A 144179-nucleotide genomic window follows, 5' to 3' on the forward strand; every position below is an offset into this window, starting at 1 on the left:
GATTATATGTATCCAATCACATATGATTTATATATACCATATTCTTTTTTGTTCGTATAAATCATATGTGATTAGATACATATAATCACATATGATTATAAAAACAAGAACATGTGATTGTGGTGGTGGTTTGTGGGTGGTTAGGGGTGGGTGGTGGGTTGTGGTAGGTCTTGTTGGTTGTGTGAGATAGGTAGGTGGTGGTTGGTGGTAGGTGTGGTGATGGGTGGTGGTAGAGGTGGTTGAATCAAGAATGTGAACAACTATTGAATCAAGAAAAACACGAAATCATATGTGATTTATATGTATCCATAACCCTTATTTTTTGTGTCACCTCAGCTCCAACTCATCAATCTCAAAACCTGAACATGTATTGTTTATAACAAAAACATTTCCTCAACTTATTATTGGGTCCCACAAAATTTAATTTTTATTCTTTTTTATGAAAATCAACATTTGAAATTAAATTAAAGTAACCAAATAGTATATATAATTTTCTTATTATAAAAAAGAGTTGACAATCAATATAACTAAATAGCATATATAATTTTCTTATACAAGAGAATATTGCAATAATAATAAATATTAATGAATCAATATATTTATAATTATTACAAACTTTCAGGTCTTAGTAATATCTATACATCTCAAAATGTTACCAAAATTTTAACTGTCACAACTAGGAATTTTGATGCTTTGTAACAACAACAATGATAACAATTGTAAACCAACAATGTGAAAGCATGCATGATGCTTATTCAATAACAACAAAACTTCCATCAAACACTTTATACAAGCACTGCAAATAGTCAACAAAGAATTGGAAGCCCTAGAAATCCCGATTTAAGTCCATTTTGGACTAGGATTTCCTTATTGGGCCTAATGGACCAATAAGCTTCCAATTTAACTATCATGAACATAGAACTCTCAAATGGACCCTAATTGGACCCATATACATGAAACATAATATTTTGGGCCTTATAAGCCTAAAATGAACTAGGTTATCTTTAATAGGCCTTATTGGACCACAACAAATTTATGTAGCCCTAATAGATCATAAAAATCATTCCTTGATTTATTTTGGGTCAAAAATCACCTAATTGGGCCATAAGATGGACTTAAGCACAAGAAGCCCAAATTTTCCTTTCTCTTTCTCCTCTTCTCGGCCCAACTACACAAAGGAGGGAAGAGTTGACTTCCACATGCCACCTCATTATTATATGTTGGTCTTCCATGCATTCATCTCATGTACCCATGCAACATCCTTTCAATTCTCTCTCTTTCTCCTTTCTCTTTTTCTCTTGGCCGAAACCAACTCAAACACACACACACACTCTCAAAAATCTCTCTCAAACACATAAGAACTCTCTTCATTCTTCATCAAATTTTCGAGATTTAGGAGCTTTTCAAGGAGATTATTCCACAAAAATCATCATCTAAGGTAAGTTCATGCTTGGATCCATGATCTAGATTGTTTGTTATATCAAAAATCTCTTCCTAATCTATTCAAACTCATGATCACCATCTTAGAAACCTCTAAGTTCGAGATCTTCCAAGAAGGCTTGCTAGGATCGAAACTTCTTCACTTCTTCCTTCTAAATCGAAAACAACAAGCAAAGGTGAGCTTCATACCCCTCTCTTTTCGGTTTTCATAAGTTTTATGGGGGAGAATACAAGTAAAATGTGTAGATCTATGTGTATGTGTATGCTATGTATGATTTTATGCATGTATGTGTGATTTTATGTGTTTTTGTGTTGAATATGTAAACAAAAAGGGAAGAAATCTCGATATCTATGTCCTAAGAAGGAAAACAAACATGATCTAAGTCATATTACACTAAACAAGTCAAGAATATTAACCTACAAGATTGTGATAAACATATTTCAACATAAAACCCATTTTTGGGCTTAAATTGTCAAAAATACAAAAGTTGGGTTAAAAATTGCCAAATCACGGTTTCTTAAAGTTCAAAAGAGTCAAAACAGTTACAATAATTGTTTTTATGAACATTATAACCTTTAAAGGACTTAAAATGTAAATATTAGCTTAATGGGCTAAATTTTGGGCTTTTCGGCCCAACAAGCCCAAAGTTGCAAAAATATGACATTTAAAGGGGCTGAAATGGTAAATTCTTCAAAGCAGGGGATAAAAAGTGTAACAAAACTATTTCAAGGGTTAAAAATGCTTTTCTTTTCCAAAAAGGATAAAAAATGCAAAGTTTTTAGATTTTGGGCTAAAATTCTAAAAATTGCAAAAATTTGGGTTTTAATCGAAAAATACTATTCTGGAAGGGCTGAAACTGCCAAAGAATAAGTCTTGAGTTAAAAATATCATTTAAACAAGTCTATGATGCAAAAGTGTCAAGAAAATGTTTTAAGGGCCTAAAATGACTTTTCTTTTATATAAATGACTAAAATTGTTATTTATAAAAAGAAAGGGGCTGAAAGGTCAAACCACTATTTTAAACCACTTATTTTAATTATAGAATATTGAGACAAAAATACTAATCTACGGCTTACAAAATCAAAAGACAAATACACGTATAACTCCAAATACCGTTATAAACAAATCGCTCGGTCTCGAGTCGATACAAAAACAACAAATCGTTCAATCGAACCCTCCAGTAGTTATGCGATACCTAAGACAAGTAAACATTCGACACTTGGGCTTGAAAGTTTCAAATCATGCTTGTTGGATCTTGCAAATCCATTAACATGATCTTTGGGGCCCAAGGGAAAACGATTATATGTTATTGGGCCTCCTATGACCCAATTCCGTATAAAGGGACCTTCAATGGCTTTTATGTGCTATTGGGCCCTAGTGGTCCATTAGTATTGCTAGTAAGGTCAAAGTAATCAAATGCGAGATGGGCCAACGTGTTCTTCGCATTCCCGACAGCCTAAAGTAACTCACGAAAGTGGTAGGACTTCATACTCCTCTTCTCTCGGTTGCTAAGGCTTGTGAGTAATCAAAGTAAACAGACTCAGGTCGTTAATCAATAGTAATCAAGGTGGTTTGGATTAAGTGAGTAATAACGGACGGCACCTCTAAGGGTCGTTTGTAGTTGGTAGTTATAACCAGTCATTATTAGGCATAGTTATAACGACTCACTAGAATTGATAATCTCCGACACCACCCGAGTAATCAAGGAAGAGTAATCAAAAATCATTCGTTGTGGCGGTATAGAAATTAGTAATCAAGTATATCTTTCGTCATCGGAAAACATCGGGTTTTTCGGGGAATTCAACAACACTCGCTCGTAATCTAAATAATTGTAATACAAAACTCCCTTTTTATACACGTTATGAAATCATTCATGCATCAACTTATGGATCTTCACACTTTGATAAACTATTGTCTTTTCAGAAAATATTGGATTTTCTGGGTTTTACAAACTACACAAATCGTTTTTATCACAACATTGCTTATGAACTCACCAACATTTCATATGTTGACGTTTTCCAAAATAACTTGTATTCTCAGGTAACAGGTAAGCGGAAGGTAATATCAAGTAATGTTAGGACGTTATGTTTTTGAAAACTCTCAAACAATTTATGTTATGAGTGTGTAATATTTAAAACAATGTACTGGATGTAAACAATATCAGTTGTAATGTATTGATGCATGGTGATGTTTATGTTATGATTCATGTATATTCATTGTGATGATATTCAATTTAAGTCACGCGAGCCCCCGGACGTTTCCGCCGTCTGGTTTCGAGGGTGTGACATTAACTTTCCTTTATATTTACGTTTTTATAAAATCAGAAGATTACATTTTACATTACAAACTTTATAAAATAGTTTTCTTACGTTTAACCTTACGAATTTTCCTAATTTTTGTATATGTTTCATGAAAATAAAAGTATATAGAAAACCAAAAAAGTAGAAAAAAAAGTAAAATAATTAGTTATTCTTGCAGACACCAACTTTCTCTTGTTCCAATGCCTGAGAACAAGAACAGCTTGGAGTGGTTTGTGCGAAGAGTGCAAGACAGAATTATTTCAAGCACATTAAGGAAATCTTTGGTCAACTATTGACAGTTGTGAAATATATATATATATATATATATATATATATATATATATATATATATATATATATATGTTTTCAGCATATTCTAATACTTAGACAACGTTCCATTTTTCAATTCTTATACTTTTAGTATTACCCGTGGATATCACTTCAGCAGAGACATTGAGGAGATTGCCCATTAGAACACACCACCACCAATTAGGAATCACATTAAATTAGGGCCGTAACCAAACTAGAAGGCTATGTAGGGTATATTTTCATTAGCCTTGGATAAAACCATCTCAGGAACCACCTTGGACTTGACAGCTTAAGACTGATTCCTACAATAATTAAGTTTATTCCAGCACACCGACTTCTGGAACAAAGATCAAGTATATCAAGTATCTTAAGTCTATAAACTTAAGAAAATTTGATCTTCTACGTAAGCAATGTAAGCATATCTATAACAAAACTGAATCATTCAACAAACTCATACATATTTAGTAAGTAAACTTGTAGAAACTCCCCACTAAGTATAGATCCAGTAATAACTCAACTCAGCCAACTTGATTCCTCAAAGCATTAAACTCAACATTGCATTCGTTGACAGTGGTAGTCCTTTTCAATTTTCTGAGCTCAATCAACAATTTAGAAAAATTATTTCAACGAATTGCTCCCTAAATAATTTTGCCAACTCATGTTCTAGCCTCCTGATTCCTTCATCAACCCTTAATGCCATTATGCAACCCTTCCTTTCAAGTGAATAACAACAACTAATTTGATCTTCATGTTTTCAGGGGTTTCATCTAATTCAAAGAACTCATTTATAAGAGATCGATAGGGTAATGTGGTCCTTTGCAACGATTGGTAAAAATTAAATAATTAATGAACTCAAAGATTACAGGACAAGCTGCAAGCAAGTAAAAGTAAAAGCCAATAGATTCAATTAAATCTAAATTCAATATTAAGAGCGTGGATTTGGATATAAATTTAAGCTAAATCAATTTCAAAGTTTCATCCTGCAAAAAACCCTAACTTATAGATTAATCTGAATCATTCATTCTCATTCTTCAAACTTTGAGAATCGAATTAGATGGATTGATGATTAAAACAATAAAAACGATATATATCAACTAGAAGTACGAACAAACAATTTTTGGAGAGGTTTAGGGCACTATCATCAGTAATCAGGCTTAAATGAGTTGTATATTGTGCATAAGATGTATAAACTTGAACAAAAATGTACTAGGAAGCTCACATGGATCGTGTTTGTAGAGATTGATCAACATCGATGACAATTGATGATGGAGGAGCGACATCAACGAACTTTGTTGTTGATTGAGACATACGACAGAGATAGTGTACGATGACCTCCTCGTCAGTGGGGTGAAATCGGAAACCGACTGATTGAGGCGAAGGCCCGGTGGTCTGAACGACAGTCCGGAGAGAAAACTATACATCTGATATTGGGAGGGTGGGTGGGGATGATATTTTTATTTATCAAATTAGTAATTACAAAATAAATAAAACCTAAATTATAAAAAGATTAAATGAGTGGCTAGGAATTGTCCTCAAATGTTCTCAAAATAAAGAATGTTCTCATATATATATATATATATATATATATATATATATATATATATATATATATATATATATATATATATATATATATATATATATATAGGGTTGAGATCGGTTGAGAACTCATAGTTTCCCGAGAACCCGATAACTAAAAGTGGAGCGTTAGATCAAATCTAATTCATTAAGGGCATGATCGTAATCCTATCAATCTCATTTAATGTTTAATATTTGTGTTATTGTAAATATTAATAGAAATGTCTAAAGAATTACATAATAAATCAAATTTTCGGATTTTTTTAAAAATAGTATTTTTTTCAGTTTTTTTTAAAGTGCGGATTTTTTAATTTTTTAAAGAAAACATGAATTTTTGAAAAAAAATTGAAAAAAATATATATATATTTAAAAAAACTGCAATTTTTTTAAAAGCATTTAAAATTCAATAAAATTAAAAAAAAAGTGGAATATTTAAAAAAATACTATAATTTTTTAACCAAAAAAATCAACATTTTTGGTACATTTATGCATATTTTTACAAATGCATATATGCATATTTCATATATTATAATATTTGTAAGGAAATCATAAGAAAACTCATTTTATTAGTAATCTATAAACACAATACAATAAGTATTTTATTCGATACAATATAAAATATAAAAAACAAAAAAATGCTACAAAATTTCAAAGCATTTTCATGTCTCCGTGTCAATATTTCCATATTTTCTTCAATTTATTATTTTTCACCTCTTCAATATTCACCACAATTTCTTCAAATATACAAGAAAATTAAAAAGACATTGATTGATGCAAAAACACTCACAAAAATACATATTAGATTTACATGTGAATCACATGTAATTCATATGTGATTTACATGTGAATCACATGTAATTCATATGTGAATTACATGTGAATCACATGTAATTCATATATATATATATATATATATATATATATATATATATATGTGAATAACATGTGATTTAAATGTGAATCACATGTGATTCATATGTGAATTACATGTGATTTATATGTAATTCATATGTGGATTACATGTGTATCACATGTGATTCATATGTGATTTACATGTGAATCACATGTAATTCATATGTGAATAACATGTGATTTACATGTAATTCATATGTGATTTACATGTGAATCACATGTAAGTTATATGTGAATTACATTTGAATCACTACACACTTATTGTCTTACATCTGAGTCCATAGGTGTTGCATACATGTCCTTAGGAGTTGACGTTGTGCCATAAGTCAAGATGTCTTGGCTTCCAATGCTCAATATTCCCTTGCTAATTTCATATAATCCTGTAATATGGGAATCCATGACAATAACCATCAAAAAATAATATAAAGAAAAACAAAAAAAATAGTGGTGAAGAAAGAACAATAAATACCATATGCAATAGGTCATCAGTAAGATTCATTCACAATGTGATCAGGTGCTATATCCAATAATTGATGTGAGAGTTAGACAATGATAATAGAATCACTGATCAATCTCAATCACAAATGAAGTATGAGAGACTCATGGAATCATCAGAAACAGATAATAAGATGGAATTGAACTCAAACATTCAAAATAAGTTAAATACATCATCAGTTCAGAATGTTACTCAAAAAGACGAATACAGAAAACAATCAAACGAATTTTATATTACTTGAGAACAACTGCTGTATTTCGAAGAGCAAGATATCTTTGCACATACTCGTTAGGAAGCGATCTGATCAAAAATACTTTCAATATATGTAACATAGCAAACTTATAGAGATTTGAAGAATGTAACAAGTTTCAAACCCTAAATTAAGGAGATATGATTATGGAATCTAACCTGTGGCAACTCTCCAAGCCAATACATTGGATAGATGTAAGGAGATCCTGACTCAAAGCATGCTAATGATTCTGCATAGAGCTTTAAGGAAGCAAAAACAAGAGAAAATTCCAAAAACAAATCAATCAAACACTTTCAGAGAGGACAAAATGTCATTAAGCAAAACAAAGTTAAACTGTTGTAAGAAAAATTGCACCCTGATTTTCTTCACAAAATCAATTGATGGTTGTTCCAGATAACTATCACTGGTATAGAGTGCCAATGCATCAGATTAATAAACTAGCTAGTAAAAATTTCAGTTACATAATTGAAATAGTGTTAGATTGAGAGTAGAGAGTTGAGAATTGAGAGTTGGATCTTACGAAGCAGTCGTCGTCAATGGTGAAGATGTATTTCTTCTTGGAGACGAGAAATCCGAAGCAGCGAAAAGCGGAATCCTTGAAGGAACTGCAACTGGCTTTCGGACCTAAGATCCGATTGATGTCGTTTCGGTTGTAGAGCTCGTAATCGAAGCCTTCAGGAACGTGGATTTTTTGGTCGGATCTCCGTCTTGAACGATAATCAAATGGTAAGGCTGGAAGAAGGATCTCCACTGTTACAGAAAGTCGAGGTTCCTGATCGTCGGAATGACGATGTCGAGTTCATCAGTCAACGGTGGTACCACGGTGGTCGCCGGCACAGACATAGCGATGTGGGAGCAGGAATCGTCGGCACCAGAATCGAAGAAGGCGAGGATCGCTTGGGGAAGATCGCAACGACATTGGGATATTTTTTTCATTTTGTTTTAGTAAATCTGATTTAACATATAATGTAATATGCCAATAATGCCCATTATCTCATTTAATTAACATGCCACTGCCTCTTTAGTTTTCCAATTATTTACAAGAACGTCACTTTGCATCTTGACCATCATTTTTTTTTATCCAACGCTCCACCTTTAGTTCTCGGGTTCTCGGGAAACTTTGAGTTCTCAAATGATCATTCCTCTCTCTCTCTCTCTCTATATATATATATATATATATATATATATATATATATATATATATATATATATATATGTCAACGTCCAACGATATTTGTTAATTTTTGAGGCTTTTTTTTCCGACTCGTTCTGAGAATTTGAATCTATGCAACTACCCACCCCTATCCCCCCTCAAATATGACATTGTAACCAGTGAATTCCCGATAATTATATAGTTAAAATATTAAGCAATATATGTTGTCCAAAATAACTATATAGTCTTAGTAATTATGAAATAATAATTTTTATATTAAGTTGATATAAATAATTATTGTGAATCGTATCATCTTAATATCTATATGTTGGTTACATGCAATGTTCTAAATAGACGTAACTTGACGACAATGTAAAACCTCAAACTTTGATGAGTCGTGACAAACAACGTCGTTTGTAAGACGTGACTTAAGGCTACAATTTTATATACAATATATATATATATATATATATATATATATATATATATATATATATTCTACTATTATTCATTTTTATATAGATATATGATTTAAGACGACATTTGTTAAAGTGTGACTTCAACTACAAGTCTTGGAGCCATGACTCGTCATGGCGAAGCTATGATGGATTTTCTAGAACCTTGCACATGTGATAATGTTAAACATAATTTTTGATTTATGTTTTACGTTCAATATCCTATTTAAATTAACCAATAAGTATAATATAATGACAATTTAAAAATTGTAGCATTAAAATGATAATAGTTTATAACAATAATATATTTAAATTAATAAATTATGTTTATGCGGTTGATAGTTGAACAGTTAAAATTAAATTTAAAATATGAAATAGTTTTAATATACAATAAATTCAGTTTAATATGATTTAAGAATATATATATATATATATATATATATATATATATATATATATATATATATATATATATTCAGTTTATATGTAAATCACTATGTTATTAAATTCTTAAAATTTTAATATCTTAAAAATGATTATATTATTTTGAAGGAAAAAAAATACCAAGAGTGATGACATTTAATTAATTAACTAAGTTCATTATCTAACTTGAAATAAAAAAATCTTTTATATCTATTGAAACTTATGTATATAATTTATATTAATTATTCAAAAAGTTTATTGAGTTGTAATAATTAAAAGATACACATTATATATGTTGGATTAGGTGTCTAGGCCAATAACTAAATTGGTATATACTTGAATTATTTACAAAGTTTTTTTGGGTTGCCCTTAAACTTGGTAATTGAATAGGATAACCTTTAGAGAAAGAGAGAGACTGATTTATTGATTTATTATATGATTAATAAATAGCAATAAGTGATTTATTAATCTATTATGAGAATAATATATTAATTAGAAATAACATTATTTAATTAAGAATTAATCATAAATTAATTAAAATTAATTTTGGGATTAATTGGATTAATTAATAGTGCAAGGACCTAAGCTGTAATTGTTCAATAGTTGAACAAAAGGGGTTCCAGAACCTTCCACATGAGGGTGGACGGTTTTGGGGTGTTTCTAGGGTTCTAGAATATCCCTTGGAGATAATTAGGAAACCAAATAATTACATGATTCAAGATATTATTATTTTAATCAGGTAAGGTTATCTAGGGTTTCTTGGTCAGCTATAAATAGGGTCCTCCACCCTATAAATTTCGGCCAACCTATAAGCTAAGAAGCCAACTGAATTTTGTCTCTTCCCTCTCTTCTCTTCAAGTTTCCTAGTTGCTAGGGTTTGGGTGTAAACCGTCAGAGGCACGAGATTTTTGGTGCTAGCTTCCAAGAGTTTTTCAAGAAGGATTATTTGATTGTTTACTATAACAATCAAAATGTATGAGGTTTTACCTAGGGTTATAGGTTTCTTGTTGTTCAATAAAATGTTACTTCAATAGTGTTATGGATAGATCTAATAGGCTGAATGTACCCTTAAGTGTATAAGGATTTATCAGCGTTATTGCATGTAAAACCCATCAATATACACTTTAATAACATCAGTTTAATAGTTCAAAGTATGGGTACTTTGTAACGTCCCAAAATTTAAGACCAAAACATTTCATAAAACCATAATGAAATCAGAGTATATCAATAATCATCCAGATACATCAGAGTCAAATAAAAAGCGGCACAATGTGGTGTGTGTGATGCAATCATCCTGAGCTCTTCCCCTTCGATCTGGAAGTACCTGAAACATAAACTGAAAACCATAAGCACGAAGCTTAGTGAGTTCACCAAAATACCTCATACCATACATATCAAAACATATAAAGGGTCATGCCTAACAACCATCAGGCCCCACCCGACATCGAGCCCCACTCGGAACAAATCTGGCAATAATATGAGATGGGCCCCGCCTCATCGCACCGCCTGGCATCGGGCCCCGCCCAGTATACATATCACATACAATGCATGCAAGAGTCACACAGAAAACTAGCATCCTAACCATAATAAATCATGGGCCGGCATTGGTGCCTTCGACCCACCAAGAACAGTGAATAAACTCACATCAAGATGTTGAATGTCTCAGATAAATGCTCAGACCGCTGATCAAGAAAATCCCCGCACTAACCAATCAAATAAACCCAATTAATAAGTTGGGTCATAAACCAAAACCATGAATCTCATTCAATTGTCCAATTACTAGGGTAAAAGACCATTTTACCCTTTCCTCACTTGGCCCAATAACCAAAACCCAACATACTAGCTCCAAAAGCCCAATATAGCCCAAAATCCTAAATAGTACCTAAATCCCATTATAGGCCCAATCCAAGAAGTCCCAATGCCAAACAATAGCCCAAAGGTCAAAAGACTATTGGCCCAACAAGACCCAAACCCTAAAAGTTTAAATATGGCCCTAAACACGAAAGTCAACAAAAGTCAAACTGTTGAGTACGCCCGATGTACTCAAACTTACGCCCAGCGTACTCCCTCCGGGGCTAGTACGTGCAACGTACGAGCTGGGTACGCCCAACGTACTCCACATGCAACCAACCCCTTCCATTAAGCACTTAATTGATTAAGCCACTAAGCCAAACTCTCAGATCTGATCCTAAATGATGTCTTAACACGTAAAGTTGGCAGCTCTACACTCTTTTATGACTTATTGGGGCGCAAAACTCAAAAAGAATCATAAGAGTAATTCTAAATCATGCATGAGTCAAGATGATTCATCAAGATTACATTTTTATGAACAAGGGACCTCAAAAATGCCAAGATCTACCATTCCTTTTGGAGTAGCTCATACTCTCAAGCATGGATTAAAGGACCATTAAAATCATAAAACGAGCCCTAAACTAGATCTTATCATAATGAATCATCAATTTAGGATCTTTATACCTCAAATAGCTTTAAAAGTTGATGAAGGTTCTGGATATTCAAGCTCCAAGTCCACCAAAGCTTCACCACCAAGCTTCCCTTCCTTTAAAGGATCCAAAAACACATCAAAATCAAACCAAGGCTCACAAACACTCAAATAGGGACTAGGGTTTTGCTGTTATAGTTTTAAGAGATGGAGGCTGGTCATAAGAAACCCCAAAGGCAACTTAAGGTGTTTAAATAGGGGACAAACCCTAAAAATTAGGGTTTGTCCCTGCCAAGCATACGCCCCCCGCGTACTACCACGTACGCCCAGTGTACGTGGGTGCCTCGGCGACCAACTTGAGAGCTAGTACGCCCAGCATACTCATATAGTACTCCCAACGTACTCGGTTAGGGACCGATTTTGCAAATATTTTTATATAACAAGGGCTTAAAGGGAAAACCTGGAAATGCAGCGTTACAGACCTCATATGTAAAATTGAAGCAGTCAACGTCAATTCTAAATCCTTAGTTTTACCTTGTAGTTAGAAGTCATTTTCTCATATTCTATCTTTCTTTATGTTGCATATAAACTGGTTGTAAATCACATTGCAAACATATAGAAATACAATTGAGAATTACGCTTTGATTATATGGTACTAGAGCTCATCATCTTATATTTTTTTCTCTTCTTCTTCTCTGATTTCGTTTACCTGTCATGGCTGGTGAAAGCCCTACTATTCTCAATGTCGCAAATATCATCGCCTCCGCTCTCAACTTTCAGATTCCATCCATCAATATCAAGCTAGAACGCGAGAACTACTACTTATTGCGCATTACAATCATTCAGATCTTGAGACGTATAATTTAGAGGATTTTGTCCTGGATCCTCATCCACCACCAGTGACTCTTCTTGTTCCCACTACCATTAGTAATCCGGCTACCGCTGATACTCCGGCCACCACCGAACCTATCCGTCATTTTATGGCTTGGAAGAAGAGAGATTTGTTTGTCCTTCTAAGGCGCAAGTTACCTTATCTGAATGATCCCTAGCCCTTTTGCAGCATATCCACCTCTTCTCAGATGTATGGAAAGCTATTTAGAAAACTTTCCATACCCAAATTAGGGCACGTCAGAGATCCTTGAAAGTTCAACTTCAATCCCTTTCAAAAGGGTCTATGTCTATGATGGAATATATTGAACGAAAACGTTTAATTGCATATTCTCTTGCTGAGAATCCTCATCCCATATCTGAAGAAGATTTAATCGGTCATCTTCTCAATGGACCCACTTTCACTACCGATTTCATGATGAAAACTGATGTTTTTTCGGTCGATGATCTTGTTGGTTTTTTACTTCGGGAAGAGGCTTGTATAGAGCAGGAGCATGAGCGATAAGCTTCTCTTTAGCCTCCATTTTCTGCACTCACTGTTCACCACTCTAACAACCTCCATGCACCTTCATTTAATGGCCATGACTCTGCATGTCACGCTCTCGTAATTCTTTTTATAGGTGTAGAAGACTGGTTTGTCAGCTCTAAAATAAACCTGGTTATGAGGCAATTGATTGTTAGCAACGGTCCAAACCAAACGATTTTACATTCTGATGCCTAAATCTGAGGGATCCACCATCATAAGCTCTGCTCGTCTACTGTAATAGACCTATCCTGGTATTTCGACACATAAGCTAGGGATCATCTGTCTCCTAATTTTAGCAAACTCAATATTGAAGAGAACTATAAGGGTGATGACAAGCTACAAGTGGGAAACGACAACCTTATGTCCATTTCTCATGTTGGTACATTTTGTTTTGCCTAATCTAAAATTGGCAAGTGTGCTTATTGTACCTAAACTCACAAAACATTTTCTCAGTGGCTCTAAATTGACCCAAGATAATAATTTATTCATGGAATTTTGGCCAAGTCGCCTTGATATTAAGACTTTTCAAGGCCAAACTATCCTCCGAGGGGACATTAATCAAGGGATGTATTGACTACCTATCACCATGACCAGACCACCTTCAATGGCCTTCACCAATATTCATACATCACTATACGAATGACATAGGAGACTTAATCATCCACATGAACCCCTATTACGACATTTAGTTTCTACTTTTCGTCTTCCTATCTCTTCAAATAAAATTTTAATTGTCAGTGATTCATGTCAGCTTGGCAAAAGTCACGTTTTTCTTTTCCTACTTCTCATATTATTTCCTTTAAACCATTTAAATTAGTGTACTATGATGTTTGGGCACCTTCCCTGTTGTTTTATTTAAATGGAAATTGTTATTTTCTATTATTTGTTGATGATTGCAGTAAGTTTGTATGGAATTATTTTTTATCACAAAAATCACAAGTATTCTCAACATTCTTAGAATTTCGTATAATGATCAAAACTCAAATTTCTTGTGACATAAAAAGCCTACAAGTTGATTGGGGTGGTGTGTTTCGAAATGTATCGAGATTTCTTCAAAATAATGGCATTATTCATCATGTTTCTTGCGCTTAAACTCCATAAAAAATGTGCGATTGAACGTCATAATTGTATCATAATTGAAAAAGACCTTACAATCTTAGCTCAACATCTCTACCACAACTGTTTTGGGAACACACTTTCAAAACAACTACATATTTGCACAATAGAACCATCACTCCTTTACTTAATTATGTAGCTCCCTACAAAAAACTCTACCACAAAATTTTGGATTACGATTTCTCAAAACGTTCAGTTGCCTTGTTGTCATTTTTTGCGTCCTTATAACACTCACAAAATAGATTTTCATTCTCTCCTGCATGTGTTTATAGGATATAACGCGTCTCATAAAGATTACTTATGTCTTCATCGACCTTGATGAGTTGAGAACTCTTTAGATCGATTAGATCTTCAACAGGTATAACAATAAGATTAACAAATACTGGAACACTCAATGAATCACTCCGTACATCGAATGATTAAAATATAGTCACACCTCAGAAGAGCTCGACTAAGAACTTCCTCTGTAGAGGTGTGCTAGGGTTTACAGTACAATCAATGAGATAATTAATAATAGCGTATGTGACAAGGATGCATGAATGCATCTTATATACTAAACCCTAGAAAGATAAGCACGGTTGGACAGGCCCAAACCGAGAGTACATAATGGACCGAACTACTAAGGCCCAATGGCGCAACCCTTTAAACCCAACAATCTCCCCCTTTGCGCCAATTGAGGCGAGAGACTACTTCGGTTGAGTAACTGTAGTTTTCCTCACAGTCTTGAACAGCTTGGGGATGATAGCAAGAAGAGTTTGACGGAAAAGAATATACCACCGAAGCATATCAGTATACATCTTCTTGTCGGCTTCGCTGTTCTGATTACACCCGTGTATAATATCAAGAATATGTTCCAAGCAAGCAGTGGAGAACATGTGTTTTTCAGTAAGAGCGAACATGCACTTTTGACCTTCGCCCCTAATGAACATGACCGTATGAAACTTGGGGTCAATTTTACCCTTAACCATCACGTTGATGTCGCTTGCCTTCCCAATTGGCTTCATAGTGGGCTTCTTATTTATGGCAGAGGCGATTTCCTGATCCATCTTTGCGACTTCAAGAATGTAACACACCAGCATTCGCTTGATGTGATCTATAATAGGCTCATACTCCTTTTGATTAGTCAGCATAATGTTGTTCAGGAGAATCCAATCATGAGGATTTAAATTTGGCAGATCAGCCAGGGAAATCATATGAACCGAACTATCAGAGCCTCGGGTCACTTTGAACTTAATGTTGATGAACTTCCCTGCTGATGTGGGTTTCAACACCTTGACTGTTGTGATTTTTTGATTACTCCAAGTCAAGTACTGAGGCTGAGCGAACTCAAGATAGTACTCAAGCAGATCTCGATCAACCTTCGGGTCCGGGGAAGGAATGCCAGCCGTTGACTCAAAACAATGAAAAATGAATGCCTTTCGGGTGATTGGCATATCAAATTGTGAGTCCTTAGAATTTTCAAGCGCAAAAGAAAGGACCGGTTCGAGCCAATGAGTGCTTGGAGCTTCAATTACCTCCCTCTGAAGCGTTTCCATAGACCACAGAGGAAAAATAGACTTCCTCTGCTCTAGCATTTCGTTCGCTTTCCTCTCTTTATCAAGCATTTCCTTCGCTTTTCGAACCTTTGCCTCAATCTCTCGATTATCAGGCTTAACTTTGAGACTTTCGGTATTCGAGCCTTTTTCTCCTGTGTCAGTTTCATCATCGTTTTCATCCTCATCATCATCACCAATCTTCTTTTTTCGTTTGTCCTTCATACTGCCCGAAGCTTCATTACCCTTCGGCTCAGCAGTAACTTTCGGTTGGGTGAAAGGTTTACTTTTTGGAGGAGGTTGAGATTGACCTTGGCCCTGACTAACATTTTCTCCCCCTTGTTTCGGAGGAGCAACAGACTCCGGAAAACCCTCAATCTTGCTTAAAATATCCAGATCAGGTCTCAGTTTCTCAGCCAAGTGGCGTCGAATTGAGATGGTAAGGATCGAGTCATGGGCTTCCAGAAGGTGTAGAAGAATGGAATGCACATCACCAACTGAAATTTCAACCACTGCACACTCATATTTTAATTCGTCAATCTCCTTGGTTGCAGCCTTGAGCTTTAGATTCTGAATTTTAAGCTGAGAAGTTCGCTTATCCAGCTCATCCATAATCCTGTTTTCGACAGCAAGTTCAGCTTCAAGTTGAGTGATACGAGCATCAAATGAAGTGTGAAGCTCAGTGTTGGCGGCCTAAATTGCTTGGCATGCTTCCTCAAAATGATTCTTTTCAGCCTCCAGTGAACGCATAAGATTATCAACGGAAGCATTCACTGTTTGAGCATTCTTCTGAGCGGCAGCTTGAAGAGAATCAAGAAAGACTTGAGCATCAGAGACTAGTTTTTCGACTTTTGCGGTCGCTTGCTTGCAATCCTTGGTGGAGGCTTCGACTGCAATGGAAGCTTTCTGACAAGTGGAAGTGGAGGCTTTAACAGCTTTAACAGCATTAGAGATGGAAGTGTCATGCTCTTTGACAAAGGTGGCCAATAGAGCTTTGATTGCTGCTTCGGAGTATGCACTGCCAGAAGAGGAAGAAAGCAGTTGGTCAAGCTTGTCATTCATAGATTTTAGATGCTTCTTCGTGACAGGAGCGTCATCATCTTCATCACTCTATACGCGATAAGGACTAAAGTAAACAGAGTCGAATTCCATGTTTTCTCCGCCAAGAATAGGTCCAGATTCGTGTGAAGGAGGTGGGGATACAGGGTTTGAGGTAATAAGGGGTTCAGAACTGAAAGTAAATGCCCCCGTATTAGATACGTTGAAATGAACATTAGGTTCGGTTAGAGAAGTAGTAGTGGACTAGTGGTAGTAACTTCGGTGAATAAAGGGGTTGGAATTGGAATTGAGGTAGTAGTGGTAGACGAGATGGGTGGAGGAAAGGGAGCAATGGTAATAGGAACCGATTGTGTAGGAGAATAAGGAGGTGAGGTTCGGTTACCTACATTAGTTGGTGATGGTGGAGGCGAATTACCACGAGGCGGACTTCCGGTTGGAGAAATGTCGTCTTCAGTTGACTCGGGTTGTTGGTCAGATGGAACATACTCAGAATCACTTGAAGATGGGGAAGGAGACTTCGACCTGTGAACAGGAGAAGATGATTTATCTTGCTTTCGCTTGGGAGGCCTTGATACTTGGGATGATTGACATTCACTTTCCTTCTTCTTCTTTTCTTGTTTCTTTCTCCGCTTTGTTGGTTTGTCAACAGCCTCCATGGCTTGTTGCATTTCTGGAGTGAGGTCTCTCGGCCCAGAAGAAGGTAGTTTCCGGTAATCAGCCATAACGTTGCTTACGCTCGAGACACACCTGTACATTGATTCGGGAATTGAACCAATGAATATAAAATTCGTGGGATCGGTGACAATGATTTTTGTTGTGTGGAAAGTGGCAATTGAAGATATCAACGCATCTGCCATAATTGGAACCTGAAAGTGGTCAATGGCTCTTCGAGTCACCAGCGTCCAAAAACGTCCACAAGAAATTTCAGAGTATCTGGTCGATGTGTTGAGGCTGTGCACCAGCTGGGACCAACTAAGTGATCTGTAATCCAGGTTAATTCCATGATAGAGACCATAAAGAATGGTCATGAGACCTTTGCTGGCACCATCAGACCCAACAACCGGTTTAGCTAATCCCTTGAAGATTAGTGTGAAAAGACCATTCCATTGAGGTGGTAAGCACGACTTCATGAATTTCGTCACCGTGGTTAGGGCATCGGTATACCCCATGTCATAGAACATCGTGAATAACTGAGTATTGATGATGAAATCAGGAGAGATGACAGAGGCGCCTGTAGGAAGATGCAGCAGAGAACAAAAACGAGCCTTTGAAACAGAGGTCTTGTGATTGAAGATGTCAAAGAAGATCCTTTCCTTGCGTTTGTCGTATATAGCAGATGTATAGACCTGTGAGAGTAGTGACATAGGAACTTGTTCAACCTGTGTGAGAGCAACCACCAGCGGGGAGTACTTGAGACATTCGACCACATGAAGCATGTATGAATCATAGAGGAATGGATTCAGTTCGATGATAAGATTCTGATTTGGTTTGATGACCAGAAGAGATGAGGAAGCAGTGTGCTCTTGAACAGATGATGATTTTGCCATTATTGTAGTGAGGAAGAAGATGAACAGTTGAAAATCGCCTGTTGTATTCGTGAGAGAGTGGAGAATTGGTAAAGTAACCTAAGAGGTGTGAGAAAACCTTATATACCATCGCCAGGAGAGAGAAAAATCCCCAGTAATGATTTGACGATCTTCTGAATCGACGCCTGAAAAAGCGTGATTTGACAGCTGGGTTTCCCTAGGAATACGTCATCAGGCGTGATATTAGGAACCATTTCAAATTCACGCGCCTTTTCATCCTTATCTCTTTTTCAAATTCCAAACCGTTTCAAATTCATGCTGACTCACCCTTATCTTTTTAAATAAATAAATCAACGCCACCATAAAGAACCGAAGCTATATGTCTGAAAATAGCTTATTAGCAACCGAACAAGAGCTTGGAAAAATCATAAAGATTTTCGTGCAAGATAGTGTGAAAGATAAAGAAATAAAGCAAATTTTATGTGGGATATAAGTGATGTCAATGAAGACATGAAGCAGTAGATCCCGGGCACGAATCTCTTCCTTCAAAGTCAAGAGAGACTTCAAAGTGCTTGTGTGGTTCCCCGTGAAAATACGATCAAATAATAGTTAAGAAGCATTGAAAGGCTTCTTTTCAAAATAAGGCTTTATAGGGTGGGTTGACTTCAACCGAACTTCAGTGCTTGAAATAAGACCGGAAGTTGGATAAAGTACTTGTGAGACCGATGTGGCTTGTTGAACAAGTAGGTTGGATAAAATTGTCAGTGACTTGATGTATTTTAGAAATCTCACAAAAAAGTAAAACTGGATCCTATGGGAAGAAAGCGTCTTGGTGTTAGACAATTTCATAAAGATCACGCAAAAATAAAAAGAGATTTCTGGAGGTAACAAGTAATAGCTTGAACATTAGAGCGTTCACCATCAATTCATTATAGGTGTTGATTTTTGGGTTTCACTTAGTTCGTGGTAGAACGAAACTAAGATCATTAACACAGATGTTGTGTAACCATAAACCTCAGTGTTAATGACCAAGAGTCTCAAGGGTTACAATTATGAATCGAAAGTAAATGGAGAAAAGTGGTAAGGAGGTTAAAGAACCGAAAGCACCTCTGCTATAGAGTAAGGATCGAGCAGACAACTCTTAACTCAATATGAGACGAGTAAGGTGGCTCATGACATAAGTGATTTTATCAGTCTGATTGGGAAGATTTGATTTGTGTATATCAAATCAGTAAGGCTACACTCGAAATCTTTGAGGCTTTGGTCGACATACAGCAGCATGCTTCTAGGGACACTTAGCTAGTACTTAGAGAAAGAAATGTATACATGTCCCATCGCCATCATTTGAATGAACAATGATACCTTTCAGTGATGTTTTGGAATTTGTAACATTAATGAGATGCAACATAAACAAAACTAAAGAAAGAAAATTATTTTTGGATTTTATGAATTTTCTGAAAAGAATTAAAAACAGAAAGAAAAAAAAATATTTTTGATTTTTATGAATAGAAACGAAGTAAGGAAAGACATAGACAATGTACAAAATAAACAACCCAAATTTCACCTAAAAGTAGTGAAGCGAAATAGACCGAGCGTTCGGTTCATTTCGGTTCCCTAAAATTCAGGAGCCGAAATAGACCGAGCGTTTGCTCTATTTCGCGTTCGGTTCATTTCGGTTCCCAAAAATTCAGGAGCCGAAATACACCGAACGTTTGCTCTATTTCGCGTTCGGTTCATTTCGGTTCCCAAAAATTCAGGAGCCGAAATAGACCGAGCGTTCGCTCTATTTCGCTTGAATAAATTTTAATGAGGTGAAAGCGATTTCGGTATTGACTCAGCTTCCATCATTCCTAAACCTTGTAAAATTTTGTCAAAGCTTGCTTCTGGTAAGGCTTTTATAAAGATGTCAGCTATTTGATCAGCGGTTCTAACAAAATGGATTTCGACATTACCATCCTCCATGTGATCCTTGATGAAATGATACCTCAGTGCAATATGTTTCGTTTTTGAGTGTTGCACTGGATTGTGACATATCCTTATTGCGCTTTCAGAGTCACAATACAGATGGATTTTCTTCATGTTCAGGCCATAGTCTCTAAGTTGACTTTGTATCCATATGACCCGTGAGGTACAAGACGCCGCGACTATGTATTCAGCTTCGGCTGTGGAAAGAGACACACATGTTTGCTTCTTCGATTGCCAGCTAACGAGTTTGCCATCAAGAAACTGACACCCCCCAGTTGTGCTCTTTCGATCCAGTCCACATCCACCTAGATCGGCATCAGAAAATGCTTGTACGAAGAATCCTGATTTCGCCGGGTACCATAAACCGAGAGATGAGGTTCGCTTCAGATATCGAAAAATATTCTTCACAGCCAGCTTGTGAGGTTTGCGTGGATTAGCTTGAAACCTAGCACAATAACAGATAGAAAACATTATGTCTGGTCGACTAGCTGTCAGATACATTAAGGACCCTATCATTTGGGCGATAGAGGGTCATGTCAACAGCTGGTTTTTCCAGAGAAGGTGTTAACTTCGTGCCAAACGCCATAGGAACCTTCACTTTTGATTCTCCCATCATCCCAAACTTGGCTAGTAAGGTATTGGTGTAAGCCTCTTTATTAATAAAAATGCCTTCGGGTCCCTGTCTAATATTCAAGCCAAGGAAAAAGTTAATTGGACCCATTGAGCTCATCTCAAACTTAGTCTCCATCAACTTCCTGAATTCAGCTGTGAGGCTGGGATTCGTGGAACCGAAGATGATATCATCGACATAAATTTGGACGATCATAAGGTGGTCACCATCTTTCTTACGAAAGAAGTTTAGGTCAACCGAACCTTGTTTAAACTTAGACATTTTTAGAAATCGAGTAAGTGTTTCATACCATGCCCTAGGAGCTTGCTTCAGACCGTAAACCGCCTTGTCCAGAATGTAGCAGTGATCTGGAAACTTTTCGTTCACGAAACCCGGTGGTTTCTCTACATACACCGTCTCTTCTAATTCTCCATTTAAGAATGCACACTTTACATCCATTTGGAAAACTTTAAAGTTTTTGTGAGCAGCGTATGCCAGAAAGATCCTAACTGATTCTAGCCTTGCCATAAGAGCGAAGGTTTGTTCGTAATCAATCCCTTCTTCCTGACAATACCCCTTGACCACCAGCCTTGCCTTGTTGCTAATCACATTTCCTTCTTTGTCCATCTTGTTTCTGAAAACCCACTATGCATCCTTTGGCGTAGGAATCAGTCTCCATACTTTGTTTCGCTCAAATTCATTGAGTTCGTCTTGCATTGCCTGTACCTAATCAGAGTGATCGAGTGCAGTGTTAATTGTCTTTGGTTCAACTGTGGAGACAAATGAATTAAACATGCAAAATTCAACTTGAGAGAACAATGCAGTTTGTTTCGCTTTTAGTTGAGAACGAGTGAGAAATCTTTCCGATGATTCACCAATGATTTGAGTTTCTGGATGATCTTTTGTCTATTTGGTGAGAGGAGGTTAATTTGGATCATAGGAGGGATTCAGTTCAGCATTTACTTCTTCTTCGAATTCTGAATGTGTATCATCATCTTCATTATTTGTATTAACATTCTCCCCTCGAATGATGAAACAGTTTCGACTTCAGGCTCATAATTCTCCCCCTCGATTGGTCGTTCAGTGGGAATGGTGGTTGATGGATTCTCCCCCTGGAAAGTAGAATTGGAAGATTCACTTGACTTTTGAGATTTTTCATATTCTTGAGATCCACTGGAACTGGAAGGTTCGCTTTCCATGACTTTAGCAGCTTCATCAATCACCTTCTTCAGATTATCTACTACGTTGACAACTGCTTTCGCTTCAGAGAGAATAGCGGTCTCTGGTTCATCAAAGAGCTTCATATATTCTTCAAATAAGTTGGAAATGGGAATCGAGACGTGACCAGTTTGAGGAAAGATTTCATTCGTTGGTTGTTTACTTGATGCGAGTTTCTTCACGTAGTTATTATCAAACGACACGTAATATGTTTCATCGATTTTCTTTGATCGTTTATTCAGAACCCTGTATGCTTTTGAAGTAAGCGAATACCCAAGAAAAATTCCTTCGTCTGCCTTTACATCAAACTTGTTTCGGTTCTCTTTAGAATTGAATATAAAGCATCTCGAACCGAACACATGGAAAAACTTGACGTTAGGCTTACGGTTGTTCAGGATTTCATAAGGAGTTATTGTGAATCGCTTGTTGAGTAGAGATCGGTTCTGGGTGTAGCAAGCAGCGGCAATAACATCAGCCCAGAAATACAGGGGTAACGAAGCGAAGCTGAGCATTGTTCAGGCTGCTTCACACAACGAGCGGTTTCGCCTTTCAACGACCCCATTTTGTTGTGGAGTATAGGGAGCAGAGAAATTGTGAGACACTCCCTTTTCAGCAAGGAATTCTTTAAACACTTGGTTTTTGAATTCCAACCCATTGTCGCTGCAAATTTTTCTAACCACCTTTCGCAGTTGAAGCTCTACTTGCTTTATGAAGATTTTGAGCTTAGGCGTTGCTTCTGATTTCTGTTTAAGAAAGAAAACCCAGGTGAAATGAGAAAAATCATCAACAAGACAAGTATATATTTGTTACCACCGATGCTTTCAACAACCGAAGGTCCACACAAATCAATATGTAGGAGCTCAAGTGGTTCGATGATCTTTGTGTTAACACGAGTTGGATGACTTTTCCTGCTTTGCTTTCCCATTTCACATGCAGCACACAAATGTTCCATGTCAAACTTGAGAAGTGGAAGTTCTCGCACATGATCACCAAGAACAAGCTTGTTGATGTCTTTGAAGTTGAGGTGCGAGAGCCTTCGATGCCATAGCCAACTTTCGTTAGAATGTGTTTTCGTTAGTAGGCATACAAATGGCTTCCCTCGTATTAGATTAAGGTTCAATGGATACATTTCGCCTTTTCTTTGAGATTTCAGCAGAACATTCTTGGTTTTCTTTTCTATTATTTCTGACCCTTCATCATCAAACGAAACCTTCAGTCCGGTTCCCACCACCAGTTGTGAGACACTGATGAGATTGTGTTGTAGGCCTTCTACATATGCCACCTTTCTGATCGAGAAGTCTCCATTTGTGATCATTCCATAACATTTTATTGTGCCAAAAGAATTGTTCCCGTACTTGACACATCCACCATCCTTCAGAGCCCGAAACTCTCGTAGCTCTTCCCTTCTACCTGTCATGTGACGTGAGCAGCCACTTTCAATATACCTATCATCGTCGAACTGCTCGTCACGAATAACCTGCAAAAATTATGCAGATTTAGGAACCCAAAGTTTCTTGGGTCCTTGTGACCCTTTTACTGAACAGGGAATAGTAAGAGATGAATCAACCAAAAAAGTTCATTTTATTATGGTGGTTTCATCTTTTCTTTTAATTGTGAAAACTTTGATTTTGTTAGTTTTTGTTTCTTTAACTTTAGACTTTGGAATGATGTTCTTTTTGTTCACAAACTTTTGGTTCTCTTTCCTAAAGTTAGCAGACGTCTTCTTTGTCTTATTTTCATCTTCCGAGACAAGCTTCCCTTTTCCCTTTATATCCACTTTTGGATTTTGCTTTGAGTGAGAGGGATGAGTTTTAGAAGCGAAACCTGGCTTTAGGTTCTTTCCGTCTGTAGATGGAGAACCGAAACCATTCTTTTGGTTTTGTGCGCTTCCATTTTGGGAGCTAAAACTATTCTTTCGGTTCGCTTGACTGTAGGAATGGCATTTTGTGCAAGAAGTAGATTTTTGCTTTGATTTTGCTTCATCTGTAAGGAGAGAAGATTTATCTGAGTGAGCATAATCAGGGTTTTGGGACTTCCAAAACTGCTTCCTTTCAGAGAGATTCTTCTTATATCTCTTATTACGTTGATGTTTCTTCTCTGCCCACTTCTTTGGAGTTTTATGGATATTAGCTTTGGGTTTCGGTCTTTCATCACGAGTTTTGCTCTCTAGCGAGGAGGTTTCGCTTGTCACCTTGACAGGCTCTCTTGGAATCTTTTTGGTACCACTTGTGCTTGGCACATCAAAATGTGTAGGCTTGTTAAGTGGTTCTGCCCCATATCTGCCTTTTACTCTCCATGATGTTTTCTCAGACAGACCAACCATTTCATCAGCATTGTCGAGTGGAGCTGACCAAAATTGCTCCTCACAACCATCAGCATTGTCCTCGTTTACTATTGCTGTTAGTTCGGCTGTTTGCTGCTGTGTGACTCCTGTAACTGCATAAACCTGATTTGGTGTGGTTTGAACTTTTTGATATACCACAACTTTTTCTTTCAGAATTCTGGACTTAGTTTGGGACAAACGAGCGAACTCAACTGAATTTTCAGAAATGAGATTTTTGACAGGTTCGGGTTCGCTTTTGACAAATTCAGAATAGTCCAACTCATCCTCTAGAAATATTTCACTCATATCATCATCCTCATTAAATTCAGAAGTATTTTCAACATCAATTTTTTTTTCCGAACTTAACTTGGCATTCAATGAGTCAAACTTCTGCATGGTTTCAGTTTTAATTTTTAATTTGTCATTTTCGTCCAAAAGGTTCTTAAGCATGTCCTTATGGTCTTTGGACTTGATGAAGGACTCGATTTTATCAAGACCAATTTTGTATGCTGGAGAAATTTCATCAGAAGATACAACAGCCTCACAGTTATATACATCAGCATCTATTTCATCTTCTTTAAATTCAAGGAAGGGCAGAATCATACGATGAATTTTCTTTCCTATTTCACAATTCAAATGCAGTTGGGTAATATTTGAATATAAACGCTTAGCAATTAAACAAAAAACATTTCTCTGTTTTAAAAGCTTTAAATTATCCCTTTGCAAATAAATTGTCTCATCCTTAATCCTAACTAACTCGATCTCCTTTTGCTCTATCCACATCCGTCTCTCCTCACTCTTCGAAGACACCTTGATGAGTTGATCATATAGGTTAGAGTTTGTTAAGCGATTTTGTATTAAACTACCACTTAAACTTGAAAATTTAGATTTTAGTTCATTCAGTTCCTTTTCATAGTTTGTGACAGGGATTTTTAACGATTCGAGAATCGATTGTACGTTCTCGATCAACTGGTCGCATTCGTTGATCTGCTGGCCAACAGGTTTGGCAGCGAAGCATCTGTCTTCTTGCTCCCTTGCTCCATCACAACCTCTGTCAGTAGTATAGCCTCTCATCTGAGACACTCCAGTAGTCACCATCAAGCACTTCCCTGCACTTTCGGTTTCAACTTCTTTTGCAATGAAAGCCCTGCCGTGTGTGGGTTTACGGACTTCTTCATCCTCAGAATCTGTAGACCAGACTTCCACACCACCAAACTCATCGTCCTCGAGATTTTCCTGCACAATTAAAGCATCCATAGTGTTGTTAGCATCAACTTTCTTCTTCTTTATTTCTTCAAGCTTTCGTAGGTAGTAGGCTTCATCATCTTCATTCTCGTTCTTTTCTGACATCTTTCTCAAAACACAATCTTTGGCAAAGTGATTTTTGCCTTTGCAGAAGTGACAATCAAACCCAGAGTCACCAACAAGCTTACTATCCTTCTTCGGTTCTTCATGCTGAGGAGAGTTCTTCGGTTCCTCCTTTGCTTTATCCGAACTGTAGCTTCCTTGCCAGTTTCGGTTCTTTGAGATAGGGAACTTTCTACGCACGGACTTCCGTGGATTAGAGACCATCAAAGCATATTCTTCATTGGTTAGATCAAATTCAGACAGATCTAAGTCTTCTTCTTCTTCAGCCGCATTCTTTCCTTTTGATATGAGAGCTAAAGATCCCATGCTTGAAACCACATTCGTTTCTTTGGTCACTACACTTTCGTGTGATTTTAGAATCCCCACTAACTTCGCCAAGGAGTAATTTTTGAATTGTTCATGAGCTTTTACTGTTGACACCACTTCCATCCATTCGGTTCTTAGGCCATTCATGAATGTGACCTTTTGCTGAATTACCTTCCTTTCTATGCCATGCTTTATCATTTTGCTTAGAAGATGATTGAAACGATCAAAGGCTTGAATGAGCTTCTCTTCTGGTTTTTGTTTGAAGTCTCCAAACTCTGAAAGCAGTAAAGTTTGGATAGAATGCTCAAGATCCTCGTCGGTGGAATATAACTCCTTCAGTTTAACCCATATTTCGTGTGCCGTCGAGCATGAACCGACCAACCGGAATGTGTCAGATTGTAGGGCGAATCTGATCATTCTCAGTGCTTTAATATTTCTCACAAGCTTTTCCTTCTCGTCATTAGGAACTTCCTTTACATCAACCACGAGTTGGTTGTACTCCTTTTGCGTCTTGATTGTTCTGTTTGTGCCAGAGTGAACGAACGGACCTACATATATCGCTTCCCAGATTAAGTATCCATTATCTTCTGAACCAATCAGATAGTCTTCTGAACCAATCCTGGTGGTTGATCCGATACTGTTGGAGATATTGATTGGGTTCGTCTGTGAATCGTCAAGAGACATGATGATTTTGTTTTCAAACCTGTTCAAGATCAGACTAGTAAACAAAGTTAGGGTATAATCGAAGTCCAGGAACTGCGTCAATGAAGAATGACGGTCTTGCAGAAAACGATGATAGCGGAAAACCCTAAAAACTTCTTCAACAGAAGAGATGCGTATGGATTACACAGTCTCCTGCTCTGATACCAATTGATGAGTTGAGAACTCTTTAGATCGATTAGATCTTCAACAGGTAAAACAATAAGATTAAAAAATATTGGAACAATCAATGAATCAATCCGTACGTCGAATGATTAAAATATAGTCACACCTCAGAAGAGCTCGACTAAGAACTTCCTCTGTAGAGGTGTGCTAGGGTTTACAGTACAATCAATGAGATAATTAATAATAGTGTATGTGACAAGTATGCATGCATGCATCTTATATACTAAACCCTAGAAAGATAAGCACGGTTGGACAGGCCCAAATCGAGAGTACATAATGGACCGAACTACTAAGGCCCAATGACGCAACCCTTTAAACCCAACAGACCTAGATCACGTATATATGGCTCCTGTTATTGTTTTTTTTAATAAAGAAGTGTTTCCATATGCTACACCACAACCTATTGATCTTCCAAATGTTACCACTCCGCCTCTTATTCACCCACCAGCCTTGCACAAGTTGATACTCTTAAGTCATTTAGTTCACCAGCACCATCTACCGCTAGTCAAACACCACCTGATACACCTTCCAAACCGCCTGTCACTCCTTTTACACCAATAGACCCCCAATCCGCCCATCTATCTAGTGCACCAGCCCAACGTCCACATACATCACCTATACTACAATCTCCTAGCCCTCACTACTAACAATATACTATTAGTTCTCATGCCAAACACACTAGTGTAGTACCTTCTCATTATCGAGCGACTGGAAATAATCAGCATTTCATGCTTATTCATGCCCACACATATTCCCTTAAACCTAAAACTTTCACCGCTACTCTTTCCACATATCATAATATCGAACCACATACCTTTTCCCAAGCCCTTAAGCATATGTATTAGCCAAATGGGATGAAAGCAGAACATGATTCCCTCATGGAAAATAACACTTGGGTTCTCATGTCTTGTCTCACTAATATTAATCTTGTAGGTTGTAAGTGGATTTTCAGGATGTAACGATGCTCCGATGGCTCGATCAAACATCATAAAGCTCGGTTGGTAGCCTAAGGATTTAGCAAAGAAGAAGGTGTTGATTTATTTGAAACCTTCATCCTCTTTATTAAACCAACCACCATTCTGTTGGTTCTTTTCATTGCCCTCTCCAAAGGTTGGTGTATTCGGAAACTCGACATCAATAATGCATTCCGCAATGGTGATTTATCGGAGGAAGTTTATATGAAACAACCAAGAGGATTTGAGGATTCAAAAAAACCTCATCATGTGTGCCGACTAAACAAAGCGATTTACGGTCTTAGAAAAGGTCCAAGGGCTTGGTTTACCAAGCTCATACATTATTTGGCTACACATGGATTTTGTGCTTGCCAATCCGACACATATTTATTTGTTCATATTTCTTCTTCAACAATCATATAAGTACTTGTGTATGCTGATGATTTAATCATTAAAGGAATAAATGAGGTTCTTCTTCACATATTTATCACATAACTAAATTGGGTATTCTCACTCAAAGATCTTAGAGCCCTCCATTTTTTTCTAGGTCTGCAAATTCATAGACATTCCACAAGTCTTACTTTGTCTCAACAAGGTTACATTCAATATGTTCTTGACCGCAACAACATGTCCATGGCTACCTTAATTTCCACTCATGCTGATCCCCAAACTTGGCTTCATCGTGATGGTGATCCTTTTCCCGATCCAAAAATTTATCGACATGTTGTGGGTTCACTTCAATACGTTACCATGACTCGACCGGATATTGCATATTCGGTGAACATAGTTTGTCAATTTATGCATTCACCAACCAATCATCATTGTCAAGCTATCAAAAGAATCATCTTTTATTTAAAAGGGACAATTAATCACTGTTTCACTTCAAACCAACTACAACTGAATCCCTTCACGCTTTTTCATATGTTGGATGGAACTCACATAGTGATGATCTTCAGGCTCTCATCACCAATCCTTCACTTCCTTCACGAATATGGTTTTTCTATTTTCCATGGAGCTAATCTCATTATTTATACCTCTCGTAAACAGAAGGTTGTTGCTCACTCAAGTACCGAGGTCAAGTATTGTTCGTTGGTATACCACCATAATTATTGTGGACCAAGCAATTAGTGCCCGATCTTCAGGCTCCCATCTCCAATCCTTCACTTTTGTTGTGTGATAATGTTGGGGAAATTTTTGATGAGCAAAAATCCTATAATTAGCACACCATATAAGCATATTGCACTGGACTTTAATTTCATTTGCGAACAAGTGGAGTTTGATCAAATGAAGATTTGTCATGTTTCTTCTATTGGTTAGTTGGTGAATGTATGTACTAAACCACTGGGAAAAGATAGGGTTACACTTCTTCATTCCATGCTGTAAGTTCTTCCTATCCTTGAGCTTGCTGGGGGTAATAACAACAGTTTAGTACTTCATAGTATAGAGACTGTATATGTAAATTGAAGTAGTCAAAGTCACTTCCAGTTCATTAGTTTTACCTTGTAGTTAGGAGTCATCTCTCATCTTTTGTTTTTTCCGTTTGCTATATATAAACTGGTTGTAACTCACATTGTAAACATATAGAAATACACTTGAGAATTACGCTTTGATTGTACACTTTAAAAAATTCAAATTATATGGTAATAAACGTATTTACTTAAAAGTTATCAAATTTCTAATATATAAGTACTACGTTATTATTTTTAATGCCATTTTTTTTAACTTTCACCCTAATTTGTTGTAACGATTTAAATATGTTAGTCGATGTAAAACATTATAATTTTAATTATATAACTTTTTAAATTACTTAAATAATATATTTAATTTGTTAATTTAAACTAAATACAAAACTTAAAATAAAAAATTCAACTAAACTTTAAAATTGTTAAAATACTATTTTTAATAGCTAATAAGATTACATGCATTGTAAACATTTGTAACTTGATTTGAAATGTCAAATAAACTAAAATTTTATCTAAAGTTATTTTATTATAATGAAAACTAGGAAAGGGGCCCATGCTTCACATGGGTAAGGAGTTTTGTTTTTCTATGAACTCTTGATAGGTAAGCAGCTGGGGTTTTTTGGGCTCTTCTTTGTGTTAAAAAGTCTACAATTTAAATAATATGTGCTCTTTATAACACATAAACGAAAACATTTAGTGATCTTTCTATAGCAGACCCGAGTTTGTAACTGAAGCCACAATAATACAGTTTAAAGTTAAACGGAACAATTAGACTTTTAAGAATTATTATTTTTTAAAAGAGTTGAAAGTAGGTTTGTAAAATTGGAAAAAAGATGAGACTCATATATCAGTTTGGGTATCTATTGCTTTAATGTCAGACCAATTTGACCTTGCTATAATTTAGCTTCATCAAAAGGAAAAGGAGATGCAAATTTTAGTTTAAGACTGATAGAGGATAATCAAACACAGATCATATCTAAATCAGATTGAATATATTGAATAACAAATCTCAAATATTTAATTTTTACTTATAAAGGTGCCCTGGAAAATCATCCACATCCATATATTGTTATTAATTAAATAACAATTAATCTGCAGCAGGGAAGCACATAGGCAAAGTGCAATGAATTACTTTAAAGGTAAAGCTACCTAACGAAATCATTGGTTAAAGCAGATCCGAAGTATAATAGATTTAATTGCAACAACAAGCATATCAAATTCAAATTCACAACATAAATGCTAAGATGAATTTGTTGTTAACCGGAGGTTGTTGGCCAAACGAAAGTAGAAAGCTATAACAAACAATTTTAGTCTAATTTCATATGTTATTCTCTCTTATTATAAATCCTCAAAAAAAATAAATATGTAATTTGGACGAATATGCTATTTTATAGAAAAAACAATAACTTAAAGCAATGAAAGTATGTCACTATAATACAAAAAAATGAAAGTATATTGCTATTTGGTGGATCCTCTCCTCTCGAGTTCCATTATCTATTTCTTTTAACATTTTTTAATAAATTTATAATCAATTAATGTAGTTTAATATCATTATAGTTACATTCATATTGTATAACAAATCCATGTGTATTTTCTAAAAATCATTTGTGAATGCGTTATTTGGGATATCGGGTATTCTCAGTCTACTATTGATTCGTACCCATGAGGTAAAATTTTAGAACCCTTACAACATGCCTCTTAAACATCAACTTGTCTTTGAACTTTAACAAAGTCTAAAATTTATAGGCTACAAGCATACATGAGGTCTAAAACTCTTGTTGTTGACATTTTCTTTAATGCACACTCAAAAAGATGTTTCTAGGAGATAGGAGAGGATATAGGAAAGAAAACATGGCTACCTGATAACATTCTTTTTCTTACCAGATGTTAGTGAAAAATACAAAAAAACATAATGATTTATCCATTATGTAAAATATTTTAAGTGGTGAAATCAGTAAAATAATGAAGAGTATGTTGTGATTTTTTATATTATATGAGTTCCAAAAGAGATTGATGTCATTAAATGATTATAATAATAACCAAGTAACCAATAAATTCTTATAAGAAGTATTCTCTGCAGTTGTGAAATAGTGCCAACAAATTGAGTATTTTGTAGGCCATTCTAATTCTTACAGATTTCGTAATGGGGGAAATTTAGGTAGAATGATAAGTTTTTATTTACCAAAGGTCCTTTATTCTAGCGGTAAGGAGCGACTCTCTCAAATGAGCGGTCATGGGTTCAAGTCTCACTAGGAGACATAGGTGGTGTTTAGGATTAGAATAGGAGTAGGATAATTTGTCGTTTTAAAAAAAAGATAAGTTTTTATTTAGTACAGGGAAAAACACCATTTCAATCATCATCAAGAATCATAGAGTGAGGACTTACTTCAATATATTTGTGACCATTTTTCCCTTCATCACCATTAGTTTTGATTTGTTTTGGATTTACTAGATTTCTGATGTTATTAACAACAAGACTCACCATTCTATTTGAATATCTATGGAATATGGCGGGAGAGATCTAAGTACCTTTATCAGAGAATTCACCATGTCTGATATTGGATGTCAGATAGTTTAGCCATCTCAACCTAGAACTCTTCCAACATCTTTTGAGACCTGCTCATACTTAAGTTGTGACATCCTCTAAACTTTCAGAACCAATTAAAACTTTTTCTTTACACTTTTAATTTCATTTTTCATTGTTGAGGAAAATCCCAATATATTTGAAACACTTTGAGTACAAGTGATTGTCTCAATTTGATAAAACCCTAAGGATGTCATAATCAATACAGATACATAAGTTACATCATAAATACCTATTAGTCCTTTAACCTATTGCAAGTTGTCTCTTAATCACTCAACCTCCTAATCTAGTTCTAGTAGCTTAATCTTGATATCTGTGATGCATACAAACTGAGTGGGTCAGGTTTGGGGAAACCTGGTGAGATACATAGGGATTTCAATCCCATAATATTTTTATGATAATACTCCTTAATTATCAGACCTGCAAAACCAATTGTTATCAAAAAATATAGTTATAGCTCAAACTTAAATATCTATAAGACCTTTTTATCGAAACATATCCATCCCTACTCGATCCTCACATATCTTAGTCCATGATTTTTAGGGAGAGTTATCTCCCCGACGAACCGTTTAAGGTAAGGGTTTGAATACACATCTAGGGGATTCCTTGGCCGATGTAAGTCATAAGGCAGCCGAGTCTTTAGAGAAGCTTGATGAATAGGGTATTACCTTTCATTTACGTATGTAGGTTATGAGCCTGCACTAGCAATGTAATTCACAAGACCTCCTAGAATGGTCAAGAATTGTCATCCTACTCTGGGATATGACCAAACATACCGTTGAGTTACCTGATCTGGACCCACCATTTCTGGACATCCAAAATTAATACTAAGATGTACTTAGGTACGAAGCTACCATACATCAACACCTAATAGTGTCATAGGATAGAAGGCTACTCTCTGTTCCTAACGCACATGCCCATAACATGCTACTACCCATTATTCAAACTTAATTGAACTAAGCATCCTTTATAATTCATATTTCCATAATAAGAAAGATTATTGGGCTTATGAACTTTCCTTGAAGTACCAACTTTATTTTAGGCAACCCTATCCTAATATTAACATAGAGTATTTATATTTTTCTTTATCTTTTTCACAAATAATACCTCTATTATTTATTTTCATGTAATATTATTATTTATATACTATAACACATATAGAACCATGTCTGGTTCACACCTTGTATATAAACATATATATTTCTAACACATATTCCAGGCAATAAGCATATAGTTCACATATAAACTTTTTAACATATATGTAATACTTTAATGAATACTTGTATTAAAATCATGTTCATGAAAGGGACTATGTACCCACTTGATAAAATGGGCGACTGACGATTTCCACAGTGCTTCGCTTCGCAGTTCCAAAGAAACCTAGACGTATAAAGCACTAAGCCTTAGTCTAGTTTCATAATCATGGCGACTATTTAGTGATAGTCTAGATTCCTCAATAATCCCAATGTTTACATCAAGATCCATCAAATAAGGAGTAACCATGTAGGATCATATCAGAGGTAGGGTCCGTTTGGTATACAAAGTATACTGTTTCGAAATCTTACTTTAAACACCTCACCAAATCCAACCTAGACATCATCCTCATAAGTAGATCAATCAGTTAGTGACTTGGAATCACTGATAAATCTTAGGGAAATTGAGTAATCTAACAACATTTTTGTTTTTTTTTTTATAAAAAATATAACTTTTTTTTGCATAATAACCACATATTCCGGAATGGGTCGTTCCGAAACGAATTCTAGATTATTTTTCGAGTGGCCTAGACCATTTCATTGGATCCAGAATGTCTATTCCGGATCAACCATATATGTTCCGGATCGCGATTTTGAATTTTAAAATTCAGAATATAATTTGAGGCGGCGATATCATTGTGAAAAGGCGCATTCCGATTCCGACGTTCCGACTTGATTCCAACGTTCCGACTCGATTCCGACATACAACTCCCATTTCCGGCACGCATCAACACTCATCTCCGACATGGAAGACGAGCACTATGACCCCGTTATTTTACGGGTACGTTCTTCATTTTCTCTTTATTTGTTTAAGGTTCCTATTTTTCTACTGTTACTTACTATTCTGAAATTCGTAGACCACCTCCAGAGTAAACTGAAAATGTTCCAGAGTTTAAATTAAAGATGTCATTGTTGTAGGACCAACTGAAAATTAGTTTAGATGTTTAGGTATTATTTATTTACATTGAAATGTCGTGTTCCGGATCTTAAAATTTCCTCCTGGAAGCCTCCAGAACACGAATAACTGTTCCGGAACACAATAAACTCGTCCGGAACATGAAGAACAGGTCTGGAACTCGTCTAGAATATTGTTCATTTCCATTTTAGAATTAAGTGATAACACATTTTTTACTTGTGCAACACGACATGGTTTTTGATGCATCAATTTCACTCTCGTGTAAACCAAAATTCGACAGGGAAATTCTTGCAGCTTTCAGAAATAGATCTGAATGCGAGACTATGTTCCAAAATACATGTTTCGAGAGGTGGTTAGACATTCCTAATGTAGATGGGGATCCTTTGCTTCTACATTACGTCTTTTGCGACGAAGTTGTCACCGAACCACGAATCCAAATACAGGAAATGGTTTTTGAGATTAGGGGTTACGAGATGTCATTTGGGAAGAAAGAATTTTGTCTCATCACCGGATTCCGGTTTGGTGACTATTTTCCTGCTTCTGTATCCGACGCCGCCTTCCATTCTTGTATCTTTCCTATGGTCCTGACGAATGTCTCGGTCAAATTACACCATTTTACGAATGTGTTTAAACATTCACTTAATGAGTTATCGGATGAGGATGTAGTCCGTGTACATCTTCTGTACATGTTAGAGAAGGGTTTCAATGAGCTGTTTAGCCTATTACAAAAGAGTATTTCACTTTGTTATCCAACCTTGATGAATTCAACAGGTATAATGTCGTCTATTTTATAATTACTGATTAATTAAATTACCTATTGTTATTAATATTTTTTAGAAATTTAATTGTTAACTAATTTTTTATGTGGTAGATATTCACGGTGGACGATAATTTGGGATCAATTATACAAAAAATTATATACTGTATTCAATAAGGTTGACAAGCTTATACATCCAGAAGAACCGAAAGAGAACGAACCTCAAAAATTGACCTACACCCTACAAGGGCTTTTATACGCTTTTAAGGTAAGTATATGATGAAAAATTTATTATTTATTTTTGTTTGCTAGAATTCTAAATATTTTTTATTTATTTGTTTGCAAACATTCATATATGGATTCTTTAGACTTTTCCGGTGAGCAGTTTGTTTAGTACTCGACAATAGAATGTGATGCCCCAGGCTGTTGCATGATCAAAACTAAGACCGTTACAAAAGACTCACTACAAACAGTTTTTACAAATCAACGACGTATGGTTACTTTATTATTTAAATATTTATTTATTTTATAGTTTATGTTTGTTTATAATTTTATAATTTTGTTAGCAAGGTAATAGACTCGTATAGAAGTTGGAGCCGACAGAAGATGAGATGCATGCTGAATGGTGGATTGTTAGCTCAGCGTGGATTGATCGCCCTGATTTTCCCGAAAATGAAGGTCACAGGGAACCTTCTTAACACCATCACCCAAAAACTCCTTTGCCCATGAGCCTTGAGAAAAGAAGGCAAAAATAGATGATCCAACTCACCCGCCACCACCACCACCGTCGGCCGCTGATCAATCAAATGACAAGGACCAAATTATTAGTGACTTGTAGAACGAGGTCGGTCAATTGAAAAATGAGGTCTGTGAATGTTGCGAGCAGTTGCGGTCTCAGGAGGAGCGTTTAGCAGAGCATGAGGCTACTTTAGACATGGTTATAAAACTTATCAATAAGACTCCCGGAGAGATGTTGGTACCTCGAAGGGGTTGGAGGTACATTTTTAAATATTTCATCGTTTATGGTCAGTATGTTTTTGCATCGTTTACAAGTATACATTATTGAACCATACATGGATACTACAATGACAATGAGTTATGGGAGCATTATTATGTCATAAGCATCCTTGAAAACCCGCTGAATGACGGCCCTGAACAACCGCTGAATATTGGTCCTGAGCAGCCGTCTCCGGTTATTCACTCGTCAGATGTAAAAGAGATTCCGTGGGATGAATACAAAACACCTTCACCAACACCTCTTAGGCGTTCTAAGCACCAAAAAGTTATATCCATATGGTATAAGTCGCCATGGATACAAATGAAGAGGAAAGGTGTTACACGACAACAACCAGCACCGTTGGACAATCTTTTAGATCCTACCGTACACACTGTTTATAAAGAACGGGATAGATCGCTGTTGTTTGGTCACAATTATTTGACCGGTTTTGCTACGCTTGAGTTTTGGACATGGTTATACGCAGATAGTCATGGAGGATGGTTGTCATGTGATGTAAGTAATATAATTATTTTCTTATTACATAATACGCTTCTAATAACAATACTTACTTTACTGCAAAAAATAATAACTAACAACACATCATGATATGGATCTCATTGTTGGTAGAGCGTAGAGCGGATGATGCTCGGTGGAAGGTTGTGTCGTCAACTTTCAACACTGATACATTTAATGGGAGTGACATGGCTGACGAATCTGTTTACCCAACATGGGCAGAGTGTGATATGGTATAATTTTGTTTAGATTACATTACCTGAGTATTTATATACTAATTAATTATTTTTAACATTTTTTTGTAGCTTTACATTCCAATCAATATACCACATGCTCATTGGTTTTTGGGTGTTTTGGATTTGAAGACATTTCACATGACTATATACGATAGTCACTGGAAGGGCGGCTACTGTTCGGAAAATGACGATTGGTTTTTAGGTATGAGATCCGCATCCACAAACTACTAGTGGAAGTCAACTACTGGGGTACCGAACCAACTGATTCAATCCCACTCGAGAGCTTCAAGATGCTCCTCGAAAAGGCACTAGACACACCACAACAAATTGGCATCATAGGGGATTGTGGGGTATTTTTATGTTGATTCCTGAAGGCGTTGATCACAGGGAAATCAATTTCTATAGAGGGTAAAACCACCGGTCCACGGGCTATAGGTTATAGAAAACGACTAACGGAAATATTTTGGGGTTCAAGGACAAAGATAATTTGAACATTATATTTGTAATATGACCTACACACATCCTTTATTTAGTTTATGTATTTATTAGTTGTTTATTCATTTTAATTGCATTGTATATTTTATAAAACCAAAAAGTTATACATTTTATGAAAGCAAAACTTATACATTATACTTAGGAACCATGTATTACAAATGTATTCTGGAACGATGTATTACATTTTATAAAATAAAAACTTACACGCAAAAACAAAGAGTCAAATGTATTCCGGAACCATGGTCCGGAATCGTACTCCGGAATTCCGGAGACCTCTCCGGAACAATGTGTTTCGGAAAATGTGGTTATTTTACCGAAATAATTTTTTTTTGTTATTTTTGGTCAAAAAGGTCATTTATAAGGGTTAGATTACTTAATTTTCATAAATCTTAATTATAGGTTCATAATAACGACTATGTCTATAATTAAAAGTCACACTTGAATAACATAAATGTAGCTTAACTTACAGAGTATTCAAATGAAAAACAGGGATTATGCGGGCATAAATCTGATCCGGGAGCTTCTTTTCGCCGGCTATCAGACACCACAGGGCCTCGCTAACAGCTGGGAACTTAGAGAATAAAAGGGCTAGTTATATGAAATAGTTTTCAGAGAGAATCAGGGTGGAGGTTTGGAAAATGAACTGAGAATCGAACGTATTTATAGGGCTAAAAAGCAGTGTGCTCCGCGTAAATGGTCGGGCCAGGTGACGTGGCAGCTTCTGGGTGGTGACACATGTCGAGCATCTAGTGGAGCGTTAGTGCGTGCCACGTATGCTGCCTGTGCGCGCAGCTGCGCGCAGAAATTTCTGATTTCTTAGAAAATTCATGTCTTTTCCGTATGTGCTCTGTTTTTGACGGGTTTTATATATACGCATAGATATCGACGAGATCTACAACTTTCATTTATACTTCGTTGGCTAATGTAGATTAATTTTTAAAGTTATATTTTTAACAGGTTTAGACTGTTAAAGTCTGTTAAAAAGTCATAACTTTATCGTACGACATTCGTTCTCGACTGTCTTTATATCGACAGACTCCTTATCAAGAGATCTTCAATTCTCGTTTAGATCGTTTTAGCTTACAATCAACCGATCTAAAATTCAATTTCTGCGCTAACACTGTTACGCTGAAATATTAGAAAAATCATAATTTCGTCTTATGAAGTCAGATTTGAGTGTTCTCTATATGCACGCTCTCCTTTTATGACTACTACAATTTTTGTTTACATTACTTAGGCTAATAAGCAACCTATCTCCAATTCACTATTTACGGTATATTGTCTGAACGAGAAACTTCTGAAGTCCATAACTTCTGCATACGAAGTCAGATTTGAGTGTGCTTTATGTGTATGGGATTCGTATCGCAACTCCTACATTTTCCAATAAGATTATTCGTCCTACATTTTCCAATAAGATTATTTGTCCTAAATAATTTCCAATAAGATTATTCGTCCAATAAGATTATACGTAGTCTGCAACGCGCACGACTAATGATAATCCTAATTGAGGATTTATATTATGATTATTATCTATTATATCTTAAATATCTAGCTCAAAGTTGCGGGCGTTACAATTATCTCCCCTTAGGATGATTACGTCCTGAAATCATCAGCAACCAACACTGAATACTGATTCCAAGTCACGTCTCAATCCTCAAGCAATGAGTTTCCTTAGGACTTGTTTCAACACAATACTATTCTAGCTGATTCTTTTGTAGTCAACAAAAAATACTATTTTAGGTTCCTTTATGTCAGCTTAACAGCGTGCCGACCTAAATCAATATTCTTTAACTCTATTGATTAGGGTTGTATCTAAGTGCCCCAACTACATCGAGTATTTCTCATAACCATTTTTTCCTTTTCTGAAAATGACAAGGTCCACGAATTTAACTATTACGTGCCCTTTTTTTGGGTTTCGAATTTTCCAGTCCACATCGTTTTCACATTATCACTAACATAAGTATTTTTAAGAAGATATGAGAAGGGAATCAGAACCATATATCTCAAGTTATTCTTGACAACGAGTCTACAAAAATGTACTATATGGACTAATTCCTTATCTACTTGATACCTAAGAATGTATACTCTTATCATTGATTAATTTTGACTCATAACTTATCGTGGTTCCTACACAATCTTGTAATACTTGATGTTAAAATCTAAGTTGAGATCGTTCCGTTTACCTATAGGCGCACTAACGGTTTCAAGTTTCCGCACAACATTTAATGCCGATTCCTTACTTTCTAAGCAAAATGCCCCTTCTATCAAAATAATTATTGAAGCTAATAACTATTTTTTAGCTTCTGGTTCTTATAACGTGTGATCTTCTTGCAAGACACCACGTAGCCCGATCAAGATCATGATAAGCGATTAGATTGTTCTACTAACATACACGTGTACCAGATGGAAGATGAGGGTTGTAATATTAGCAACAACGATGGTTGCTGAAGTCAATATTTTATCTTCCTCCTTTATAATATGATTAACCTTGTTGTACTCTAATTGATTATAATTAAGGTATTTGGATAATGACACACTACTAACATCCTTATGCATATCATAACTTTTGCGACTTGCCAATCGAGTATCAAACTCTTAGACTTCTGTTGGCGGTGCTCAGCTCGCGCCTGTATCATAATTCTTTATTGGACCTTTGGTCCAAATCTTCGAGTCGTAAATTTGATCTTCATCGGAGACTCCTGATCCTTCTCGAATTGAGCTATAGACTCAACCAAAGATGAGGTCTTTACTCCAACTAAGTATCAGACCGAATGGTCACATTTTAATGACCTTCTGTGGTGCATGCGATGCACGTTGAACTAGACTCTTGTCTCTGAAACTCCTACTACCGAAGATACCTTCCTTCATGTTCTAATGTGGCACAACCATATTATAGCAAGTAGCACTTCTAGCTACCGGTTGCTTGGTTTTTAACGAAAGCTACAATCTTTCTGTCGATTCCCTTGTTTTCGTCCTCCATTTTGTCGACTAAGGTCAGTTACTATACTAGAAATGGTTCTTAGAACTAATCGACTTACTTCGCAAATTTATACTATTTGGACTCGTTTCTTTATGACCATCACAGGCTGAATGAAAACTGTCTCCTTAGTCATTACTGAAACAAAGATAATGACGGGAATGAACAAACATGACTCATATACTAGTTTCTCGGTAACCTTGCGACTCATCCTGATCCAAGTGCAAGTCTCATGCTTCCGATAGTATAGGCCTCTAGTACCTTTCACACCTAATCATACTTGTCCTAGGAATTGTCTCACAGTTCTCCAAGTCATCTTACACAAAAAAAATCACATAGCGACTTAGCACATATATTATAATTGAGATTTTCATAACTTCTGAAAGTGATTATAATCATATTCAAAGCTTATTACACTCTATTCTTCTATTAGGATACAAATTACAATATTATATAAGTGGAACAACCATTCTATGTCTTGAACTTCTTAGATAGGTGGCATTCCTTCTATTGATTTCTTAAGCGACATCGACCTCCTCCTTTACACCCCTAAGAGTCGTTTGCAATGTTCGTGTAGCTTTTTCCTTCCTCGGGCAATCCTTCTTAAAATATCCATGTCCTCCATCGGATGTACATTAATTGGAATAGTGACACGTCTTGCCACACCTGTAGCCGATCACATCTTCTATGCATTGTCCAAAATGCTTTGGTCTGCATTTTTCGCACCAATTTGCCTCTTTGCTTCCCTCAGGTTTCTTGTTGTTGGGGCTAGGTTTTGAAAGCCTACTATTTTTTCTGGATTATGAGGATCCTTCATTAATCCTCTTTTCTCCAACTCCACCCTGGTTTATGGCTTTCCCTTTGACTATGTCTTAAAGGGATTTGGCAACTCGGATGGCTGCTTCTAAAGTAGTTGCTAGTTTTACGATTGGACCAAAATCCGTTGGTAGACCATTAACAAATTTCTCTACCTTAGAGAGTTCAGTAGGAGTTAGGTAAGGAACTAGCTCTATCTTTTCCAGAAAGGTTGCAGCGTACTGGTTGACACTCATCTCTTCTTTTTTCAGGTTTTGGAATTCATTACATATTTCCAGAAAGTCTCTCTCCGAGAGGTATTCCTTTTTCAATTGTTCGAGGAAGTCCTCCCATGACATCTTCCTTGTTTCTCTTTTTGGCATAACATTAGCCATCCATTTCCACTATAGAGAGAAAAACTTAAGTTGAGATATTGATTTGCGGAAATGTAAGTTAATCTCAATGGATCTTTTAATAAGTTGAATAATAAAGAAATATGCGGAATAATAACGAAGAATATAACAACAATATTAATCAGTAAGCATAAACAAGTGATAATACTTGGTTGAATCATAACAAGGTTTGCATTCAAACACATGTTAGTAAATGATGAACAACATAAGTAAGAGATAATGAAGATAATGAAGACATGTATTCAATAAGGAGTAATACAACGAAAGTCTGAGAAGTGGTGAATAGATCGATCAACATGATTATCTATTTATAGTAAAACTGAGTACATGATAAATAATAGAATACACCTAAGCCAGGCGGCCATGCTTGCCATACATGGATTGACAAAACTCATCTAACACCTAATGTCAGAAAAGGTGAACATTACTTTTCTAACACTTCGGTGTACAAAAGAAAAAACGTAATCTCCTTTGGGTCAACATCCTTCACTCCGGTATTCTAAGCGTTCAGTATCAAACTTCATAACTCTTTACAACTGATCAAAATAACAAGATCACTACCGCAACCAACAAAACAAGTCTTCAGTCATTCAATACACTTCATAACTGCCAAGGGTCACTTCCATGCATCAACAATTCCCCCTAAGTGAGCTTGCAACTATCCTTTTCATTTATTAAAATTGAGAAACTTAATAATGATCCACTAGAACTTCCTAACTTCAATGATCCATTTGATTCTTCTAGAGATTTCAAACTTCACCTCTTTGGTGGTGAACTTGGACTTTTGGACCATTGATAGAGTACATTCCATTTATTTTGGAGACTAACGATGAAAAGCAGTGGCTGGCAGGAAGAACTTTTCACCATCTCTGGAAAGCTTGAAAACAATGCCAGGTTTAGGGAAGTTTGTTGCTCCGAGGCTTATATCTTGAATCCCTTCGGTAATGTATGGAGGATATTCAAATGAAGGGAAGTTCATTTTCTCTACAAGAGTTGCATGGATCTCAGCATCAATTTTTCCGAAGTCACACACAAGAGATTTGAGAAAATCTGAAGCCCTTAGATATGCATCTTCCATCTGGGGTTATTTTTGAGCTTTAAATTGGAAGACCCTTGCAATCAGAAGAACGTCTTTTGGATTTATAAAGATGAATTTTGCTTGTGTTCAGTGGTACTCTTTGCCGAAGCAAGTGAGAGTGTAATGATAGTGCGTTTCTCCTTTGAAAGACCTTGGTTTGAAAGTTGTAACAGCTTCGGGCATGTCATTTGACGAGATATCCTCCATTGAATTGCCATACTTGTTGTGAAACAAGTTTAATCTTTCAAACTCCATGGGCATTCTTTGATCATCTGGGATGTTCTGGTCGAATGGATTAAATACTGGGAAGTATTTAGTGTTGGGAGAGAGAGAGGAATGTCTAGTATACACTAGTAGGAGGTTGAGAATATGTATGATGAGGAACATAATCCGTGTCCAAGAGTCTTCATATCAGATTTAACCATGAATTGATTAGAGTTTCATCAATTCTCATATCAAATCCTTGAGCCTGACATATGTATTCGACTAACTTGGCTGCCCGCCAATTAGCCTTTTTCTGTCTTGTCTTGGGAGAGTCGCAAGAGTTGTCATCGGACATGGAAGCCTCCGGTTATGTTTCTTTGATGGGAAAATTCTTCTTTGGAGAGGTTGGAGGACTTCGAGTTTTGTTTTTAGGAGGAGACCTTATGGGAGACTGTGGTGGAGTTTTATCTTTTGAAGACGGAGTATGAGTTAGAATTTTTTTCGAAGGAGGAGGGGACTTCGGTATGTCTGATGCCGAAGAAGAGCTTGTACCTTCATTAAATTGAATCGCTTGATACGTTCCCTATTTTGAGGAAGAAGGCTTTCCTTTCTCCTCAGACAAAGCTTGCAAATCTTTCAGCATGGTGAAGGTTTTGTTAAAATGAATCAAGATTTGTCCACTGAGATCATTGGTGGTTAGAATTGCAGGATGCTTGAGATAATCATAGATGTCCTTTGAAATGGTGAGGATTTCATCTATACTTTTTCTAGCTGAGACTGATCGACCAAGACCTCAGATTGTATCTTGAAGTTCTGAATACCAAGCGTCATAGGCCTTGAGTGTTTCATCAGTCAAAAATTTCGTCTTTGCTTCCTGTTTATTTGTCATCTTGACCAGTTGATCCTTCAGCTCTTTGATATCAGTGAGAAGGTCTTCGGATTTCTTTATGAATTCTTTGTGTTCCGATTGCCTTTGTTTATCAAGTTGACAAATCCCCATTTCAATTAGTAACAAGATTCTGTTAGCAGTCCGTTTTTCCCTTGTTACCATGGTCGTGATTATGTGTTCGAGAGAGTTGGGGGAGTTGAGGTCTGCGAGGGCTGTTGAGAAGAAACTGCAGTGAGAATCTGATCAATTTTGAGTTTTAGATCAAGGAATTCTTTCCTTGACACAACAACTTTCTTTTTCTTCTTCCGCTTTGGTGTAGAGATGGAGTGTTGAGATCCACTTGATTCTTCATGCTAAAAAAACATGTCGAAAAGTCTTCAAACTGGACCTGTTTTTGTATTTCCTCTTCTTCATTAAAAACAACATTAAATCCCGGTTCCTGACTGATTTGAACTTCGGTTCTACCGTTACTGGAGTCACAAATATCAATTGGTGAAGGAATGGGCTTTGATCCTCCGGCTAGATTCCCTTCAGCTTCTCAATTTCTTTGCATTGTTTCTTCGAATTCATCCACCCATAGTCTTGAGATCATAGATTGTCTTCAGATTGATGTTCCAGTCTGCCCAGTATGCTGCAACGTATTTGATCTCCTCTTCTATCCTTGGCTGCTGCAATCTTTGTCTTTGCTTTCTTTCCCTAAAATCCTTTTTGAATGCTTCAAATGTTTTCTTTTGAGATTTCCAGGAGGGCTGGTTGTTGGTACATCGATCATCTGCAATCAAGTTAGTTTCATTCACCACCGGGGTGTCCCTTGGGTTCGTGGATCCTTGCACATTGGTGCTCACCATGCCTATGCTAATTGGTCGTAATATCGACAATTAAGGCTTTACAGGGCTTCCTCGATCTCCTTGGTCTATAACCAAGTTTGGCCTCAGCCCTGTTCTGGCTAGGGCCTTTGAAAAAGGACCTTACGGTGCATTATGTATTTGCAGTGTATGTGTTAAGGAAAGAAAGATGGAGTGCAGCTCCTCGGGTGTAAAAACATGCAAGTGCTTTCTCTTGGAGACCTTAGGTGTTATATTAACGTCATAATTCACTTGAAATCCTGATGGGGTGTTGTATCCATGAATTTGATCTGAAACCGTTATACTTACTGTAGCGGAGTGAATGGATGGGGTTGGAGCAGGTGATTCAGCATGGAATCAAATAATTACTAGAGACTTTTGAGAGTCTCCGGTATTAGAGGTGGGTCGCTATAAGAGGTGGGTCGCTTTTGGTTAAGATGAGTAGGGAGTTTCAACTTCTTCTTCCTAAACACGTCTTCAGACACAACTATATCTTCAACCGCTTCTTCATTCATATTCACAGGCTCTTCAGTTTGGATTGGGTCTTCAGTCACCATGGGATCTTCGGTGACACTCTTCCTTTTCTTTGAGACTCCAGATCCTTTGGTTACAGTTTTCATCGGGGTCTTTCTCTTGGAAACTGACTTGACTTTCTTAGATTTTGGCACAAGGACCAGGCTAGTGGTCAGCAGTAGGGGGTTAGGCAGGGTAGAGCGATACAATGTTGTATCACTCGTAGCCTTAATGTGATCAGTGACCGAAGAGTCAAATAGTCCAATTGTACTCAAGATGTGCATCGGTAGTTGTCTAATGGGACCAAAAATATATTGGTCTTTAGGAAGAGTATACCTTTTTAGATCTTAGCATGATAAAGAGTAGAGTTTATCACTAAGACTAACTTCAACCTCTTTGTGAAGATCCACCAAACAGAGAGAACATAATATAGAATATGTGAGGTCCGTGAGTCCTTCTTTGGATGATCCTTTCCGAACATACGAAGTAAAATCATCCCAAAGGATGGTTCCATAATCAACAAATTTGCCGGTGAAGATGCTCCAGACGATGTCCATCAACTGTTTCCCCATGTTGTCCGTTTCTCTTGTTCTTCCAGATAAACACCTAATGACGTAGTGACAAACATACTGACATACAACTTGAAGCTTTCCCTTTTTGAATTCAGCAATTCCTTTGAGTTTAGCATGATAACCCATCTTATAGAGGGCTATGAAGATGTCAGACTTGTTAGGGTTCTTAAATGTTGTTGAAGGAGGAATTCTGAGGTTAATGGCTTCAAGTAATTTGGGTTTGGTGAGAATCGCCATTGATTCATTAGCAAGATTGAGATGGACTTCATCGAGTTTGTCAATTGGTCGGAATGCAGAGAAGGAACATTTGAAGAGCACTGATTGGGGAACAACCTCAGTAAAAGCATCGAAAGGTCCAAACAATGGGTGTTTGGGAAAGAAATGGATCATCAGTTTGATTGCAACATCATAGAGATCATGATCATTGAAGATTGGTTGATAGTTTCTTGCTGCGGTTATGGGGCTTCTGTTTTTTACTGTTGAGGTTGAGCCAGTTGGCTTAGCTTGCTTCTTAGAGACTCTGGATTTCACCATGATTGATTCAAAAAAGATTTTGAAGAACGTGCAGAAAACATTTTAGCAAGATGAGGAAGAAGATGATCGCCAATTAGGGTTCAAAAAACGTAAAGCTTTCTTGGAAGGAAATAGGGGGTTTTTATACCTCCATATTTGAAAATGGAATCCAAACGAGAAATGTTTTTTAACAGCTGTAAAAACCTAAGGGTTTCTACCGTTTGGATTAATTTAAGTAAAAGTATTTCCGGAAATGACCAACATTAAATGTAGTTAAGGGGCTCATTAAATGAATGGTATGATGAAATGGGTAAACGTGGGATGATGGTTGAATTAATTGTCAGAAATCATGGGTTAGAGGGATTACTTTCATCCGAAGGTTGAGTTTGGACTAGTCACTTCACAAAATGTTTGGTAAAGTACTTTTATTGAAAAGACAATTCTTCATCTTATTTTTAAAAGGAAAAAGGTACGGTTTTTGAAAAGATACCTTTTAAGGTTTAAACAAATTTAATGAAGAAGGAATAAAAACATTCCAAAGGAAAAATTTATCCTATTCATTAAATAGAACATCCCTAAAAAAACTTTATGTATTGCCAAACAAAAAACTGGACTTCATGTTCGTGAAGGAAGAACTGCGGTATGTCTGGTGATAGAGACTGCGAAAATATAAGCACTACATATCAACTTGATCGCAAGGTTAGAAATAAAAATAATAACATGACATGAAGAGTACATAAATCATAAGTAGTCTTCGGTAACCAACGAGTACCGAGGAGGCATTTACGAAATTTGTGCTCAATAGTTAAACTTGAAAACGATAGATTTTTACAACATAGACAAATATATGTGCTTCAAAGATATTGAGAAAACAAGATGAATGAATCATATCTATTTTTTAGATGCGGAGACTTGGGATTTTCATCATTTATCCTTTCAGGAAATATCGAGGATCATGATTTATCATTCCTAACATTTCTAAAAATCCATTAAATTTGGTGGAGTCAAGTGCTTTTGTGAAAACATCTTCTATTTCTTCATGGGATGGAACAAAGATGAGTTTAATGTTACCTTTCAGGATATGATCTTTGAGGAAGTGATACCGTAGTTCAATGTGCTTCGTCTTCGAGTGATGAATTGGATTGTGAGAAATAACAATTACACTCTTTGAGTCATAGTAAATACGTATGTGTAGCATTCTAGAGCCATAATCCATCAATTGTGTTTTCATCCAGAGGAATTGAGAGCAACAACTAGATGTGGCAATGTATTATGCCTCTGCGGTGGAGAGTGAGACATAATTTTGCTTTCTTGAATACCAACTCACCAGTCTCCCACTGAGGAATTGGCATCCTCCAGAAGTACCTTTTCAGTTTAATCGGCATCCTGCATGGTCTGAGTCTGTAATGGCCTACAGACTGAAGTCAGTTCCTATTGGGTACCAAAGGCCTAGAGCTTTACTCCCTTTGAGATATCTGAAGCTCTGTTTGATTGCATTCAGATGGGATACCTTGGAATCAACTTGGTATCTTGCATATAAACCGGTTGCGAAGACAATATCAGGTCAGATTGCGGTAAGGTAGATTAAGGAGTCAATCATTCCTCGATATATCTTTTGATCAACTGACTCTCTGGTGAGATCAGCTGAAATTTTATAGCCAAAGGCCAACAGATTTTTTGCCGAAGAACAATTGTCCATGGAATATTTATTCAAAAGTACTGTTGTGTACTTTTCTAGATGAATGAAAATTCCTTGAGGGAATTTCTTGATTTGAAGACCAAGAAATAAATTAATCTCTCTATTCACGCTCATCTGAAAATTTGTTTGTCATGAGCTATGCGAAGTCGTCTACCATTCCTTGTGTAACATCCCAAAAATCAAGGTAAAAATTATTTATTTGTCAATCAAAAAAACCATTCCAAAGACCATAATTGGTTACAAAACATTGTCCCAAAATTAATAATCATAATTCAAAGTATCCCAAATTCATCTGAAGTACCTGAAACAATAAACTGAAACTGTAAGCCAAAGCTTAGTGAGTTTCCCCAAGGTACCACACACCACCATATCACAAATAACAACATGCATACTTGAGCCTTGAACCAGACTAGAACGCCGCACCGGGCCGACAACCTATCTGGACCGATCTCCGGGCCATTGGCCTTACTAGACCACCTCGTAGGCCTTCAGTTTATCCATACCGCCCTGGGTATCTTGGCCTTCAGCACAAAGTAGGACTGCCTCAACCCAACCGACCATATCACATCAACATATACCATAACAATCAATAGCCAACAAGTACATGTAGTCAAACAGATCTATAGATCACTACTGCATAGCAACATCCTATATACTAGGATACAAATCTAACAGATCACTACAGTATAGAAACATCCTATACACTAGGATACATATCTAACATATCACTATATCATAACAACATCCTATATACTAGGATACAAAATCCAGTGGGCCGACCTTGGTGCCTTCGATCCATGAGTACAATAAAGAAAACTCACCTGAAACGAAGAACTTTGAACACTGCAGTGTATTTCCCTACTACACTGATTGCTCCCACGAGCCCTCTATCACCAAATCATGGAAGAATCTTAATCAACAACCCAAAACCTGCGTTGACATAAAGTCGAACGAGTAAAAAAGTCAATGGACAACGGTCAACGAAAGTTAATAGTCAAACCGCCCCTCATGACGTGACCAAATATGACTTATGTCATGAGCCACTAAGAGATAAAAAAGTCGAGGCTCATGATCCTCACGACGTGACAGGCAAAGCCTCACGTCGTGAGATCAGTCTGAATGACATTTTGATCCATAAACTTCTTAATCCATTAAGCCACTAATCCATCTTTTCCAGAAGCCCTCCTAACACCCCAAGGATCATACAAATCGATGATTTAAGGTCTTGCATGTCCAATACAAGACTTTAGCTCAAACTAGGGCATTCATGAAGAAAAAGGGGATCAATTCTCAAGTATTAACTCAAACATCATCCAAACTTCAGATTCATTACATATAATCACCAAGGGACTTTAAGGACCCATAAAGTTGCTAACTTTATGGAGTCCCAACACTCTAATTCTTATATCCATGGATAAACATACATAAAACCTCAGATCTAGCAACAAGGAAACAAAAAGCTTGAATCTTGGTAACTCATAATGGTCCAGAGATGTTGCTAGAGGTTGCAAATGGAACTTCCAAGTTGAATCTATGCTCCAATGGTGTTCTCTTCTTCTTCAAGCCATCGAAACTCCACAAAAAGCTCAAGAATCACAAGGAGGGGCTAGGGTTAGGGTTTTTCTGTGCTTACGGAAAGAGAGGCTGTTGAGGAAACCTAAAATGAAGTTTATGGGGATTAAATATGAAAGAAACCCTAAAAGATCATGGGATTGGGCTGCATCGCATCTCACGTCATGAGATCCTATTACTCACGCCGTTAGCTCAGTCTAAATCAACTTTCTCATTTAATCTCTTGTCATGTCGTGACCTCTCTGTGGTCATGTCGTGACACCTAGTTTTACCTAAAAACAAAGCCTTTGACCCCTCGAATCCCTAAACTAATCCGTTCTAGAAATTGGTTGTTACAATTCTCCCCCACATAAATTAGATTTCATCCTCGTAATCGCTCCCTACTACACCCAGGCCATTTGGAAAATCCTTCTAGAATCCCGATCCGAACTAAGAATTCAACTCGTACATGCGACTGCCTTCCCATACTACAATCAAAACCTAATCTTAGTGAAACTCACATACCCTGACAAATAATGAATCCTTAACAAACTAACTTTAACCAATGAAAAATAATCATCACTCCTCTGCCCGAAATTCCGTAAATCCATTGCCTTGTCTGACTCCCAAGAAGGCCAAAAACATCTTGGAACACAGTCGACATGTCTTTGCTTCGCAACCCAAACCATACCGAACCCTTCCGACCCCGAAGTATCTTGCTGATACCACTAGAAACAAAGCCTCTTACTATTCACTACTGTTGAACCCTCCTCTTAAAAACAAAGGCGACTCCCAACACGAGTCTTCCCAAGACATCTTACTAGCTTCTCCGTTGGGCATGGTATCAACCAACAATTTCCACTAGCTTAAAACCCCAGTCTTCAATTGTTTGACCGCGAGAACGGTCTTTTGCTTGTTGCTATAGTCGCAACTCTCAAACACTGTCACACCCCCGAACCAGACGACGGAAACGTCCGAGGGCTCGTGTGACTTAAATTGAAATATCATCACAATGAATATACATGAAACATAACATAAACATCACTATGCATTAATACATTACAACCGTCATTGTTCACATCGAGTACATTGTTTACATTACATAATCCAAAACATAAATTGTTTATTAATCGACATCACACAAAAGACATTTCAGAAACACAAGTGATAATTCTTCATTCTAACGGTTACCTGAGAACACAAGTTATTTTGAAAAGGGTCAACATAAATAATGTTGGTGAGTTCATAAGCAGGTTTGATGTAAAAACGTTTTGTATTGTTTGTAAAACCCAGAAAATCCGATATTTTCTGAAACGAAAACTGTTTGCGAAAAAAGGTGTGATGATCCATAAATATACGTGTATATGATTTCAAACATGTAAAAGTGAAATGCCTTTCATAACAGTTTCTTGTATTATAGTTGTTGTTAGTAAAAGTGAATAATGTTGTTTCCCCGGAAAACCCGATGTTTTTCGACATAAATAGTATTATAGTTTTGTATTATTGTATAATCTCTTTGCATCGTCACAGCGTATGAATATGATTTCCCATGACTACTTAGATGATAATGGATCTCTATGTGAGCCGTTATAACCATGCATAATAATGACTAATTCGTCTGTCTTGGCATTTTATCGAATGCCGGTCTTGAATTAAGATTTTGTCACCCTAGACTGGCCGAGTCTAACTGTAGCGAACAGCTTAGGTGTGGGGGAGTCACCCCAGTATAGATCTATACACAAACTCTCGCTCTCCCTCCAGGAGACTTTGATTATAACTACAGACTACGACCGACACTTATTGGTGTCACCCGTTATTTCTCACTAAATCCACATGATATTGAATAACATTGTTTTACAACGCGATTTATGTTTACTTGAATAAAAGGTAAGCCTAACAGACGAAGAAAAGAGGACAACGGAGGCCCACTAACCTTGTATGTTATTACAGGCTGTCGAGTATGCTACGGACACGTTATAGCCCATTAAGCATATTATGAATGTTTAGGGTCTTATTAGCAATGAAAATGGACCATTAAGGCCCAATAGCTTGTTGAAGCTGATAAAGGCCCATTGGGTATGTAATTGGGTCACCGAAAGCCCAATAAACATGTGTGATTATATTGGGCCCAATAATCATGATATTTGGGCCCAACCATTGAATCAGTTATAATTTATTGATCTTAAGTTCGAAATGTAGGTATTTGTTGTAAGCTAAATGTATATTCGAAGTGTTAAAATACTTTGACGTTCAATTTATAACGAAGCTTTGGTTACACGTATATATATATTTTTAAAACCATGCGTTATAAACTTAATATTTTTAACCCAATAATTTAATATTTGTCTAATTGGCCCAACAACATTTAGTTTGACATTTCAGCCCCTTTATCTATAAAAATGGCACTTTTAGTCCCCTTTTATGAAAATTGACATTTTTGGTCCTTAAGCCGTTTTTCTTGACATTTTAGACCCAAACTTTATTTAAATAATAATTTCAGCCCAAAACTATTGTATTTGCCATTTCCAGCCCTTAGTTGTAAAAACTTTACACTTTTGGCTCAAATTCCGTAAGTTTTACAATTTTGACCCCAAAATCAAAAAATTTGCATTTTTAGTCCAATTTTTGCATCAAAGTCATTTTCAGCCCCTAAAAATAGTTTATTCACGTTTTAGACTCATAGTTTGTTAAGTTTTCCACTTCAGTCCCTCAACACTTCATTTTTTCGCAACCTTGGGCCCAAAAACTCGTGAGGCCCAATTTAAAGCCCAATAAGCTAAAATTTATGTTTTTCACCCCTAGAAAAGTTTTATTTTCATAAAAGTCAGATTTTTATGTGAATAATACCATTTTATCCTTATAGAACCGAAAATATTATGTTTTACCCAAATCTTTGTTATTTTTGCAAAAATGACACTTATAAGGATTTTGACTTTGTTTTCACTTCTTGAGCCTAAAGACCCTTAGATCTTTGAAGTATGTTGTTTATTATGTTATTTGTTTATGTATCCTTCACACTTTAGCCTTAGATTTCAAGATTTAGCAAATAATATCATATTTTCACAACATAAACCAAAGAAATCACATATAACAAGAATACACATATATATCAACACATAGCACTTGTATTCTCCCCCAAAAACATGTAAAAATCGAAAACAAGGGGTATGAAATCACCTTGGGGTTTGTTGGTTCGGTTTTGAGGAGGATGTGAAGAGATTTTTGGTCGTAGCTACAACTTGGAGGTACTTTCGAACTTAGAGAAGTTCTAGGAAGTTAGATCATGAAACAAAGCTATGTAAGAAGGAGTTTTACTAATAAGTTGGAAGTAGATGTTTGTGTTTGATAGCAAACTTACCAAAGGTTGAAGAAAACTTGATGAAGATCCTTAAAAACCCAAGCAACTTCGAGATTTTGAGGGAAGAAGGAAGAGGTTCTTGAGAGAATTTGAAGTGTAAGTTTGAAGATGTGTGTGTGTGTGTGTTTGCTTCTTGTCCTCGGCCGAAGGAAAAAAAGAGAGGGAGAAGAGAGGGTGTGAGGTGACATTGCATGGATGTCCACCATGCAATAAAGAGGTGGCATGCTCACAAATTTCCTCCTAATCCATTTTATTTTAATTCCTCTTCTAATCTTTTCTTTCTTTTTTTTTTTAATGTTGGGCCGAGTTGGGCTTGGTAAAAGAAACATGGATTAATTTGGCCCACTTCTAGCCTATGTTCGAAATTATGAGGTTCCTAAAAAAACGTTTTCGGCCCATTCGGCTCCTTTGGATGGTTCACGGCCCATTTAGCATAATAGAATAGGTTTGTGGCCCATTAGGGCTAATTAGATCAGTCATGGCCCAATAAGGCTTATTGGATTAGTTTATTCAATTTTAGGCCCAATATGGCCCAAAATGTTAAATCTCATGAAGGTGGTTTGAATTAGAGCCCAATTAAGAGGTCTAAGCCCAAACTAGTCAAATTGGAGACTTATTGGTCCATTAGGCCCAATAAGAAAATCCTAGTCCAAATTGGACTTAAACCGGGATTTTTAGGGTTTCTAATCTTTTGTTGACTATTTGAAGTGTTTGTATAGGGTGTTTGATGGAACTTTGGTGTTATTGAATGAACATCATGCACGTTTTCCAGTTTTAGTTACAAATGTTATCCTTGTTAATGTTTACAAAAGCATTAGAATTTCCTGGTTATGACAAACACCATCTCCATCTCGAAGATCTAATCCATGACTTCCGCCGGTATTGGGCTTCCAGAAAGACGTGGTGGCTTAGATGCCATACAATTCTTGTACTTTCATCCACGACCATCGTTCCTCCATCAGGTTGGTTTCTTCTAACCACATGTGGCTCATCTTGACTAACAATTTAACTATAGTTTCCCTCCTTAGACTATTCTTCATTCAGATCAGGTTTCACAACACGTGAAGTGGGTTCATTCCTATTCTCCCGTAGGAGTCGTCTACTCTCCTCCATTTGTCGATCTAACATAGCTTGCATCAACGTTTGAACTCTTGCCATCGTAATGGGTTCATCTACTGGCACAAGTTCTATCACACCCCCAAACCGGAACGACAGAAATGTTCGGGGGTGGATGACGTCATGTACAGTATCAGAACAATTGAATAATAGTAATCAAAGAAACAACAACCATTGTATTCATAATCTTAGTACTTTGAGACCAAAAAGTATAAGTTTCTTATGTTTATAACCAGTAATTCGAGTTTCTGATTCATGTATTTGGTATTACTCGTACTGTTAGCTCCTATGATTATTTAGTGTATACAAATTATATATAATTAAGATCGAATAGACAGTCGATTGGGTGATTCTGCCCTAAGCCCACAACCAAACAAGGAACAGGAAGAAAGGCGGAAATCACACATTCCACTGCCTATCGGATATATATATATATATATATATATATATATATATATATATATATATATATATATATATTCAGTATTTATTTACAAACTAGTATAACATAAATGACCCTTAATCGTTAATTCTATGATTCTTTTGCATATACATCAGAGTTTTATATATATATATATATATATATATATATATATATATATATATATATATATAAAACTCTGATGTATACGCAAAAGAATCATAGAATTAACGATTAAGGGTCATTTATGTTATACTAGTTTGTAAATAAATACTGAATCTTTTGTAAAATATACTCAGTTCAAATCACTCTATTGTAGAGCATTGTTTTCGATAATTAATCGTATTTGTTCCGGAAGTTAAGTTGTAAACCATTTGTCTGTAAAATAATGATGTTTATGTTGGGTTTTGAGCATTCTAACACTCCTAAGTGTACATGCAACCCTAAATAGCTTGGATCTATGTTTTCTCTATTATACATGCAAATATGAATATTCCAAGGTATTACCCTAACTAGCATACAATCGTTTGATACTTGAATAATAAACTAGATAGAAATACATACCTTGTTGATGTAGCTTAACTCCATGAAGCTTGAGAGCCTAGTGCCCCAAGTGTGACACCTCAAATGGTTTACACAACATCATCAACACTTGGAATAACCATGAAAAGAAGACACTTCATGCTCAAATTGGCTAGCCCTCATATAAGTATCACTAGTGCCAATTTCTTGAGCTAAAGGGGTCTTTATATAGTGTGGCTATTAGGGTTACACCATGTAACTCATGACTTTACCCATTCCTTATGCTCCATGGATTTTAACCTCCATGGATTATCCATGGGTCACCACATGGGTTAAACCCAACATAAGGAATCTTGGATCATAAGCCCACATATATAAGAATTAACGATTTTCACAATCAATCCCCATATATTTAATTAGTCTCTTTTGATCATTAAATTAAGTCCAAATTAATTCTTGATCAATACTAATTAAATAACATGATTTCATATTAATATATTAGAACTTATAATATATTAATATGTCACAAATGTCCTCTTCTCACAAACAGTCTATCCAAATGTTCCGATGCCATGCAACCCAAATGGACCATGCCGAGTCGGGTCAAGTACATACCAATTATAGTTATGGACTTAGACACTAATCCAACAGTTTATCCTAGAAAATCCTGTATTTTTCCATAAAACTGATATGTAGTCTTAAACGTTCCAAGACTGAAAAGTACAAGTATAATTGTCATACTTATTTTGTAGATACCTAGTTTTATTTATAAGAAAAATTGCTGAAGTTATGTTTGCTCTGAAATCTGAATGTAAAGTTAATATTCAAATAAAATTATTTGAATATATATTATTCGTAAATAAGTCGTTGTTTTCTCCTTGTGAGTTCTTTTAACCATACTAACCCAGTCGGCCTGATCGCGACATTTTTCAAGCGTCGGAACGTTAACGACATTTGTCATCCCAGGCCTGCCGACCTGACTGTATCTAACAGTCGGGATGTGGGATTGTCAGTCCCAAATAGATCTATACACAAATATCTCGCTCTCCCTACAAGAGACTCTGGTTATAAGTCAGTACTTTTACCAGTACTCAGATGAGTACACGAAAACATCTCACAAATTGCTTCAACGTTTTTACGAGTAATAACTGAAAACCCTTTGTGTTTATCTGTTAACTGAAAACCCATTGTGTTTATCTGTTATCTGAAAACCCTTTTTGTTTATATGTTAATATGTACTTTGTGAAATAGATCATTTGTTCCATAAACTATACCTATTATAGTTTATATGTTTGTTTCCATGTTGTAACATGAACTTTGTAAAATAGTATCTTTATTCCATTAAATCATATTTATTTAAAGTTTATAAGTTGGTTTCCGTATTAGTATGAAAAATCGTCGCGTCTTAACATATTTTGTAAATCATTTGTAAATTCAATAGTAACGATATTTTGCATATTTAGTAAATTTCACGTTTAAATGTATATTACGGTAAGAAATATAATAAGTAATTTATACTTTTAAACACAAGAATTCTTGTGTTTTACTTGTATCCCCCCCTAAAACAATTAAAAATTGTGAAAACGTAGGAGTATGAACTCACCTTGTATACATGTTTTTGGTTGGATACAACTTTGTCACGATGAATCCTCGGGCTAGAACACGTATAATTTATGGTATCCTAACAATATTTACACACAATATCGTATTTAAATCATATAAGAATAATTTAAATACTAAGTTAAAGTGTTAGACAACATTTAATCATTGTAAGAAAACTTACAATAATTTCATAGAATAGTTGAAAGTGTTCTTGGTGTTCTTGGTGTGTTCTTAAGCAGGTTTTGAGTGTTTTTGGTTAAGGATTTGAAAATGGTAGGGTGATTCACGCAAATCGTTAGGAATATATAAAGAATTCGGCAAGATCTTCAAGAGCTTCAGATGATACTTGAAGGAAAAAGATGATGAACTCGATGATAGTTGAGAGAAAATGGGAAGGTTTTCGGCCAAAAAGAAGAGAAATGATTGTTGTTTTCGGACAAATATATATATATATATATATATATATATATATATATATATATATATATATATATACATATGGGTTTTCGGCCAAGAACACTGCCCGAGAAGATGTGATTAGACCGAGCCTGTTTGCGGTCCGATGACATTTGCAGTCAGAAGGCGTTCAAGACGTTTGCGGCCGGAGAGTTGTTTCTGGTCCGAAGCTTCTTGGCCGAAAACCGTTCTCGGTGCGAGGCAAGTGGCTAGTCCGAGGGTTTTCGACTGCAAAGGGTTTTCGGTCCGAGGTTTGTCCCATGCGAATATTCTCGGTTTGTGATGTATTCATTTCTTAACTAAATTACATTATTTAATTATAAATTAACATATTTAAATCAAATGGTTTGTAATATTTTGACCTTGATTAACCTTCATTAACTTTGTTGACTTTTGTTGACTTTCGTAGGCTGGAAATAACGGGTTGTTACATTATTCCCCCGTTAGAGGGAATTTCGTCCCGAAATTCGAATTCTGAGTGGTTATTCTTCGAACTAGGGAAAGAGGTAGGTATTTATGTTCCTATTCATCTTCTTGTATCTAATTGAAATCAGATTCACACTTGATGTTCCATCTGACCTTTATTATTAACATGTGACTTTGTTTCGTTTAACCTGACTGTTTGTTTAGGGATTGTAAATTGTACTTAAAACATGAGAGAGTGTGGGTTTGGTTTACTTATCTATGTTCAATCGAATGGTAGCATATCCACTCGTAGTGTTGGGCAGCTTTGTCCTGAAGTTCATGGTAGGTCTCATACTTGGATCATCTATCATCACTTCGTGTATACAAGTCGTACATAATTAAGATTGAAAAGACGTTCGGATGGGTGGCTCTGCCCCAAGTCCACAACCAGACAAGGAACCGGAAGTAGGGCGGAATCACACATCCTAAATCTGTTGAATCTTAATTATATACCACCCTTGCGTATACACTTAGCAATGATAGGTTAGCCACATGAGTCCTTAGTCTCTATTCTCAAACTTGACTTGTTGTACGAGTGATATTCCTGGGTGATCTACTGAGGATACTTCGGAAGGTTACAGACTTCCAGAACATCCTTGGTGTTTTCCGCTTCAAGTTTCTTGTGTACGGAGTAAGCTAGGAAGGCGTGGTACCTCTCGCATAGGTACTTCTATGTTTTGAAGCGAGAGACGATACAAAGGTTTGTGTCAGGTTTGTCGTAATAGGTTGAAAAGTTTTCGTTAAACGGTCGGTTAAGGCGAAGGGTCTTTTCGTAACACATGGAATTGATATGGTGAGGACCAAGTCAATCCATTTCTAAGGACGACATCGAAACTTCTTATCATAACGGTTGTTAAGTCGATTAGGAAGAAGTGTTTGTTAGAGAGGTAGTACATTCTATGTTTATGTCTTTAGTGTTCTTTGTTTTATCCTTGTTATTACTACTGTGAACATTTGTACCGCATTTAGCGAATATAGGCAGTAAGAGTACTTCGATAATTACTGATGAAATCTTGTAATATGATCCCTACAAAGTCCCTCTATAATCGCTTAGTGTATACAAATCGTATATAGTTAAGATTGAGAAGACATTCGGTTGAGTAACTCTGCCCTAAATCCACAATCAAACAAGAAACAGGAAATGAGGCGGAATCACTCACTCTATGCCTGCAAAACCTTAACTATATATGACTCTAATGTTTGACTAAGCCATCATAGCTCACCTGTAAGGATCCTTAAGTTTTTATATGAATGATGTGTTATATTTGAATGAAAAGGCAATTTATGATTTTGATTTTAATTGTTAAAAACTTTTGTGAAAGTTCGATGCTTAATTATTTTTATTTGGAAAACGTACCAAAAATTCCAGTAGGCTCCTCGTTGCTCCATTATGTCCTGTCGTTAAACTCCTCCCTCTCCTCCGCCATTTCTCTTTGTTGGAAAATTTCTCTTGAAATGTCCCATTTCACCACCTGCATGACATACTTGACTTGTACCAGCATCGGTGGTTGAAGTGAAGTGTTGGGCCGGAATCCTACAGAAACGAGTAGTATGCCCATTCTTGTTGCAGTTCTTGCAATGCAACTATCGACAGACTCCCTTGTGATGGTAGTTACATTTGTTACACTTCGGTAGTGTTCCAACATAACGACTGGATGGTATCGGAGCGACATATGTTGTGGCTACAGGGGCAAAAGATGTTGTGGCAGCAGGGGCTACCACAGGTTGCTGTCTCTTGGCAAGTCTTTGAGATACTCTGTGCTCCTTTTTGTTCCAGAATTTTCATGTCTTGATCTTAGGTTTGTGGTTTGGGGTATCATTGTAGGCAGGCACTCGTTGTTTTCCTTGGTTGTTACTACGGTTTGAATTATCAACACCGTTTCCATTTTCGTTTGGGTTGTTAGCGTTGAACTGCGCCATGACAGCTGTCACATCAGTTGTTACGGCGGCTTGGAATGTAGCGGAGTCTATATGTAGAATCGGGGTTTCGTCGGTTGGCCGGTTATTTCCATGTGAAGACATGATTCTGTTGCATGATGTGAAACGAGTTCATAAGTAACTATGGTCGTTGCTAGTTGTACTTTATCTATTTAGATATACATATAAATTTCTTGTTTTGTTGTACGGTTCTCAATGTTTCAACCTACATCCCTATGATGTATTCATGGTAGAGAGTAGAAATAGGTTTTGTACGAATGTTAAGTTTAACAAAATAGGGTATAGATATTGAAATATTAAGTTGATCGAGTTTCATAAGTTTTGGAAGGGAGTATCTCTCTTGATTTTACTGTTACTAGTTGTGATGAAAGGTACGGTAAACTTAACACATAGTGCGAGTAGTGTAATCACTAACTCACTAAGTTATATTAGTTTATAAATTAATAATGTGACATATACGAAGTTCTTTAGTTTGTTCCTGATAGGGTTGTTGGATTAGGTGTCTAAGTTCATAACTATTTCTGGAATGTACTTGACCCGGTTGGCTTGGTCCATTTGGGTTGCATGGCATTGCAACACTTGGATAGACAAAATGAGAGAAAGGACACTTAAGGTTTATTAATATATTATAAGTTCTAATATATTAATAATATTATTTAATTAGTATTGATCAAGAATTAATTTAGAATTAATTTGGTGATCAAAAGGAGACTAATTAAATATATGGGGTTGATTGTGTAAATCATCCATTCTTTTATAGTGGGCTAATGATCCATGGTTTATATGAATTGGGCTAAAACCTATAGAGTGCTCCATGGATAGTCCATGGAGGTTATAAACCCATGGATCATGGAATATGAAAAGCCTTGTCAATTAGGGTTTACATGGTATAACCCTACTTGTGACACAACTATAAAAGGACCCCACGGGCTACCAAAATCGGCACTATGTGTAGAACAAGAGGGCTAAACGATTTTGAGTGAGTGTGGACTTCTCTCAAAGTTATTCCAAGAGTTGTGGTGTTGTGTGAAACATTTGAGGCATCACACTTGAGGTGCTAGGCTCACAAGGTTCTTAAGGAATCCAAGCAACAAGAAAGGTATGTTCTCCTACTAGCTTTTATGTTTCAAAGTTCCCCATGCCATGCTAGTTAGGTTAAGAACCTTGGAAAATCAAATTTGCATGTATCTTAGTAAAACATAGATCCAAGGTTTCTAGGGTTGCATGTACACCTTAGGAGTGTTAGAATGCTCAAAACCCTTCAGTGGTATCAGAGCCTAGGATTGTTTCCTTGATACTTAATGCAAATTGTTGAAAAAACTCAAGATTTATGCATTCTGCTGAGTGAACTCGCCGAGTCCATGGGGGGACTCGACGAGTCCATGTGTTATTTCATCCTACTCGTCGAGTAGGTTCTTGCACTCGACGAGTAGGAGGCCCTGAATGTAGATTTTCGAGTTTTGCTGCTGGAAATGGACTAGAAACATTACCCTAAACTGTTTTGGTCTTATAAAACTTGTTTTAGATGGTGTAATGGTTATGCTAATCCATTTACAATGGCTATTATCAAAATTTCAAGTTTTATATGTGTTTATATGATTCTTGAAATGGTTGATATGAATGTTCATAAACTTATGAGTTTTAGTAGATCATAGAAATTATTTGCAAATTGTTTGTTAGTTAATTTTTGATCATTATGTGTTTTAATGGAATCCATAAATTGTCCTCAAGTTATGGATTACCAAAAGTCATTCCTTTTAAAGTCCATTAATGAACACATAAGTTACATAAAATGAAGAGTCTTCCTTTTATGAACCATTAACTCATAAGTTATGAAGATGAAAAGTTACAAAACTTGCCCTCAAGTTTTTGGAACATGTAAAGTCACTTTCGAAAACTTTAGTTCCAACCCCTAGAATTTTAAAAGTTAAAATTCAACCCTTATACTTTATAATATTATAAGTTAATTATATATATATATATATATATATATATATATATATATATATATATATATATATGTATATATATATGTATGTATGTATAAGATCAAGTCGTTTTACCGTTAGTAGGCCTCATTCACGAAACCGGTCTATAAGTGGGGTATAAGGTTGTTGCCTATAAAATGGCAGCGTAATGGGTGTCCACCCTCACCCACCGCTTCCTTTACTGGTGGAGGGTCGTTAGCCGAACGGTAGGACAATGACTTTAATCCTCATTAAAAGTATGATGGTTAAAAAGTAACTAAATGTTTTTATAAATTCCCAATATTAGTTACTTTAGGAAAATGTGAATATGGTGCTAACCCATGACATTACACTTTTCACTTTGCTTAAGTCGTTAGTGGAGCGTGTGTGGTTAACCGACACACTAACCTGGACTTAACAAGGTAGGCAAAGGGTGGCTTTAGGTTTATCATAGATCGGTGGAGCGCGTGTGGTTAACCGGCACATCAGTTAGGTGATAAACATTAAGAGTACCAAGTAATTTGCATGGTTAATTCACACCTTGTTCCGTGATCCTCGACATCCCAGTCACAAAACTTGAAGGGCACATTCGAGATTGAAACATGCCATTGAAAAGTTCAATGAATCATAAAAGAATCTAGGAATTTCAAAACCAATTAAAACCTAATAATTTATTTCGTTTTTCATGGTGGAAATTGGTGAATCGTCATTCACCTACCTTCAAATATTTTATAGCTTGGATTACGACATCCCTCTTCTAAGTTATAAAATATTGTGTTGGGTCCTAGCCTTAATATTACATTTGGGTGTCTTATTAAGGACTATCTTTATATCTAATCTAAACTTGTCCTTCTTTCTTTTCAGATGTCTTCCAACAATGCTACTTCTGGCTCAAACCCTACCGACTCCTTCTCTCTCATGAACCTTTGTGGGAGAGTCATCTTCGATGGTTCCAACTTTATGGATTGGATCCGGAACATCAGGATGGTTACTCGTTACGAGGACAAGGAATATGTCCTCGATAAGGAGCTTAAGGAACTTGATGAGTCGTCTGCTACTCCTGAGGAGATCACTGAATACCGAACTCATGAGAGAGATGCCACCAAAGTGGCATGTATCATGTTGGCCACAATGACAGCCGAGCTCCAAAAGTCCGATGAGGACTATTACCCTTTTGAGATGCACCAGGACTTGATGTACCGCTACCATCAAAGTGCTCGTCAAGAGAGGTATGACATCATCTCCTCCATGATAACAACCCGGATGAAGGATGGTGAACCCATCACGGGCCACATGCAAAAAATGCAAAGGTATGTGGACCGTTTGCTGAAATTGAATGTGAACTTCCCCGAGGAGTTGACAATTGACATCATTTTGCACTCCTTACCTTCGTGTTATGATCAATTTCGGATGATATATTACATGAACAAGGAGGAAGTTACACTCAGCAAACTTCAAGGACTTTTGAAGACCGTGGAAAGAGGTTTTAAAGGTAAATCGGTTGTTACCACTCCTACTCCTACCGCGGCCCCTGTCTTGGCAATCGGGCAAGGTAAAGGGAAGAAGAGGAAGAGCCCTTCGAAGGGTACCAAGGGAAAGTCCCTTGATGGCTCCTCTTCGAGTGGAACCGAAAGAGGTTCTGTCACTCCTTCTGCCAACCCTAAAGAGGCTGAATGCTTCTATTGCCATGAAAAGTCGCACTGGAAGCGAAATTGCCCAAAGTAACTGCAAGATGTTAAGGATGGGAAAGTGAAACCTAACCATGCAGATATTTACACTATATTGTCTAATAACTCACCCTATTCTAATTATTGGGTCCTTGATACAGGTTGTGGTATTCACATATGTTCTGATTTGCAGGGACTAAGAAGAAGTGACAATGTGGAGCATGGAAAGACAAACTTAATCATGGGGAATAAGAAAGCTTCACCTGTAACCAAGATTAGAGTTTATTCTTTGTTGCTAAATAGTGGGTTAACATTAGATTTGAATAAATGTTGTTACTCGTCTGAAATGGTGAGAAATATTATTTCCTTTCATGGTTTGTACAAACAAGGTTTTACCTTTTCGTTTGATAATGAATGTGGTGGTATTAATGCTTTCTTTAATAATGTTCTTTATTTTAAAGCATTACCTTGTGATGGTGTATATGAAACTGTGTCGGTTGTAGATAACCTAGGAAATAATGTGTTGTGTATTGATTCTTCCACAAGCTTGGATAAAGCATCATTATGGCATTGTCGCCTTGGACACGTAAGCAAGAAACGCATAGGCCAACTCCAAAAGGATGGAGTATTGGAGTCATTTGACCTAAAGTCAGATGATAGTTGTGAATCTTGTTTGCTTGGGAAAATGACAAAGTCACCCTTCACCGGTACTTGTGCTAGGGCTGAGGGTTTGTTGGATCTCATACATACTGATGTGTGTGGACCCTTTTGAACCGCCACAAGGGATGCTAACCGCTTCCATGTGAATTTTATTGATGATTATAGTAGATATGGATACGTCTACTTAATTAAGCATAAGTCAGAAACCTTTGAAAAGTTCAAAGAGTTTAAACAGGAAGTAAAGAATCAGCTGGTCAGGAACATTAATATGCTTCGATCCGATCGAGGTGGTGAGTATCTTAGTACAGAGTTCCTTGACTATCTTAAGGAATGTGGGATTGTCTCACAATTGACACCTCCCAGGACACCGCAGTTGCATGGTGTGGCTGAGTGGCGTAATCGGACCTTGTTGGACATGGTTCGTTCCATGATGAGTCGAGCTTCGCTACCAATCTCATTTTGGGGGTATGCCTTTGAGACTGCCGCATATATCCTTAATCTAGTCCCTACAAAGAAGGTTGCCAAAACACCTCACGAGATGTGGACTGGAAAAGTTCCCAATCTGGATCACATCACGATTTAGGGTTGCGAGGCTTTTGTGAGGCGCGAGACTCACGATAAGCTCGAACCTCGGAGTGAGCGGTGTATTTTCATCGGCTACCCACATAAATCCTTTGGTTACCTCTTCTACAGACCCAATGATAATGTGGTCTTTATAGCAAGGAGAGGAGTCTTTCGCGAGAGAGTGAGTTCATAAGCCAAGGAAACAGTGGGAGGCAAATTGACCTTGAAGAAATTCAAGAGTCAAGTGGTGAAGAAACCTCAAACCCTAGCAATCAACCTGAGGAGGAAACTCCTGTTGATCCGACTGACGAGTCTGTACCTCTGAGGTGTTCCACGAGAGTTAGGAATGCACCTGAGCATTACTATGGTTTCCATATTACTGCGTAAGGTGATATACTTATCAGTGATAGCACACTGGTAAGTCTGGATGAACCTAACAGTTATACAGAAGCCATGGCAGGCCCTGAGGCTGCTAAATGGAAAGAGGATATGGACAACGAGATATAGTCCATGTATGACAATCAAGTTTGGAACTTGGTTGACAATGTACCAGGTCGTAAGACAGTCGGGTGCAAATGGATCTTCAAGAAGAAGACCGACATGGATGGTAATGTACACACTTATAAGGCGCGACTGGTTGCACATGGCTTTTCTCAAACTCCGGGAATTGATTATGATGAGACCTTTTCACCAGTAGTGAAGATTAAGTCTATTAGGGTTATGTTAGCCATTGTTGCATTTCATGATTATGAAATATGTCAAATGGATGTCAAAACCACTTTCCTTAATGGAAGGTTGGCTGAGGATGTTTACATGAGTCAGCCAGAGGGTTTTGTCAGTACAGAATACCCTAATAGAGTGTGTAAGCTTGAGAAATCCATCTATGGATTGAAACAAGCACCTCGCAGATGGAATCTTTGTTTCGATGAGAAAGTCAAAGAGTTTGGCTTTTCGAGGAGCAAAGATGAATCTTGTGTATATTTCAAGGCTAGTGGGAGTATAGTTAGCTTTTTGGTATTGTATGTGGATGACATACTACTCATAGGAAATGACATCCCAACTCTGCAGGAAATGAAGTCCTGGTTGTTGGATAAGGTGTCTAAGTCCATAACTTTATTTGGTATATACTTGACCCGACCCGGCATGGTCCATTTGGATTTCACTTCACCCGAACTACTATATGGTTAGAACTTTGAGAATTGTATGTTTATGATTTGTTAATATGTTATAAGTTATAATATATTAATATGAAATCATATTATTTAATTAGTATTTGATCATAAATTAATTTCGAATTAATTTGGTGATAAAAAAGGTGACTAATTAAATATGGGCTCTTGTATTCATATAAGTGTGGGCTAATACTCATTTGGAATGGGCTTGGCATGCATGGGAGTCCATGGATAGTCCATGGAGCTTTTAACCCACGGATCCTTGGAAAGGAAGAGTCATGGGTATTAGGGTTTACATGGATGTAACCCTAATTCCCCACACTATATAAAGGAGCTTATGATGCTTGAAATGACACTCTAAGTGTGCGTGTAAGAAGGTGGCCGATTTCTACAAGCAAACATACACTCTCATAGTTTTTCCAAAGTTTTTGGTGATTTGTGATTTCCATTTGAGGCATCCACATTATTGGTGCTTGGCTCTCAAACTCCAAGGAATCAACTCACTATTGAAAGATATGTAATTCTTCTAGCTTTTATGTTTAAAGTTCCCCATACCATGCTAGATAGGTTATGAACCTTGGAAAAACAAATTTGCATGTATTCATAGTAAAACATAGATCCAAGGTTTATAGGGTTGCATGTACACCATAGGAGTGTTAGGATGCTCAAAACCCATCACTGGCTTGGGAAGTGTTTCGCTATGAAGGACCTTGGTGAACCTGCCTATATCCTAGGGATAAGGATTTTGAGAGACAGGAGTAAGAGACAAGTTGGACATAGTCAGAGCACCTACTTGGATAAGGTGTTGAATAGGTTCAGCATGCAGAATTCCAAGAAAGGAGAGTTACCGATCCAGAGTAACGCCAGATTGAGTAAGACTCAGAGCCCGAGTACAGAGGCTGAGACAGTTGAGATGAGTCGAGTACCGTATGCTTCCGTTGTAGGCTCGATCATGTATGCTATGACTTATACTCGTCCTGATGTGGCCTTTGCTTTGAGCATGGTCAGCAGATATCAGGGGAACCCTGGCAAGGCTCACTGGACTGCGGTAAAGAACATTCTTAAGTACCTACGGAGGACTAAGGACAGGGTCCTTACCCTCGGTGGGAGTGATGACTTGAGAGTAGTGGGGTATAGTGATGCTAGCTTGCAGACTGATAGGGATAATTTCCGCTCTCAGTCAGGCTAGGTCTTTACCTTAAACGGAGGAACAATTACTTGGAAAAGTTCCAAGCAGGAGACAATGGCTGATTCAACTTGCTAATAATAGTATATAGCAGCAAGCGAGGTGGTAAAGGAGGCTATATGGCTAAAGAACTTCATTGGAGACCTTGGAGTTATACCAACTATAAAGGAGCCTATGGAGATTTTCTGTGATAGTGAAAGTGCAGTTGCCTTAGCCAAGGAACCAAGGGATCACGGAAGATCCAGACACATCGACAAAAAATACCATTTCATCAGACATCGAATAGAAGAAGGACTCCTCGTGGCAAAGAGGGTATCATCGGATGAGAACCCAACAGATCCCCTCATGAAGGGACTGGGTAGGGTTAAGCATCTTCAGCATGCTAGGCGTATAGGGCTAGATATTAGTTTTAGAAATTAGATAGCTTTGAAATTTGTAAAGTGTAATTGACATTGGATGATAAATAAAAGTTCTTGTTTATTTATAAGTAAAGTGTTGCTATCTTCTGTCAATCGTTTACTATCATTTCCTTTTGCATGTTTTGACTTCCAGAATAATTATGTTATGGTATATCATATTATTCAAATTCTCTACAGTCGGTCATATGTTGGAAGTAGATATGAATCAAGACTGTCATGAAGCTGGCTTGTAGATGTCTAAAGTGTTGGACATAGCAAGAGTTGCTACAACATTCATGAGTGCTCATAAGTTCTGAGTATTGGATTCAACCCACGCTCAATTGTATCACTTCATGGAATTTATCTCGAGTGATCGTGAGACGGTAATATCGTATAAGTATTCAAACCTAGAGATATGAGTTGTTGACTATGAGTTGGTTATACATTGATTGTACGAAAACGCATTGGTAACTCGATGTTATAAAATGTGCCTTTGTGTATAATTCAACAAGTAGTAGAACAAGCATATGAGTTGAAGTTTATCTGTTCCTTCTTGGATTAGAAGTGATATCTGGGCCCCTCGATGATGTTGTTGTGACCTATGTACCGGGCCCGGTCAGAACTAAATTGATGTGTTCGATTAAGTTCTATGTCAAACAAATCGGAAATCGGGAAACAAATTGCTGGACAATAAGTAAGACATTGTTCCATGTATTTGTCCGACTGATATCTAGAACAGAGGATTATATGATCACTTATCTTAAATGGCGTATCATCATCATCTCAATTCTGCGAGACTTTGAAAGAGCTACGATTGCTGATCGGTTCCTGAAGTCATTCTTGCAGTTATAGTTATTAGACTTATACAAGTGGGAGACTGTTGGATTAGGTGTCTAAGTTCATAACTATTTTTGGAATGTACTTGACCCAGTTGGCATGGTCCATTTGGGTTGCATGGCATTGCAACACTTGGATAGACAAAATGAGAGAAATGACACTTAAGGTTTATTAATATTTTATAAGTTCTAATATATTAATAATATTATTTAATTAGTATTGATCAAGAATTAATTTAGAATTAATTTGGTGATCAAAAGGAGACTAATTAAATATATGGGGTTGATTGTGTAAATCATCCATTCTTTTATAGTGGGCTAATGATCCATGGTTTATATGAATTGGGCTAAAACCCATAGAGTGCTCCATGGATAGTCCATGGAGGTTATAAACCCATGGATCATGGAATATGAAAAGCCATGTCAATTAGGGTTTACATGGTGTAACCCTACTTGTGACACAACTATAAAAGGACCCCATGGGCTACCAGAATCGACACTATGTGTAGAACAAGAGGGCTAGCCGATTTTGAGTGAGTGTGGACTTCTGTCAAAGTTATTCCAAGAGTTGTGGTGTTGTGTGAAACATTTGAGGCATCACACTTGAGGTGCTAGGCTCACAAGGTTCTCAAGGAATCCAAGCAACAAGAAATGTATGTTCTCCTACTAGCTTTTATGTTTCAAAGTTCCCCATGCCATGCTAGTTTGGTTAAGAACCTTGGAAAATCAAATTTGCATATATCTTAGTAAAACATCGATCCAAGGTTTCTAGGGTTGCATGTACACCTTATGAGTGTTAGAATGCTCAAAACCCTTCAAGGGTAAGGTTCGTTAACGATCTCTTTAGTGCTTTTCTCTTTGTTCGGTCCTTTCTCAGAATTATCCTCATGAACCCTCTTTTGGTTCTTCTTCAACTCCTCTGATGGCTATTGTAATGGAGTAGTTACATCTACCTATGTTGTTCGTGCGAGAATGGAAATGTCTAAAGAATCTATGAGATTAATAAAAGTATCTCTATTGAAATAAATTTTTACGAGGATGATCCTTACCGGGTCTTTCTATAATCACGTAGTGTATACAAATTATATATAACCAAGATCAAATAGACATTCAAATAAGTGATCCTACTCTATGACCACAACCAAACAAGGAACAAGAAATAGAGCAAAAATCACAAATTTTAAGTCTATAAAATCTCAATTATATATAACCTTAATGTATACACTCAGTAATTATAGACTTACCAGTAAGGGTCTTGTAGTTTTCACATAAATTAGTTATAGTACTTAAAATACTCCTATGGTATTTTAATTGTATATTTGATTCTAGAACTTCTTGGTGCACGAAGTTGATAAGTTCTTAGACTTGTTGTTATTGTATAGTATCATAAAATACTCCTATAGTATTTTTAAACTTTATGTTTGGTTCTAGTATTCCTTTGTATATAGAGTTGGTAAGTTTTAGACTTGTTGCAACACCACTATCACTCCCAAACACATGTTGGTCGTGTCTCAAATAAATATAGTTGATCAGGATATATTTATGCCAGATATGATTACATAACTGTCTAGGTTTGACTATAGTGTCCAACATCTAAATACTTTTGTTTTGTTCTTCTTGTGACACTTATTCTAGTATATACATATATGCATGTATGTATACTTCCATAATAATATTTATATATTTTAAAAGTATAATTCTTGGTCAGAGTGTTTTTATCCCATTGTATTTATAGTTGTATATCTTTTATAGGTTAATATACTTAGTTCACTATAAACAATGCTCTGATACTAATCTGTCACACCCCCAAACCGAAACGGCGGAAACGTTCGGGGGTGGATGACGTCGTGTACAATATCACAACAATTGAATAATAGTAATCAAAGCAACAAAAACCATTGTATTGATAACATAGTATTTACATTGTATTCAAAACATTACTTGTTTAACATTAAAACTATAGCAAAAGATAAGACGAAATGCTAATATGCTCCGTCCTCGTTGGCGAGTTCATAAGTATTTTGTTTGAAAAGGTATGTTCGTTGTTATTAAAAATGTTACTGTTTTCTTCCAGAAAATCCAATATTTTCTTAGTAAATAAATCATAATCTTAGTACTTTGAGACCAAAAAGTATAAGTTTCTTATGTTTATAGTTGAAAGTGTTCTTGGTGTTCTTGGTGCTCTTGGTGTGTTCTTGGTGTTCTTCGTGTGTTCTTAAGGAGGTTTTGAATGTTTTTTGTAACACCCGGAATCTAGAAGGCCAATAACGGAAGGAAAAACCCCAAGTCAAGAGGTCCACTCGTCGAGTCCAGAGGGATGACTCGACGAGTAGGAGCAAGTTTTAGGGCACGGGTTAAGTGACCTACTCTACGAGTTGGAGGACCAACTCGACGAGTTGGTCTGGGTTTGGGAAACCCTAAATTCGGGCTTTTGTTCCTTATTCAAGCATATTATTCTCCTCCCACCAGCCTCATTTCCAGCCTACACTGCCCAAACCCTAATCCATAAAACCCTAGTGCCTTGCATAAGCTTGTGAGGAATTTATGAGTGTTCTTGAGTGCTTGGAAGCTTGAAGAAGAAGGAGAAGCCTTGGGGGTACAAGAAGAGACTAGTAGATCCAGAAACCCCTTGCACTCCTCATCATTTCCTGGTAAGAAAGTTCCAACCTTGATCATTATGCACTTAGATCTCTTCTTTGTCACTTCATGGGGGTTTTTGGTCCAAGTATCCTAGCATGTGAAGAATGGACGTCCCAAAGGCTTACATTTTTAGATCTAGAAACATTAAGGGATGTTATGGCATAAAGGTCCAAACTTTATACCATAGGAGTCCCCATGCAAGAAATAGAGTGTTATTTTGGTCTCTTTAGCTCAAAAGGCCATGTATGGAAGGAAAAAGGCAGGAGATTTGCATGGTTATGAGATGTTTGGGTCCATATCTATGTTTGGATGCATTAGTTTGGTGTATGGTTGGCTTGTGGACCAAGATCTAGGCCCTTAAGAGTTAGGGTTTGAGTTATATCCATTAAGTGAGGGTATTGATGGGTAAAGTTGGAAACTTTACCCTCCTAAGGTCATTTCCAGAGTGTATTCGAAGTTTAGAGCTTAGATATGAAGAATAGTGGCTTAATCCATTAAGAAAGGCTTAACAAACTGAAGAATTCGCGACTATGAGTAGTATGGGAACTCGGCGAGTCAGGGGGTGACTCGACGAGTTGAGTCAACTCGGAGCGTTCACTTTGACTTTGATCAAGGTTGACCTAGTTTGACTTTTGAAGACCTTTGGACAAGAGTATGTGAGGGGTGGAATGGTCTTTTACCCCATTGAGGACTTATAGTTAAGTTATAAGAATCCCGTACTTATCTAAGTTGTATGATGATCGGTAGCTCGGGGAGTCGAGAGATCAGCATTTCGAGGATCTGCCAGCCAGCAGCGAGGGGTTTATTCGCGGGATTCAACAGTCAGTTTGTGAGGCGAGTCTCCTCACCATACCAATGGATCTAAGGCACCAAGGCCGGCTCATTTTATGATATGTAGTATTATAGCTGAGATTGTATAATATGACTCGTTAGTTGGTCTGAGATAGGAAGTATGCTAGCAGTATATGTGGTATGTTTGTATGGAAGACCATGGGAGAGCCCATGACACTTGGATGTAAGACCATGTGAAGAGCCCACGACTTTCCTCTTATGTAGTAGTGTTTATTGTAGATTCACTACTGATATGTCTGGTATGCATGTATAGGTGGTATGCTAGTGATTATGTGGTATGCTAGTTGTTTTTGTGATACTTGCATGGAAGACCATGAGGGATCCCATGGAACTTGGATGTAAGACCATGTGGAGAGCCGATGGATTTCCTATTAAAGACCATGGGAGAGCCCATGACACTTAGGTGTAAGACCATGTGGGGAGCCCATGGCATCCTGGAGTAAGACCCTGGGGACGAGCCCACGACATCCCTATATGTTGTATGCATGGCTTAGGTGGTTTATGTAGCTTTTATAACTATTATGGATTATGTGATTATGTGGATTGTATGTAGGGTATGCTCTGGGGAACTCACTAAGCTTCGTGCTTACAGTTTTGTTTATTGGTTTCAGGTATCATCGATTTGGAAAAGAAGGGCTCAGATTGATCGCAGTGCACACACCCATGTTTTCCACATTGAATGATTTTGGGATGAACTCTGATAAATGTTTTAATTAACGATGTTTTGGATGTTTGGAATAAATGATATCTATATTTTGACTATATTAAAATCAAATTTTTACCTTTGATTTTTGGGTCGTTACAAGTTGGTATCAGAACCTTGGTTTGAGGGATTCGGACATACTTTCGGGTGTGTCTGAACTCAAACTGAGGATCTGTAAAGTTTTCAAAAAGAAAAATGTTTTCAAGGAAAAAGTTTTCTAAAACAAGGAAGGGTATGGTGCATGCTATCAGCCGGGCTCAAGTAAGTTTCCCAGAATACCCATATATGTATCTGTTATGACTTGGTTTATGAATCTGAGAATCACATGCTAGATTGGGCTAAGGGAGATGCCTTTATATGTTGTATGAGCTGGTAGAATTGCATGCTAGTTCTGAGTAGTCAACAATGGATTGACTTGATATGTGGTGCTTATAGCCTTGGAATATTGTATGCCATGCTTGAATGAGAAGGATTATTGGTATTAGTAACAGCTAAGTGTATGCTTTTAAAATTGTATACGGTTAGGATCTTATAGCCTTAGAATAATTGATTTGGCCTTATTTCATGTTCCTCGTCTGGTTATGGTCCTAGGGTAGAGTCTATTATTCGACAATCTATTAGATCCTATTATGTGTATAATTTGCAAGCATAAGGCAACCGACAGTGAGGATGGATGGATATAGATAGCACGAGTCGCGATATGCGGGTTGAATGTTCTATGATAGTTCTTTGGATCAGAGTGATACTGCACGAATGCTGCTTGCTTTGTGCTTTGTGGAACTGTTGAGTGATGGGAGTCAGCCACTAAGTGGATATGACGATATCCAGGAGGTGGATGGCTGGCATCATGGGGAGTTCTTCAGCAGCTGATGGCAGGGTGAGGTTGGGAACCTAGGAAAGCCTAGGACATGCTCCAATGAGCTAGTGAGGTGGTTCAGTGAGGTCGGGAACCTAGGGGGAGCCTAGGAGGTTCTTTGGTGGATATTGTGTTTTTGTTTAGCTGATATTTGGTGCACCAGTGGAGTAGGTGACTTAGAGAATTCGGGAGGATTGCTGAGGAAAGTATGGATAGGTGTAGAAGGTAGTATGGGCCCGTACTACTAAAAGCATAAGATCCATACTCGAATCGGTGAGAGTCCTGGAGAATCTAAGAAGCTTATGGGAAGGAGAATTCTTGGTTATGCCTTGATCGTGGGAATAGCTGTTTTGCAGAATAAGGATGACCACATATGAGAAGGACCATGGTTTGGTCCCCAGTTAGCGGAAGGACTGCCAGGGTTTTGAGTTCGCCTTGGATCTCTTGTACCAGGCGGCAAGGATTGATTGTGCGACCTATTGCACTTTCGGGACTGGAGACTATGTCTTGGGGGTAATATGTAATCCGGTTCAGAGTAGAGGTTGCCTCAGCTATTACAATTTAGCTGTTGACGATTGAGTTGGGTAGTGTGTCAGAGTGCGAGACCCCGAATGTTGTGGGTCCCAGAGCCCAAGGGCGGAAGATCGATTTGGAGTACCTCGAGAAGAGAGGTTCAGGTTATGTGCATTTAGTGGAGGGTCTTGGGAAGAGACCCAAGAAATTTGGATCAGCTTTTGAGTGGCCAGCAGGTCGGGTTTAGTGCAACGCTTGTGGAAACTCCACGATGGAGGTTCGTTCCAAGAGTTTGGAATGTCATTGGGATTGGAAGGAAGTGTTACCCCATATCCTCAGGGTGGTCGAGGTAACACAGGAGGAGGAGGTCAGGATTCCTTCAGATGTTTGCGGAAATGCTATTTTCTTCCATTTCCAATGGATATCAGGAATTTGCATCGCTTTGGAATTGTGATAAGTTGGATCTCGGGTTGGTTATCTGCTATTGTCTGAGTTAGCAAGAGTTGTCAGATACCAGTCAGCATGCTGAGGAATCTTTGAGGAATCTTCAGACGGGCGTATCTCGCGGAGCGGGTTCCGCATGTACCGTGATTGTTCCGAGTCTTTGTCGGAATTTGTTTAGGGGTCTGGCTTGCTACAAGTATGGAAGGGATGATCATGCCAGCAGGGGGCAAGCCCATTATGTTTTCACTGCGATCAGGTGGCCCACAAGAAGGCCGACTGTCCGACGATGAAGGGAGGGGTACTAAGCACGTTTGCTCCGGACACTTTGAGGATCACTGATGGGCGAGAGGGAAGGATAGGAGCCCCAGCAGAGAGGAGTAGGACTTTGCAGTGACATGCATGAGAGATCTGGATTACAACAGGCAATTTTTCAGGTATGTATCAATTGCTCTTTTCGATTCTATCCGTATTATGGTTCTTCTTGCCTCGGTCTCGGGTAAGAGTATGCATGAGTTATCTCCCTGCTTTTATTCAGATTTTATTTGCGAAAAATGTCATATGCCAATTGCATACTGGGAATTATTAGTAGCAGTGTAAGGTTATTTCCCTTTTCTGGTTCGAAGTGTTCAGTTTTATCTTGGTTACGGCCGAGATCAGTTCAGGAGCATCATGTGAAGTCTGCGGTCAGGGTCCGCAGGGTGGTTACCTACCATTGTCAGTACTCGGTGGTTTCAGTGTTGGTGTTTGGGATGGCTTTCGGAAGCATCAAGGGAAGTGGTCTATCACTGAAAAGGTTGCTCTGAGCATTGGATAATTGGACCTTAAGGCTTGAGTGGGACGTCAGATCGAGCATATGAGATCATCGGTAGAGAGATTCAGAAAGCCTTCATCTAATTTTCAATAAATGTGCGACCTTTGAAAATGGGCTAGTAGTTGACCACTAACCAGGATGAGTATTGGTAACCGGGGTGTTTAGCTCATAAGAGTGAGGGAATGGGAATCCTTCAGTTATCAAGTACTATGAAGACTTAGTAGAATCCAAGTGGGGGAGAATCGTCCAGGGATTCAGAAGCAAAAGCGGTTGTGAAACCAGGATGAGTTTTGCGTCCTTGTCAGGGGAAGAACGGATAAAACGGATGTATGGATTAGGTGTAGGGTGAATTGGAAGTTTGGAAAACTTGTCAATGATGAGATCGCGTCCTCATAATGTTTGATGACCGGTTTTAGGAAATCCAGTTGAGAATTTCGGTCAGGATAGGAGTTCAGTTGGATTATTAGGTCGTGTGCGCATGCCCGAATTTGGGAAGGTGTTGTAAGACTACGGGTTAGCCGTAGCATTCACTACCAGCCAGTCAGTGTGGAAAGTTTTGTAAGACTGCGGGTTAGCCGTAGCATTCACTAGCAGCCATTCGGTGTGGAAGGTGTTGTCAGACTACGGGATAGCAGTAGCATTCACCAGTGGTCAGATAGTATGAGAAATGTGGTAAGACTGCAGGGTGGCCCGTATCATTAGTTGGCAGATAATGTAGAAGTGTTGTAAGACTATAGGGGTGGCCCGTAGCATTCACAAGTTGGCAGGAAGGGTATAGTAAGACTGCGGGGTGGCCCGTAGCATTTTTTAGTTAGCAATTGGTATATGGGTATAGTAAGACTGTGGGGTGGCCCGTAGCATTCATTAGCGTCAATTAGTATGGGAGCATAAGACTGCGGGGTGGCCCGTAGCATTCGCCGGACCCTATTCGGCAGTGAGAATGCGACAGATGTGTGATTCACTCGAGAAATTCTTCAGATGGACTAAGATAGGGCACGACAGACGCACGGATGTGAGTAGGCCACAATATGTTTGGTCGGAAAGTGGTAGGTCGTTGGGGACCAGGTACGATGTAAGACTACTACAGTTCGGGTAGCATTCACCTTTTGTATTAGATTATGCTAGTAAGGAGTGGTCAGACAGTGCGATCGGGAGGATCAGCAGGAATTCTGAAGCCATGAGCGGCAATGAGGATAAAATAGTTTCAATAGCCGAAGCACTCTTTGGAAGTCGCTGGAAGCGATTGAGAGATTGTGCTTGGGTTCAGTAATCGGTAGGAGTTCGGTACCCCAGATAAATATATATCAGTGGGGACCAGGATGGTCTCAGTTTATCTGGAAAGTGGATAAGAGATAGTGGGATCTTCGGTCAGGAGTAGTGAAAAGAGATTCTTGCGTGTGGCAGCCAGTTGATCGGGAAGCGCTAAGTCACTCACAGCAAGATTAAATAATCCCAGGAGGGAATGATTTGACTCTGTTGCGCAACTCTTGTATGAGTCTAGCCGTTGCAGGGATGAATATTTTACTCGAAGGATTATTTGAACCATTCGCTGGGTTGAGTGTTCGACATCGGGTCATAGTAAGTAGAAGCATTCAGTGGGTAACAGCGAAGGGACCAACATTGGGAGTGACTGGAGATTTAGTACAACGAAGGATTTGTTTTTCACAGAGATAGGAAAAGTTGTTGCGTATGTGCAGTTGCCTTGGGGGGTCGTGGACTGCACAGAGAAAAGGGGTGAACCCCTTGGATATCAAGTGTAAGTACTCAGGAAGTACCAGAATGAATGTCGGATGGGTAAGAGCGATGTACCCGATATTGTTAGTGATTAGCGTAATCTCGAGGTTTTACCTCCAGGAGTTTGCTTTTATGGAGAAATTGGATGGAAGGCTTATAGAAGCGGTCCACCAAGTATTGGACTGAGCAGGCGAAGTGTAAATCGTGTAGGAATATAATGAGAGGTTGCAGGGTAGTTGGTCGTAGCGGACTTCGAGGATGAAGTCTAGTTTAAGTGGGGGAGAGTTGTAACACCCGGAATCCAGAAGGCCAATAAAGGAAAGAAAAACCGTAATTCAAGAGGTCCACTCGTCGAGTCCAGAGGGATGACTCGACAAGTAGGAGCGAGTTTTAGGGCGCGGGTTAAGTGACCTACTCGACGAGTTGGAGGACCAACTCCGCGAGTTGGTATGGGTTTGGGAAACCCTAAATTCGGGCTTTTGTTCCCTATTGAAGCATCTTATTCTCCTCCCATCAGCCTCATTTCCAGCCTACACTGCCCAAACCCTAATCCATAAAACCCTAGTGCCTTCCATAAGCCTGTGAGCCATTTATGAGTGTTCTTGAGTGCTTGGAAGCTTGAAGAAGAAGGAGAAGCCTTGGGGGTACAAGAAGAGACTAGTAGATCCAGAAACCCCTTGCACTCCTCATCATTTCCTTGTAAGAAAGTTCCAACCTTGATCATTATGCACTTAGATCTCTTCTTTGTCACTTTATGGGGGGTGTTTGGTCCAAGTATCCTAGCATGTGAAGAATGGACGTGCCAAAGGCTTACATTTTCAGATCTAGAAACATTAAGGTTTGTTTGTTATGGCATAAAGGTGCAAACTTTATGCCATAGGAGTCCCCATGCAAGCAATAGAGTGTTCTTATGGTCTCTTTAGCTCAAAAGGCCATGTATGGAAGGAAAAAGGCAAGAGCTTTGCATGGTTATGAGATGTTTGGGTCCATATCTACGTTTGGATGCATTAGTTTGGTGTATGGTTGGCTTGTGGACCAAGATCTAGGCCCTTAAGAGTTAGGGTTTGAGTTATATCCATTAAGTGAGGGTATTGACGGGTAAAGTTGGAAACTTTACCCTCCTAAGGTCATTTCCAGAGCGTATTCGAAGTTTGGAGCTTATATATGAAGAATAGTGGCTTAATCCATTAATAAAGGCTTAACAGACTGAAGAACTCGCCGAGTCCAGGGAAGGACTCGACGAGTTAAGTTGGTAATGTCCCGAATATGTACAGAAGGAACTCGACGAGTCTGTGAAGGGACTCGACGAGTTGGTTCATGGTTTCGCGACTATGAGTAGTATGGGAACTCGGCGAGTCAGGGGGTGACTCGACGAGTTGAGTCAACTCGGAGCGTTGACATTGGCCGTTGACTTTGACTTTGATCAAGGTTGACCTAGTTTGACTTTTGAAGACATTTGGACAAGAGTATGTAAGGGGTGGAATGTTCTTTTACCCCAGTGAGGACTTATGGTTAAGTTATAAGAATCCCAGACTTATCTAAGTTGTATGTGTTGGATATAGTGTCTAAGTCCATAACTATATATGGTATGTACTTGATCCGACCCGACATGGTCCATTTGGGTTGCATGGCATTGCAACACTTGGATAGACCAAATTGAGAGAAAGGATACTTAAGGTTTATTAATATATTATAAGTTCTAATATATTAATCATATTATTTAATTAGTATCGATCAAAGAATTAATTTGGAATTAATTAAGTGATCAAAAACAGACTAATTAAATATATGGGGTTGATTGTGTAAATCATCTATTCTTGTATAGTGGGCTAATGATCCATGGTTTGTATGGATTGGGTTAAAACCCATAAGGTGCTCCATGGATAGTCCATGGAGGTTACAAACCCATGGATAATGGAATATGGAAAGCCATGACAATTAGGGTTTACATGGTGTAACCCTATTTGTGTCACAACTATATAAAGGCCCCTAGTCTAGCAAAATCGGCACTACTACTTGTACAAGATAGAGGGCAATCCGATTTTGAGGTTTAGTGAAACTTCTCTCAAGGTTATTCCAAGTGTTGTAGTGTTATGTGAGACATTTGAGGCATCACACTTGAGGTGCTAGGCTCACAAGGTTCTCAAGGAATCCAAACTACAAAATGTATGTTCTTCTTCTAGCATTTATGTTTAAAAGTTCCCCATGCTATGCTAGATAGGTTAAGAACCTTGGAAAATCAAATTTGCATGTATCATAGTAAAACATAGATCCAAGGTTTCTAGGGTTGCATGTACACCATAGGAGTGTTAGAATGCTCAAAACCCATCAGTATGATGATCGGTAGCTCGGGGAGTCGAGAGATCAGCTGTTCGGGGATCTGCCAGCCAGCAACGAGGGGTTTATTTGTGGGATTCAGCAGTCAGTTTGTGAGGGGAGTCTCCTCACCATACCAATGGGTCTAAGGCACCAAAGTCGGCTCATTTTATGATATGTAGTATCCTAGCTGAGATTGTATTATGTGACTTGTTAGTTGGTATGAGCTAGGAAGTATGCTAGCGGTATATGTGGTATGTTTGTATGGAAGACCATGGGAGAGCCCATGGCACTTGGATGTAAGACCATGTGGAGAGCCCAACGCTTTCCTATTATGTAGTAGTGTTTATTGTAGATTTGCTACTGCTATGTCTGGTATGCATGTATAGGTGGTATGCTAGTGATTATGTGGTATGCTAGTTGTCTTTGTGATACTTGCATGGAAGACCATGGGGGAGCCCATGGCACCTGGATGTAAGACCATGTGGAGAGCCCATGGCTTTCCTATTAAAGACCATGGGAGAGCCCATGGCACTTAGGTGTAAGACCATGTGGGGAGCCCATGGCATCCTGGAGTAAGACCTTAGGGACGAGCCCACGACATCCCTATATGCTGTATGCATGGCTTAGGTGGTTTATGTAGCTTTTATAGCTATTATGGATTATGTGATTATGTGGATTGTCTGTGGGGTATGCTATGGGGAAATCACTAAGCTTCGTGCTTATAGTTTTGTTTATTGGTTTCAGGTATCATCGATTTGGAAAAGAAGGGCTCGGATTGATCGCAGTGCACACACCCATGTTTTCTGCATTGAATGATTTTGGGATGAACTCTGATAAATGTTTTAATTAACGATGTTTTGGATGTTTGGAATAAATGACATCTATGTTTTGACTATATTAAAATCAAATTTTTACCCTTGATTTTTGGGTCGTTACAGTTTGGTTAAGGATTTGAAAATGGTAGGGTGATTCACGCAAATCTTTAGGAATATATAAAGAATTCGGCAAGATCTTCAAGAGCTTCGGATGATACTTGAAGGAAAAAGATGATGAACTCGATGATAGTTGAGAGATAATGGGAAGGTTTTCGGCCAAAAAGAAGAGAAATGATTGTTTTTTTCGGACAAACATATATATATATATATATATATATATATATATATATATATATATATATATATATATATATATATATATATATATATATATATATATATAAAATGGGTTTTCGGCCGAGAACACTGCCCGAGAAGATGTGATTGGACCGAGCCTGTTTGTGGTCCGAAGACATTTGCGGTCAGAAGGCGGTCAAGACGTTTGCGGCCGAAGACTCGTTTCCGGTCCGAAGGTTCTTGGCCGAAAACGGTTCTCGGTGCGAGGCAAGTGGCTAGTCCGAGGGTTTTCGGCTGCAAAGGATTTTCGGTCCGAGGTTTGTCCCATGCGAATATTCTCGGCTTGTGATATATTGATTTCTTAACTAAATTACATTATTTAATTATAATTTAGCACATTTAAATCAAATGGTTTGTAATGTTTTGACCTTGATTAACCTTCATTAACTTTTGTTGACTTTTTGTTGACTTTCATAGGTTGGAAATAACGGGTTGTTACAAGTTCAGGTACACGCTCGATTACATGGGGCTTAGGCTGCTGATTCCCACCATTGTTTCCTAATCCACTCCGAGTTCTCACCATGACAATCTGTACACCAAAGCAGGCGTTCAGTGTACCAAGACGCAAGCTTATTTAAGGAAGGTTTTATTTACGTTTAGACGTATAAATTCTCCTTATCACTCCGAAAAGTTATACGCCAACTATAGTACCGTAATTAAATGTTTAGAATCCTAAACACATAAAATTCCCAAATCATGGTCGGCAAGAAACCGTCGATTTATTCAATAATAGCATCCTAGGTAGCCAACCTAAAGCATGCTATAATATAAATTATTTAGTAGATAAAAGAAATATAGGCATCTTTCATAAAGTAAGCTAGTACTTGTGTCAATTTAGGCATACTGCCTAAAATATAGAAGGCACACACCTCACAATCATCGCTAAGTATTCTAAGTTTAAGTATATAAATCATCAAATATTCCTAGTTCACTTAGACTAATGCTCTAATACCAACTGTGACATCCCTATTTTCACGGCCAATTTAAAACTTTTTATTTATTCTTTATTTATTTCAGAGTACAATATTAATGCGGAATTTATTCCCAAAACATGATAATATCGTTATCAAATCATTTCCGAGGAAATGTATTTCATTTACATTTAAAATCATGGGATGTCATCTTTAATACAAATACATAAGCATAAAAAAGTCTTAATAGGACTTACAACATCTTATTATACTAATGGCCTACAAACTCCTCAAATCACTCATCATCCAAGTGTCGTTGTACCACTACCTTTGATACAAAGAAACTGAGTGGGTCAGGCTTGGGGGCCTAGTGAGCACATAGGGTTTTCAACCCACAATAATTAAGTTCTTTAATTATATATTTCACATCAAATAATTTCACCCGATTACCCATTCCCGTTACTCTTACCTATTGATCCTAAAATATTAATCTCAAGGGAACTATCCTAAGGATCATCATCAACAAAGGGTAGACAATACTGCATGGGGGATTCCTTTAGAAATATATGTCAATAAGGAAACCATGGGGGCGGGGGGGATAAAGTACATCAAATGAACATATAGTTCATTAACACCTACAAGTTGCGAGCATGCCAACGTTTCCAATAGACTGTCTAGAATAGTCTGTGGTCATCATCTATACTCTGCTAGACGACTGGTTTATCAATAGTTAAGTCCTCTCATCACCATCTCATCATTTTCATCACCTATCATTATCCAATATATTTTATATAATATATAAAAATACATATGTGGTTAAGTCAAGTAAAAATCATATAATTCTATTAACATAAATATCAAGTAATATAGATAATAGGCACATATAACATAAAGTCATCTAGATACTTTATATCTATATGTAAGCTAAAAGTAACTATGCACTCACTTATTAAAGTGGATGACTAGAAAGTTGGGCAACACTTCACTTCAACACTTAGCCTTTCCTTTGATGTGACATCAGTTCACTTATCACTAAGTCTTAGTTTAATATTTCTCATGGCTAAGGATAGTTTAGATTCCTCAGCAATCCCAATGTCTACATCAAGATCTATCAAGTAAGGAACAACCAGGTATGATCATATCGGAGATAGGGTCCGTTTAGTATACATAGTATACTATTTTGAAATCAAACTTTAAACACCTCACTAAATCCAGGCTAAACATCATCCCCGTAAGTAGATCAATTAGTATAACTACTTAGAACCATTGATAAATCTTATTTATAGATTCATAATAACGACTATGAATATAAATATAAATTACACTAAGATAAAGTTGAGTGTAATTTAACTTACAGAGATTTACTAGACAAAATTCTGGAAATTGCACTAGCATAACTCCGACCTGATAGCTTCTAAATGCCAGGATCCTAAGGATCTCATAGCTTAGCCAAAATACGAAAAACTAAAGAAAAATTGGACTAAGTTTGATAGTAACTCGAGAGATGGAGTGGGAGCTATATGGAAAAGAAATGGAGCATGTTGATCTATTTATAGGGCGAGTTTGGCATAGGGGCACCGCACACAGATAGGACGCACGCCACACCCAAGCTTGGTCGGCAAGGGTTCCATTAAAAACGGACCTATGTCGACTTTTGGGTGGTGCTGCGTGGCAACTTGTAGAAGGTGCTCACGAGCTATTTTTTTATCTGATTTTCAAAAATTCATATCTTCTTCTACAAACTCGGTTTTTATGTTCTTTATATCCATGCGTAGCTATCAACGAAATATATAACTTTCACTTTGACTCCGTCAGCTAATTCTCAATTTATTTATTATTTATTATTTTAGAAGGCTTAGACTGCATCTCCGTTTAAAATTCATAAATTTTTCATACGACATCAATTCTCGATTGTATTTATATCGATGGAATCCTATTAACGAGATATTTGACTTTCATTTAGATTGTTTCAGCAAACAATCAACTGATCTATAATTCGATTTATGTGCCTGCACTGCTGCGCTGAAACTTTGAAAAATCATAAATTCTTCATATGTAGTCAGATTTGGGTGTTGTATATTGTTAGGAATAACTCCGAGATGACGAACGTGGAATATCAAGAACAATCAAGAATCAATCACCGTCATATGCATGTAATCTGTCAAAAGTTTTGTGTATATTGATTTTGATATGAACATACAAAGAAAACCCTAATCAGGAAAAAGCTTACATCAAAAGCTAACCTAATGATTATTTATAGGGAACATAAAATATTTACCAAAAATATAAAACCCTAAAAAGGCTTCCCTAAATAACCAAACATGCGAAATCAGTTTCAATATCTCAAATACTCAACAATCCCCCCTAGATGTTGACACTGATGAAGATCACGATTTTCGATCTTCTTGGAATTTCTCCCCCTAATTGTGAGACTCATCAGCACATGGGGTCTTCAAAGTGAGAGAAATAAATATCATCTTCAAAAATGCGATTCAAGAACAAATCAGATGATATAATGAGAAGAAGATAACAGATTTGAGATGGGTTTTGCAATAAAACGAGATATTTCACTTTTTCTTTTCAGAAAACTTACAAAACTTGAAGAAAAAAGTGAGATTCATGATAAAATATCGCCATAAACAAGATCGATTCTTGCAATACTAGTTGAGATCTACAAGAACCCGCTCTAATACCACTTGCTAGGAATAACTCCGAGATGACGAACACGAAATATCAAGAACAATCAAGAATGAATCACCATCATATGCAAGTAATCTGTCAAAGGTTTTGTGTATAATGATTTTGATATGAACGTACAAAGAAAACCCTATTCAAGAAAAGCTTACATCAAAAGCTAACCTAATGATTATATATAGGGAACATAAAATATTTACCAAAACTATAAAACCCTAAAAAGGCTTCCCTAAATAACCAAACATGTCAAATCAGTTTCAGTATCTCAAATACTCAAGATATATATGCATGCTCTTGGGTTTACTATTACTATGACTTTCATTTAGATCACTTAGGCTAATAAGCAACCTATCTCCGATTCACAATTTATGACCCATGTTGCCGTATCGGGTTGAACGCGAAACTTCAACTATCATAACTTCTCCATACGAGGTTAGATTTAAGCGTTCCTTATATCCTCGGAATCTTCATTACGAATACTTCAAATTTCATCAAGGCTATTTATCCTAATTATTATTTTATTTTAATATCTTCTTTAGCCCTAGTTATCAAGTTTTCATCTAATATTATATACACATAACATAAGCACATAAATCACATAGATTCTAACAATTTCCTTTTATTTGTTCATCAAATGGTTACAGTTGTTGACCAATGTCAATCATACATCATACTAATGTCTAGCAGGAAACGCAGACGTTATAACTATTTTTGAGATAATTAGAACTAGTTACTAGAAAGGATGTAGTAAAGAGATGTTGAAATGATTGTAAGACATGCCCATCAGGAAGAAACTGATAGAAAAGTATAAAAAGACTTGTAAATTATTAGGTGATGTTTGTTTTTTAGATGCAAAACGTCTGCAGTCTGCGGACCACATCTGTAAGCCTATGTAGGGGAAGAGGTGGACCAAACGTTTGCAGTCTGCAAGAAGAAGACTGTTTGTTTTTTAATGTATGCACACTATTAAAATAAACAGAAATTTAAATAAACAGACTTTTAGAAACTTAAAATAGTTTTTCAACACCAAAATTTTAATAATTATAGTTTTACAACACTGAAATAAAAATCTGTACAACCACATCATATTTCTAGTCTTATATTAATAATTCAAATCTATGCCAAATTTTTCATTAAGAACTTTTCCAAGTTTGATCCATGAATCTTTGTGCACGCACAACCCTTTTCTAACCACATTGTTTCCTTCTTCAATACAACTTTCCAATAAACATTTTAGATGTTCATTGCTCCATTGTTGTTTCTCTTCCCATTTCTAACAACTAATATAACATATACAAATAAGACTTAAAAAGTTATTGCGACATTCACAAATTTTATTTCATATGGTATTGCAACAACAATAAATTTAACAACATGCAATTCATAAGACATATTACTAAAAAAAGGCAATTTAGCAACAAAAAACAGCTATTTATTAACAATAAAACAACATTTCAGCAACAAAAAGCAACTATTCATCAACAAAAAACATTATTTCAGCAACAAAAAACAGCATTTTAGCAAAAAAAAAACATTTTAGCAATAAAAAACAACATTTCAGCAAAAAAAAAAAAAACATTCCAGCAAAAAAAAATATTTCAGCAACAATTTTTTTATCACCAAACAAGAAAATTTTGATTTCTGATTTCTTAACTCTTTAACAGCAATGATAATATGATTTTTAGCATAAACAAAAAATCATATAGCATTCAAATCAAATCTGAATTTTGATTTCTTACCAAAGCTTTAAAGAAACATCAAACATCCCGTAGCATAATCTTATTTTTAGCATAAACAAACATAAAAAAAAATTCATCTATCAACATTAAATTCAGATTTCGAAAAAAAAACCATAATCTTGAGAAAACAAAAATCAGATAGATGCATAGGTTGACTTCAAAAATCAGAAAAAAAAAAACTGATTTCAAATCAGATGGGGAAAAGGAGAATGAGAAATTGTTACCTGAAGTCACAAATGGGAGCTTCTGATTGTCGATGGTTCTTGTCTTCGAAGGTTCTGGTCGTCGGCAGGAGGAAGAGTACGACAACGACAGGAAGGGAGGAAGAAGATGATGACCGATGAAGCCTCTAGGTTTGTTGTGATAGTTGAGAAGGAAAGGCACTGATGTTGAGAGAGCGTATCTTTTTGTTGGTTTTTAGGTTTTAGAGTTGTGCAAATGTTACAATACACAAAGCCAGGTCTATACCAAGAAGACCATGCACAAACGTTTTTATGTATGCGAACTTCTAAAAAACAAACACACTGCAAAAGCCTATGTTTGTGCGTGGTCTGCGCGACGCAGATAGAAGAGGTCACGCAGATTTTCAAGAAAAAACAAATAGCCCCTTAGTCATGACGTTAGTGTTATAATGTTAAGATGCATGATATATAAGATAATGGAATAGTTGCGTGACAGTTGTATCTATAATAGACCATTACTAGACATACGGTAGGTGATACCTAAATTTGGATGGATTAATCACACCCTTCGTGTGAAATGGATTTGTATGACCGGATCAAAAAATGACAGGATTATTAACAATTGAGAGTTGAGGACCCTAACTGAAAACGAAATAGTGAGGAAATGGAATAGTTAGACCTTCTTATGAAAATAGGAAAGATTGTCTCTCTATAATATGTGAGGACATAAGTATGACCAATAAGGATGAATTGAACCATATGCCTAAGTTGTGGTATATAACTTCTAAAGAGATGTAATAATAGTATAATTAAGATGATGAAAATCAATGAGGTATAAGTAAATGACATGTAAAGATTATTTCCTAGTAATAGAACTAAAGATAAGAAGATTGATATTAAGAACTTGATAGGAATATGTATTTTTATGCCAGTGGTCATGAAGACTAGTAGGAAAGGGGGTTACTTCCTTGTATGTACCTGAAACACAAAGTTATTTGATACCTTGTGGGAAGTATGATTAAATTAAGAGTAATGATAAGCTGTAAAGGACTATGCGAGATAGTGGGAAATGGAATTAGAGAATTCCATAAAAAGATTTTGTAAATAAAGGCACAATGCTTAGAGCATATAGAAGATTCATCGCTATCCTTAAGCTTCTAGTGGTATTAAATTTCGATGCAGGATAGTTATGATCACAAGAATGAGGAAAATAATTAGTAGAGACTGTACACGTAAGATCATGGGAGTAATGTACTTCATAAGACCCAAAGAATGGGGTGACAACTTGAAATAATTAAGAAGAGATTAAGCAATATCAATCTAAAGTTAGTATTGATGAGGGTCTCATCACTGAATGTGAATAAAGAATGTAAGAAAATAAGTAAGGAATCAAAACAAAGATTTCAGTCCAGAGGATGAAAATGATAAGAACATTCAGGTTAAAGGTATAATCATTAATTAGAAGATTTACAATGTAAATTGGGTGATAAATAAGTAGAATACGAAAAGATACATGATATGTAGATGGAAAGAAGAACTCCCGTGAGGAAGGTATAATGCCATAGTTGACTATGCATAATGTAATCAATTACCATCTCTATGGCAGGAATGGTGAAAGAAACATAAGGATTATAAATGAATGACAATGTTACATAGCATACCCCTACGAGGGTTGGAACCCTAATGAATTGTAAGATAAGAATATGAACGTTAAGTTGATAAATGAAGGCTAAATCTAATGAGACTAAGAATGGTTTATTAGACTATGGATGATATAGGTATTACAAACACACCGAATAAGCTATGAGAGAGTAAGAAGCATAATAGATATACCATAATACCCGTTGTAGGGTAGGTTGAGGAAGAATTTTAGCACTTGCATGTAGATGTATGAAAATGGAAAAGTAAGTTGCGATGATCTAAACACTGGCCATGCTTAAAATAGCCATAAAACGGGTCTTATATATGAAATATAGATAATGCGAATTGATTCCGAATATGAAATCCTTTTAAGGGAAGACAATTGTAATGATCGGAAAATTTGTAATTTGTTAATTACATGAAAATAATGTGTTTGGATGCAGAAGTGAAGAGTTAGAAGTACAATGCTATTTTAAGAGAAGTCAACAAAAGTTAATAGACGGTAAATGCGACACATATCATAAGGACGCGACGCGTGACCTAAAATACGACACGAAGATAGAATAAACATGACACGCATGCAAGGAGGAGTCATAGGACACGTTTCGTATCAATAGGAAACGTGGAAAAAGTCAGATATGCATCACAATGCAGAAGCGACACGTGGTATGGATGCAGTGTATCCCTCTAAAGGGTGCGACATATAGGCTCATGAGAGCCCATATAAATAGTTGAAGCCTGTCTTTTGTAGAAAATTTTTCTGACGAGAATCTCTGAGCGCTTAAGCAATGATGTGTAGCTTACAGAAGCCCGTACTAACGTCGATATACGAGGAACTGCTTACAGAGTGACATTAGGTATTCTCTCATCCTGTTATTACATAACTATATTTATGTAATGATGCTAAAACCCGAGTCAGTTACTGGAGCCTATGATACGGTGTTAAAATGGACTCGAAGGATAAGTTGGAAATATTAATTCCCTGGTGGAATTCTTAGGTTGGTTAATGAGGATTATAAACCCTAAGTTACAGGGTGATTTAAAGTGAGTAATTGAACTGACAGTTTTCGAAGTTAAACTATTTACTAGTTTTAGCATGGGACTTAATGAGCCTCGTAACAAATGGTTATCGAGCTCGGTTAAGGGTTCAATAAATGGATCACTATGGTAGATGTAATAATAAGTTGTAAAAGTTATAAGGAACAAGGAATGTTATCTGTATAGGTTTTGGCAAGCTGATAAGTTGGAAAGCAACATGATGATTGGAGTTAAGATATCAGTTAGTCTTTACTAACTAGCCATGTGATTACATGTGGATTTTCTAGGTACCTAGCAAAGTAATTAATATTTCTATGAGAAAATGTGTATGAAAGACACCAGGTGAGACTTTGCCTGATTATATGAGAATTTTTAATGCTAAAGGGTTTTAAAGTGTAAATTCCTAGTTTCCTTAGTTTATAAAAAGGAATATTTTGATGAAGATTAAGCATGACAAGTATCCAAATTATTCCAACAAAAGTATTGTTAAATGTAAATAGCTAAGCTTATCAATTAATATGATAGATGCTTAAGTAACAAGAACCATGGTTAAGCTTTACAACTTTGTAGTTGATTAGTTGGTATGTTTGGCAAGAAGCCTACATGTGTATAAATGTTAGAGAGTTTTATGGTAAAGATGTTTGGAAAATGCTTGCTTTGAATGCATGTTAAAATCTTATAAAAGTTGTATGTGTGAAAAGATATAATTTTTTTTCCTTATAACCAAAAACATACAATACTTAAAGGGTGAGTATTGAATTTATAGTTAAGGTTTGCAAGTATTATAAGCCTTACAAAAAGCTAATGACACAAGCCTACATGTAAATAAATGGTAAGAAGCTTGTAAAAGTTATTTGTGAAATATGAGTAAAATGTCTTCTATGTGATTAAGGCTATGCGGTACTCCATGGGCGAGTAAAATATATATAGTTAAGCTAAGAAACTATCATGAGATTTCAGGAAAGTTATTGGCTCAAAAGCCTATTGATGTATGTATGTGTGTGTTATGTGTATGTATGTGTGTGATAAAGGATGTAAAATGCCCTCTATATGATTGAGGATATAGTGTACTCCATAGGTGAGTAATAGTCAACAAATGTTGGATATTGTTTGAGCCTTGTGACATGTTACAGTCCCAAGTTCCATGCTTGGAAGTTAGTTAAGGTCCTACGAAGAGACACATCGACAACTTCCAAGATGGATTTCTCACAAAAAATAGTTGTGACTTGCCATGAGTTTACATGGTTCATTCCTTCATGTAGCGGCATGGATCGGTCTCACGTGGCTCCAAATTTTATGCAAATGGCTAGGGGTATCGACTCCTCATATGTGATGCTATGAAACTAGATTTGTGTTGGTTAAGGGTATCGATATATGTTAGGATCTTGGGTTAAGCTAGTTATGCGTTAGAAGTGCCAAACTAGCTATATGCTAGTATTGTATGTGTAATTCAATGCTTAGTGTTGTCATAATATGACAAAAGATTTTAAGACTTTGCAAGTTGTACTGAAATCTGTTATTGATTCAAAACCCATGTAGGTCATAAGACTTAAAAATTACGTATGTTTATGCTATGTACTCAAGTTTAGAAGCAGTAGACAGAGTGTGTTGGTGGTACAAAGTTCAAGGAAATAGAAAAGGTTTATAATCCTTTTCACTTACGTTATAGTTGTTTATATGGTTTCTAACACCGAAAGATGTAAACTCTGATAATGTATTGAAAGTTTTTTTAAAAATATATTTTTAATGATAAGAAATGACGTTTTACAAGTACGGTCTTACATATGTGTTCTTCATTCCCCAATTACGAAGTGTAACATTCCGATGTTGAAGTATTTCCAATTTTAACCCTAAGTATGAAGATTAATTGTATTTTAGCCCTTGTGTATGAGAAACGTTGCAAAATGGCCCATAGTGCCATTTTTGTAAATTTTGACCAGAGGTCACGTACGCTGGGCGTACATGCATGATCCTCAAACCCTAATTTTTAGGGTTTGGACCATTTATATACAACATTATCTCCCCAAGGCTCATTCCCTCATCAGCCTCCAACCCACTGTTTTCTTCCAAAAGAAACCTGAATCCATCTAGAGCCTTTTTGAGCTTTGTGTGTGTTTGGAAGCCTTGAAGGAGAAATGAAGAAGAGAAGAACGCCTTGGAGGACGGGGACTCTTTAGATCCAGAATATCATCATATTTTGGCATCATTTGGAGGTATAAAGTCTTGAACTTGGCTTGCATTTCTCTAGATCTTGTTAACCTTGATTCATGGAGCATTTTGGCAAGTCTTGACCTTTAGTAGTATGGCATGCTCTAGCCCACATAAGCTATCCTTTCAGACGTTTTGAGATGTCTAGAAACATAAAAATGTGCTCTTGGCTCTTAGTTCTTCCCCGTGCATGTCCTAGGATGTCCTAATGGAATAAGAAGTTAGGGTTTGTTGGTATTAAGCACTTCTAGCCATGCAAAGTCATAAAGTTGGAAAGTTTATGACTTATAATGTTATTTTGGGCATAGATATGGTCTTGGAAGAAAAGTATTGATGTATTAAGCTCTTATTGAGAAGGTTGGCTGACCAGGTGTGTACGCTGGGCGTACCAAATGGTAAGTTGCGTGTACGCGATCTATGCCCCGACTCCTCGGTCAAACAGAGTATGCCCCGCGGACTCGGCTGGGTCGACTTGGCTGAGTTGACTCGGCTGGTTTGTTTAGTTTGACCAAAGGTAATTTTAGGTAATTTGATGTTATTTAAGTTGGGCAAAATTTTGAATAATAGGTGACGGGTAGAGCCGGTATTCGAAGCAAAGATTTATTCAGCTTTTTTTCGGACTAAGAGGTGAGTTTTCCTCACTATACTTGTGGGTATAAGGCACAATGTCGGCCCACTAGGTTATGTACCCTAGTATATAGGTTGATGTTATGCTATTTTATGATAGATTAGTAGATGTGTGTGATTACCTGTATTTTCTAGATATGTGTTTATGTTTATCTGTTGTATATGTCGACATATTGTGGAGGGGTTGAGGCGGTCATGTTTTTTGCTGAAGGCCAAGACACATGGGGCAGTTCGGATAGGTTGCAGGCTCTACGAGGCGGTGCAGTTAGGCCGAAGGCCCGAAGAGCAGTCCAGATAGGCTGTAGGCCGTGCGAGGCGGTCCAGTCATGTCGAAGGCTCGAAGAGCGGTCCATATAGGATGTAGGCCCTGCGAGGCGGTCCAGTCAGGCTGAAGGCTAATATTTGCATGTTTTTTTTGTTATGTTGTGTGATGGTACTTTGGGGGAACTCACTAAGCTTTGGCTTACAATTTTAGTTTATTGTTTCAGGTACTTCTTAGGATCATGGGAAAGCAAATGCATGATCGTGCACATCTTCTTGTTTTATGACATTCGATCTTGGGATTCTCTGATTTTGAATAATACTTTTGAAACAATGGTTTCGTAACCAATTTATGGATAAAATGGGCTGTTTTTGAAAATTTTAAATTTTTTATGATTTTTAGGATGTTATAGGTTGGTATTAGAGTATTGGTTTGAGAGAATTGGATGAACATTCGTGTGAATCCAAACTCAAACTAGGGAACTGCAAAAGCTTAAAAAATGGTTTTTGAATATTGTTTTCAAAAGTAACCATGGAAGGGTGCAATGTGTACGATCAGCCGGAGCAAGAAAGTATACCCCAAGTTACCCACAATGTTATTTGTTATGATTTGGTAGAGCAACATGCAAGTTCTAGGGTAGGGATCTTCAGGTTTTGCATGATAGAATTTCCTGATGTATGATGCCATGCTCCTAGAGAGTTTCTTGATTATTGTTTGTAGGACTCTTTCGGGTGTGAATTAACTACTAATTGAATACGTTAAGTCACATAATACATGGGTTAAATAATTTTAGAGTGAAGGATTTGGTCCTATTGCACGGCTCTTGTCTGAGTCCAACCATTGTAGGGTTGAATCTTTTAATGTGATATCCCCAATTTCACGGCCAGAAAAGACCGATTTGTTTATGCTTATTTAAAAATCAAAGTATCATTTTTAAAGAATAATATTGCGGAATTTGTTCCCAGAAAACATGATAATGATATTATCAAAGCATTTATAAAGAAATGTATTTTATTTATATTAAAACATTGGGATGTCATCGTCAATAAAGAAACATAAGCATAACGAATTATTACAAGCCTTATTGTAATTAAACTAGTGGCCTAATACTCCTTGAATCTCTCAGTGGAATGTATTTTTCATATAGCCACCTGTGATACAATAAACTGAGTGGGTTAGGTTAAGAAACCTGGTGAGTACGTAGAGATTTCAATCCCACAATGTGATAATAATGTATATCTCAAACCTGCAAAAACCAAATATTATCAATAACGTTGATATATCATATCTCTAAAACAATTTATCCCATCCCATCGATTCCTACTTACTGATCCTATACAACGATCTTACAAGATCTAGCCTAAATGATTAATATGAACAACAAACTAACGACACTGCTTCGGAAATTCCCTGGCAGCAAACGAGGATCAATAAATACATCAAATGAGGGGAATGGAATAAGTTTCACCACGAACCTCCGTTCGTAAAAACAACAAGACAATTAAGTCAGGGGTGGTTATCTAGATAACTGTGCCTAGCAGTGGTCTGACACCGTGAGGTATTTTACCCCCAGACTCATCCTAGCCGGCAATATAACATCAGACATACCTAGTAGTGGTCTATTACTGACACACTCTATTCGGCTGACTATGAAGTTCCCTCAATTACTTCGTGAAAGGAAACGCTGACACACAAAGCTCATCAAAAGAAAAAATATGGGGAAATACTAATAAAGTACTCATGTACGCTCCCGTACCCCGAAACACAGAAGTGTCAAAAAAAGGACTTTATACATGATAGTACTTCTGGCACATTATAGTACCCTGGTATGAGTAAGACTCGTACCCCAAAACATAACAATACCCCGGCACAAGCAACACCTGAGATACAGAGCTTTGAAAAGACTTGGTACATAGAAAGTACTTTTATACATAGGACATACTCCATCGATCATCAATCTCCTCGAACAGATTTTCTATTCTCTATTCCAATCACACACGTACCCTTAATAAGATACCACCCAATATCCAAACTTAATTGAACTAAGCATCTCTTTTAAGTCTTATTTCATCACTAGGCAAGCCTACAATGCTTATAATCAACTTTCAATACAAACTCTGTTTCGGCAACACTATCCTAATTTAGTGTAATATTTTGTACAGAGTATTAAGTATTAACATACATTTCTCATTTATAATACTTCTATTATTATTATCATGTAAATACATCTTAACACATATAGAACCATGTCTGGTTCGCATAGCATATATCATCAAATCTAGATATAGCACATATTTCCAGATAATAAGCATATAACTCACAAATAAACTTTCAACATATATTTAATACCTTTATTAATACTTGTATTAAAATCATGTTCATGAAAGGGACTATGCACTCACTTTTTAAAGTGACGATTTGAAATTTGGGCAGCGCTTCGCTTCTAGCAACTGTATTTTCCTTTGACGTAACCTAACATTATTATCACTAAGTTTTAGTTTATTATTTATTGCGACTAATTATTAGTCTAGATTCATAATTAACTCAAAGTATACTTTCATGATCTATCAAGTAAGGAACAACCAGGTAAGATCATATCCGAGGTAGGGTCCGTTTGGTATACTAAGTAATACTGTTTGGAAATCCCACTTTGAACACCTCACTAAATCACAGCCTAGACATCATCCATGTAAGTAGATCAATCAGTATAACGACTTGGAATCACTAGTAAATTGTGTTTATAGGTTCATAATAACGATAATGAACTTAAACATAAGTTATACTTAAAGTAGGATAAGCATAACTCACTTACAAGGGGGTTTAGCGAGGAATTGGGCTCTGCGTGGGCAGAACTTCTGAGCTGAAATCTCTTCTTCTCAGGGTCTTCTGGCGCTCCGGGACTCGCTACTAACACCTAGGAGGTGCTAGGGAAAGGCTTAGACGGTTTGGGGGTGTTTGAGAGAGAATGGTTGAGAAAGGTGTGAGAAAATAAGTGATTTGCGCCTTCTATTAATAATCTCACGAACGCGGGGCGTTCAAGAGCTGAACGTGGGGCGTTCGCTTGCCACGTGTCGCCATCTCGTTCCAATCCATGGGGAAGAAGGTGCGGCTCAGATTGTGCCACGTGTTACTCGCAGGTTTAGCCCAAAATTAATTATCTTCTAAAATCCGTAACTTTTGCATACGAGATCCGTTTTTGACGTTCTTTATATCCACATGTAGGTATCGACGAGATCTACAACTTTCGTTTAGACTTTGTCGGCTAATTTTGACTTTATTTTTAAAGTTAAATTTTAACAGGCTTAGACAGTTAAAGTACGTTAAAAATTCATAACTTTGACATCTGACGTCCGTTTTCGACTGTCTTTATATCGTTAAGCTCCTACTAACGAAGTCAGATTTGGACGTTCTTTATATGCACACTCTTAGTTTATCGTCTAATACGAGTTTCATTTAGGTCGCTAAGGATAAAAAGTATTTTGTCAAAAATTTACTTTTTATGATACTCGGAGCCGTGTCGGTTTAATCGTGAAACTTCGACGGGTCATAACTTCTTCGTTATAAGTCGGATTTTAGCGTTCTTTATATGTACAGAATCCTTGTGACATATACTATAACTTTGGTTAAGATTGTTTATTCTAAATAATCTTCTATCAAAAAGTCATTTTTAACGCTTATTATCTCTTAATTGACTAGCCCGAATCTGCGGGCGTTACATTTAATCTAAGATTATTTAAGTTATGTTACATGTGATTGTAGTCATGAAGTAGTTAACTGACACCAATGGGGGTCATTTGGCAGTTGATGGTAGGTTGAGGTGTGGATCCTAGGATAGCCTAGGGAGTTTGTAGTGCTCATGATGCACTTTTTAGCAAGTGTTTGGAGTATCATTATGAGTTAGTATGGATGTAGCAGGCCAGTTTTGGAATGATTAGTCACTCTCGAGAGAGCGAGGATAGGATGTGTGTGTATCCTAGTTGTTGTATTTGTTTTGGGTGGTTGTGATGATGTTTGAGACAAATATGGGTAGGTATGGAAGGTAAAATGGGCCCGTATTATTGAAAGCACAAACCAGTATGTGTAGCGAGGAAGTCACAAACCCGATGGGTAGTCTCATCATGTGGTTGTAGTAATGTGTATTGTGGTACTGCTGATGCATTTTTGGTTCGTTTTTAGTATGGAGTTCACATGGGTATCTGGGTCATGATCTAGAGCTGATGGTCAGGATAGGACGGGGTTGACTGTTGATCAGATACAGGAGATAATTACCGTTGAGGTTTCACATATATTGCAGGAAGATTTGTCTGGTATCATTGATCGGATCACTGGCAGGCTAATTTCCAAGTTCGAGGAGCGAACTGCAGCTTTGCAGACTGTGAGAGGGATTGCTGAGATGACTACTGGGGGATGTCATGATGTGGGGACACGACTCAGAAAGAGAAGGATGGCTCATTTAGCTATGGACGAAGAGTTCCAGGCTGCTAGCATGGGTTCTGGAAGTCAAGGGAGCTATGATATCTACGGGAAGTGTGGGGGAACCCACGAGTTTGGTTGCCACTAGTTAAAATGTTATAAATATGGAGAGAGATGGCATGTCTTTCTCGACAGCAATAAGGATCATTTGTGTTTCCACTGTCACCAGTCGGGTCATCTCAAACCCGACTGTCCTACATGGGTAGCGGTGGGAGTGCAATCCCAAATGTACACCGTACAACAAGAGGTTAAGGTTGAAAAGCAAGAAATCACAGGTATGAAATTTTGATCATCGGTTTTAATTTTGAATGGATAGTCATTTGTATAGTAGATTGTTAATTTATTATGATAACATCTGTAGGTCGTAATGGGTCAGGGATTTGACTTATGGGATGCTTCATGCATCATAAAGTAGGAGGGCCTTTTGTGAAGGGTTGGAAGATGTAATGTTGGGAAGGATTCTAATATACCCATTCAGGGTTCAGGATCTCCTCGCGATTGCTAGTTATATTGCAGGAATTGTCATACGTCGTTTTATATACCAATAGTTGTTTTTAGAGAGAGTATCTGGACGAACCGGTTTTCAGGCTGCAATGTGGAGAATGACGGCCATTGAGGGAGCAAGACCTGAGTGGGGGAGGACTGATCATTCTGATCAGACGATCATATGTCACAAGGTCGGAGGATCAACAACCATATTGATTTTGATGGGTTCCTCGCGATGAGCAGCAAAAAGTTACAGTGTAAGTTCGTTGGATTTTTGGTATTCAAGACTGTTGAGATTTTTTACGATAAAGATGATTGGGAGATTGAGCCAAAGCGGGTGCATGGTGAGTTGTCATAAATTTATGCTTTTGGGGGCGTGCACGCAGTTCTTGCGTCGGAGGCTTCTACTCAAGATCTCGTTGCAGCCGGCTGTCCCTTCTAGGATAACGAAATCGAGTTAGGAGGAGTGCGTATTTCTCATACTGAATATCAATTGAGGGTGGTAGGGTGATAAGGAGTCAGTCCGACCGTGGTTTTTATGGCTTTTGAAAGTTTGGGTTTAGTCAGTCGAGCAATGGTAGGATCGGTTAGGTGTTTAAAGCCTAGGATCCGGATGCTATGGATTGTGAGCGAGTACTAAGAGTCTTGAAATCGTTAGAGAATGACGAATTCCAAGTGGGGGAGAACCTCTTGGAAATATCGGTAATAATTCCAAATGCGGATTATCTTGGAATTTGTATCTAAGGACAAGAAAATAGTTGGTTTTGACCATAATCCTGGAATTAGAGGCTAAGGATTTGGATTATCTTAGCTGGAGGATCTGGCTCGTATTGATCTTCGATTAAGTATTCTTGTGGACGGTTGGCAAAACCATGGGCAGGGCCCATGGTAATTGAGGAAATGCTCTGAGACCGTTGGGTAACCGTACCGTTGCCTAGGTGGTAGTCGAGCGTTGAAGAATGGTAAGTCTACGATTCGTCTGTAATGTTTTATGGGATAAGTTAGGTCGTACCAGGAATGGTTGTGAGAATGTGGCCAGAACGGTGAGGAACCGTGAGCTTCTCATTCGAATGATTGGATAGTGTCACAAAGTGACACAGATCCTCATGGATTTCATCTATGTTATGGTGAGTTAATTATTGGTTATTAGATTAGGTGTAAACCCGAGTGCAATTATTGGTTGGGCGGATTGAGCTTAGCCTCGAGTGTGGTCAGCAAATGACAAGGTTGTTGAGCCGAATGAGTACTTGGGTTAATATGGTATGAGATCGATTAATTTTTGTTCATGTCTCACCATCACATTTATATGTTGAGTATTCTTTCCGCATGTTTTGATACTATTCCTAGTCAGAGACTAGGGGTAGGTACGACAGTCGGATGATCACCAGTCTTAGAGTGCGATTTTTGAAGTTTAGGACTGATGGGTTTTCGGTTTCGGGGAGTATAGTGACGAAGTTGGTTTATAGTTGTAGTTCTGAGAGTTCCCGGTTTGTGTGATTTTCTCTGGAAGTTGGGTAATGCAGTTAGGAGAAGTGGTGTTCGCTCACAAGATTCGGTGGCATTATCTATATGGGGTCCGTTGTATCATCTACACAAATCACAAGAGTCTGAGGTATCTCATGGATCAGTCAAATCTAAATATGAGGCATCATAGGGGCTTGACGTAGTCAAGGATTATGACTGCAAAATTCTGTATCATCCCGGGAAAGCCAATGTGGTGGCTGATGCTTTGATCCACAATATGGCTAGTTATGCTATTGGGGGCCTATGTATGAGGATTTAGATTGATTCACCATTGTTTGATTTGAATAGGGAGGCTCAGTCCGAGGGAGTCAAGAAGGAAAATTGGAAGCATGATAGACCCAAGGGTGAGATTGACAGGGTTGCTATTGACAGTCGCAGATTATTGATCCGGTTAGGACGGGTTTGGGTGCTAGATTTTGGTGGGAGTTGGGACTCCTACCTTCCCTTAGCTGAGTTTCGTACAAAAACAGCTACCACTCTAGTATCGGTGTGCCGCCTTTCGAGCTCTTCTATAGGAGGAAGTGTCGCATCCCAATGTGTTGGGGAGAGGTTGGTCATAGAGACATGGGAAGGACTGAAGTAGTCCTTCAGAAGACAGAGCCTATCCAAAATATTAGGCAGAGACTTCAGACAGCTCATAGTCGGCAAAAGAGTTATGCCGACAAGCGTCGATCCGAGTTGGGGTTCCAGGTCGAGGACATGGTCTTACTAAAGGTATCACTCTGGAAGGGTGTAATACGCTTCAGGAAGAGGGGCAAGTTGGGCCCCCGATATATTGGGCAGCTTCGGGTGGTAGCCAAGGTTGGTAATGTAGCATATAGATTGGATTTGCCTGAGGAGCTCAGCCAGATCCACAACACCTTCCATGTTTCGCAGCTTCGGAAGTGTGTGGCTGGTGATTCAGCAGTTGTTCCCTTAGGGATATTCAGGTTGACGATCGCCTGAGTTATGTGGAAAGACCAGTGGCAATCTTGTACCGGAAGACGAAGACCTTGCACAACAAGGTGGTTTCTTTAGTGAAAGTTAGGTGGCAGCGTCGGAAGGGCTCCAAATGGACATGGTAACCCGAGTCAGAGATGCGAGAGCATTTCCCGGAGTTGTTCGTAGCAACGGACTTCGAGGACGAAGTCTAGTTCAAGTGGCGGAGAATTGTAACATTCCGATGTTGAGGTATTTCCCATTTTAACCCTAAGTATGAAGATTAATTATATTTTAGCCCTTGCGTATGAGAAATGTTGCAAAATGTCCCATAGTGGCATTTTTTTAATTTTTGGACCGAGTTCACATACACTGGCGTACGTGCATCATCCTTAAACCCTAGTTTTTAGGGTTTGGACCCTTTATATACAACATCAACTCCCCAAGGCTCATTCCCTCATCAGCGTCCAACCCACTTTTGCCTCCCAAAAGAAACCCTAATCCATCTAGAGCATTTTTGTGCTTTGTATACAGATCTATTTCTTCCAGGCCCCGCCTGTCTCTGGGCCCCGCCCGCTATATACATACAACAATATCATATAATCATACTAGCACATAAAGAATCATACACAGTACTATATGCTCCAGTCCTAAGGCCTCGCCTATCTTGGGCCCCGCCCCTACTCTGCTAATGATGAGATATGGAACCCCATCCATACTCAGGTAGTGATGAGATACGGGACCCCGACCACACTTACCTCCCTACCAGGCACATACGAATATCACAAAGACAACAAGTATAACTAACCATACATACCTTCCTCGGGCACTGACCGACATCAGACCGTGGTCCGGAAACATACATAGAAACATTCCTCGGGCCCCGCCCGACATCGGACTGAAGTCCAGACACATTCCTCGGGCTTGCCCCGACGTCAGACCGAAGTCCTGAAACATACAAAACAAGCACATACAAGAATCACAAAGACATCAAGCATACAAACATTCCTCAGGCTTTCCCCGACATCGGACCGTAGTCCGGAACATATAATCATACATGCATACATATACGGGCTGGTATTGGTGCCTTAGACCCGTTCACACAAAGGGAAACTCACCTCGCACTGTTGAATCATACGAATAATCCTCTGGCTGCTAGTTGGCAGATCCCCGAACTGCTGATCTCTCGACTCCCGAGCTATCATTACCAAAATAACACTTAGTCCAAAAGCCAATAATCCTCCTTAGGGTAAAATGACCATTTTACCCCTGATCTAATTTGGTCCAAACCTAAGGCCCAATACTAGGTAGACTTCCCAAGCCCACTAGTGGCCCACTAATGGCCTAATTTGCTAAATTGGGCCCAACCCCTATAATGGGCCTTACCCTAAAGCCCAAACATAACCTTAGTTCAGAATATCTGACTTCTGATGGCCCACTAAGGCCCAAAGAAACAAATTCCAATGTATGGCTCAATCCGAGGCCCAAAACATGCAAAGCCCACGTCTGTTGAGTACGCGGGGCGTACTCCTTTGTACGCTAAGCGTATAGCTATATGACTTATATGCTGCGCGTACATGCATGTACGCCCAACGTACTGCTTTGTCAAGTCACTTTTTGCATTAAGCACTTAGTACTCTATTCCAAAGGCTATAATCATAGATCCAAGTCCTCTTCAACGTCTTAATCCATAAAGTCACTGACTTGGTGACTTTACATGACCCAAATAAGCCCAAACTCCAAAAAAATGGTATTCTATTTCCATGAAAGTGATCTTAACTCATGCATGAACCCATTAAGACATTCAAGATGGCAACTTTTTGCCTTAGGGACTCATTTAGCACCGAGAGTGGCAACTCTAAGCCTAGGAATCGAATTTGGACCATAAAGCTTCATCCTTGGGACCAAAAAGGTCCAAAAGCTCAAAATAATAGATCTAAGCATTCAAGAGGCAAGTTCAAGACTTTATACCTCAAGATGGTCTGAAATGAAGCAACATTGTTAGATTTACAACGTCTCATTTGAACCACCACCTTGCTTTGCTCTTCACTTGCTTGGAAAATGGATCCACAACACCAAAATGCTCTCTAATGGCCTTCTCAGCTCCAAGAACACTCAAAGAAGGATTAGGGTTTCGTGGTGGCTGTCTAAGGGTTAATTGGAGGCTGATCATTGAGGCATATTATTCCTTTTATAGTGCTTAGCCCTAAAATTAGGGTTTTGGTCTGAATGGAGTACGCCCCACTTACCTCTATGTACGCCCGGCGTACTCACAAACCACCCGCGTCTATTTTACTCCTCTACGTTGGGCGTACCCCAGCTTACGATGGGCGTACTTTCGCGCTACCACCTTGCATGCATGGTACCTTCTTGCCACTTTTCTCCATTCCGGGACCAATATTGCCAATAACTTCAAAGTGCTATAACTTCTTCGTTCTAAGTCCGTTTCCGACGAACTTTATATCCACGAAAAGTTGGTGGGAAGCCCTACGCTCCTAGCTACACCCCATGCCTTAAAACCTTCCGAATAAAACCCTAGACCCATAAAAGACCGAATCGTCATATTACGCTTATGCCCTTGGCCTCCGAAGCCACAACCGAACACTTTCAAAACCGGGTGTTACATCCTCACTGTACTTATAGTTCGAAGGTAGGAGTGTTCGTTTGGATGGATCAGTTCGATCCGATCCAATTATTTAAATCCAAATTGATTTCGGTTTTCAAAATATAGATCCAAATAGTCCACACCAAATTCAAATCCGATACGATTCGATCCAATTACAATTCGGTTGGATCGGTTTTTATAATACGGTTTTCAAAAATCAAAACATTTTAAAACGACATATAATTATAATATTATCTAATTTTTATAAAAGAAACAAAAACAAATTATTTAGTTGTGGTTTAAAATTTATAAACAATTACTAAAAATGTATATTATAGTTTAATATTTAATAAATAAAAAACTTTTGAGAGAAAATACATATTAATGTTTTTTATTAGGTGAAACGTTTTTAACTTATTTGAAACATAAAATATAAAATTAATAAATACTTATAGATATATTAAAATTAAATAAATAATAAATTTTTATTCGGTTTTTTGGACTTTTTGGTTCTTATTTTATAAACAATAACCAATCTAAAATCCAAAATAATAATTCGGTTTTATTGAAAACCAATCCAAAAATCCGAATATCCGAACCAAATAGTCCAATTCAAATTGTCTAATTGGGCAATTCGGTTTTATCCAAATAGTGAACAACTCTAGTCGAAGGCACCAATGCCGACCTACTAGGTTATGTACCCTGCTATAGGTTGATGTTATGCTACTTTATGATAGATTAGTAGATCTATGTGATTACCTATATTCGCTGGAAATGTTTTTTGTTTATCTGTTGTATATGTTGACATATTTTGGAGGGGTTGAGGCGACCCTGCTTTGTGTTGAAGGCCAAGACACTCGGGGTGGTCCGGATTAGTTGTAGGCTCTGCGAGGCGATCCAGTTAGGCCGAAGGCCCGAAGAGCGGTCCGGATAGGCTGTAGGCCCTGAAAGGCGGTCTATTCATGCCGAAGGTGGTGGTTGTCGAGGCCAACAAAATTAATAACCCTAAATATTACACATTAAAATAGTGTATAGTGGTAAAGGGATCGTATCCATGGAGATTGGTTCAATTTTATAACTCTATGAAAAATCTCTTTGTAAAAATACTTGTAAAATGACAATAAATTAAAAATGGGGGTTTTGGTCTTTTAAAATACTTGAAATAAACTAGAATTAACTAAGATTTAAATAGACAATTTCAATAAAAATAAGAGTTTGATGTAAAATCAATAAGAGCAAGATGGTTGACTTTGGATTTTCATTACTTGAACATTTGGTTAAATAATCATGAGAATACCAAGGTGCAATACTTGTGTATATAATCTAACTTGGCTATAGCAATTTATAAGCATAACTTGCCTCAACTCTTCTTTTGTATTAAAATGACTAGAGAAGCTCATAGCACATTTCCTAAATCAAAGTCACAAAACTAATGAAGCATGTAATTTTGTGAAAATCTATTGCTTTCATTACCACTATGGAGAAAATAATTTCTTAGTCTAAATGAAATGAAAACAAACATTTAAACTAATTGTTGCTTGTTAAATTGAAGACCCATTACTTAGCCAAGATTTAACCAAAAAAAATAACATTCACATATCAATATTCATGACTAGAGATATATAAACATGAAGGAAGTTTTCATAGAAAATATAATGATAAATATTCAACACAAGTTCATGGAATTCTTCAAAATAACCAAAAAATTCAAGCAATTACATCCAAGTCAACCAAATATGAGTCTAGCCAAGCATGGCCAAAATGAAAGAAATGCAAAGTAGATTAGTGATACCAAATATTGTTCAAGATGCAAGTTGGAAGAAAAATTGCTCCAAGCTTCTAAATCTTCCAATCTTCTAGAGAGAAAAGGTGTTTGTTCCTCCAAGTGTTCCCCTTCCTTCTAGCTTCAAAACTCCAGTAAAAGTGGTTAAAAATCGGATCCAAAAGTCCCCCAAAAGCATTCCACCAACCTTCCCAAAATAGAGTCAAAAAGTCAAAAATTCGGATTCTTCACAGTGCGATCTACGCGGACCATTTGTAAATCCACGCGGACCGCGTGGATTCTGGGCCATTTGGCCCATTTGATTGGCCTTCTAGTTTTGCTCCGTTATTTCTTGGTCCATCCCACATGTAAAGGTTCTTGATAGCCAATTTGTGTCTTATTGACTCTCCCAAGATGGGCCATTGCTTCCTTGATCTTATATAGCTCAAAATTCTCCTCAAATCATCATCATTCTTCATCTAAAATTAAGCCTAACTTGCTCCTTTGATTATGTTGACAACAAGCCCAATCACATCACTTCAAGTCCACAAGCAAAATGCAAGTTTCTAAAGGTATTGTATTCCCTCCATTCCTCCATGTTGAATAGTCTTCGATAAATTCTGCAATTAAGCTCAAAAGACTAGAGAGTACCCACAATAGTCATAAAATAACAAAAAGGAAAATATGCATGAAAATTAGCTAAAATGAGATGGAATGAACTAAAAATAAACTAGGAAAAGAAGTAATAAAATGAAGCTATCAGAAGGCTCGGAGAGCGGTCCAGATAGGTTGTAGGCCCTGCGAGGCGGTCCAGTCAGGCCGAAGGCTCATATTTGCATGCTTTGATTGTTATGTTGTGTGATGGTACTTTGGGGGAACTCACTAAGCTTTGGCTTATAGTTTTAGTTTATTGTTTCAGATACTTCTGAGGATTGTGGGAAAGCGAAGGCATGATCATGCACATGTTCATGTTTTATGACATTATATCTTGGGATACTCTGATTTTGAATAATACCTTTGAAACAATGGTTTTTGTAAACACTTTATGGATGAAATGGGTTGTTTTTGAAATTTGAAATTTTTATGATTTTTGGGATGTTAGACGAAGCAACACCCCGATTCATTCTAGCATCAATGTCACTAAGGTGCTGCTTGTTTTTTTGGAAAAAACCTCTTCAGATCTCTTATTGTTGTGCGGCGCAGCACACGCGCAACACTTTTCATCTCGCAGTTGTTTGTTTTTTAGAAGTCTTCGGAGTCAAAAACCTCTGCGCGTGCTCTGTTTGGCGCAACACTTGTGCATGCTCTGTTTGGCGCAACACTTGTACTGCCTCTTCCAACCTTTTCCAACCTCTTCTTCTTCTTTTTTTCTTTCTTAAAGTTTGATTATATGTTGTTGAAATTTTATTTCACCTTTTTTTTCGTATTTTTTGTTTATTAATGTTGAATTTTTTTTCGTTTTTTTATATTCAATAATGATAATTTCTTGATGAAATATCATTATTTTTTACTAAAATATCTTTATTTTTTGTTGAAATATAATTATTTTTACTGAATATCATTAATTCTTGCTGAAATGTTATACATTATTAAATTTTACGTATTAAAAAACTTTTTTCGGTTTATAAAATTAGTTTATTTGTAACACCCATAAAAATCAAGCGAATTTAAAACTTTTAAAAACATTTCAAACCATTAAAAATCATTATAACTTTGTTTTCAAAATGTATAATATCAGAGTCACCCAGAAACCTAAACAAATCATGAGGAGCTGTACGATCATGTCTTCGCCTTGCCGCGATCCCCTGATGTTCCTGAAACAATAAACTGAAACTGTAAGCCCGAAAGCATAGTGAGTTCCCCCAAAATACCCATACCCACAACAATACACATATAATCATAAACATCATACTATGGGTCCAGTCAACCATCAGGTTGGAATACCCCAGGCCCTCAACCATCCGGTTGGAATGCCAACACACTATGGGTCCAATCATCATCGGGATGGAATACCCCAGGCCCACAACCAACAGGTTGGAATGCCTACATACTATGAGTCCATTCATCCTCAGGATGGGATACTCACGGCCCATAACCAACATGTTGGAATGCCCAGGTCTATTGGCTTTCTCACAAAGCAGATAAGCCTCAACCGCCAAACAAACATGTGCACATATAACATATAACCACATAACAGTCTATAGACAACAACTGATCTAACGGATCGTACCACATACCACATAATATTATCCTGCCCTCTAGGATATCGAACTAACAGGTCATGCCACATGTCACATAATATCATCCTACCCTCTAGGATACCGATCTAACAGATCATACCAACATAACATAACCAATAACAATTTAAAGGGCCGGCCTTGGTGCCTTAGACCCTTGAGTATAGTGAGGATAACTCACCTCACAATGTCGCACTGAAAATGATAGGCTCAACTCTCGAATCACCAACACGAACTCCACCACCTATAGTTACCATAAAAACCCTTTTTCCATAAATTTCCAATTCCTAAAATTCCCCCAGAGGTCAACTGGACAACCCTTGGTCAAAGTCAAAGTCCATAGTCAAAGTCAACAGTCCATGTTGACCCGACTCGTCGAGTGTAGTTCATCGACTCGTGGAGTCCTTCCTGAACTCGAGAAGTTGTGAAATCCTTGGTTGACTCGTCGAGTTCCCCTAAAACTCGCCGAGTTCATGCGTGTCCAAAGGTTGGGAAAAACCCTAGCCGACTCGCCGAGTCATTCGACTGACTCGTCAAGCCCAATGCAAACTTCATCGGACTCGCCGAGTTGTTCATCAACTCGTCGAGTTCATGACCATCTTCATATGACTCGCCAATTCCCTTCAATCCTTCATCCATACAGATGCTTTTTATGCCATGCTAAGGCTCCATATTGTAGATCCAGCTTCCCAAGGCATGTTTATCACGTAAAGTTGCAAACTTTATGTGCATGCAAGGTAATAATGACCTAAAACAAGCTAAAGAAGGGGTTCTAGGAAAAAGAGCTTCACCAACATGCTAAAGACTGAGACTTTATGATGATAAGGGTCAAAATGAGCCTAGATCTATTATTGCAACTTCAGATCTTGGTTCATCACTCGAAATGCAACACCAAATGCCCAAAATGGTCCTAAAACTCAAAGTAGAAAGGGGGTTTAACTAGAAGAAGCTCAAGGTGATGACTTGATACCTCCAAATTGTGATAAACTGAGGTAGACTTCAGATCCCTAGCTGTTCCTTGTTCAAAGCTTCTTGGTCTTCAAACCTTTCCTCATCAAAATCCCTCTTCCAAGCTAAGAAGCACACCAATATAGAGAGAGCAACATGAATTAGGGTTTCTGAATTCGAGGGGAGCAGTAAGAGAGGCTTAGGGGGAATAAGTGATCCTTAAATACAGTGCAAAACACCGAAATTTAGGGTTTCATCTGCCAGCTCCTACTCGTCGAGTCCCTTATTGGACTCGGCGAGTAGGTCACTAAAACATGTGGACGAACCCGCTGCTACTCGACGAGTAGGGCAACCAAATCGTCGAGTAGACCTTGAAAACAAGAAAATTATTATATTAATTCAATACCTGAGAATCGGGGCGTTACAATTCTCCCCCACTTGAACTAGACTTCGTCCTCGAAGTCTTCCGCGGCGAACACCTCCGGATAGTGCTCCCGCATCTCTGCCTCTGGCTCCCAAATACACTCGGATCGTCTCCGATGCTCCCACTGTACCTTTACCAAGGGTATCTCCTTATTCCGCAGAACCTTCCTCTTCCTCTCCAGAATGGCCACGGGCCTCTCCACATAATTCAGGCGCTCATCGACCTGAATGTCATCCAACGATACTACAGTCTCCTAATCCATAATGCATTTTCGCAATTGCGAAACGTGAAAAGTGTTATGGATCCGACTAAGCTCCTCCGGTAGCTCTAGCCTGTAAGCCACCTTGCCAACCCTGGCAATAATCCTGAACGACCCAATGTGACGGGGGCCCAATTTCCCCCTCTTCCTGAAGAGGATCACACCCTTCCAGGGTGAGACTTTCTGGATTACCATATCGCCCACCTGAAACTCCAACTCAGATTGGCGTCTGTCTGCATAACTCTTTTGTCGACTCTGGGCGGTCTGCAGTCTCTGCCTTATCTGCTAAATATTCTCGGTAGTATGCAAGACTACCTTTATCCGTCCCATCACCCTGTGTCCGATCTCACCCCGACAAACTGGGGTGCGACATCTCCTTCCATACAACAGCTCGAAAGGAGGGACACCAATGTTGGAATGGTAGTTGTTGGTGTTGGCGAACTCCGCAAGCGGTAAGTGGGAATCCCAGCTCCCACCGAAGTCAATGACACACGCCCTTAACATGTCCTCGAGGGTCTGAATAGTCCGCTCGCTCTGACCGTCTGTCTGGGGGTGAAATGATGTGTTGAAGTGCAACTGCGTGCCCAGTTCCTCGTGGAACCTCTGCCAGAAGCGGGAGGTAAATCTAACATCCCGGTCGGAGACAATGAAGACCGGAACCCTATGGCGAGCAACGATCTCGCAGACATATATGTCGGCCAACTTCTCGGCCGACGAACTCTCACGTATGGCCAAGAAATGGGCACTCTTGGTCAATCGATCCACGATGACCCATATAGCATCAAACCCCTTCGCCGTTCACTGCAATTTGGTAATAAAATCCATTGTGATCTGTTCCCATTTCCACATGGGAATCTCCAGGGGCTGCAGTTTGCCATGCGGCCTCTGATGCTCGACCTTGACCATCCTACAGGTCAAGCACCTCTCGACGTACCAAGCGATTTCTCGCTTCATGCACGGCCACCAGTAGCTCAAACTCAAATCCCGGTACATCTTGGTGGCCCCCGGGTGAATAGAGAAGTGAGACTTATGAGCCTCCTCCATGACCGTCTGTCTGACCCCACCAGTCATCAGAACCCATACCTGACCGCATCGGGTCAACAACCCCCGACTATCCTGTACAAATCGGGCGTTCTTGCCCCTAATCCTCTCTAGTTTCCAATTCTCTGGTCGCATACCCTCCACCTGAGCATCTTTGATCAAACTCACAAGCGGGGAATCCACTTCTATCCTAATACATATCGCTGGGGTGGGAGTCCCAGCTGACTTGCAGCTCAGAGCGTCCGCCACCACATTCGCTTTACCAGGGTGGTAAAGGATCTCGCAATCGTAGTCCTTGACTACATCCAGCCACCTGTGTTGCCTCATATTCAGGTTTGGCTGATCCATGATATGTCTCAGGCTCTTGTGATCCGTGCAAATGGTACAACGGACCCCATAAAGGTAATGTCTCCATATATTGAGAGAGAACACCACCACCCCCAGCTCTAAATCATGCGTAGGGTATCTCGTCTCATGCGGCTTCAACTGACGCGATGCATAAGCTATCACCCGTCCCCTCTGCATGAGGACTGCCCCTAAACCTGTGATGGATGCATCACAGAACACCACGAAATCCTCAACTACCTCCGGGAGTGTCAAAACTGGAGCCTCACACAAATGCTGACAGAGGGTCTCAAACACCCTCTGCTGCTCAGGGCCCCACCGAAAATCCACCCCCTTCCTCGTTTGACGAGTGAGGGGTACTGCAATCGTGGAGAAATCCCGTATGAATCTCCGGTAGTACCCTGCCAATCCCAGAAAACTCCTGATATATGAGGGAGATTTCGGAACCTCCCACTGCATGACCGCCTCGATTTTGGCCGGGTCAACCAAAATCCCATCCTGGTTAACGAGGTCCCCGACGAACTGGACCTCCTGTAACCAAAACTCGCACTTCGAGAACTTGGCATATAGCCGCTCTTGTCTCAGAACTCCCAACAACTCCCTGAGGTGCTCCTCGTGCTGCTCACAAGTCCTGGAATACACCAAGATATCATCTATAAACACGATGACCGAGCAATCCAGCATCGGTCTGCAGACCCGATTCATCAGGTCCATAAATACCGTCGGTGCGTTGGTGAGCCCAAACGACATCACCACGAACTCGTAGTGACCATAATGAGTCTGAAATGCGGTCTTCTCCACATTCTCCTCTCTGACCCGGACCTGATGATATCCCGACCTCAAATCTATCTTGGAGAACCAAGATGCCCCCTGCAACTGATCAAAGAGATCATCTATCCTTGGAAGTGGATAACGATTCTTCACCGTCAACTTGTTCAACTCCCTATAATCAATGCACATCCGGTGCGAGCCGTCCTTCTTCCTGACGAAGAGGATCGGTGCTCCCCATGGAGAACTGCTAGGTCGAATGAACTGCTTGCCCAACAGTTCATGCAGCTGTGATGACAGCTCCTGCATCTCTGGTGGTGCCAACCGGTACGGCGCCTTGGCAATAGGGGCCGCACCTGGCACTAGGTTAATCCTGAAATCGACCTTCCTCTCCGGAGGTACTCTGGGTAATTCCTCCGGGAACACATCAGCAAACTCTCTAACCACGGGGACCTCTGAAACTGGATTCTGATCCCTGTCCCGTGTATCCACCACATATGCTAAATAACCCGCACACCCGTGCTGAATATACTGCCGAGCCCTGGTAGCTGAACAGAACCCTGATCCCACTCTGGTGCCCTCGCCATATACAATCAGTTCTCCCCCACTTGGGGTGCGAACTACCACCCACTGGCCCTCACAATCTATCATGGCACCAAACCGACTAAGCCAATCCATCCCTACAATCACACACACTTCCCCCATGGGAATCGGTATCAAGTCTATCGGAAAGGACACTCCGAAAATCTCCAACTCACATCCCCGGTAGACCAAAGAAGCAGAAATCCCGTGTTCGTTGGCGATGGAGACTCGCAACGGACACTCTAACTCACCTACTGACATACTGAACTCCCTACTGAAAGTCTGAGACACGAACGATCGACTCGCTCCCGAGTCAAATAACACCAATGCGGGTAAGGAGTTTACTAAGAACGTACCTAATCACAGGTACAACAGATAAGCATATAACAGATATAACAGATGAGAGTAAGAATAGAAACATACCAGCAACCACATCTGGTGCTCTCCTGGCCTCCTCGGCTGTAAGTTGGAAGGCACGACCCTGAGCTTTCGGATGCTCTGCCCTGACTGGTCTCCCATCCGTGATCCTCAAAGTAGTCGGCGCTGGAGCCAGTGCCGGCTTGTCGGATAGAAGAGAACACTGGTCCTTCATATGGCCCACCTGCTCACAATGATAGCAAAGCCTGACTCCGGAAGTCGGAGTCGGCTGCCTGCAATCCCTGGCCAGATGGCCCTGTTTGCCAGATCGGTGGCACCCACTCCCTGCTCGGCACGTCCCTGAATGAGCCTTTCCGCACTTCCCACAATTGCGGCCTGGCTGTCCCCCAATCCTGGTATCAGCGGTCTTAGACCGCTTCAGCGCCGGCTGCGAATGCTTCAGGGCCTGCCGCTGCTCTCTCAACTGCAGATCAATCTCTAACTCACTCCGCCTGGCGGCCTCCTGTAACTCCAGCAAAGTATCGCATCTCTGAGTGGCAACAAACTAACGGATGTCAGTCTTGAGCATGCTCAGATAGCGTGTCATCTGAGCCTGCTCCGAAGCAAACTCCGGGCAAAACATCGCCCTCTCAGTAAACATACGGGTGATCTCCGTCACCATCTCAGCACCCTGTCTCATCTCCTAAAACTCCTGAGATAACCGCTCATGCTCGACCCTCGGAATGTAGCGGGTACAGAACATGTCCCTGAACTTCAAGGGTCTGATTAATGGTTTGGGCTAGGCTAATTAATGTATAGGTCTTATTGAGTCATTTGCATGTAATTGAAGTGTTTTGGTGTGCTTACGACCAGAGTGTGTTTACGGCCGTAAACAGGTTTATGGTCGTAAACCTGTTTACAGCCAAGTCCTTTCCCTTATATATATATATATATATATATATATATATATATATATATATATATATATATATATATATATATATATATATATATATATATATATATATATATATATGGTGTGTCTGAGTCTGTTAGTGGTTGTTGATGATCCACTGAGTTTATAGTCATTGTCAAAGTTGTACTAGACGTTTTCTGATATATATATATATATATATATATATATATATATATATATATATATATATATATATATATATATATATATATATATATGTGTGTGCAAGCTTTGGTTCATTCTTCTTCTACTCAATTCTCATCTTATTTGATTGTTAGATTGCTTTATCACTGGTTAAGATCCTGTTTTCTAGGACCTTACAATTGGTATCAGAGCAAATCCGGTGCCAAATCATCTTTCAATCTCGTTTTCGGTCAAAGGAGCTCAGTTTCATCATTGTTCGAGACTGGATTTGGTGTTATCGTGGCAAAAGGGGATAAGATATGCTTAAAATTCGTGTTTTCATCAAGTTCTGGGCATTTACGGTCAAGGGTTTACGGCCGTAAACTCCCATTCACGACCGTAAACAGGCAATCTTCATTAACCGTAAACAGGCAATCTTCATTAACCATAAACATGCAATCTTCATTGACCGTAAACTCCCCTTAATCGTAAACTCTCCTCAACCGTAAACTCCCCTTAACCGTAAACTCTCCTCAACAGTAAACTCTCCTCAACCGTAAACTCCACTCAACCGTGAACTCAACCGTAAACGTTGACCGTAAACTCCTGTTTACGGCCGTAATCGTGTGACCGCAAACTACCTTTTTGGCATTTTAGTTTATTCTTCAAGTCATTTTCAATTAAAAAAAATTAAAAAAAATGGATTCTCAAGGCCAAGCACTTCATCATGAATTGGATTCCATCATGGGAACAACCACTCGCATTCCACGATTGTTATCTGCAGAAGGGTTCCCGAAATGGAAATACAGGATCGAGAAATACATCAAAATGAAAGATTTTAAGGTTTGGCGAAGCATTCTCAAAGGACCAGTCAGAATCACTACTAACCTTCCAACTGGACAAATAATTGACAAATTGTACGTTGATTACACTGATGAAGATTTCGAAAAGGTTGAAGAACAGGAAAGGGCACTGGCTACTTTGACTATGGCTTTATCTCCTGATATTGCTCAAGGCTTCAGAGAATACACTTCAGCCAAAGCACTGTGGGAAGCTTTGATTGAGGTCTACGAGGGAAATGAAGATATGAAAGAAAGCCGTCAGGATATGTTAAGACAAAAATTCAACATGTTCAATTATATCCTTGGAGAAACCCTGGAAGCTCAGTTGCAGCGTTTTACTGCACTAACTACTGAGATGAGTACAACTGGGATTTACTTGACTAAGTCTGAGATAAACAAAAAGTTGTTGAATTCACTTCCGAAGTCATGGGATATGAATGTGGTTGTCATCAAGAAGATAAAAGATCTCAATCATCTTAGTCTTGCTGAAACAATGGCAATCATCAAAGCCTGTGACCTTGATGACAAGCAACGAGAGATTAATCATGTGAATTCCTACTCGACTGCAAATCTTGGGATTTCTTCAAATAACGCCTTTTCATCCTTTACCTCCTCTCCAAGTCAAGCTTTTTCCGTTCAACAACCTCAGAATCAAACCTTTATTACTCCATCAGTTACACCATTTTTTGCCTCAGCATCTGTTTCTCATCCACACAGTCAGTCTTTCGTTTTTCCTCAAGCTGTTTCCTCCTCAAATGCACCAGTTATGGTTCCAGCTCCCCATTCCAAAGAAAACGATGAAAATTTAGCTCTTGCCACTGGACTTGTCAATTGCTACAATGTTTTTGTAGCTGGAGAGCTTCCACCTCAACTCTCATTTGCTGACCTGGATCAAATTCATCCAGAGGATGTGGAAGAAATGGATATTACTTGGCAGATAGCTATGGCAGTGTTCAGGGCAAAGCAATTTGCTAAGAAGACAGGAAAGAATAATTGGGGAATGAATGCGGATAAGAAAGTAGGGTTTAACAAGGGAAAGTTGCGTTGCTACAACTGTCACGAGCCGGGTCATTTTGCTCGTGAGTGTCCTAAACCAGATAGAAGAGTAAGTAGTGATCGAACAATGGTTCCAGTGGGAAATGGTCGTGGAAGTGCTGCTGTCAACAGTGAGACTGCTAATCTGGCAGTGGTTGCTCAGTCTTTTGACTGGAAGGATGTTAGGTGCATTTCATGTACCCATTTTGTAGCTTTATTTCATAAAAGTACATTATATATAGGCTTAAACTCATGCATTTTGCATGTTTTTTGGGATTTTTCATGAGGCAATTTCATTCAAATACTTTTGTGATATTTCAGGGACTTTTGGAGGTAGGATATTGTTGGAGGAGGTAAATAAAAGTTGCGGACAAAATTTCAGGACTTGCGGAGCACCGAGGAGCAAGATATCAAAGAAATGAAGATTTTGGCTTTACAGAGATTTACACGGCCGTGTAAATGCAAGCCTTGCGTTTACGCGGGCCGTGTAAACGTAGATTTCTGCACAGTATATTTTTGCGTTTGCGCGGGCCGTGTAAATGATAGTGTTAATTTACGCGGGCCGTGTAAACGTAAATGCGGGGTTTAAAGCAGTTTTTCACCATTTTTAAAGGGGGGAACCGACTTGTTACTTAGGGGGGTCGACTTTTGGAGCAGAGAAAGAGATTTTCTTGAGGATTTTGAAGTTGATTAATACTTGGGAACATTTGATTTCATTTTGTAAGAACTTTAATTTCATTTTCTAGATTTGTGATCTTGTTCTAGTCATGAGTGGCTAGAACCCTAGTTGTGATTTCAATCATATGACTTGATGTTTTCTTTCAATTTTCTATCTAGTGAATTTGATTTTGTTTCAATCGAATGTTTGATTCTAATTGTGATTCTTATTGGCCATTTTAATTAGGGTTAGATCATTCAAGTTATCTAATTGCAAAATCCGTAATTGTTTTGTAAATTGGACTAGGTAACAAGCACTAAACTGATTTCTATTGAATGAATTTAGTGTAAATCTTATTCACACATTCTTATGCTCCCGAGCTTATGAGGAGTATTGAGTGTTGTTGGGAACATTCACATAAAGTTTAATGCAATCTTTCAACCTAATTCTAAGAGTTTGTTTAGATTAGATTGGTAAGGTTAGGATTAATCAAAGAGTTTGTTTTGGTTAATTATTGTGGTGAATGGGAAGTGTTAGAGCTTGTTAACACTTTCAAGTACCAACTTAGATACAATTAAACAAATATCTTGTCATCCATGGAATCACATTGCTAATTTGTCTTGCATAGAGTTGGAGTACTTACAAATCTTGAACTTATTTCACTTAATCAATCATTTTCTTATTGCTTTATTCTATAGTTTAAATCATTGCTTATAAATTCCCCCCATTCTGTGACCATTTTTGTACCTTACACAAAAAGGTATAAACACTTGTCCCATGTCTCTGTGGATCGACCCTACTTACCTTGTACTAAGTTTTTAGTGCATAGTAGTAGTGTTTAAGGAGTCATTTGTACCCTTTATTTGTTGGGTTTGACACGCCTAACAAATTGGCGCCGTTGTCGGGGACACGGTGTTACTAATTGTTTATGCCAAGCATTTTTGTGAGCAGGTGCTTTAAAAAAAAGAAAAAAAAGTCAGGTAGAAGATAAGTTTTCAATTGAAGGAAGTGGCGAGAAGGTTAATGTGTTGTAAAGGCCCACCTACTTAGAACAAAGCACATTCAGGGGCCAAGTCGAGCCAACGACTTAAAACAAGGGCAGCTAACCGGGAGGCAACCCGGAGTTTTTTTTCTTTCTTTTAAAACTTTTTAGTCTTTGGTAAATTTCAATTTTTTTTAATGTCCCAAATGGTTTTAAACTTATTTTTTATGCCTAGAAAATGAATCTCCGGCTCCAAAAATACTTCACGGATAGCTTGGGGAGGATGAAGAGGACGTTCACACCACAATTGTGAGGCACTAAGAAAGATTTGGTAAATTCTTTCCATATCTTTAATCGTTCATATTTTACTTAAAATTCAATTTGTGTGCATTTGTGAATGTTTTAGACCCATTCCCAAATCAGCTACCATCCTCCACCATCCGACTCTTAATAGGCCGACTATGCCTCTCTCCAAGCATCGAGGACGATGCTATATTTTAAGCTTGGGGAGGGGCATCCATCCATGCATAAATTCCGTTGCATGTAGGTTGCATTAATTTTGTACATATTGCATTAATTTTTATTTTCTTGTTCATTTTTCTGTGTAGAAAATTTTTCAAAAACCAAAAAGATTTTCTTTCTATTCTAATTTTTATTATTTTCTTTGCATTTTGTTTGCATCCAAATTTTTGCATTGCATTCTTTGAAAAAAAAACAATTGATCCAATCCCAAGCAACCGAATCTTTTCGAAACAGTTGAGCTGGTAAATGAGTCATGTGCCTTGAGATTAGACTTGCTTTTTTATTGAAAATCTAAAAGCAAGTTAATCGCACACGAACATACCTCCCGAAGCTACTTGTGCAAAACAGAAAGTGAGAAGATTGTCAACATTTGAGCATAACAGCAGGTATGAGTCGATTCTTTGGGACATATGACTGGTCTTATGAGTAGTAAGTGCTCAATTGAACTTAAAATGCCAAATAAAAAAAAGAATGCAAAATTTCAATGTCCCGAGCCTTCCAGCGCTCTAAAAAGTCCTTTCTACTCATTCCCTTTTATATACCTTGCTTGGGGACATAGCTTTCAACTATACTTACGGGTCTTTGCATGTTAACCTTTAGTCCCCTGAAAAATGTCTTAGAAGTCCTCACGGTAATAGACCGTGAGATGTCCCACAATAGAAAAGTCAAGGACGAAAATATAAAGAAATTGGCCAAACAAATAAATAAATTAATAAGAGTGTTATGTGTTAACTTAGTTATTTGTATTTGTGTTACTTAAAAAAAAAAAAAAAAAAAAAAAAAAAAAAAAAAAAAAAAAACTATTATTAAGTTAATCTGTGACCTTTGGGATTCGAACAAGTAAACTCTGAGGGGTGTTTTACATCTAATCGCCTAAAGCTAAATTGTTTGGGACTGATTGAGTTGAAAATTCGTTACATGGGTTCCATAGAAAGTCATGAACTTAATAATAGCAAATAAAGCTAATCTGTGGCCTTTGAGGTTCGGGCAAGTAAACCCGAGGGATCTCTTTAAATCTTGCGCACTAAGGTCATTTGATTTGGATGTGTTGGTTGGAAGCCCGTTACACGGATTTCAAAGAAAGCCATGAGCTTTATTTGTAAAAAATATAATTAAGAAGTTTGTATATAATTGTGTTTATGGTTTAATTGAATATTGTGTTTAGGAAAAATACTTGGCTGTCAAAAGATTCCCTTGGACTTGGATTTGAACTTATGACATTGGACTGAATGTTAATTACTTTGACTGGTGTAAGTGGTTTGAAGTTTGTAACCAATCTGGATAAATATTAGGGAATTTTTAGAAAAGATTTTTCAGAAAAAGATTGTTGTTGATCAACAAATAGCTGGAATCGGGCATTGTTATATTTTATGAAACAAAGATGGTTGAGCATGTTTTGTCACATATAATTTCACGAGAGTAAGACCATAATTTGTTCCAAGAATTGACTTGATGATATTGAAAGGGAATTAGTGTTGTGATCTTTGATTCTGTTGAGTTGTATTAGGGAGTGGCCAAAGTCTTATTTCTATTATCATATAATATTTTGAGACTAAAGCCAAGTTGACTCAAGGCATGACAGGTACATTCTCAACTATGGTACAAAACAGGGTTAATTGGGTTGGATATATTTTTTCATGTTTGTTTTGATTTCTTGCATCAAGTTTCAAAAAAAAAAAATTAACTTTGATTTTCTTTTCTTCTCTTTTATTTTATTTTCTCCGGTTTAAATTTTCTTGTTCTTTCTTGAGGACAAGAAAGGTTTAAGCTTGTGGAGATTTGTTAGGTGCATTTCATGTACCCATTTTCTAGCTTTATTTCATAAAAGTACATTGCATATAGGCTTAAACTCATGCATTTTGCATGTTTTTCGGGATTTTTCATGAGGAAATTTCATTCAAATACTTTTGTGATATTTCAGGGACTTTTGGAGGTAGGATATTGTTGGAGGAGGTAAATAAAAGTTGCGGACAAAATTTCAGGACTTGCGCAGCACCGAGGAGCAAGATATCAAAGAAATGAAGATTTTGGCTTTACAGAGATTTACACGGCCGTGTAAATGCAAGCCTTGCGTTTACGCGGGCCGTGTAAACGTAGATTTCTGCACAGTATATTTTTGCGTTTACGCGGGCCGTGTAAATGACAGTGTTAATTTACGCGGGCCGTGTAAACGTAAATGCGGGTTTTAAAGCAGTTTTTCACCATTTTTAAAGGGGGGAACCGACTTGTTACTTAGGGGGGGTCGACTTTTGGAGCAGAGAAAGCGATTTTCTTGAGGATTTTGAAGTTGATTAATACTTGGGAACATTTGATTTCATTTTGTAAGAACTTTAATTTCATTTTCTAGATTTGTGATCTTGTTCTAGTTATGAGTGGCTAGAACCCTAGATTCTCCAACTTTATGTCTTGACTTCTAGTTGTGATTTCAATCATATGACTTGATGTTTTCTTTCAATTTTCTATCTAGTGAATTTGATTTTGTTTCAATCGAATGTTTGATTCTAATTGTGATTCTTATTGGCCATTTTAATTAGGGTTAGATCATTCAAGTTATCTAATTGCAAAATCCGTAATTGTTTTGTAAATTGGACTAGGTAACAAGCACTAAACTGATTTCTATTGAATGAATTTAGTGTAAATCTTATTCACACATTCTTATGCTCCCGAGCTTATGAGGAGTATTGAGTGTTGTTGGGAACATTCACATAAAGTTTAATGCAATCTTTCAACCTAATTCTAAGAGTTTGTTTAGATTAGATTGGTAAGGTTAGGATTAATCAAAGAGCTTGTTTTGGTTAATTATTGTGGTGAATGGGAAGTGTTAGAGCTTGTTAACACTTTCAAGTACCAACTTAGATACAATTAAACAAATATCTTGTCATCCATGGAATCACATTGCTAATTTGTCTTGCATAGAGTTGGAGTACTTACAAATCTTGAACTTATTTCACTTAATCAATCATTTTCTTATTGCTTTATTCTATAGTTTAAATCATTGCTTATAAATTCCCCCCATTCTGTGACCATTTTTGTACCTTACGCAAAAAGGTATAAACACTTGTCCCGTGTCTCTGTGGATCGACCCTACTTACCTTATACTACGTTTTTAGTGCATAGTAGTAGTGTTTAAGGAATCATTTGTACCCTTTATTTGTTGGGTTTGACACGCCCTAACAGAGGACCAGATTCAAGCACTGAATATTTCAGGACCTGAAAATGCCCACTTGTCTCAAATCAATGATACTCATATGGAAGAAGCTGAAGTTGATCCTGAAGAAGAGATGATGGAGTTGCAATTTGCCTTTATGGTATCTTCTACTTCAGAACCTGAAAAGAAAGAGGTAAGTCGGTCTTCTTGTTCTCAAACATGCATTGATAAAGTTAAAAATCTTCTTGAGCATATAGAATTATTACGTAGAGAGAGCGAGGACTTGAAATATGAAATGTATCAACTTAGGAAAGGACAGAAACCCCTGAAGGCTGAATTAGAAACAAAAACCAAAGGCTTTAAAAAACGTCAGGAAGAGTATAGCAATAAGAGTGCGATTATAGATATGTGACTGAACAACTTGCTGAGGTAACTGCTGAGCTTGACACATTGAAAAACAAATTTGAAAATGAAGATTTTACTTTTAGAAAATGTGATGTGTCAAGTGAAGTAGTTGCATCCATGATAGAAAATAATTTGCAATTCAAAAATAATCAGTCAAAAGATTTAGGGTATGATAAAGTACCTCCTCCTTTTAATCATACCTATACTAATAACCCTTTGTCAAAAGAGGAGATTGACAGAGAACCATTTCTTAAATATGGATTTGTGTTAGGAGGTAGTATTAATGTTGAAAATACTAATGTTTCTACTTCCCATGCAGATCAATCTTTAAGTCAATCAAAGCAAGAAGCTGCCGGATGTGTTTCTAAAAATAAAAAAGTTTCTAAATTTGCGGTTTCTGTTTCAAAAAATGACTCTTTTGTTTCTGATGTTAAAATCAATGATACATCTTGTGATACTTCTGCATCGGATCATGTTGATTTCAATTTTTTTGACATATTTGATGATTTGTTTGATAATCCTGATGTTTCTGTTTCAAGAACATCCACTTCACCAATCACACAACCGGATTCACCCTCACCTATCACACAATCTGATTCTTGCACATGTTCTTGTGGAAAAAGTAAGGGTGTCAGTAAAGAAAGTAAATCAGACAAAAGCAGTACCAGTTACAATAATAATAAGCAGATTTGTTTTAACTGTGGTACTGCCGGTCACATCGCTAGGAATTGTCCTAATAGGGCATTTGTGCATTTTTCGTCTCAAAGAGGAGAGAACGAGTCTCAAGGAAGGTCTTTAACTAGAAAGTCCTCGAGATCTCGTCCTCGAGATCTCATCCTCGAGATGATGATTGGAAGGCTAATCAAAACAAGAAAAGGGCAATTTTTCAAAAGAACAAACAGGTTTTCAATAACAAAGACACAAACATTTTGCCAAAATCGAGTTCGACTAAGCCAAGGTCGGTTTCGTCAAAGAGTGAATCTGGATCTTCAAACACTTCTGGTAGAAAATCCACATGCTCAAAGCAAACTGAAAATAAAAATACTTCAAAATCATCCATGATTTTTGAGAAAACTAAATACCAGTGGGTGCCCAAATTAACTTCCAACCAATCATCGTCATCCTCTGAAAGTGTTTTACATGATGATTCAAAATCCAAAGGTTCAAACGATAAATCTGTGATTGTAAAGGGTCCACCCAGGAAAGAAATGACCTGGGTCCCCAAATCTAAATGATCCTGCTCATTTTGTAGGGACAGTTGCGGAGGAATCTTGTCAGACCTTGGTATGTCGACAGTGGCTGCTCTCGGCATATGACAGGAGACATCTCCCAGTTGAACGACATTCAAACTTTTAATGGGGGATTTGTTTCCTTTGCTGGCGGAGAAGGCGGAAAAATCACTATGAGAGGAACTGTGACAAACGAAGTGCTGAGTTTCGAGAACGTCAACTATGCTCCCGAGTTAAACGCACAGCTTGTTGAGCGTCTCTCAGATTTGCGACAAGGGTTATTCAACGCATTTTACTGATAAAGAGTGTCTGATCTTAAAGCCAGGCATTTTCATCCCGGATGAGTGGATTCTTGTTAAATCAAAGCGGGATGGAAATGTATACATCATCGACATGAATAGCAACATTCCTGAGCAAGTCACCTGCATCTTTTCAAAAGTCTCAGAACAAAATGCTATGCTGTGGCACCGACGACTCGGTCATGCGAACGCTAAGAATCTGAATCGTCTTGCTAAAAACGAAATGTTGCGTGGCCTGCCTGTCAGAGACTTCATAACTTTTGAAAAGTGTGTGTCATGTGCCCAAGGAAAGCATCATAGGAAACCACACCTGCCAAAACAGATCAATTCAATCATCCAGGTGCTCCAATTGTTGCACATGGATTTATTTGGTCCATTCAATGTCCTAAGCATCAATAGAAATTCATACTGTCTAGTTGTGATTGATGACTTCTCGCGTTTCACGTGGGTTTTCTTCTTATGCAACAAAGTTGGGGTATCTGATCTGATCAAGAAATTCATCGTAATGATAGAGAACCAAACCAATAACCGGGTGAAGGCGCTTCGAACTGATAATGGAACAGAATTCAAGAATGTAGTTCTTGATCACTTTTGCGCAGAAAGGGGAATTGTGCGTCAATACAGTTCAGTTCGCACGCCTCAGCAAAACGGTGTTGCTGAACGGAGGAATTGAACGCTGCAAGACGCTGCAAGGACGATGCTGTGTGACTCAAAGTTACCAGTTTTCTTTTGGGCTGATGCGATCAACATTGCTTGCTATGTTCAGAATCGTGTTTTGATCAACAAAGCTCAGATGAAAACTATGTACGAAATTCTATACGGTCACAAGCCATCTGTCAGCCATTTCCGCGTATTTGGCTGCCCTTGTACCCTTCTTCACTTGGAGTCCAACCCGAAGTTTAATGCCAAAGCTGATGACTGCTATTTTGTGGGGTATGCTGCTCGCACTGCATACAGGGTCTACAACAAAAGAACAAAGCAAATTGTAGAATCCTTCGATGTGCGCTGACTGGAGGAGAATGAAACGAATGCTGGAGTGGGTCCTGATTGGTTGTTTGATTACACATCTTTGTTCAAATCGTTCAATATGTGTTCAGATAGTTTATCTGGTTCTACTTCTGGTTCAAAGATTGTACCTGAAGATGAAGACGACGAAGTTGTTTACAGACCGCCGATAGTTTCTTCTGCAATTCCTTCGGTGGAGTCATCTGTTCCAATTACTTGTCCAGAATTTCCAAGTCAACAACATGCTCCAGATGCTGATGCTACACCTCTTACTTTTGATGAAAGAGAGTTCATGATCAGATATGCTTCCGTTGTTACTCAAACTTTTATGGAACTTCTCTTTCCAAAGCAAATTGCAAATGAGTTTGTGGCAGATCCTACTAATGAGACAGGTTCATCTGAAGTGGATCATTCGGCAAATGAAGGAGTTATCAACATTCACAATCTTCCTGTTTCACTCAATGACATCAGCCAGGAGATACCTTCATGCATTTAACGTGATCATCCGATCGATAATGTCATTGGCCAGCTGGGTGATGGTGTTAGAACAAGCAGCCAGAGTGGAGATGTTAATACATGTCTCTATTCTTGCTTTATCTCTCAAATAGAGCCAAAAAACGTTGAAATGGCTTTGAATGAGCCCAGCTGGGTAGATGCTATGCACGAAGAGTTAAATCAATTTGAAAAGCTCGGGATTTGGACGCTGGTTGAACTTCCTAAGGGCAAAACGTCTCTTGACACATACTGGGTATGCCGTAATAAGCAGGATGATTCCGGAGTCATAGTGCGCAATAAGGCGTGATTGGTGGTTCGTGGGTTTAGACAGATTGAGGGTCTTGACTACACTGAGGTTTATGCTCCGATGGCTCGCTTGGAGGCTATCCGTATCTTCCTTGCATACGCTTCCTACATGAACTTCACTGTTTATCAGATGGATGTCAAGACAGCTTTCTTGTATGGCAAGGTGAAGGAATAAATCTACGTTGATCAACCCCCTGGGTTTGTTAACTCGAAGTTTCCCAATCATGTCTACAAGTTGGACAAGGCGTTGTATGGGTTACATCAAGCTCCTCGAGCGTGGTATGCAACTCTCACAAAGCACTTGCTCGAACATGGATATTCTCGCGGCACTATTGATCAAACTTTGTTCATCAAGCATGTGGGTACTGATCAGATTCTAGTCCAGATCTATGTTGACGACATTATCTTCGGGTCTAGAAGTCCACAGCTTTGCAAAGAGTTCGAAGGAGTGATGAAAAAGAGGTTCGAGATGAGCTCGTTAGGCGAAATGACCATGTTTTTGGGGATTCAGGTCCAACAAAGATCAACCGGAATCCTGATCCATCAAGCAAAGTATGTGGTCGATATAATTGAGAAGTTCGGGTTTCAAGACGCAAAACCCGCTTTGACGCCAATGGCCGAGAGACCCCTGCTGACTCCAGATACTGATGGCGAATCCGTAGATCAAACTCACTACAGATCAATGATCGGTTCGTTGATGTATTTAACTGCAAGCCGACCATACATCATGTTTGCAGTTTGTCATGCGCACATTATCAGGCTAATCCTAAACATTCACATCTTATTGCTGTCAAAAGAATCTTTCGGTACCTCAAAGGAAGCCCAAAATTGGGTCTTTGGTATCCGAAAAATTCTGAATTTGATTTATATGCATTTGCTAACAGTAATTATGGAGGCTGTGAGCTTGACAGGAAATCTACGTCTGGGGGGTGTCAATTCCTTGGTGACCGGCTAGTGTCTTGGCAGTGCAAGAAACAGCACACCGTCTCAACCTCAACAGCAGAAGCGGAATATGTTGCTGCCTCTGCTTGTTGTTCTCAAGTTATATGGATCCAACATCAGCTGTTGGATTACAGTTTGAATTACTTAGAAACCCCTATATTCTGTGATAATGAGGCTGCGATTCAGATTGCTAAAAATCCAGTCCAACATTCGAAAACCAAGCACATTGACATCAAAATTCATTTCATCAGAGATTGTTATGAGCGTTCGCTCATTCGGCTGGAACAGGTTCCCACTGCTAATAATGTGGCGGATCTGTTCACAAAGCCGTTTAACAAAGCTCGATTCGATGTGCTTGTGAGCTTTTTGAAAATGCTACGTTTTGAGGACTAATTTTGTGTTAGGTTAGTTTAAATTTGCGCATTTTAATTTCATTCTCACCCATGCACAAATTTAGGGGGAGAAATAAACAAAAACCAAACAAAAATTAGAAAATTAAAAATCCAAAAATAGTGTTATTTCTGTTTTATTTTTTTCAGAAAATATTCCAAAAACATTAGAAAATCAAAAAATCAAAAATATGTTTCTGTTTGTAGGTGATGTGCTGGGAAGTGATATAATCATGTGATAACAGACAATCTGAATCCGTGTAAGGTGCCAAAGTCGAATTGTCTAAGCTCTGTGTTCGATGCGCCAGTATGCACGAAAGTTTTTAAACTAGACTTAACTAGGATCAGATGAACTTAAGGAATCTAGAGACCTGAAAAATCTTGACCTAGATAGTTCCATTAGGCCTGAAAATACAACGCTTGGGTAGGTTGAGCAGAGAGATATACATGAAAATCTGCGGATACATTAAATGATCTGTATCTAGAACTGTGGATTAACTTTTCCTCGATGTGCGGACTCTGTCCTTAATTCCGGTATTGACGGGACAACTGGGGAATTTCGATAAATTAGGTTTGTAGAAAGTTATTTTCTTTCTTTCTTTCTGTTAGTCATATGTTGTCTCTCTGCGTGATTGAAATACATCCGACTTGGACTACAACATATGCAATTCTATTTCTCTGCATCTTCTATCTATGCAATTCTTTCTACCTGTTAGCCATATGTTGTCTCTTTTGCGTGATTAACAATCCGACCTGGTACACAGCATATGCAACCTTCTACTTCTGAATTCCTCTAAACTCTTGTTAGTCATATGTTTCACTCTTTGCGTGATTGGAAGAGATCCGGCCTGAGTGTACAACATATGCATTCTAAATCTGACTTCTTCCTTAATAATTGTCTGCTCATCTGATGTAAGGAGTATTCTGGAAGACCTTGATTATTGGGGTATATCAGGAAGCGGGAAACACGTTCTAATACAATTAAAATTGAACATTTTATAGGTTGTCTGTAGATCTCGCTGCTCAATTTAGGTGGACAACAATACCCTTGGTCGTCGTCAGTTGAATGGTCTTTTAGGATTATTATCTAAGTTCATAGGATCTAATGTTTTGTCATTTATAAGATGTCCTAAATTTGTCACAACCTTCTTGTTTAAGTGGACCACAATAACGGCGATTGACCAGACGTGGACATAAAGGTAGAAATACCGATAAGCGGAGTAAGGCTGTCTAATAACATTGATCCCAGTGTCTCTAAAATATTTTTAGTGTTAGTTAAGGTGAAATAAGTTTTATTTCTCTTTAATTTCAATTTTATTTTTATTTTTATTTTTTATTTTGATAAAAATTTTGATAATTTTTTTTAAGTTTAGTTTTAGAAATTAGTTTTATTTTATTTTACTTTATTTTTATTTTTGACAAAACTGCAAAAATGGTCCCTGTGGTTTCTCATTTTATGTGGCTACCGCCCAAACGTTTGAAAAGTTGCAGATTTGGTCCTTTTCAACAAGTTTTGTTGTGGTTTTAGTCCCTCATCCGTTAACTTCCTTAAAATGACAATTTTAACCCCATAGACCATTTTCGCAGTTTTGTCTTTTACTATACTATAAGGACCATTTTTGCATACATTCTTTTTTATTTTAATGAAGTATTATATATTAATAGATACTATTTTTAATATATAATATTATATATTAATAAATATTTTTATTGGATTATTAATTTATTTTAGTTGATTTTTTTTAAAAAATTGTTGGAGTAATTCTTTTTTATTGAATTATTATATATCAATACATATAATTTTTAATATATAATATTTATATCATAATAAATATTATATTATTGGATTATCAATTTTTTTAGTTAATTTTTGTAATTTTTAATTATTTTTTATTGTATTATTACTTTTAATTTATTATTTTCTTGATATACTAAATGTTGTTTTATTGGATTATTAATTTATTTTAGTTAATTATATTTTTTTTAATTTTTTTGTCGTAGTAATTCTTTTTTATTGAATTATTATAGATCAGTACATATAGTTTTTAATATATAATATTTATATCATAATAAATATTATATTATGGGATTATTATATATTAAAAACATTATTTTATTTGATTATTAATTTCTTTTAGTTGATTCTTTTTATAATTTCTTTTTTGTTGGAGCAATTTTTTTATTAGATTATTATATATCAACAAATATTATTTTTAATATATAATATTTACATCATAATAAATAATACATTATTGGATTATTAATTTTTGTAATTTGTTTTTTTGAATTATTAATTTGTTGAAATATTACTTTTAATTTATTATTTTTTTAATATAATAAATATTATCTTATTGGATTATTATTTTATTTTTAATGTATACTATTAATTGTTTTTAATTTTATTAGTTTCACCACAAAGTCGTCGAAATACGTAAAAGTGTCGCTTATCATCGTCAAAAATTGGCAGGATCACCTCCAAACACCTTTATTGGAGGTTCAATAGATACTCTACCCTATTCCACCTAGCGTTGTTGGTAGCCACCTGCGACAACCTCTTCATAATCCACTGGAATCCTTCATATCCCACATAATGCGCAACAAACCCCTATAACATTTATAAGTGGTGGTGGTGACCGAGTGATGGTGGTGGTATTTTCCCTATGGTTTCTCATTATAAGCTAGATGAAATGAAAGTGTTTGGCAGCGATCCTAACGATTTCGATGATGAGAGACGACGGTTTTGCGTATCCCATGACTTTGTGGTGGAACCAATAAAATTAACAAGAAAATAATAAATTAAAAGTAATAATCCAATAAAAAATAGTTAAAAAAAAGAAATTACAAATATTAACTAAAAGATAATAATAATCCAATAATATAATATTTATTATGATATAAATATTATATATTAAAAACTATATTTATTCATATATAATAATTCAATAAAAAATAATTACTTTGACAATTGTTTTTTTTAAAAAAGAATTAACTAAAGTAAATTAATAATCCAATAAAAAAATATTTAGTATATGAAGAAAATAATAAATTAAATAATCCAATAAAAATAATTAAAAAAAAAGAATTAAAAATATTAACTAAAAGAAATTAATAATCTAGTAATATATTTATTATGAAATAAATATTATATATTAAAAACTATATGTATTGATATATAATAACTCAATAAAAAGAATTACTCTAACAAAATTTTTTTAAAAAAAAATCAACTATAATAAATTAATAATCCAATAAAACAATATTTATTAATATATAATATTATATATTAAAAATAATATTTATTAATATATAATACTTCAATAAAATAAAAAAGAATGTATGCAAAAATGGTCCTTATGGTATGGTAAAAGGCAAAACTGCGAAAATGGTCCCTGAGGGTAAAATTGTCATTTTAAAAAAGTTAACAGCCAACCAGTTAAACTTAACGGATGAGGGACCAAAACCACAATAAAACTTGTTGAAAAGGACCAAATCTACAACTTTTCAAACGTTTGGACCATAACCACATAAAATAAGAAACCACGAGGACAATTTTTGCAATTTTGTCTTTATTTTTTCTTATTTTATTTTTTGTCCTCAAAATGTTTTATCTTTATAAAGTTTTCGGGTATTGGACTCTATTTTTGTGGATTGCAGCCTATAACCTTTTGGACCTGGTATATAAAGAAAGGGTTCAGCCGCATACTACTTTCTTCCTCATTTTATCATTCTCGCCCGCAAAATCATATTTTCTCTCTCTCTCTCTCTCTCTCTCTCTCAAAAAAAAAAATCGTGAAATTTTGTGAAATTGATCCGTTAACTTCAAAGGTATACTGATTCCGACCAAGGATATGCTCTTTTCGCACCAAATCGACATGTTTTAAGGGCTTAATCGAAGAAAAATCATCTGTCGGCGTTTACGGCCAGACCGTTTACGGCCAGACAGTTTACGGCCAGACCGTTTACGGCCAGGCTGTTTACGGCCAGGCAGTTTACGGCCGTGAACTCCCTTTGGTCAATAAAAAATGATTTTTCTTCGTATGTTTCACTTAAAAGCCAAATTAAACGGCAAACATGAGTAAAACATCAATTTTAAATGTTTATATATATTGTTTTCTCACTTGGCTTGTTTTAGTGCAGATTGAAATGGCAGAACTCAAATTTGCTGACAGTCACAACCTGGCTATCCTCTTGGCGGATCCTCCGGCTGCTCACGGAGAATTCAAATCAATGATACATGGTCTACGAGAATGTTGTCTGTCCACTGCGCTGACTGTTAATCCAGCTATCTTTCAAGGCCTGATAAAAGAATTCTGGAGGTCAGCAGAAGTGAAGAAAGGAAGTGATGGATCTGTTTCTGTTCAAGCTACAGTCAAAGATTGCAAAATCATCATCACAGAACAGTTCATCAGGGATGCTCTAAAAATTGACGACCAATCAACCTTCTCCTCTGAGATTGATATCGCCCAAGTTGAAGAATTTCTCATCAAAATGGGATATGAACGTGTCTTCCCTCCAACTATAAAGAAGTTGCTGCCACCATTCTGGAGGTTCTTAGCTCATGTCTTTGTGAGCTGCATATCCGGAAGAAATCTGACGCAGATGAAATTTCTCTAAGAAACACTGGTGCCATCATCTCTCTGGCTGCGGGACTGAATTACAACTTCTCAAAGTTTATTCTCGAAGAACTGATTTCAAACATAAAAGGAAAGACTAGGGACAAGTTCTTGTTGTACCCTAGGTTCATTCAAAACCGAAAGGGAAAAATTACTTTTCAAGGAAAGTATCCCTTAGTGAAGTTTGGCTTGTTTGCCGATTCATGTGAGGCATCTGAGTCTCATGTATCATCAGACCGCGTGACCTCTGAAGATGATATCTTTTCTGAAGATGATGTTATTCCGGTTTCTGATCACTAAGATGATGAAGCTACACCTGCTGCTATTGTAGCTGAAGAGCATGACTTGCACTCTGTACAGGTTGAGAGTGATTTCAATGAGGGAACAACAGAGGATGCGACAGAGAACGAAGGAAATGATGCTGATTCTTTTGATGATTTGGATCTTACATGTTTTGACAAGGACGATATTTCCTTGAACCTTGGAGGCAATGCTAATTTCTTGTCCAATGAGGATCTTGACACGTTCTTTGACAATATCCGTGATGTTGCTCATCAAACAACGGAGATAAGGGCTTCAGAAGACGTTCTTGAAACAACGCCTCCTACTCCAAATCAAATGGTTGATACTTCAACTCCAATGGAGACAACTTCAGGGATTCCTCCCCTTGAGGATGTTATTCCTACCATTGAGCCAACAGTGAGTGAATCGTTGACAACTCAGACCACCTCGCCTACATTGAAGAGGAGAAGACTTGATCCAAGACCAGGAGTATTTGTTCCAGATCTATCTCAAGGCCTGTTGACTCAACCAATAACTACTTATGCTGCTACTTCACCTATTCCATCCCATGAAGGACCAAACACCTTTTATGAAGCTGGTGGTTCATCAGTTCCTTCGGGATCATCTCCTATTAGGCCTTATCATGATGCTGCCTCTGAGAGGTTTGCTCTACATCTAGCACAAGAACAAAGCTCAGTGCCTTCCTCCCGAGCTAAAGGTATTTTTATTGATGAAGGCCACTCGGGAGAGGGTGATCCCACCATTCTTGGACTTCAAAAGGAGATTAGCGTGCTCAACCAGAAGAATATTGAGCTTGATATCCGTGTGGCTGATCTTGAAGCTGAAAAGGCCCAACTTAAAATTCAGGTTGCAGATCTTGAATTGGACAAAACTCTGAAATCTCAGCAAATTTCTGATCTGCAAACCCATCTGGGATCCTTAACTGCAAGTTACTTTGATTTAAAGAAGAAACTGACAGAGGAATTTGGCGACAAGTTCAAGTCTTCTGTTTAACAATTCAATGTTGGCCAGTCATCTCAAGATCCTCCTGCTGACCCGCCCACTCAAAGAAGTAGTCGGATCGTTGACCGCTTTGAAAAGGAACTCGTTCAAGCGCCCAGCGTTGCTGCTCTCAAACGTGCCAAATTAGCAGAATCCAATAAGAAAAAGCAACTAATGTTCAAAAAGAGCTCAGATAAAAACGCTCCTGAAGGTCAACCACAAATCACCGTCACTGATCTTGAAAGGAGAAAATTTGGGCACAGGTACAGTGATAGAACTGGAATTGTCTCATGGGGTTTTCATGACAGACTGAACATGTGGATAGTGAGGCACAAAAGCAAAAACGGGGAGTATTACAACGATTTACATGATTTCAGTTCATGGACAAGGGTGGATCTTTCTGAATTATCAAATGCTCCATTTGTAAATCCATCAGGTGATCCACGGGCAACTCACTTCAAGCTATTCTTGGAGGACCAAGTAAAGAAAGGATTTCCTGGCATGAAGACTGCTGAGTCTTTCATGAAAAGTTTCCCTAATGTACTGGATCCCAAGACAAATGAGCCCTTCCAGACTGTCATGTGGCCACCACCCAATCAAGTCAGACAAATTCCAGTGCTGCAGACCTTCAGTGATGGATCTCTTGCTAACATGCTTTACTGGGTCTATGATGAAACCACTGCGACTGCTATCATCAAGTTCCAAGATGGTTGCTTTCGCTTGTTCGACAAAAAGGACCTACTTTAATTTGGAAAGTGGGATATTCATCATTTGGCCCTTCATCAGATCAAGGTGGCTGAAGATATTTTCGAGTCTGCTGCTAAAGAGTACACAACAATGGTTGCCGAGATTATTGCAAAGGAGATGTGGCAAGGGGCAATGGGAGGGTCCGATGTACTTATAATTGAGAAGCACTGAGTCACGGCTAGCCCCAAACCAAGGGGGAGATTGAAGGGTCTGATTAATGGTTTGGGCTAGGCTAATTAATGTATAGGTCTTATTGAGTCATTTGCATGTAATTGAAGTGTTTTGGTGTGTTTACAGCCAGAGTGTGTTTACGGCCGTAAACAGGTTTACGGCCATAAACCTGTTTACGGCCAAGTCTTTTCCCTTATATATATGGTGTGTCTGAGTCTGTTAGTGGTTGTTGATGATCCACTGAGTTTACGGTTATTGTCAAAGTTGTACTAGACGTTTTCTAATATAAACGTGTGCAAGCTTTGGTTCATTCTTCTTTTACTCAATTCTCATCTTATTTGAATGTTAGATTGCTTGATCACTGGTTAAGATCCTGTTTCTAGGACCTTACAGAACTGCTCCCAAGTAACAACAGCTCTCTGGTCATCTGTATACGACCCCGTCATCAATCTCCACCAGTCCTTTGCCCCAGACCTCAGCAGGTTCAGGGCACATCTGACCTTCTGGTCAGTAGGACATGAACATGTAAAGAAACACCCCTCCACATCCGACAGCCACCTCATGGCTACAATGGGATCCTGAGTACCATCAAAAGTCGGGGCTTCGTGTTATCGAAGTCCCGGTACTGAAAAACTCGGCCCGCTCCCCCTCCTGCCGCTGTTACAGTCGCGACGGCTGCAGCGGCAGCTGTCTCAGTAAGGGCTGCATATCGGTCATCAAAGTACTCCATCATAGCGGACTTGATAGTCCCAAATAACTCCGGAATCTGACCCCAGACAATCTCGACCACCTCCTCGCGGATGATCTCCTTGACTCGATCCTCTGTCAACAATGGCCCCTCCTGGTCGATAACCTCAGGTGCTACTGGGGCCTCCTGATCACCCTGCCCTGATCCCGACCCGGATCCTGTCACGAAACGCCTCGTAACCACCATACTGAAAATATAATAGGAAGATATCAGCAATCTGCATAAATAACCGGGAACCAACTCCCGACTAAACCCTAGGGGTTGTGACTTCCTTGCTACGCGTATGGATCCTGTGCTTTCAGTAGTATGGGCGCCTACTACCTTCCACACCTACCCATATTTGTCTCAAGTATCACCACAACACCCTGGTAGTCGCTCAACCTCACTCCTAGAGGAAGGCTAACTGTCTCACAACTGACCTACCGGTCTCACATAACCCACCCATCCATGAAACTTCCACCAACCCTGCAGCACTAGTGTATGCTAGTCATACATAACACTGGACCCTATAGACTTTCGAATATCCAATCCTACCCTAAGCTCCCAATCAAACAAGAACAGAACATAAGGCCAAATCAAACATTCTCAGGCTATAAGATCTTAATTATGTATAATCGTGATGCATACACTAAGCAACTACAGTAATGATATCAATCTCATATAAAGGAAACCCTAGGCTAGCAGGCATCATGTAATCAGGCAATTCTATCATGCAATTCCTGAAGATCCCTAGCCTAGCACTAGCATGCTGTTCTAACATATCACATAATAAAATAACTGTATGGTATTTTGGGGTCTACTTACTGGCTCCGACTAATCGTACACTCTGCATCCTCCTTTACTTATTTTGAAAACCATTTGAAAATCATTTTGAAAATCTTTTCCTTGATTTGAGACTGGAGTCACAGGAGTACTCCTCCAATTCACTCACACCAAAGCTCTGATACCAACTTGTAACACCCATAAAAATCAAGCCAATTTAAAACTTTTAAAAACATTTCAAACCATTAAAAATCATTACAACTTTGTTTTCAAAATGTATAATATCAGAGTCACCCAGAAACCTAAACAAAGCATGCGGAGCTGTACGATCATGCCTTCGCCTTGCGCTATCCCCTGATGTACCTGAAACAATAAACTGAAAACTGTAAGCCCAAAAGCTTAGTGAGTTCCCCCAAAATACCAATACCCACAACAATACACATATAATGATAAACAACATACTATGGGTCCAGTCAACCATCGGGTTGGAATACCCCAGGCCCTCAACCATCCGGTTAGAATGCCAACACACTATGGGTCCAATCATCCTCGGGATGGAATACCCCAGGCCCACAACCAACAGGTTGGAATGCCCAGGTCTATTGGCTTTCGCACAAAGCAGATAAGCCTCAACCGCCAAACAAACATGTGCACATATAACAGATAACCACATAACAGTCTATAGATAACAACTGATCTAACGGATCGTACCACATACCACATAATATTATCCTACCCTCTAGGATACCGAACTAACAGGTCATGCCACATGTCATATAATATCATCCTACCCTCTAGGATACCGATCTAACAGATCATACCAACATAACATAACCAATAACAATTTAAAGGGCCGGCCTTGGTGCCTTAGACCCTTGAGTATAGTGAGGATAACTCACCTCACAATGTCGCACTGAAAGTGATAGGATCAACTCTCGAATCACCAACACGAACTCCACCACCTATAGTTACCATAAAAACACTTTTTCCATAAATTTCCAAATTTCCAAAATGCCCCCAGAGGTTAACTGGTCAACCCTTGGTTAAAGTCAAAGTCCACAGTCAAACTCAACAGTCCATGTTGACCCAACTCGTCGAGTGTAGTTCATCGACTCGTGGAGTCTTTCCTGAACTCGAGAAGTCGTGAAATCCTTGGTTGATTCGTCGAGTTCCCCTAAAACTCGCTGAGTTCATGCGTGTCCAAAGGTTGGGAAAAACCCTATCCGACTCGTCGAGTCATTCGACTGACTCGCCGAGCCCAAAGCAAACTTCATCGGACTCGCCGAGTTGTTTATCAACTCGTCGATTTCATGACCATCTTCATATGACTCGTCGAGTCGACCTTGCGACTCGCCGAGTCCCTTCAATCCTTCAGACATACAGATGCTTTTTAAGCCATGCTAAGGCTCCATATTGTAGATCGAGCTTCCCAAGGCATGTTTATCACGTAAAGTTGCAAACTTTACGTGCATGCAAGGTGATAATGACCTAAAACAAGCTAAAGAAGGGGTTCTAGGCAAAAGAGCTTCACCAACATGCTAAAGACTGAGACTTTATGATGATAAGGGTCAAAATGAGCCTAGATCTGGAGTTGCAACTTTAGATCTTGGTTCATCACTCGAAATGCAACACCAAATGCCCAAAATGGTCCCAAAACTCAAAATAGAAAGGGGGTTTAACTAGAAGAAGCTCAAGGTGATGACTTGATACCTCCAAATGGTGATAAACTGAGGTAGACTTCAGATCCCTAGCTGTTCCTTGTTCAAAGCTTCTTGATCTTCAAACCTTTCCTCACCAAAATCCCTCTTCCAAGCTAAGAAGCACACCAATATAGAGAGCAACACAAATTAGGGTTTCTGAATTCGAGGGGAGCAGTAAGAGAGGCGGAAGGGGAATAAGTGATCCTTAAATAGGGTGCAAAACCCCGAAATTTAGGGTTTCATCTGCCAGCTCCTACTCGTCGAGTCCCTTATTGGACTCGGCGAGTAGGTCACTAAAACACGTGGACCAACCCTCTGCTACTCGACGAGTAGGGCAACCAACTCGTCGAGTAGACCTTGAAAACATGAAAATTCTTATATTAATTCAATACCTGAGAATCGGGGCGTTACATTATTTTAATTTTTTAATATCTGCAGCAATATGTAGATGTTAAAAAAACAAACACGCTTCTTATTACAGTCTGCAGCCGTTTGGTCCACCTCTTCTACTGCAGAGGGTTGCAGAGGTGGTCCGCAGACTTCATGAATTTTTTGCTTCAGAAAATCAAACAACGCCTAAGTTTCTTCAAACTCTCATATTTCAAACCATACTTTTCATATCTAGTTTCCGAATTCCAACCTTTATTATTAATTTTACAACTTTAAATTTATTCTTAAACATAGTCATTTTGTTTTCCACTCTATGACCATTTTCGACTGAAGTAGCATTAACTAGATCTTCAGTCCCTCTGTCTCCATCCAAGAGTGAAAGAACTTGAAAGGAAGATGTCTTAATCTGGCATCTTGTTTTTTAAGATTAGTCGGACTATGTCGGCCATTTTCTTTCCAAGACCGTGGCCGTAAGATCTAAACATATATCAAAAAATTGAGATGAGAAATCAATCAAGTTTACTCATCTTGGTATCATTTTTATTAATCTCTAAGTATAGTATCTCCCACCCATATGAACATAAAAGCCATTTTATGAATAGAATTATTAAATACATCTGTCGAATTTTGATAAAAACACCAACCCAATCCAGTCAATTTGATCACGATCTTCATTGAAATCCCTAAATATGATGTACTTCCATCACCTTTAATTAATAAAATAAATAATACAATTTTATAAACTTCTTACGCTACCGTCATATTGAGGAGCATAAAAATGTATCATAAAGATTGTGGTATTATAACTAATTTACTTTCATTTGACTATCACACAATTATCAACACATATAAAGGTGACACTTTGATTACAATCTTCATTGAAATCCCTAAATATGATATACTTCCATCACCTTTAATTAATAAAATAAATAATACCATTTTGTAAACTTCTTATACTACCGCTATATTGAGGAGCATAAAAAAGTATCATAAATATTGTGGTATTATAACTAATTTACTTTCATTTGACTATCACACAATCATCAACATATCTAATGTAACACCATATGTAATAAAGACCATTGGATCCCAAACATAAATAAACCTCCCCGACGACCCCTCAAACTACTACATGCAAAATCAAACTGAAGTCACGCCGCCTTGACTTTTAACGGACACTCCTCCACCAACCATGGTCCATGTATCTTTCAGTGTATCACACAACCTCTGTTTATAGTCTTTAGCAACATTCTTTTCTCTCACACGTAACTTCAGAAGAAAGTAGACAAGTAAGTTAATACTTTGCTACAAGTCACAACAAATGATATTTGAACGTGATGCATGTGGTGCTACTCTATATATCATAGTTTAAACTAAATATTTTCATTTATTTGTTGCAAAAATCCTCTTAGCCTACTAACAACTTCACTTAAACTTTTAAAATTTGTTTGGAGGTTAGGAACTCTTTTGAGATAAGACATTACAGCATGTTAACTTTGTCTTTTTAGTAATGTGTTTTATAAGTTAGTGTGTACTTCTTTACATGTAGCAAATAGTTTTCTGTCTTATAGAAATCACACACACACACACATATATATATATATATATATATATATATATATATATATATATATATATATATATATATGGTGTCTGTCACCTTGTTAACTGTCTTTTTAGCCACAACACTGCCATTGATCATATAGCGAGCAAGCAGGGACGAAATTCGACAAAACCGACAAACACAAAAAGTCTAGGGGCTAAAATGAAAAAAAACCCCTTTTTACTGTTCACAAAGAGGCTTCATTTTATATATATATATATATATATATATATATATATATATATATATATATATATATATATATATATATATAAGTGTTTTTAAAACTTGTTTTAAAATATTAGACCATATGACTTTTTGTAATTAAAACTTTGATCTTATTTTATTAAAATCCAAATAATTTTTAAAAAATATTTTCAAACTGTCTCAGAAGAGAATGTTTCATTATAGAGCATGTGCAACATCACCAACCACCACTCCCCGTAGTCATCACGTGCCGTGGGTATGATGTGCATATGGTGATGGTGTGTCCACATAGGTCGGGCCAAGCATATTCCAGGCCATATGCAAACACACAATAAAATGAGCCTCAACAATATATTTGTATATACTTGTATCAAATATTCCACGACAAACTATTTTTGTTAGTATTTTGAAGCAAATTTATATATCTACATCGTACTAAAAGACTTTAGGAATAAATACTAAATAGAATTGAAACGTGGAGCTATAGATAAGAGGCGTTCAACAATAACATTTCAACTACTAAATAATTCATTGATTTAATAAAATTAATCTTAAATACATAAATAGGTTGTCTAGGTAAATGGGCTAAACGACATGAGGTAAAGTGGTGAACAATTACACTAAAGTATGTTACAATGTAAATATTTCAACTTAAAAATTAGGCTCTTAGTCAAAAGAAAAGCACTGTAGCAAGCCGAAAGAACGGGTTGATGGTTTTCAATCGGCCATTAACTTATATCATACTATTAATAAAATATGTAGACTAAAATCGTGCCTTTTTTTGGGGGGTCCTATGCAATCACAGATACTCCACCCCTTTTGGGCCAGGCCTAGTTTCCACCTAAGTATCACATGTGAGTTGTGATATGTATAGCCATCGGCCTTAATGTTTGTTTGTTTCAGCCCTTAAACCGTTATAAATTGAGTTTATTCCATGGAAAACTAATACTTTGCTTTTTGAATTAAATAAAATTTTAACTTATTTCTTGTTATTTTATTAATGAAGTAGGTTACAAACAAGTAGCATTTATACTCTCTAACTTATATACGTCTATAGTATTGATCACCTAAAAAAATAATGGATTCTAAAATCTAAATCATGCATATGCTTCTTCTTATTGTACACTATGGTAGGTTTCCAGAAATGACTTATTCTTCAAGTATAAGGAACATAAACTTAGTAAAGATTGCTTAAATGAAGATTTATTATTGTGTGGATGAAACTTGTTTATTTACCTCCTGCCACAAGGTTGTTTTCACATGATTGAGTTTGTTTTTAAAGGTGTTCCAAGACTATTTTCACAAGGTCCGATGATATGTTTATTTTAAGAGTGTATTAGGACAATTTTACAAGTAAGTTGCTATTTTTTTTTACCTTCAAACAATTTTTTCTCAAGTATTTGTTAATGTTTATGTTTTCCATTACTTATCAATGTTTTACAATGAGTACAAAATTTAACTAGAGTTACCATGAAGATTAAGTGACAACCAAAGACATTGTTAGCACCGAAGACAAACCAAAGAGTTTGGTTCTTCCATATTCTTGGATGAAGATGTTTAAGAGAATATTGAAAGATTTAATATGCTCGAAAGTTATATTAAAGTGATATTAATAATTAACATATGATACTATTGGGTCACACTAACAACTACTTGATATAATTGATTACTTATTAGAAATTTGTTTTAATAAATATTCAACAAACTCTAATAATTAATTGGAAATTATTTATTTCATGAAAATAATATTTTTCATTAGCAAGTAACATAATATATCATATGGTATGATTTATTAAGTCATGTGTATTATTTTGGACTAGAGAGATTCTTTTGTCTTTTAGCTAAAAGTTAAAGTTTATATATTATAAAGAGTTATAAAAATTTTATAAACCTCTATTCTCTTTTTATAAAAACAAGATGAACAAGTTTCTAAGAAACAAGACATGGTCTTTTGAATATAATAAAGAAAAGTAAGCATGACTTAAGAGACATGGGAGACATGTACGCCTTAGGGTATGAAGTGCTTAAAGTGTTAGGAACTCTTGGGTAATGATTTAGCTTTATGAAGGCTTTCAACCCTTTATTTTTTAGAGGCCAAAACCGTAGCTTGCATGAACTCCCTCATTCTCTCTAGTTTTTGCTAAACACTTGAAGTTACTTGCTTGCATTTTGCTTCTTTAAGTCATACATTTGTTATGCACTTAAAACTTAAGAGCTTAAGAGTTTTACAAGACTAGCATCTTAAATCAAGTTGGATTATTGTTGATGTCTCAAAGGTTAATCCATTCTCCATAAACTTCCTAACCTTTCCTTGGGGATTTAAAGACTACAAAGGTTGTTATGTTCTTTTTCTTCTTTGTTGTTGTTTTCTTTCTAAACTTTGCAAGAAGACCCTTGGTTGGTGTAAACTAGCTTATGTTATTTTCGAAAAATCAAGTCTTACGTTTGTCAATTTTCTAGTTTATGAAACTATTTTTAAACTAAAACCCAACAACCGGTATCAAGAGCCACCTTGCAAGTTTGGTTAGATTTTATGATTTTTAGAAATATTAGTTTTTGGAAAATATGGATAACTTGTTTTTATATAAAAATAAGTGCATACATATTTTCTTTGACAACTTTTTAATTGTTATTTTATGTGACAAAAATTTACATGCATTTTTTGTCATTTAAAGTTGTCTTAGAAAAACAAAGGTTGTTTTATGTTTATATGTATTTTAGAGTGTATAAAAAGCCTAACCATTTGTGTTGTTTGTGTAATTTGGTTGAAAAATGGTTTGTAATATTCTTTTATTCATAAAGTATGTAATAAAAGTAGCTAGTTTTTATTCTTGTTATTTTTATGTAATAGATTAGTTTTAGACTAGATTTATTTTATAAAATATGTAACAAGATGAAGATGAAGACCATTTATTGAGGAAGCATGGAGACTGTGACAACCCGAAATTTTCATTTGTATAAACTCTGCAGTCAAGCACTACAAATTAATAGTCAAATTCATTTTTGTGAATTTTTAGCCGGTTTAAAGTCCGTTTGGGTATTTTTAAAATAAATGCATCAAACGAACAAATAAAAGGGAGTGTCTTCTAGGAGTAATGTGTAACAAGTAAACACTTCACACCCTAACAAGGTGTTTACGGCCAAACTTGGGGAGTTTGGGCCGTAAACTCCCCTCACCTTGAACTCATGCATGTAGCATGAGTTTACTCCCCATTTCTCTCATTCTTCACTTCCTAGCTCAAGAACTCCCTCATTCTCTCTCAACTATCATAAGATCACCTGCCAAATCTTCCAAAATGTAAGTGTTTCCCTTATTTGATTTGTTGTTATAACCTTTCATCTAGTTGTTATACTCCATTTCATCCATGAAATCTTCATTTTTACATAGATCTTCAAGTGTTCTTTAAAACACCAAGAACACCAAGAACACACACTAGTGTTCTTGGGCCTTAAACACTATTGCAAGCTTCCTATTAGTAAGTACACTCCTCCTAACTAGTTACTTGCTTAGAATACATGTTAAACCATTGAAAAACATCAAAAACCCTCAAGAACACATGTGTTTACGGTCAAGGGATCTCCTTGAACCGTAAACACCATCAAGTGGTGTCTGAGTGCCACCAACACCTTCTAGGGCTTGTATATTGGACTAGAACCTTGCATGCATGAGCTAGAAACCCTAAAACACGAAATGGTAGGAGTGACCATGAGTTTACAGCCGTAAACACATGGGTTTACGACCGTAAACTCCAAGGGAGTGGTCCATGGATCGTAAACTCCAATGAAGGGTCATTTTGAGCCCTAGTCCCTTCCTAAGCCTTGGATACAAGCCTAGAACACTTCCTTGAGGGGTATAAGACCTTAAGACACACAATGGTACAAATTACCATGAGTTTACAGCCATAAACTCATGGGGGAAATGACCAAAAACCGTAAACTCATTTGTTGTTACCAAATGGGAAGTAAACTCCAATGTGAGGCCATACTCTCTTTAGATACAACCCTTTAGTACTTTTAGCACTTGAATCAAAGTGTTTCCATGTATTAGGATGTCTTTACTTGATTAATTACTTGTTAAATGACTAATTAGATAGATTTATGCATCACTACATGTTAAATAGGATCTGTGTGTGTTCAAGTCCTCACTTGAGACCTAGCATCATATCTGGCACTTCCATCCAAACCACTCACTATAGGTGAGTTCATACCCCTTAATCGACATTTTTAAATGTTTTTAAATGCTTTTATGGGGGGGGGGGAATACAAGTTGAATCAAACTAGTTATAATATCAATCACATGTGATTTATAACTTACAAACAAATGGATTTTCTATACTTTTAACTGTTTTGTCAACAAAACTACTTCAAAATGATTATCAAACTCTTTTACATGTTAAACTGTTTATAAAACTTATTCTTGATTATCAAATCTTTACTTCCAACTCTTTAAACTTATATATTGCCAAATCATGTCTAATGCATATATAGTTATATAAGTAAGGTTTGAAGGACTTAGGACTGATAACTCACTTTACTTCCTGTTCCTTGTTTGGTTGTGGACTTAGAGTACTCTGTTGTTTGTCCGACTGTCGTTTGATCCTTAGTTATATATCATGTATATATGTGTAGATATAAAGCTTTTACTTCAGTACCGACCCTTTGGGTAGCAAAGGTGTATACGCTAAGTTACTTATACAACATTACTAGTAAACTATAATAGGTATAGTTTAGGAGTTACTACACATTATTTCTAATACTATGAAACATACAACGACTCAGTTCATACATGAGTCAATGCATACTGTAGACACTACATACACTACACTATATAACTGAACATACTACACACTAGAAAGAGAGAACATACACTAATACATACTATTCATACGCACTAAACTCTATACTAAGGAACACACTATGATGAGAATCAGGAGAGAACATACACTACACTAGTACAAATAATACATACCCACTATAACTTAAATGTGAGGCACTACTTCGGGGCATGGAAACTCTGTCATGATTCGACTTGTAACCAGAGTCTTCGGAAAGAAGAGCGTGAATTCATGCATAGATCTATACTGGACTGACCGTCCTACACCTTGCTGCTAGCTACAGTGGGACCTGCAGGTCTTCGGATGATGAATGTCATACCATCTCGACGTCTTCGAGCGTCGTGTTTTACTAAGGTCGATCAAGTATGGTTACAATTATATCACATCATACCTTAATTAACAATTGGTTTAAGGTAGTTAATACAGCAGTAGTCACTAATATCATAATGCTACAGTACCCCGTTATGTCTTGGGAGAAATACTCACTTTTAAATTGAATAAACATACAGTACTTTATGGCTTGGTAGAAGACTACTTTTAATAGAAAATATAGGGTTTTCTAAGAGTTACAAACCATCACTACAAACATTTTTACAAACTTACACACTCAACCACTTACAAACTTTTCTGGCAAACAATGACACTAAAATACTTATGAATTCACCAGCTTTAATGCTGACAAACTCTTTCAAAATAACTTGTATTCTCAGGTCATCAGTAGACAGGTACCGATGAAGCTTTTGCGAAGATGGAGCACATACAAGACTCATCTTTATTTTGATTATACATTTTGGTGTCTTACATACTGTTCAGAACACGCTTGTATTACAATTATTATATTAATGCAATGGATGTTGTTTGTTTGTCTTTACTATTATGCTTTGTTATGATACTGTACATGACGTCCTCCACCCCAGAACGTTTCCGCCGTTCCGGTTTTGGGGTGTGACAGATTGGTATCAGAGCACTGTTTATAGTGAATCAAGTATATCAACCCATAAAAGATATACGAACTATAAACACATCGGGATTAAAATACTCTGACCAAGAATATATACTTTTAAATAATAAAACATTTAACTTAGTATATATATACATCTATTCATACCAGGGTCAGTATCAAACTAGAACAGAACAAAAGTATTACGATTGTTGGACAGCACAATTAGACTTAGAGACATATAGTCAAGTCTGGGAAGATATAGCTTGATCAACTATATTATCCGAGAAGTGACTAGCATGTGCCTAAGAGTAGTTATGGTGTTGCAACAAGTCTTAAAACTTACCAACACTACTACAACAAGAACGTTAGAACAGAATACTATAGGAGTATTCTGCGTTACTATAAATTACATATGTGAGAATTAAAAAGGTCGTTACTAGTAGGGCAATAGTTGCTAAGTGGATACTCTAAGGTTACATGTGACAAAGGCGCTATAGACTTAGAATCTGTGATCTTTGCTTTACTTCCTGTTCCTTGTTTGGTTGTGGATTTAGAGTTAGGGTCACTTATTCGAAGGTTTATCCTGTTTTGGTTGCATGTAATTGGTATGCACTATGCAAGTATTGAGCCAACTAATAACGATCATCTTATAAGTATCTTAGGTTAGTACGTCTATTAACTATTCTTTCCCCATCTTCGCGTAGATAGCATGGCTGGCTTCCATCTCCCCGGCGATCCGTATTATCCAAACCAAGACATTGATGGATGGATTGAGGAGGAGCCAGAAGATGATCACCCAATCCCTTTGGATGATCACCTCGCAGAAGGCTTTTCGGATGGCTCCGACTCCGAACCAGAGGTCAACAACCTTCCCCAAGGAGTTCCAATTCCAAACCCCAACCCTCGTACGACATTTCAAGGTCTCACTCCCTTGTGGGCAACAACCTTGAATCAATGGAGTGATGAGCAGGGTCAGCCTTTACCTTACAACGGAGACCAAAGCTTCTACAACATAAGCGAGGGAGGTTCCGCTGACCGAGTCCTGCCCATCATGGTCCGTAGGATTGCTAGGAACGTCGAGCAAGGTTATGCAGCCATCGACCGGGTAGTGGAAATTGATGCCAACTCTGGCCTTAACACAGTCCGCATTCACCAACTCGAAGAGGCTATGGATAGGACTAGGAGGACCAATGAGGCTCTGCAGTAACAGCTAGCTGCGTCCCGAGCTGAAGTCATGGAACTCCGAGTGCGTCAGAGGGCGCATGAGCGACATCTTCAGGAAGTTGTACGTCAACTGGCAGACCTGAGGGTTATCCCAAGGGATACCCGTCGCCGGTAGAAGATATCGACTCATCTATACTTTTGAATTAAGGACTAGCCTTTCTTTTCCGTGCCCCATGGAGCACTTGTCTGTAAACATTCCTAACTTTGAAAGTACTCTAACTAGACTTCTAAGCTGCCAACATTTTCCCTTATGGTTTGATGTAAGACCTACTGTTAGGTCACTTTTCCTGAACTCATTTTACATCATTAATACTAGTAATATTGGCAGTTGTCTAATCTATGGGAAAATCTGTACTTTTGTATTTCCCTACTCTATTGTTATGGCTCTATCTGATATTTGGATTGTAGCAATTTAGTCCATGGAACACGCTCATCATACTTACAATCGATTCTTACTATTATCATCATCTTTTTAAACTTACAGTTGAATGATGCCTCCTAGAAAATCAACAAGGCGTAATCCTCCGATTACCCCAACTCCAGTACCACCACCTCCTCCAGTAATCGATACGGCGGCTCTGAATGCTGCTGTAGCTGCGGCTGTAGCAATGGCCATGGCTCAATATCACTCCACTGGTGCAAGCGGAGGTGGAACCCCTGTTAATTCTACTTAAGGTGAACTCCTTGTGCGCTCGAGAGAGTGCTCATACAAGGACTTCACTAACTGTAAGCCAAAGCCCTTCAAAGGGACTGGCAGAGTCATTTCCCTCTCACAATGGTTCGAAAAGACGGAGTCGATCTTCGAGATTTGTTCCTGCCTTGCAGCGAGTAAGGTCAAGTTTGCTGCTTGCACCTTCGAAGAAAGAGCCCTGACATGGTGGAATAGCCATGTCAAGTCACTAACTCTTGTAGTGGCTAACGATATGGGCTGGGAAACTTTGAAAGACCTCATGATCGAGGAATACTGCCCGTGGGGCGAAATCCAGAAGTTGGAACAGGAGCTGTGGGGCCTAACCATGAAGGGCTCCGACATAATTTCTTATACTGCCAGATTCAGCGAGCTGGTGGCCCTCTGTCCCAACATGGTTCCCATGGAGGGGAAGAAGATAGAGAGGTATATCTGGGGGCTGTTGCCACCGGTGCAGGGGAATGTTTTAGCCTCCAACCCCGCTACCTTCGACAGTGCCAAGTGGTTGGCACAACGTCTCATAGACCATGGGGTCCGTACCCCGTCAGCAACAACAACCCACGCCATCTCCAAACCTTCCAAACCCGCTGACAACAAGCGGAAGTTCTGGGACGACAAGAAGAAGCAAAAAGCTGCCAAAAAGCAGCAGGTTGTGGCGGTTCATGCCGCGATAGCACCGGTCTCCGATAAAGCAGTACGCTGGGAACCTGCCAAAGTGCAATAGATGCAGCTTCCACCACAATGGACCCTGCCGGGAGTTACAGTGTTCCAACTGCAACAAAAAGGGACACACTGTCCGCTTCTGCAGAGCCCCGGCAAGGCCAATCAACCAGGTTCCAGGGTCTGGTGTGACCCAGTCTTGTTATGGATGTGGCGAAGTGGGCCACTACAAAAGGGACTGCCCCAAGGCAGGAAATGCTGGTGGAGCCGGAAGAGTTCTGGCTATAGGCCACAAGGAAGCAATTGTTGGCCCTATGGTGGTAACTGGTACGTTTCTCCTCGATAACTCTTATGCATGCATACTGTTTGATAGTGGAGCGGAGAGGAGTTTCGTGAACCAAAAATTTACTCGCTTACTTAAACAACAACCCCGCACACTTAAAGAACCATTCACTATAGAAATGGCTAATGGAAAGACTGAGAGCACTAGTAGTGTATACATAGGATGCACTCTAACTCTAGATAGCCATTCATTTCCAATCGACCTCAT

The sequence above is a fragment of the Lactuca virosa genome, chromosome 6 (genome assembly GCF_052849685.1).
Source record: "Lactuca virosa cultivar CGN04683 chromosome 6, Lactuca_virosa_CGN04683_v6, whole genome shotgun sequence".
Lineage (NCBI taxonomy): Eukaryota > Viridiplantae > Streptophyta > Magnoliopsida > Asterales > Asteraceae > Lactuca > Lactuca virosa.